The sequence below is a fragment of the Neovison vison genome, chromosome 3 (genome assembly GCF_020171115.1).
Source record: "Neovison vison isolate M4711 chromosome 3, ASM_NN_V1, whole genome shotgun sequence".
NCBI classification, from domain to species: Eukaryota; Metazoa; Chordata; class Mammalia; order Carnivora; family Mustelidae; genus Neogale; species Neogale vison.
Window position 1 is genome coordinate 224,908,807 of NC_058093.1, and position 143,633 is coordinate 225,052,439.

The 143,633-nt window shown below is 50.6% G+C and overlaps 1 protein-coding gene across 1 annotated transcript; it reads right to left on the reverse strand.

Moving 5' to 3' along the window:
* Positions 1-978: 978 nt before the first annotated feature.
* Positions 979-116,586, reverse strand: WSCD2 (WSC domain containing 2). The gene is made up of 9 exons (XM_044244119.1): positions 116,522-116,586; positions 53,149-54,070; positions 42,271-42,385; positions 38,229-38,413; positions 25,760-25,881; positions 23,099-23,273; positions 16,319-16,483; positions 9,242-9,442; positions 979-3,106 (listed from the first exon to the last, which is right to left on the reverse strand). The coding sequence occupies exons 2-9, from the start codon at positions 53,525-53,527 to the stop codon at positions 2,754-2,756; spliced, it is 1,695 nt and encodes a 564-aa protein (XP_044100054.1). The 5' UTR covers positions 53,528-54,070; positions 116,522-116,586; the 3' UTR covers positions 979-2,753.
* Between the last annotated feature and the right edge of the window lie 27,047 nt (positions 116,587-143,633).

A 143,633-nucleotide genomic window follows, 5' to 3' on the forward strand; every position in this document is an offset into this window, starting at 1 on the left:
GCCCAGGTTTCGGGGCAAGTCAGGGTTTTGCCTGTGCCCCGAATGAGTGCCGCCAATGACCTGGGTCAGGACTCAGTATGGAAAGGGCCAACGTTTCACGTGTGGCTGGAATAGGGCATCAGTATGAGACTGGGATCGTCGATCAGTAGGTGTTCAGAATTGGGACTCAGTGGTGACCCGGGATCAAGACTCTAGGATTGGGGCTCAGTCTATGAACAGGTCAGAGTTGGCTGATGGGTGTAGCCTGGGGCTTGTGAGTCCCTGGAGAAGGCTTTCTGAAGCCCCAGAAGAGAAAGACCCTGCCCTTGGTCCTGGAGCAGCCTCACACTTTCCCCCTCCCTGAGCTCTTGCCCTGCCCTCCCTATTTCAGAGAACCCAGGCTGGGGGGGAAAGGCCTCCTCCCCCCTCCTCCTGAGCACTCCCCCATGCGGGGGGGGGGGAGTCTCTCCCTGCCCCTCCTCTGCCTGCCCCAGCTCTGCTTCCGACCTCCCTCCCCATCTCCTTCCACAAGGCTGTATGTAAACCCTCGTCCCTCCCAGAAGCCGCCTGCTCCGCCCCCTTGTGTGCTCACGGGTTCCTTCTGCACACACAGGTGCACAGCACTGCACACTCAGGACACATTCTGTTGCTCGCACGCAGAAGGGACATCCCTCCTAGACAACCTCTTCCAGACCCATGCACCCGCCCCCACATATGCATACTTCCCAAAGATCAAGGGCAGAGACAGAGACACCTCCATCTCTGGCAGGGGGCTCAGGTACTCTGGCCCGCTCCTGTCTACACATGGGACTGACACAAACGCCTTAGAAGTAGGGTGGTTAAAAAAAGTTGTCATGTGAACATGGGGGACGCAGTCTCTTCACTCAGAAGGGCAGGTGAACACAATTTTACACACACACACACACACACCCCACACCCCCAAATTCCCAAGCACAGACACAACGACCTGCCCCAGAACCAAAAAAAGAGAAAAACACGTTTGTGAACTCGCCTTACACAACACTCTACCACGTGGTAGAATCAGCAACAAAACTCGCTTTTAATGACGGTGTTGACCTGAGGAATCTTCAGACAGAGGCCTGCGGCGACCGCCAGCAGAACGGGCCCAGGTGTCAGACCCCACGGCTCCCAGAGAGAGCAGATGTCCCCGTGGGAGGGGAGGCCATGCTGTCTACTGCTTCTCAGAAGACTAGAAACTAGCCTAGGGTGGGGAGGAGGGGGGAGAAACATGGTACAAAATACATTCCGGGCTCCCTGGCTGGGTCCTGAGCCTGGGCGGGGGGCAAATCTCACAGAGGAGGGCGTCAGGGAAGAGAACCACAGGCCCAGTCCCTAAGCCCTGCTTCTCTTTGCGTGGCCAGGTGCCAAGGGGCAGAACGTAGTAGTTATATTCCTCTTAAAAAAATAGATCTCTTTACAGTCACCTTCTCCATAGTCTCTTGGGTATTTGGGAAAGAGCATTTATCTGCACCCCAAGCCTTCAGAGGGGCTGACGGGGGAGCTGCTCCAGACAGAAGAGCAAAGCTCTGGGACCTATGGCTTTTGCGTCTATGTTGTAGGGGGCGGTGCAGGTGTGGGCAGGACGTGAAGCCACTGGGATCCGAGGTGGGACAGATGGGGTCCTGAATCAGTGCTTTCTGAGACTGATGGTTAGCGACCCAGGTCCTGGAGAATCCTTTGGTTTGATGTCTTACCACCAAGGGAGGTGTGTTTCTGTGGAAACGAAAGAACCATTCTCTTCCTTAAAGAATCATTTCCAGGGGAGCTGGCCCCACGGGACTAGGACCAAGGGGTGGTCGGTGATCTGGGAAGGTAGAGGGCGATCTGTGTGGCTCAAGGTCCCCACCTGATGTGGAGCACTCCAGGCTCTCTCACCTGGATAGCAAAGGACCCCCCGCTAGGGGTCAGAGGGCAGTATAGGGTCATTGTGTTGGGCCCCACTGTGGGAGAGCTGCCCCGGGTGCGGTCAGTCTTATTCAAGCTTTTGCTTGTGGCATGTGACCATCCTGGGGTTAAGTGCTGGCACCTGAGGACCCCTGGGAGTGGGATCAAAGATGCCAAGGTCCCCTCCTGGGTACAGTGAGGGGGGGGGAGCAGGGAAGGGCAGCATTCTGGCAACCAGATTGTTTCTCGGAGCCGTGGGACCTGGGGGGTGGACTCCTCACACCGACCCCCACATGGCAGTGCCCGTTAACCTCCTGGGGGTACCACGCCTCTATGGAGGCTCCGAGTGTCAGAGACCCTTCTTCCAGCAGAAGCAACCTGGGTCCATGTTGGAGTCCCTGCTTCCCTGGGGCGTGGAGGAGAGAAGGGGAGGCCGTGAACGCTCAGCCTGGAAGGGAAGAGCACCCGGGGACACTTTCTCCCTCGACCAGCCCTTTAGCTCTCGAATCAACATCTTTGATTTCTGCAGTGGGACACCTGCTTCTTGGGGACACTGTGAGCCCTCGCTCCCTACAGGCGGGATCCTGAGTGGTGGGGGCTGGGGCACCGGAGACAGGCAAGGGTCCATGGGGCTCGAGTGCCCCAAACCAGCAGCCCCCTCCAAGGGAGGCAGGGAGTTGGGTGGGGAGTGCCCCCACGGTCTCTTCCCTTGAGCTTCCTTCATCATGCAGGAAACTCCACTGAGGGCCAACAGCCACCATGGGGATTGTCCCCAAACCAGAAAGAGAGGACAGGTTGGGGGGGAGGTTCCCCAAGGGAGGAGAATAGCTGGGTGGGGGCTCCCAACCCCCTCTTCCCCAGCCCAGGCATCATCTGGGGTAGTAGTCGTCGGGGACGCCCGTGAGGTTCCTCCCCTTAAGGGCCGCGTCCACCATCTTGATGTAGGCCGAGATGATCTTCTGCATGTCGGCTGTGTAGGGGTCATACTCGAGCTTGCGGAGGCCCGAACGCTTGAAGTTGCCGTCCTTCTGGCTCTCCACGCACAGTAGCCGGTCCTCCCTGACAGCCACGCCCAGCAGGCTGACCATGCGGCCCAGCTGGACGAAGAGGTCCTGCTTCAGGTCCTCAAAGTGCACCACCAGCACCTTCTTGCCAAACTTGAGCCAGTCCAGCGTGTGAGTGGCCCACCACGGGGCGTAGTTCCTCACGAACTCCGGCCACTCTGGGGAGAGGAGGCAGGGCAGGCTCAGAGAAGGGGAGGGGCACCCAGAGGACCGGGGTCAGGATCAAGGCAGTTATGGCAACGCCCTTCGCTCCTTCAGATCCCATAATGGCCCAGTCCCTCCCACCTCCATGCTGTTGCTGCTACCTGCAATGTTCTCAGCCTCTCCTTGTCTTTGGAGAGAACAGTAACCCCTCTTGGGTGCTTCCTGCATGGCTGCCGCAGCCTTCTCCATAAGTGCATGTTATTGTGTTTTTATATACGTTTGTATTAGTGTAGCTAGTAATTTGCTTATTCCTCAAGGCAACCGTTCTCTTCCTTGAACCCAAAAGTGAGGCAAAGAGAGGTCAAGTAACTTGCTGAAGATCACACAGCTCTGCAATGGCAGAGCCAGGATTTGAAACCAAACAGTCTGGTTTCAAAGTCTGGGCTTTGAACGATCAAGTTGTCCTGTTTAGTAATGTTATATACTCACAGGAGGAGAGTAGGACCTTGGAATAGAGAAGTGAATAAAAGCATATGAGGTTTGGCCGGGGGGATGGGGTAACTGGGTGATGGACATTAAGGAAGGTATTGACAGAATCAGTACTGGGTTTTATATGCAATGGATTACTCCTAAATTTTACCTGAAATTAATAATCTATACTATGTGTTAACTAACTTGAATTTAAAACAACAAAAAAGTGACTTGCCCATAAACAAAAAAGGCTCTGAGGGTTTTAGCACAGCACCCCGTACCCAGTAGGTGCTCAGTAAATGCTGCCTGTTTCTCTTCCTGTCATTGTTCTGAGCTAGGACCTTGTCTCCCTGGACTCCCCAGGCCCAGGCTGGTGCCGCCTCTGGGCTTCACTGCCCCCTCCACAACCCCCACGTGTATTGTGTCTCTCTCCAGTAGGCCAGGCTGGGGGTATAGTTTAAGTCAGATTATCTATCTTGCCATCTTTGCCTTACTGTTCTACTTTTCATCATGTTTTTTTGTTGTTGTTGTTTTGGATTGTTTTTGTTTTCAGTTTATTACCTTGCTGCGGTAATCTGGCAGCGGGGGGGTACTGTCACGAACAGGGAACAGTGTGTTGGGGTGGTCTGGCTTGAAGACAGGCTACACCAGAATGTGGCTGATTGCTTGGGAAGCCCCAGAGAGGATCTCAAAGAGCTGCAAGCCAGCCCTGGGGCTGCCGAAATGGACAGAATGAGAAGTCCCTGCAGAGGAGGGGGGTGTCACAGAGAACGTTGGGAAGGGAGAAAGAGATTCTGAGCCCCCGATGGACAGTCACAGGCAGGTGCTCTGAAACCCGGAAGGCAGACCCCCTGCTGCTCACAGAGGCAATGCCACCCTGCACCCCCCAGAGGGATCTGCTTTTTGAACGAGGGTCTATCAGTCTCCCCAGCTGGGCTGGGGGAGCCCAGTTGCTTCTTGACAACTACATCCTCCTCCTTTGCTGGGTGATGGGTACTTACAATCTCCTTTAATCCTAAAGTGTACCCTGAAGGGAAAGGGCTACTGCTGACTTGTATCACCAGTGAGGAGACAGGAGGCTCAGAGAAGGGAAGTGACCAGCCCAAGGTCACACAGCCAGGCCCCAGGTCCTAATCTTTCCCAGGCACCAGCAGCCTCACCCGACTCCCTCCCACTGCCTTACCCCCAGCAGGGGCTCAATGAACGAAAGGCTGTTGAACTAAATTGGAATTCCCCACCGCCAAACTGTGACATGATAAAGGGCTCCTCTTTCTTTGCAAAACCCATCCAACCCCGTGGCGAGCCTCCTGTTCCCCCAGCGCCCGGAACACCGCTGCTGCTAGGGAAACGTGAATGCTGGGGACAAGGATATCTTTTATCTTTACGATAGATGATTTACAAGGTGTCTGGCTAATTGGGCCCACACTGTTGTAATGGGTTAAGACCAGATGTATCTGAGTGATTAGAGGAACATAGAGCATGTACATAGTCTGTTGTAATTTTTTTTTTTTTTTTTTTTTTGGAGTCTGCCCCCTCTTGAGTTCTCCACCCCCCCTCACCCCCACTCCCCGGCACACATCCCTACGAGGTCCAGACACCTGCTGCTCTTACCGTAGAAGCCCAGCAGGATGAAGGTGGGACTCAGTTGCCCAGGAGCACACGGATCAGATTTCTAGGCCGGGCTACTTCTGACTAATCATCTCAGGTATTTGCTGGGGGGATTGCTGCACAAGCTCCCCCCAAAAAGGAGAGGGAAGACCCATCTGCTGGGTGGTCAGGGGCCTGCAGAGGGCGGTCCCAGCCTTGGGTGCTTCTTCAGGGGTTGTTTAAGGCTCAGGGTCTGGGCACAGACCATTTTGGAAGCAGACAGCAGTGTTCACAACCCCCTTCCTCTCTCTGTTAGCTGTGGCAGTGTGGGGACTTCGGTTGGTCTCAATACTCGGTTTACCCATCGGTGAAAGAACTGTGCTAAGACCTGCATCCTGGACGTGAGAGGGAACAGAAGCAGAGGGGCAAGGACCCCGGCCCCGGGCCCCAGGAGTGGCTCCTTCAATGTCAGCTGCTGGTACGAGGATTCTGGAGGTAAGTGCCCTGGCGTCACCAAGACGCACCCCCTTATGTCCCATCAGCTGGGTCAGCGCTTCCCGCCAACAAGGCTTGAGCCCCCCGGGCTGCTTCAGCAATAGCTGCTCACCTACTCCCCCAGGTTCCTTCCTGGAAGCTCCTGAATTACTTTACTAAAAAGAATAAAAATTACAAACAAAAGCCCTGATGAGCACAGGATCCCCGTCCCAGTGGGTCATAAAGGCACGCTGAGCCCCAGACCATGGGTCCTGGCACTGGTTCCGCCAAAACAGTCACCCACGAGCAACTGGCAGGGCCCTTCGGAGCTCCTGCCTCTTCCAGGGGGAGGAACCAGGGCCTGATTAATAGCTTAACTGCACTTAATTCCCTGCGGAATCATTAAACACAGTCTGTTTCATTAAACGGATCCAGGACAATTCACCTTGTGTAATCATATCACATAAAACTTTGCTTTGGACCCACTCCAGGGAGACTGTAAAATTAACATTATGGAACCAAAAATGGGGGGCGCAGGGAGGGTTGCAAGAGCCTTGCTCCAGCTCTACATGGAAAAGCAGGCACTGGCAGGGAGGGGTGGACCTGCTCCCCAACGGGGACCTCTGCTTTTGGGGGGGGTGGGGAACCCTCCCATACTAGGCAGTGATGCCCAAACATTCAAGTGCACTGGAAGCTTCAGGTGAGGGTGGGGTGGGGCGGGGATCTTTTTCAAGTGCAGATTCCCATTCAGGGATCCTGAGGGCTGAGCTGGGCTTTTCTAAACCCTCTTCCAGGTGGGGGTCAAGGCACTGCTACAGAGACCCCTCTGGGAGCAGCAAGGGTTTAAGGCAGTGGTTCTTAAATTGGAGTGTGTATCAGAAACGTCTGGAGGGACTGGGAAAACACAGATTGCCAGGCCCCCTCTGAGTTTCTGATGCAGCAGGTTGTGGGGTGGGAAGGTGTGGGGCTGGAGGATATGCGCTTCTAACCCATTCCCCCAGGCTATGTGTTCTGGCATGGCTGGCAAGGGCACTCTAAAGCCAGGGTCTCAACTCAAGTGCCTGTGGGGGCCAGATGGGAAAGCCAAGAGCAAAGAAAGAAAGGGGTTCTTTGGGGGAAGGCTCTCAGAGCCCTGAAGACCTGGGTCAGGCCCGGGAGGGGATACAGAGAGAAGGCTGTATCCCAGGCTACTGTGGGGACCCCAGGGCCCCTGCCAGGAGATGCGTGTGCTGGAACCTTCTCTCTCCATTGCCCTGCAGTCTCGTGCTTCAGCAGGTCCTGACTCCTCCCTAACCTTCGGTTTGCAAGCTCCCAGCTGCCCTGAGGGAGGAAAGAGAGGCCAGGCGGCTCCTGGGAACTGGAACTGCCTCAACCTGAGACCAGGTGCCAAGCCGGGCAAGCTGTGAACTCATCACAAAGCCAGGGTCACTCCTAGGTAAGAGACAGCTTGGGAGCCAATGCCTGGGGTCAAGCTTGCTTAGCCCCGGGATTGCTCCCTTCCTGGGCTGGTTTTCTCACCTGTGCAATGGAATGCTGCGGTGACCAGCAGCCTTTCTTACCTCCTCCAGGAATTAGGTTTAAATGACCTAATGAATGAAAAGAACTTAGCGCTGGGAGCTGCCCCATGGAGTCCCCTCTCTTCCCCTGGGGGCAGCAGGAAGCCTGGGAGGCAGACAGTTGGATTTTACTCCTGTCCCTGGGTGCCCGAATGACCTTGGCAGGTCCCTGCCTCTCTCTGGGCCTCAGTTTCCCTGTTAATCAATAGAGGGTCAACCGAGGTTTGGGGTCCTACCTGCACTCTAGAAGCAGCGAGAGCTTTAAAAAAAGATAACACCAGAGCCCAGGTTGCATTCCAGCAAGGAACCGTGGTCGGGGCACTGGGCTTTGTCCCCCCTCCTCCAGGGAGGTGTGGCTGCTGTGTGGCAGGGACTGAGGACCCTGGGCTTGGTCGCCCCCAGGTCCTTTCCAGCTGGGCTGGCAAAGTCTCTGCTCAGCCAGGCCTCTGCCAAGTGCACCTGCAGACTTCTCAGCCTGGCCCTGAGTATTCATTTCCAACCGTTCCACAAATGAATCAGAAACCTCTTCTGGGAACAGTGGAACAAATGTCACCACCTAAGCTTCCACCCTCTGAGAGGGGGAATGAAGCAAGGGGAGGAACAGAGGACCCCCTGGACTGAACTGGGAAGCCAGGGCCCCCGTGGCCAGACAGGCCCAGGGGTTTTAAGGAATGACATCATTAACCACAGGATGGCCGCGTTAACACCTGTGTATATGTCGGGGGGCAGTGTGTGTGGGGGCTTTGGAGCAGCTTTAGGAGGGGTGAAGTGGGAGAGCACCCCTTCAAGGCTGAGGCTGAAGCAGCCTGGTTCCTGGACGCTAAGGTGGAGGGAGCTCCCCTTTACGGAGCACCAACAGGACTGACTGACCCCACTGTCCCATCGACATTTTATCCCATCCGTCATCATAGCTCAGTGGTTAAGGGCTTGGGTTCAGGAGCAAAACTGTGGGGTCAAACCCCAGGTCCACTACCTCCGGGGAAAGCCTCTTTACCTCTCTGAACTTGGCTCGCCCCATCTCTAAAACAGGGTTAATTATGGGGTTTCAAGACTCTCCTTACAGTGATGGAGATGCGGGTGATAATGGATATGGGATTTTTTTTTTTAATAAAGATTTTATTTGAGAGGGAGAGAGACAGTGAAAGAGGGAACAAAAGTAGGGAGAGTGGGAGAGAGAGAAGCAGGCCTCCCTCAGAGCAGGGAGCCCAATGCAGGGCTCCATCCCAGGACCCTGGGATCATGACCCGAGCCGAAAACAGACGCTCAACGACTGAGCCACCCAGGTGTCCTGGATATGGGATTTTAAGAGCCAGAGGGCTTAAAGTTTTTCAAGATGCTCAAGGTTGGGTCTGACTTCAACGCTCTCACCACCATCGTGGGCCACTGGCTCTGGACTGAGATCTTTATCCACAAAGCTGTCATCTACTAAGTGCCAGAAGTGAATCTCAAACCCCGATCATATTAAGATTCACGGCTGCGGGGCCAACTTTTTCACTCCTCAGCTGGCATAGTCACTGGTGTGAACCTGACACAAGTCACTTACCCTCTCTGAGCCTCACAACCCAGAGCTGTTGGAGGTGGTACATTGAAATGACGCTCTGTGAGTTCTTAGGGGGCTCTTGAGTGACCTCCTGGCCATCAGCCACTGACCATGGGCTGGATTCTGACCATGGGCTGGATTCTGGTCTCCCGACTCCCAGGAAAGGGCTCTTGAAACTGCTTCCAGCCATCCCATATCAATTACATGAGGATCTCCATCTCCATAATTACTGAGTGTTTTTAAAGGGTTAAACTCTTAGAGCTCCACTATTATTAACCCCCTTGTGTAGGCGGGACAAGCTGAAGTGCTGGGAGATGGTGGAGCTGGGGTCTGAACCCAGGGAGTCTCGCTCTTGAGCCCATGCCCTTGACAGCTGCCTGTGACCCCACTGGGTTCCCAGCAGGTGCAACTCATGGGCTGGAGGCCACGGGGAACCCTTCTGGATTCCCGGCAGCACCCAGCACCAGCTATACCGCCCACCCCCACACGCAGCCTGCCCCTCACCCCCATCCCTTCAGTACCTTTGCCCTTCCAGTGGGCGTGTGCAGCAAAGCCGATGTGGCCGCCGTACTTGCGGTTGAACTCGGCCATGAGTGCCTTGTAGGGGTTACGAATGAGCAAGATGGCAGCATCGAAGGCCTCAATCTCCTTCTGGCCACTCTCATGTGTCTTGATGCAGATGGTCCTGCCGCTGCGCCAGTGGTCCCGCTCACCTTTGAACCCTGCTCCAGTCAGAGGAGGGAGATACAGAGCAGTGAGCCCAGGGACAGGAGTCCTGCCCAGTACCCCAGGCCAACTCAGGAAGCCTGCTGCATTCACTTGTTTCTGCCCATGTTTACTGAGTACCTGTGTGCCAGGCACTGTGCTGGCAGGTGGGAATAAAATCTGCAAAAATCTTCATGGGTCTTGCCGTCGTTGGGAGTCAGGTAATGCAGATCATGACCTCGTTGACCACAATGAGCCACTGTGCCAGAGAAGTGGCTGGGATTTCGTGCCCAGGTGCCCCAAGAAGCACCGGAGAGGGACGCACTGGGGGAGTCCTCTTTGGGTGGAGTGTAGGTCTCCAGGCATAGCCCCGTGACTCTCTCTGGCCAGGGCAATGAGGATAGAAGGGGTTTTCTAGCATAGCCCCCAGGTGCGTCACATGTTCGTTTAGTCTTATATGCTCTGCTGTTACTGTGAGAAGGATGTGCACTACAAGGCTGCTGGTCCCAGATGGTGAGAGACTCGTGAAACAGACACGGGTGCAACCTGGAGGGGAAGGGGTGTAAACTGACATGGAAAGGATGAGAAGGAATGACTGGCCCAAGAGAGGAAGGGAAAGGTGTGGGGGGATAGCAGATATAAAGGTCCTGGGGTGCGTCAGAAGAAATGTGTCACATGGATGACTTCTGAGGGGGAAAAGAGGGGAGTGTAAAGTCAGATCGGATTGTAGCAGTCATGATAGAGAGTTCAGCACTAAGACCACAAAGATTAGGAATCCCTGAAAAAGGATTTAAGCAAAAGACAGCAGAACAAGATCAGATTTTCCTTTCAAAAGCCGAGGAACTGACAGAAGTTGTGGGTTGCAGGAGAATGTTTCTCTGGCGCCAATGGTATGCTGGACACTGACCTGAGCCTTTCATGTAATTGGGCAACTCCATGCTTGCATTGATCCTAGGAGAGATTTTTATGGATAAGGACAACTGAGGCACCGGGAGATCAAAGAATTTGCCCAAGCTCTAGAGCAAGGGAGGGAGACATGAAGCCAAGATTCAAACCCAAGCCATCTAGGTGCCAGAGACTGAGCTCTTGGGCCTCCTGCTCTCCCGGGAGCGAAGGCGCTTGGATGGCATCTTGAAAGCCAAGTAGAAATGTTCTCAGATGACGCTTTCAAGATACCCGCTGTGTTTCCAACTCCAAGTTATTTCTTTGGGCCTCCGTTTCCTCATCTATAAAATGGAACCACACTGCTTCTCCTTCACAGGGCTGTTTGAGAAAATCAATGAGGCCCAGAGGAGGAGTTCAATCAATGGCAGCTCAATGACAACAAGTGTTGGGGGGGACACGATGGGCTGAGAAGCCACGCTTCCTCCCCTTTTCTCTTCTTGTCCCATGCACAAAGGTTTCTGAGGCTTTTAATAAGGTGGATTACAATGAGGCCAGCCTGGTACCTATTTCTGTTCCCGGAGATCAGGTTTTAGAAAAGGTAAAACTCCAGTTTCAGTAAAGGTACAACAACCCACCCCCCGACTCCCCGCTGGAGTCACAAGAACTGGAATATCATATCCTGAGCTAGATTCCATCCTGGGACTTGCCAAGTGAAACCTCAGGAAGTATCTTAGCCTTGCAAATTAGCACTGGCCCCTGCCCACAAGGAAATATTCACCCAGTCTTGGAGCCCCACAGACTGCTCCATGTCATGGCACAACGAGGAGTGGGGTCTGGGAGCTGGAGAGCAGAGCCTGGGATACAGACGCTGACCCACGAGCTGGGTCCAATTTCAAGGCATGCAGCCCCGCATTCCATCAGTAAAGTGCCCCACGACACAGACAAGGAACTTCCCATCTAGGATGGCATTTTATCTTTGCCAAAATGCATTTCAGCACGAGCACAGTAAGAGAAAAACACGTGCGGGGATTACATAAGGACACATACAGGTTCTCAGAGAAGAAAAAGAACTAGAAACGTGGCAGAGGGGTTACAGTAGTTTAAATCAGCTCTTGCCATCAACAGATGAATGGATAAAGAAGATGTGTATACATACACTCTGGAATACTATGCAGCCATCAAAAACCCAAAATCTTGCCATTTGCAGCAACATGGATGGAACTAGAGGGTATTATGCTTAGTGTAATAAGTTAATCAGAGAAAGACAATTATATGATCTCTCTGATATGAGGAATTTGAGAGCAGAGTAGGGGATTGTAGGGGATAGGGAGGAAAAAAATGAAACAAGACAGGATCAGGAGGGAGACAAACCATAAGAGATTCTTAATCTCAGAAACCAAACTGAGTGTTGCTGGGGCATGGGAGGGGAGGGATAGAGTGGCTGGGTGATGGACACTGGGGAGGGTATGTGCTATGTTGAGTGATGTGAACTGTGCAAGACTGATGATTCACAGACCTGTACCCCTGGGGCGAATAATACATTATATGTTAATAAAAAAAAAATCAGCTTTGGTGCATTGTGAGACCTGGAGTCCATTTCTCTGTTACATGGTAGAGTCAACCCAGCACAGTGTTTATCAAGATACAAAGATTACGCATATTGGAAAAGACCTGGTCTAGACTCTAGATGTAGGTCTCCTAAGAAGTTAGTCTGTAAGGTGCACTGCAAAAGTAGGTAGGTGGAGAAAATTCCATTTAGCACAATGCCTCCCAGAGAGAGGAGTTCTCTGTCTAGGAAGGAGCCTTTAAGAATCTGCATGGGATCTGCCTGCCTGAGGAACTAGGGATGGTTGCTCCAGCAGCCTCCAGGGAGGGCCTTCTAGGTGATTTCAATCAGGGATGCAAGAGGGGGGCCAGAGCGGAATTGCTGAACTCCACCACCAGGGGGCTCCCTCTCCACTCCTCCGTGATGCAGTACCCAGCTCCATTGCATCTGTGCGGAGCATTTCAATCCTGTTCCTTTGATGGTTCACCATAGTAGCAGCTCACTGGGGCATGCATGGGACCCTCAGAGACTCTGAGAAGACAGACAATGGTCGAGGCTTTGGAGAATAAGCTATTTATTCTCCTCTCCACCCCACCGCCCACTATGACATATGCTTGTGCACTCTGCAGTTAAAGAAGCTGTCACGGAGAGGGGCAGGAGGCAGGGCTCCACATTTCTGCATGCCCTGCTGTTTACTGGGGAGGGAAAGGCCCCCAAGAGCCTGCCTCATCCACGTCCCGCCACATCTGTGTGGCCCCCAGGAGCGGAGAAAGGCCCTGCCGAACTCTGGGCAGTCATCCCAGCCCCTCCTGCCTCGGGATTCACTCAGCCCAGAGAGCTGGAGCCTGCATTCCGGGCAGTGGGGTCCCTGAGATGGGGAGGGGGACAGAGAGGGGAGAGGGGGCCTAGGGAGAGGGAGGAAGAAGGGGAAAAGCAGACACAAACACGAAAGAAGAAGACAAAAAAGGAGAAAGGGGAGACAGAGACAGATGGACACAGACACAGAGAAAATCACGTTTTGCAGATAACCAGCCTCTCTGGGTAAGGGCAAGAGGGGGCAGAATGCAAGTGGCACACACACTCGGATTCCAGGAGAATGTTCTCCCCCGTACCCCTCCTTCACTCAGCAGCCCCTCGGGGGGGCAGGCTGTTGCCAGGAGGAGAGAAGAGGAGGTTACAGAGAAAGTGCCAAGCAGCCCGTTAGACTTAGAAGGACCCTGGGGGTCACCCACTGAACACAAGCTTGTTATACAGGAGGAGATGGAGGTTTCAAGCCGGAGAGGTGGGGGAGTTGTCCCCCCTTATCCAGCTAGTTAGCTGCAGGGATGAGGGAGGAAACTCTGAAATATCACAAAGCCAGAGTCCCTGGAGGATCAGCTCATCCTACAGAAACCGACCCCCTCCAGGCCCATCCCTGAGGCCCCTCACTTCCAATCAATGGGCTCCTACTGTCTTTCCCACTGTCCCCACTACTGTCCCTGCAGCTGGACATCCTCTCCAAGTTCTGCAGCCAGAGGCGTATTTTCACACACACAAATCCCAGCACACCACTCCTCGGCCCGAGATCCCTCCATACCCCACTCCGCACCCGGCCGGGGGCCCCAGCGTAATATGCTTTCAAGGGCTTTGCCCACCCAGTCCTGGCTGTCCCTTCTGCATCACACCCCCAGCCCTCACCCCTGCCACCATCCAATGCCACTGAATGGTCATTGACCAATCACACAGTCCCCTGTTCCTCACATCACTGCCCCCATCCTCAGCCTCTCTCTGGGACTCCTCCCCCACCAGGGGGAGTCCTGTGCACTTTTGCACAACCCTGCCCCAGACTAAATCACAAAATATAGAAAACACCCACCCCAGAGCTGGGCCCATCGCAGACATTCCATAAACACCCACAACACTTAGTATCACTAAGGGCGACATGGCGTATTGTAAAGATAGGGACCATGATGAAAGAGGGCTCTGGGAACAAGGAAGATGGGGCAGGAGGATGTGGGAGTCTGCCAGAGGTGCTGGAAGGGGGTTGTGATCTCGGCTTGGGAAGAGCAGGTTTCCAGGCAGAAGAGCTAGGATGGGGTGTGGGTGGGGACTGACTGATGATCCTGGGAGAGAACAGTCATGGGCGCATGGCTGGCATGTTTCCCAACTATGAAGACCACATCCTACCTGGAGCCTGACACTCAAAGGGGGCAGCAGACCAACCAGCCAGTGGGTGGCAAACCCCCTCCCCACGCCCCACGCCCCAACCCTCAGCGTTTGAGGATTTCCTTAAGCTGAATTTGTCTCAGCTGCAGAGGTCATGTGGGGAGGGACTTGGGGTTAGCAGGACTGACCAATGGTATTTTAACACCAGAGCCTCATAACATTGTCTTATATCTTTGTTCAAAACCAGTGTGCATTCGCTGTTGACATCCCCGTATTATAAATGAGGAAACGGAACCTCAGGGAAATAATGAAATCTTGCCCAAGGTCCCACACCTGATAACTACCAGCGTTCAGTCTGAAGAGTCAATCCCCTGACTCTGTCTTAAGACACAGTTTCCCTTTGAAGCTAGGAGGCTGAGTTAGATCAGAGGTGGTCCTCGGAGGCGGAGTTAGATCAGAGGTGGTCCTCGGAGGTGGAGTTAGATCAGAGGTGGTCCTGTCAGGCACATAGCCCACCATTCCCCCTTCTACACCCTCAACAGGCATCACTACTAGATTAAGGCACTTAAAGAGAACCTCAGAATCCTTCTTAACACATCAACCTAAAACAGGGATTCATCGGAATGAACACAGGAGATGAAACCACTTTGAATGCCTGGACTGATGATCCTGAAAGACCCTTATATTTGTAAACTCTGTAATTCCATAAATAGGGTTCCTGCCCCAGCCCAAGGGCCAGCCATGGGATGCTTCCTGAGTCTGCTTCTCCTTGCCATTCTCTAGGACAAGCCCGAGATATTCCGTACTCTGCCTGGGTTCCTCCCAACAACCCCCATAAAGGCAGTACGACAAAGTGTTTGTTAAAAGCACGGATATAGTGTTGACAGCTGGGCCTGGGTTCAGATCCTGATATAAGCATGAAAAACCCTCACCTTGAAGCCTCAAACACATTTCATGCTCAATAAATGATCGCATAAGCCAAAACTAAAAAATCAGTCCTACCAAACATCGGGATCCTAAGACAGACCTTACCGCTTGTTAACTCCGCCCTTCAAACCGTCCCTTTTCATCCTTCTTGACCTTCCTCCCTCCCGCTTCCCGCCCTCAGACAGAGGTCCCCTGGCTCTCCTAGAGCCTGGTCCCCAGACCGTAGTGTTCACAGCCTACACTGATGGCTCACTCTGTGCTAAGCCTGTTACATGGAGCAACTTCTTAACTCTCACAATGACCTCACCAGGGACATACCGTGATCTCTGATTCGTGCATGATGACGCAGGATCAGAGAGGTGCAGAAACTTGCTCAAAGTCACACAGCCAGTAAGCGGGTCTTCATCTGGTTTGCAGACACAAAGACCCACAGCCACAGGCTGCCCCGTGTAAAGACAAAACCTCTCACAAATAGAGCTGCTTCCCTGATGCCCCTGCCAGAGCTGGGAGGGGTCCTCACATCCAATGGGGCTTTCACCCAAGGTTTTCAATTTCCCAGTAAGAACCCCTAGGGTCTTCTTGCCCAGATGATGGGAATAGTAAGAATGCAGGCTTTGAAACTGGGATGTCCTAGGCTGTAATCCCTCAACAGCCAGGGTTGAAATCCCTTTTCAACCAGACTGTTGAAAACAATCTGCACGACTTGGAGTAAGTTACCTTTTCTCTCCAAGCTTCAGTTTTTGCATCTGGGAAATGGTACCACATCCTATGTCCTAGGGTTACTATGCCGGGCTAAAAATGGAGCACCTGGCATGGCTCTTGGTGGCCAAAGAAGTCTGTCCATGACCATCTAAACCTACACAAAGCACATGGCACACAGTCGGCACTCCATAAATGCCTGCCAGGAGACTACACTTAGGAAGTGCCTCTGGAGCCCAGCAACGCTCAGTGAACATTTGTGAGCAGAAGGAAAATAAAGCACCCGCAGAGCAGATACCACTGGCTTCAGGGTAGGTAAGACACTTGGTACATAGTAGGTGCTCAGTAAATGTCTCCCCAAATGAGCCTCCTTCTTTCCCTCTGTATTCAGCACAGAGATGCTGGTCCATCGACATTGGTGGGGAGGGACCTGGCTAGAGTTGGGGCTCCAGGCAAGTTGCAGTGCCCTAGCCAGAGAGAGAAGGTAGCGCACATAGTAGGAGCTTGATAAATGTCCCTTTTTGAGTAGATGCTGCTCAGGCAACGTTTGTGGGGCATACAAGGAGGCAGGGTACTGAGCGCACAGTAGGTCTTAGCAACCATGCCCAGGTGAGTCAAGTGGCACACAGTAGGGATGCAGGAAGGGTTTTCCCCTACCCTTCCCCAGGTGGATCCACTCTGGCCTCCTCACCTTTGTTGTAGAGGGAACCGTCGAAGTAATAGCTGCCAGTGTAGAAGCCGGTGGCCAGCTCGATGAGGTGGCGAGCCCACGTGTTGCCGGCACCGGGGAAGCTGGCCAGAGCGATGAGCTGCTTGGACTTGGCTGGGAGGAACTTTCGGTCCATGCAGCGGTTGTCTGCAAAGGGCAGGACACGGTCAGGTGCAGGCAGATGGAGCTGGACAGGAAGGGAGCAGGGCATGAGTCCCACCCCGACCCCTTCCCAGCCCTGCAACCCAGGTCGTGTACTGGGACTCCCCCGGGCCCCCTCCCTTCCCATGGCTAAAAGGAGAAAAATGGTTCCTTGTCACTGGGTTGACATGAGGGTTGAAGGAGACCATGGATGAGGAGGGATGATCCGGTAGCAGGAATTCAATGAACGTCGGCTAGTTCTGATCTCCTGCCTCAGTTTCCCCCCAGCACAGAGACTCACTCTCACACCGCCCCAACCATCCTTTGCTCTAGAAGACAACCCTCCAAAGTCATCTGCCTACGTGGGGTCCAGTCCAGGGTTCTGACCTTGGCCTCCAAGCCGGGTGTGGCCAGGCTCATGTTTCCTTCCAGGCTCACCCCTCCCACCCACCTGCTGGCCTCCACTTCCTGTCTGTGCTCTGCTCCTTTCTGACCCAGCAGCAACCCCCTGGGACAGTAAGAGAGAGACTTTGCTGCCCTCACCACCCCCGCTTTTGCCAGGCTGATGTTTTATTTCCCTGTCCTCTGCCGAATCAGCACCGCCTGGCTTCCCTCCTCCCCAGGCTAGCCTTCCCGAATGGGGTCCTTCCCCTCCTTGTCACGCATCTCCACTGTTACTCGAAGGATGATTTGATAATGCCCTTTGCTGATTCTCTAGCAATTTCTATATCCTCTGGCACAGAGTAGGGATAATAAAAGCGTCTTGGGTGGATGGATGGACGACAGATGTGTAGGTAGGTGGATGGATGGAAGGATGGATGGTGAGCGGGTGGGCAGATGGGGAATAATAGTATTTACTTTATAGGAATCTTGTAAGGATTGACATAATACATATAAATACATTAAAATGACAAAGTACTCAAAGGGGAGATTTTTTTCCTTTTTTTTTTTTCTTTTTAGTCTTCATCTTCCTCATGTGTATGTCTAGATTCTCTGGCTTTACGGAGTCCTGAGGGTGCTCCTGTTGTCCGAGGCCCAACACCTCCTACTGCAGCACAGAAGGCACCGTGCTGATTTATTCTGACCCCTAGAGATGCAAGGGAAGCTGAGGGAAGGCCCAGCATAGGGGACTCTGAGCCTCACTTTCCTCACCTATAAAATGGGACTACTGACAACAGTGGTGCCCTTGGGAGGGTCACAGGAGGGAAGGTGTATGAACACGGGGCTCCCACATTAGAGTTCCGATCAAATGTGGCTCTCCTCATGCTGTGGCAGGAGAGGAGAGAATCCTAGATTGGGGTTCTAGCCCTGCCTCCTCACTCAGGACCAACGAGCTCGATCCTTAGTTACCACAATAGGGCAGCAGACAGCCCTGTCCCCCTGACACGTTTCGCCTTCCCCTGAGACCACCAGACCCCCTGCCCCCCCCCGCCCCCCGCTCCTCCTTCCCTCCCACTCCCAAGGGAGAAGGGCTATCACCGCTCCCGTGCCTGGGTCCCATCTCCTCCCTCCTCCCCCTCCCCTTCTCTCTCATCCAGCTGGCTCCATCACATCCACATTCACACATGAACAAATCATGCCATCATTACAAAAATCTCTTTAAAGGAACACCTCTCTGTCCTCACCCCATTCCCATCCCACCTCTGGCTGAGCTGTCCACACTCGCCATTCTACCCTCTTTCTGCTCCTCCTTGTTCCCAGGAGTTCCCCTCTGAGCTCCGCCCTGCTCATGCACAGACCCAGACCCTCTAGAGGCCCTGGTGACCGCCCGGAGCTCTGTGCAGCACCTGACACCATGCTCTGTCCTGCCCTTCACAGAATTCCTCCCAGGGTTGTCTTTCCTGTCCTGCAGGACCTGCCCTTACCAAGATCTTGCTGGGAGCCACACTGATGTCCACACTGATGTAACAGCCCATCAGGGAAACATCTGAGTTCCTAAACTGAAATCCAATTCTACCACCTGTTTGCTGGGTGCCCTGGGAAAAATGATGGGTCTGAGCCTCACTTTCCTCACCTATAAAATGGGACTACTGACAACAGTGGTGCCCTTGGGAGGGTCACAGGAGGGAAGGTGTATGAACACGGGGCTCCCACATTAGAGTTCCGATCAAATGTGGCTCTCCTCATGCTGTGGCTTCCAGTTGGGGGGCCCCAGCTCTCCATCACCTACCGCCCAGGTTCAGTATGTTCAGAGCAGATTTCAGAAAAAATAAATCCAGTTTTGGTCTTTGTTAATGCCAAGTGGGTGTCTGGGGACAGTTTTCCTGGAAACACTGCAGATAAAGACTAGGTATGTAAAATTCTTGGTTAGTTCTTATATTCGGATAGGGGTATGGATTATTCTGACTTTGAATGGTCCCCTTAAAATCTGAGCATTTCATGCTATGTAAATGTTACTTCAAAAAAATCAATAGTGGGAAGCCTTGGTAACTCAGCCAGTCAAGCCTCTGCCTTTGGCTCAGGTCATAATCCCAGGATCCTGGGATAGAGTCCTGCATCAGGCTCCCTGCTCAGAGGGAGCCTGCTTTTCTGTCTGCCTGTTGGTTGCCCCCCTGCTTGTGTGCGTGCTCGCACCCTCTCTGTCAGATAAAATCTTTAAAAAAAAAATTTATTAGCCAAATTAAAAAATTTTTTTAAAAAGCCAAAAATAGTAAATATTGAATTATAATTAATGATATGTACATGGACATGTAATAATACAACTTAGAGTTGACCATCAAAAGATCTGGGTTTGAACTGTGCAGGTCTGCTACACACAGAATTTTTTTTTTAATAAATCCAGTACATGACCATAAATGTGTTTTCCTTAATAATATTAATAATATATAATAATTTTATAATATACAATAAATAATATTATATTATACATAATACATATAATAATATAATATAATAATAATAATAAATGTGTTTTCTTAATAATATTCTCTTTTCTCTAGCTTATTTATTTGGATACGGTGTATAACAAAAGTGACATACAAAATATAGGTTAACTCAATGCTGGTGTTACCAGTACGGCTTCTGACCAACAGCAGGCTGTGAGGTAAGTTTTTGGGGAGTCCAAAGTTAAATGTGGGGGTGCGTGGCTGGCTCAGTCGGAAGAGCAATGCAACTCTTAATCTCCAGCTTGTGAGTTCAAGCTTCGCACTGAGCACAGAGATTACTCAAAAATAAATAAAACTTAAAAAAAAAAGTTAAATGTGTGGGGCGCTTGGGTGGCTCAGGGGGTTAAGCCTCTGCCTTCTGCTCGGGTCATGATCTCAGGGTCCTGGGATGGAGCCCCTGCATCGGGCTCTCTACTCAGCAGGGAGCCTGCTTCCTCCTCTCTCTCTCTGCCTGCCTCTCTGCCTACTTGGGAACTCTGTCAAATAAATAAACAAAATCTTAAAAAAAAAAAAAAAAAAGTTAAATGTGGATTTCTCAACCACACCGGGAGGTCATCACCACCCCTAACCCCCATGTCGTTCAAGGGTCAAGGGTGTTTTGAAATGCATGGAAAAAATAAGAAGGATCAAAGGATGGCAAAATGGAGAGATGGAAGGTCGAGTCTGTATAATAAAAAGTCTATGGGATGGGGGCACCTGGGTGGCTCATCAGGCCCACATCAGGCTCTCTGTTCCACGGGGAGCCTGCTTCCTCCTCTCTCTCTGCCTGCCTCTCTGCCTACTTGGGAACTCTGTCAAATAAATAAACAAAATCTTAAAAAAAAAAAAAAAAAGTTAAATGTGGATTTCTCAACCACACCGGGAGGTCATCACCACCCCTAACCCCCATGTCGTTCAAGGGTCAAGGGTGTTTTGAAATGCATGGAAAAAATAAGAAGGATCAAAGGATGGCAAAATGGAGAGATGGAAGGTCGAGTCTGTATAATAAAAAGTCTATGGGATGGGGGCACCTGGGTGGCTCATCAGGCCCACATCAGGCTCTCTGTTCCACGGGGAGCCTGCTTCCTCCTCTCTCTCTGCCTGCCTCTCTGCCTGCTTGTGATCTCTGTCAAATAAATAAATAAAATCTTAAAAAAAAAAAAAGTCTATGGGATGCATCGTGGGTGTTCACGGTGTGATTTCAGTTTTTTCTGGAGGTTTGACATTTTTTCCCCCCCATCATAAAATGTTGGGAGGGAGGAAAATCAAAAACAGAAAACAAAACCCTGGCCCCTCAATTTCTCTAGAAAACAGCATTCTCCATTCAAATGCTGCCTGGGAGGTCAAGACCCATTCTGAGGTAAAGGCTGTTGGGTTCAGCCCAAAAAATAAAGTTTATTTGTTTATTTCAGCCCTGAAAAAGACAGCTCCGAAAGTCCAAGCAGGTGCTGGAGCTTTGGAATCAGAGCTCGTCTTATGCCAAGGCTGTCACGGCCAAACGTGAACAAGGCTTTTCCCTCTCAGAGCCCATTTCTTCCTGGAAAATGGGGCTAATCTCCTTACAAGACAAAATGGAGAATATGTGGGAAGCATTTTCAATGGATACTGAGAAGCTGTGGTTGCCCAGGATTCAGACTCCACCTGGGTCTGCATCCCAGCTCTGCCCCGTCCTAGCTGTGCCACTCGGGCCCAGCTACCAAACCTCTCTGTGCCAAGTTGGAAGACAGTCATTTTAGAACTTTTGTATATTTCAGAATATTTCTAAGTAAAATTTAGAATTCTTGAACAGTTGTGGACCAGTAATAATAGGGCACCCAGGTCCTTGCGAGAACTGAATGAGTTAATTCAGTCTCAAGGGCTTGGACAGCACCTGGCACACAGTAGGTGTTGGAGAATCCCATTCCTGGCAGGAACATCAGGGTTTAGCATGCAGCAAATGCAGAATAAATGGCAATCATGATGGACCAGACTCTTGGCAACCTAATAAACCACGGGTCTCTCGAACCTTGCCAGTGTGAGGGACTGCAAGCCTATTGTGGAAAAACTGGAGAGCAGTAATGGCCTGAGGACATGGCCCAGGGGATGAGCAAAGCCATCCATCAGGGGCTCTTTATCTGCTATTGAAAAGGCTCCACTGTCTGCTTCGTCCACATCAAAGCCATTCACAGTCACGGAATAATTAATCTGTGCATGACTCTGCCTTAGGCCAGGGCCACTCGGTTCTGTACAGAGTCACCCACACTTCCTAAATGCTAACACATGTTCATCCCTCCTCGCTGTGCTATAAACAAAGCCAAGAGCTGCACTTACTAGATTCTTGTTCACTGGGCTCTCAGCACAACTTCAAGTACCACAGAAGAAGCTCCAGGAGGCTACTACTGGTATCCCCATCAGACCAAACAGGGGACAAGCTCTTACTGGAGCTGCCACTAGCTCTTTAGACACCTTTGTGCCCATTAGAAAAAGACACCCTCCCCTTCCTCTGGGTAGAGGCGCTGCTATCCAGAGTGCAGAGCGTGGCCTGGTTTTTGGGCACCACTTATCTTACAAGTTGGGACTATGCAGTGCCCAACCTGCCCAACCATACATGGAAGCCCAGTTCCTGGAGATGAAAAGGAGGTCTAGCTCAATCAAGTTTCATTGTATCTCCAGGCTTCAGGGAGTATGGGGAGTGTTCTTTGCTCTGTGGGCAGAGTTTTCTAGCAAGGGCTTTGGAGTTTGAGACATGAAAGCACTCTCATAGAGTGCAATTGTAGCCGGTTCCCAACCCCAGAGTCCTGCTTCTCCCACCTGGAAAACAGCGATGATGTCGTCCTGATTATAGGCTTACTATGGGCTTTACATCATTCAGGGAGCTGAGGTGGGGCAAGGGACCCATGCTTAGTAGGTGGTCAGCATATTCAGATATTCAGATACTGGGGTAACCCTGCAAGGGTTTCCTTTGGCCTGAGTGTCCCAGCACCCTATGTGCCACCCACACTTCATGATGCCTTAGTCTGGGGAAATGGCTTTCAGCTAGAAATTGTATAAGCAGCGTGACCTCGGGCAAGGCCCTTAATGGTTCTGTGTCAGTTTCCCTGCCTGTTAAAGCAGCCATATTGACCATTCCCACCTCCTGGGAGAGCCGAGGGGATTCAGTGAGGAAGCATGAACTAAGAACTCAACGCAGACTCGGGCACCAGGAGACCCTCAGCACTGCCACCATTATGGGCCAGCAGCCCCAAGAGTCGGGCAGGGAGCCAGGCAAGAAGCCGAGGTCCTTCCAGCAAAGAGAGGATGACAGAAAATGAAAAAAAGATTTTATAAATAAATGGACAGACTCTTGAAATTGAAAGGGCTCCTGGAGATCAACCATCTAAAGCTGCATTTTGCAGATGGGGAAACTGAAGCCCGGAAAGGGGACATGACTTGCCCAGGATCCTGCTGCAGGTCTGGGTTGGTCACCCGCATCCCCCACTCCCAGCAAATGCAAAATATGACATCACACTCAATCTCACAGCCTCTACCATGGGAGACGAGCCACCCAGTTGGGGGGGGTCAGTAGGAGGGACAGAGAGGAGGGTCTCTGGAACCTCCACATCCCTTGCCTAGAGCCCTTGCCTCTGCTGTCCATTGGGATCACTGAGCCAGGCCAAGTTCTCCAGCCCTGCCCTTGCCCCTGCACTCTGGCCTACATAGTCGGAGCGGGATAGGCTGGGATGGGCTGGCGGGGAGCCCTCAGCGGGGAGGGGCGTCCACGGGGAGAACCCCGGCTTACCTTGGACTTGTGTCTGGTACACGATGAAGTAACTCGGAGTTCCGCAGCTCTCAAACTCTTCTGCACTACACTTCTGGGCACAGAGCTGCTCGTCCTCCCTCTCGTGGAGGGGGAATCGCGTCGTGGGGAACCCACAGTGGCAGGCATTGCCAGCAAGGGCGGCCAGCGGGTACTCCTGGACCGGGGAGATGGGAAGAAAGAGTGTCATTAAATCCCCGGACGGACGGCCCATACTCCCCATGCAGACCAGGCCCGGTGTCCCAATCGTCCCCAGCCTGAAAGGTCCCCAAACTTCACTTGGATGAGTTTGCCCCCCCCTTCACGTCCCTCCCATGCTAGCATTTCTTTCCAGCTTAATTAAGGTATAATTGACAAATAAAACCAGGCACTTCGTTACATTTTGCAAATACTATAGAAAGAAACAATGTAATTACTTTCCAAGGAGGCACTCTGCCTGCCAAGACTCTGAGCCCCCATGGGCTCTGCTTCTCCTGCAAAGGGGAGATTAGTGGAGGGTTGACAGGCGTTCGAGACACCTGAGCATGGAGACAGAGCTTTCTCCTGGAGGACTGGAAAGAAAACTACAAAGAAACTGCTTTTCTTACCATCCTGTGCCCTGCCACTGGAATGCCTCGGCTCTCAGAAGGACCCGAAGCCCACGCTTCGGGAAAAGCTGTCTGAGCCCATTCTTTTAAGCCAAAGAGGATACGGATCCCCACATCAGCTACACTTTTCTTGGGGACAGCTGCTCCTAACTGCTTAATTTGTTCTGCGGAACAGCTGAGCCAGAGCGAGGTGGGGCTCAGTTTGCTGTCCCTTATCCAACCCGCAGCCCTGAATACTCCCCGATAGGAATAACCTAGTAATACACCAAGGTTGCATCTCTGTGGCCAATCCTGCAAACTTTGCACAATAGGTTCGGCTTCTTTCTAACACATACTGAATAGGAACTTTACCTCTCCGCTGAAGGGCAGAGGCAGAAAGAGAGGGACAGCCAGACGATGGTATGCAGGTGAAGCTGCGTGGGGAGTGACCGATGGCGTTTCTAACAGGTGATACACATGGAGCCTCGGCCGATCGCCTAAATCTCCTACCCTCCACTCCACAGCACAGGTAGTTCTGTACCCCTGCCCACGGGATCCCCTCAATTTTTCTCGGTGACCCCCTAAGGAAATCAGAGGAAACTGGAAGAGGGAGCTTTGCAGAGGGGCCTTCCTGTCCATCCACACACGCTCGCTTCCCTCCAGTCCTGTGTACAGTCTGACTCGTTGCACTGCTTCACCTGGGGCCTCACTGTCTCACCTGTCTGTGTCCCACCTGCAGCTGACCTGCACGGGTATCAGGGATTGGGGCGTGTCCACGGAGGGGATGCTACGGGGGGCGGAAGGGCATTCCCGCCCGAGAGAGAGAGAGAAAGCTGGGCACGCCTCCTCAACTTAACAACTTGCCCCCTGACCTTCCAGGATGCCTCTTAGAAGCAGAGCAAGCGCTCAGGAAATGCTCGGTCACCTGAACTCGCCTGGCTGCCCTCGAATGGTTCTGGAAGCCTCTCTAGGGTAGCTCAGAAATTCGGAGTGTAGATGCGGAGTCAGGCCCAGGTGTTACCCCTACTTGCTTGTGCTATGAACTCGGGCAAGTGACTTCACCTGTCTGGGCGCTGTGTGAAATGGGCTTGAAAATCCTCAACTCCAAGTCTCCGTGTGAGAGGTAAACTGAGACCCATGGTGCAGAGGGCTACACAGTGGGTGTGCTCAGGAAGCAACAGCCTCTTGGCATTCGTGGATGCCACGAGGGGCTTCGTGGATGGGGAGGTTCGGAGGGGTGAGACAAGCAGAGGAGGTGGGGCACTGGAGGGTTGGGGTGCAAGCTTGAGCACCCAGCAGGAGCCACAAGGCAGGCGCCCAGCAAGTGCCAGCATCTCTGAGGACAAACACAGCATCTGGTTGACCCCGCATCCCCAGCACTGAGCACAGGGGCCTGGCACAAAGCAGTTTCTTGGTAGATATCAGCAAATGAATGAAAGGGGCAACCACTTTTTGTGATGTGGAAGGGGTGGTTTTTTGGTCCCTCATGGAATGAGCTAATCTTGAAAGAAGGTTGGAGCTCCTCAGACATCACTGCCTAGCCCAGCTCTGGGTGTTGGAAGGGCACCAGCCTTCGAGGCACAGCCCCTACTCTTGTGGAGTTCACAGTTTAGTTAGGGAGGAAGGATCTCAGGATCTCAGGCTAAGACAGGACCCACAAATCATCTAGTTCAACTCCAATCCAATGCCCAAAGCCATTGGATTCAGCGGACACAACACCTGCCCTGACTCTACTTGCATGCCTCCAGTGACGGGGATCTCACTCTGTCTCAAAGTGGGGCTGCCCTTGTCTTTCCCTGATAATCTCATGCTTGTGGGCCCAAGTTAGAATGTTACCCTCATTCCTGAGCATTCCTGAGATTAGAACAAACTCCCCTCCTCAGTGGGAAACAGACCCCAAGTAACTTCTACCCCTTAGATTCACATGAAACTGTTGTGTCCCTCGCCTGTGTCCTATATCACAGAAATGACCCCCTCATCCTGGCTGGGCCACTGCCTCTCCAGCCAAGCTCCTGCTTCCTGCAGCTGTTCCATACCGCCTCTTCCCGTAATTCTCTGAGAAGGACCCCTGGCTCACCTTCTCGGTGCAGAGGTCCACACACTTATCCACGGACATGTTCGGCATGGCAGCCGTCACGGGCAAGGCCAGAGAGAGGTTGTCAGGCCTGCGGAAGCAGCCTCGGAAGACTGCGCTTCCATCTGGAGAACCGGGGGAGGGGAAAGCAGGAGTCAGATTTCTGCTGGAGAACCACCTTCTGAAGAAAGTGCTTTTATTTACTTAAGATTTTAAAAATTTATTTGGGAGAGAGCGCCAGCGGAGAGGAGGAGTAGAGTGAGAGGGAGAAGCAGACTACCCGCTGAGCAAGGACCATACCCTGCCAATGCGGGGCTTGATCCCAGGACCCTGAGATCATGATATGAGCCGAAGGCAGACACTTAACCGACTGAGCCACCCAGGAACCCTATGATGGTTGTTTTAGGTCAACATGGCTAGGCCATGGCGCCCTGTTGTTTGATCAAACATACATCTAGGTGTGGCTATGAAGATATTTTGTAGATGTAACTAACATTTATACGTACTGGATGTCAAGGAGACTTACAGGACATTACCCTGGAGCACATGGGTGGGCCTCACCCAATTAGTAGAAGGCCTCCAGAGCAAAACCTGAGGTTCCCCAGAGAAGAAGGAATTCTGCCTTAAGGCTGCAGCATTAACTGCTATCCGAGTTCCCAGCCGGCTGGTCTGCCTACAAATTTCAGGCTTGCCAGCTTCCACAACTGCATGAGCCAATTCCTTAAATAAACCTCCTAACGTGTGTTTATGTGTGTTTCTCTGGAGAACGCTGACTAATAGAGTAACATCATAGGCAATTTTTATTCCGATCTTTTTAAAACCGTTTCTTGCTTTCTCTACAGTGAATATATATTTTTAAAGTAATTAAGACAAATTAAAAAAATGTTTAGGGGCACCTGGGCAGCTCCGTCAGTTGAGTGTCAGACTCTTGATTTCATCTCAGATGGTGGTCTCAAGGTTGTGAGATCGAGGCCCGCATCAGGCCTTGAGATCAGCAGTCTGCTGAGATTCTCTCTCTCTCTCTCTCCCTCTGAACCCCCACAATATGCTCACACTCTCTCTCTCGCTCTCTGAAATAAATAAATCTTTAAAAATTTTTTTACTGCCCCTGTCAAATCTATCGAAAGGCTCATGATGCCCATTTAAAATTGAGGTCAGCTGTTCTCAAATTGGAGTTGCGCGAACCTTTCCAGAACACAGCTGTCAGGTAAAACCAAGGACACTGTCCAGACCGCGCACCAAAACCAGAAGCCCAGACGTTGGTGTCGTTTACTGAGTGCCTGCCGCATATGATATACTCTGCTGGGAACTTTACTGACATCCTCTCAATGCCCCTTCTGGAAAACTCTGCAAGGTCTGGAGTAAGCTCTCATTGTGCCCCTGAGGGCAGCAGGGCTCAAGCTGTGAGGTTACGGGACAAACCGAAGGACCCACTGTTGGCAAAAACTTACTGAGGATCATCTCCCCAATCAAATAAAGCAAGCTGCAAAAACCATGCACCTCCATCCCTGTCTCCCGGTGCTTCTGGAGCATGAAGCCTCCCGGTTGGCACACATGCATACGTTAGGTTTGTGTTCAGGGAAAAGATACAGAATTGTCCCCCGGGCAGCTGGAAGGTGGAGGAGCAGGAGGGAGGGAATTTGGGAGTGATCGTTTTAAATGTCAGCTGTCATCCTGGGGATTATCTCTAGCACTTGGCACCCAGGAGCCCGAAGTCTTTCCTGGCAGAGGCAAATCTAGCAAACTGACAAGATATCTAGAATTTGGGTAAATGGTGGCTTTCCAGAGCTAATTTCCAGCCTCGCGCCATCCAGTCCTGTCTCCCTCACTGTCCTCAGCCATTGCTCCAGGCTGGTGAGGGAGCTGGCAGTGGCTGTGGTGGCTAGAAGTGGTCAGTGTGCTATGGACCCACCCTGAGGTCCGCTGGGCCTCAGTTTCCCCACATACAAATGGCAGGGAGGCGGAGAGATCACACAGATTCTCTTCCATACAGGGCGGCACTCCACCCCCCTTCCAGTAAGGCACTGTCACACCCCAAATACCACTAGTGTCCCATCCCGTGGCCCGGGGTGCTCACAGGGGAGCCCCAGAAATCAGTCACCCCCAGGAAGACTTGATGATGCTCAAAGAATGTGCCATCCAAGGTGAGGCCTGGGAAAGGAGTCAGGCATTGGAGCTAAAGACTCACGGCTACAAGGTAAAACACCGAACACAGGTGTGTGGACCCTCATTAACCAGAAAACTCCGTCTGGAAGCCCACTCGGGTCCCAGGCCAGAGAGACACTGCCTGGTTTCCAGAAAGAGGGGAGCTTGCCTTCTCTCTTCAACTCTCCCTCCGGCTGTTTGACCCCCACCCCCATGCTGGGTGCCTGGCCTCTCTTCACGGCAGCCCCTGGGGTAGATGCTGGGGCTCCCCCAACTTTTGGATGCGGAGCCAGAAACTCAAGGACTCTCTGCCTTCCAGCATCACCAAGTGGTCCAACGACAGAGTGATATGAAGCCAGGTCGCTCTGCCTTCCAAGTCCCAGCTTCTTCCAATAAGAATAATGCAGTTATGATGATTGGGGGCTTCGAGGAATATCGGGGTATGGCTGGGATCACCGTGGTTCCCGCGTACCGGCCACATGGCTGTCTGGGGGAACCAAGCTTAGCTGCTCCCACGCATAGACTTGGTGAACACACCCATCACTCTGGTGGCGTACGCTTTCCCCTTCGTACGGATGCAGGAACAAGGCTCAGAGGGCTGAAACCACTTAACACAAGTCAGTCAACATCGAAGAGGCAGAGCGGATTCTGGATTCAAAGCAAGACAACTTGTCCTGGCTGGGTGCCAGCCACTGGGTAAATACCTCTTCCCTACAAGAAAGGTCTCATTCTCCCCATTATACAGAAGGGGAAACAGAAGCTCAGAGAGGGAGAGTGACTTGCCCAAGGTCACACAGCTGACGAGGAGTGGCTTCTGGATTCTGAACCCAGGAATATCTAAGCTCCAAGGCCTCACACTCTGGGCTGTTGCCTCCTTAGGAAGCCACATCCGAGCCTCATATTATTAGCCTTTGCAAAACACTGTGACACTCGTTTTGCCTCTCCTGCCCTTAACACTCACTCCACTTTGACCATGAATCCTTCACAAAGTCAAGGCCGTCGCTCTGAGGTTATCTTGACACTGGAGTCAGATTTTCTTTAAGTACCAAGAAAAACTCTTGACCCTGAGTTTCCAAAACCATATTCGAATTGTTAACCTTGGGGCGCCTGGGTGGCTCAGTGGATTGAGGCCTCAGCCTTCGGCTCAGGTCATGATCCCAGGGTCCTGGGATAGAGCCTCACATCAGACTCTCTGCTCAGTAGGGAGCCTGCTTCCCCCTCCCCACCGCCTGCCTCTCTGCCTACTTGGGTCTCTGTCTGTCAAATAAATAAATAAAATCCTCAAATTGTTAACCTTCCTCTTTCCCATGGGATTCTATTCAAGAGACCATCCTATAGCCGCCTGGGTCATGGTTGAGGCTGGGAGGGCTGCTCTGGGAGATCATTCCAGGGCTGAGGCTCAGGGAGGACCATTCCAGATGGGGGGCAGGCCGGGGTGTACTGTAAAGTTCTGAAGCTCACCACCTCTTCCCCTCTAGGAGCTTCCTTCCTAAGTGCCCCTGCTACTCCCTTGAGACCGTATGGGGAAAGACAGAGTGTGTTAGAAGGCGTCAAGCGTGTTGGGGCACATGTGGGGTGAGAACATGTCTCTGCATCAGTGAGGCAAGAGGGGACAGCCATGAGGTTAGCTGTGGCCTGGTTGTAGTGAAGTGTGTGGGAGGTGGGACAGGTGTGCATACTGTGTGTGACAAGGAGGAAGTGTGTGTGCACCTGATTGTGGCAAAGTGAGTACAGATCGACTTGTTCAGGCGTGTGGATGCTAAGCACTGAGACTGTCTATGAGACAAGTCTATGAGCTAAGCCATGAGAGTCTGTCTATGTGGGCATCTGTACGTGGCTGCGGCTGGGCGTGGCACCCCTACCGTGGGGTGGAGACATAACCCTAGGTGATCTCTCTGGGCTGCCCGGCAACCATGTACCCAAGAAGAGGGCTCCTTGTCTCCTAGAGGAGGGCCAGGCGGAGCCTCAGCCAGCCTCCCACCAGACAGGCTCAATGTCACCAGGGGTTGGGCATTTCTCAACAATCCCTGAGGAGCCTGCACCTAGGTTCCAGCCGATATGGGTTTCCGCAGTGCACCATGCAAGAGAGAGATTAGGAGGGGGCGGGTCCCTCTACTGAGCCCAGCCTGAGTGGTGTCTCTCCCTAGGATGCTGAGAGTATGGGGACTATCCTCATTGGAGCTCACAGCTGGGCACTACTGGTATCTGTCTGGGTCCTGCGTATCGCGGGACCTGATGTATAGATCTCTGGACAGCAGTGTGGGTCTGCCCGTGGGCATGTGTGTGCAGGCACCCACCCACAGCGGTCTCTGGGGTTGCCCCGCTAGGAGTCACCCCTGCATCCTCTTGCAGACGTGACTTGGAGTAACTAAGGTCATGGGGCCATGAGCCCACACACACACCAGGACCCACCCCCAGGGCCAAACGCTCGGCCTTCCATCACCCCAAGCCCGATACCTGCATCTGAGGGTCCAACTGCTGACGGGCCCACACCAGCATGTATCTGCAGGGGCCTCAAGGTGCTCGGCCCTGACCCAGGGTCTGTCCAGTCTGGCCCCACCCCCGGAAGCCGCAGTTCCTCCCTGGAACCGACAGGCTGGGGACGAACTGCCTGGTCTGGGAGCGGAAACCCAGTGGTCAGCACACACGAGCTCTGGTGCTCACTTTGCTTCTCTCCCCTGGAACTTGGAGTCTCCACCTGCCACACAGGCAGCTCCGCCCTTCCACGATGTTTGCCCCTGGGCAGTTTTGGGGCCTTTACATTCTCATCTCTAAAATGGAGGCACAGACGCTGGGCGGAGGACACAGAGACAGCGATGCAGAAGTCTGGTGAGCGGGAAGTAGGGTGGAAGGGGCAGGGGAAGGTGTGGGGACCTGTCTCCTTGTCGCCCGGCCTTAGGCTTAAACAGAAAAGCAGGTGAAGTAGTTGAATCTCTTCCCCACCATCTCTCTGCATGACTTCTTCCAGCTGGCCTGGACACCGTCTTCAGGCAGGCAGACTCCAAGGGCGGGAAGGGGTGGGAAGACTCTGTCAGCCCAGCTCCACGCAGGTTGTCTCCCTTTGACATTTAAGCATCTGCTAATGAGTCCCTGACCCTTCCAACTCCAGAGGACGGCTGAGCTGAATTCTCTGAACGGCAAATGTGGTGAGGTTTTCCAAGGATGAACGAGCCAGGATGGAATCAGGAGGGCACTGTTCTGAGTCTCTCTTTGGGCAAGGTGTGCGCTAGGGTTGGGGAAGGAAGGGACCAGGGGTGGGAAGGCGGGTCCAGGCACAGCTGACCTGTGGGATGTGGGGTCTTCCTCCAGTCCTGCCTGGTCACTGGGGGCTTCCTGATGTCTGGCAGAAAGGCGGGGCTCCAGGGATCTGGGAAGCATGCCTTGGAGGCCACTTCTCTCAGCAGCTTGCTCTCCTTCATGGTTTGGTGATCGGAACGTGAATACCCATGGTGGCCAAGACCTTTAACTCTTCCGCTACGCTCATCTTCTCTGTCTATAAAATGGGCCGCCTGGTTCTCCCCATCAGTGGTGAGTGGCCCTCTCACTACTTACATCTGCAAATGAAAAAGGGGCCAAACCCAGGTCCCTTGACCTTCCTGACACTCTTCTTTATAGAAAGAATTTTGCATTTCCACGGCAATCAGGAGAAGCCTGTTTGCAAAAATCCCTGGGGTCCGCAGAAAGGGAAATGATTTATAGTTCAGGCAGACCTGGGCCAGATATTGACTAAGCTGTGTGTCCTCGGGCAGGGGTCTTCCCCTCCCGAGCCTCGGTTTCCTGAGGAAATAAACAGGGATCCTATTAGCGCCGCACAGTGAAGGTGGAAGTCCGTGTGATCTTATTTACGGTGCCTGAGACCTAACCAGGACTCCCTGCTCCTTTCTCCTTTGCTCATCCGTGATATGGGAAGGGTGTCCGGATCCTACAAAGGAGTCACTGTCTGTGTCCCATTAACGAGCCCCTGGCACTCCCTATCCTGAGACAGGTGGACAATGACCAACAACAAACACCCAGGACTGGGTCTTTGAACCAGTGAGGAATGGACTGGACCTACCAGGGAGTTCCTCTCCCTAGGAGACCCCCTCAGCCCATGATGGGGGAATGTGGGAGGGTAAACACCGCAGCTGCCTGTCCCTCTGGTGGGACACCTCTGAAGCATGTTCACCCCCATCTCCCAAAGCTCCCCAGTGGGATTAAGCTTCAGCTGTCCTTAGTGGTGAGATCTGCTTTGTAAAAGACATTGTAAGGGCTTCCTCCCTTCCTTGTCTCACCCCTTCTTCCCTCTACAGGTGCACCTGCAGCTGGCTTCCCCAGCAAACCAAGGGTCACATCCTGGCCTCTGGGGGAACCCAACTTGAAATGGTTTTGGATCTTGAAGCATTTTTAATCCACAGGGGAAATCCCACATGGAGTTCAGGGCCATTGCTCTCCCCAGGCCACAGTGTGTGGGAATGGTGCTCGGGGAGTTGAGCCATACCCAGCCTCTGGACAATGGCAGTGACCCTGGGTAGGGTCTTCCTCCTGACCGACACTAAAGCCAATGGAACATTAGCTGCTGGCTCTATGTCACCAGTGTTGCGTGTTACACGTACCACACCTATAATGTCGGCCAGACTGTTACCTGGTTTCACAGGTGGGGACCCTGAGACGTAATGGGAATTCAGTTGCTTTTCCAGGTCACACAGCTAGCAGGGAACAGAGCTGGGATGTGACCCCCATCCTGCTTGACATCTCCTCTTGGTTTTCTACCCCTCTGCCATTCCGCGGGAGGCCTGCCCTATTCGCACATGGCTGGGGGCTCCAGAGACCCCACACCAGCCCCCTGAATTTCGCAGAAACCCTCTCAGGCCCCACAGCAGGGGGCCAGGAATCACAAAAGCCCATGGCCCATATTCTGATAATGTCAGCTCTTCATTGCTGGGCCAGCGGGGATGGTGCCTGACCTCGGCAGCTTGAGGCTTTTACTAGCAAGAGGTAAGCAGAGCAACTGTTTGGCAACTCCCTTTGCTGGGGGCAGATGAAGAACAGCCTGGAACCAGCTGCAAGTGTCTCTGAAGTCCTATCATCTCTTTGTTCTGGGGCTTCACAAAAATGAGGTAAATGTCACCAGGCGTCAGCTTAAAGGCAGGTGTGGAAGAGTTCCCCTCGGTTTGAAAGAGGCCACCACCCCCTGGGTAATTAGGCCAGGCTCTACTGCATTAAAGATGCCAGTGAGGAGGGAAGGCAGTGAGCTGGGAGCTGTTAACGGCTACCTATAATCAGAGAGAGATTGAATTACACAAAGAGCCTAACTGTCCGAGAATTCAAGCCAGCTATTTTTAGCCATCACTAAAGGCTCCCGTGGGCTGTTGCAAATTCAGAGAGCATGAATTGGGTGCTGCTTAGAGTACATTGAGAATTTTTCATTTCAGGAAGAAAGGGGCATCACAACTGCTCAAGAACACTGAGCTAGGTGCTTGCTTGACTTTATCTCCCTTGGTGGTCACAGCCATCTTTAAAGGCTGGAATTGTCCCCATTTTACCGATGAGGCACTCAAGGCTCAGAGAGTCAGCAGCCTGGTCAAAGGCAACACGCCAGGTAAGTGAGAAACCTGGAAAAGAAACCATGTCCACCTGAGTTCAAGACCTACAATGTCTCTATCATAGTCTTTGTGGACTTTCTAAGGGGATAAAAGCAAACCAAGTATTCCCCATCATGTCGCAAAAGAAAATTTTTCTAGCTATCTTTTTTTTTAAAGATGTTTATTTATTTATTTGTCAGAGAGAGACAGAGAAAGAACACAAGCACAGGGAAAGGCAAGCAGAGAAGGAAGCAGGCTCCCCGCCGAGCAAGGAGCCCAATGTGGGACTCGATCCCAGGATCCTGGGATCATGACCTGAACCAAAGGCAGATGCTGAACTGACTGAGCCACCCAGGCATCTCTAGCTATCATCTCCTTGACCCTACACAGCAGAACTCCTGAAGACCCATATAAATTACAAACTTCAGGGGTCCTGGGAACATATCAAAGGGGAGAGAGCTCCAGAACTGGCAAAGGAGGAGCTAGGGATGGTCCCTCCAGCCACTGGGACTTTCCACGATCATCTGTGACTCTCCTTGGCAGAAATGGCTGGAATGGAGTTATCAATGAGCATAACACAAGCACAGACAAAAAACTCTCCTTCTAACTTTCAAAGACAACAAATTGCCAAAACTCACAGTGCACAAAATACACTATGTAAATTGTGAACCCTAAGTCAAGGATCTATTTTTTTCCATGATCATGTAATACTTCCACTATAGTAATAACTTCATAATACTTCCATGAAGACAGAAAACAAACAAACAAACAAAAAACAAGAGGAAAATGTGCTGAGTCCTGGGAGAAGCTAGTCTGTCGGCAGTCCTGGGGGTTTCAGGTAGAACTAATGGGAGGTCAGCACCATGGACAGCCACCCAGTGGGTCCTATATATACAGAACAGGTCCAATATACTTCTAAGAATCCATGTAACACGTATCTTGGCAAGAATCTTCCAGGTAAATGGAATTTCTTGCAACATCCCATAAAGCCGTAATGCTCTCAAATCACCAGCAGGTCTGCCCCTGGGAGGAGAGCTATGCTTGCTGACACATTTAGCAAACTTCTGTGAAAAATGTAATCCAACCAAGAAGGAAGTCCATTTCTCGCTTCTTTTCTAACAAGAGCAAAGAGTCCATGTGCCTGAGAGTCTGTGCTAAGGAAGAATAGCAGGGTGCCTCCAGACATTTGCTCTGCCAACCTCTTAATGCTCTCGCTACTAAAGGAGCATTCCATCACCCAGGAACACATAGGCTGCCTCCCTATGCAAGGCGTATGTCCCACCAGAGTCTAGGCGTATGTCCCTCCAGAGTGGAGCTCGAAGATAACAAGCCTTCTTTAGATCTTTCTAGTCATTAAGAATTCTGTGCCACTGCTCAGGGAAACACAATTAGGATACACTGTTAATATGAACTAATGACTATACAAATGGAGTCTGGTTTCTACCATACCTGTTTCCTGGTGCATTTTCTCATTTCCCTGCCTAGTGTTGTGAGCTAGTAACTTGGAAGGCCTCCCATTCTGATTCATTTGTACACAAATGTATAAATCAGAACCAGAAATGGGAAGCCAAAGGTACACTGGGTTAGAGCAAAGACACTGGCAATTCTGTTTTGCCTGGAGTCAGCAAAGGGGGCAGAAGGACAGATCAGAAGTCAGGGTAAGTAGGAGGTAATGTGCTTTACCAAGGGTTGTAAATCCAAGGAATTCTCCCAAAAGAGAGAAGTTGAGGTCCAGAATCCAATACAAGATGTCAAGGGACCCAGAGCACCCAAACTAGGAGTCAGAGGGGTGGGTTCCCGCCCATGTGCAGTCCCTAGGAAGCACTGTGGCCTTTGGAAAATCATGCTTGCTCACCATTTCCTGAAGCCACCTTCAGACATTTGTACATTAATTTCCTCTGCCTACATTTCTCTCCCACCCCTTTGCAACTTGAGTCTGGATATCCCCCTCTCCTACACCAAGAAAAATCCTATGCATCTTTTCAGGCCCTAATCAAATAGCTCCCTTCTGTGAAGCCTCCCTCTATGGCCATTCAACTCAGCCACTTATGCTTTCCAGGCTTCAGTCCCTAAAGCTATAAAAGGGGACATAAGCAAGGAAGGTGCTTCCTACAGGGTACTCAACATAGGACCTTTACTGACCCTGTACCTTTTGCTCGTGGTTGGAATACAGGGCTCTCCCTTTCATCTAGAAATTTCCTTGGAATGAGATTCAGCTCAAATGTTGCTCCCTTGGTTCCCAGTGACAGAGCCCCTGCGATCCACCAACACATACCACCCCTGGGACTGCGTCTGTTTCTCCACTGGACGGTGAGCTCCCAGAGGACAGGGACTGTCCTTCATTCTCCACTCATCTTCTATGCCTAATCCACGTGCATGCCCCTCAAGCATTTTGCCTCAATGAATGGTCCCCATGCTCTCTCCAGACACCATGTTGCCAACTGGGAGTCCACCAGGAATCTCAATCTGACATATCATCAACCATCCATCCCCTTATCCAAGCCACTTCCATTCTTGTGTCAATCTTGAGTTAATAAGGCTTTGGTTTTCTTCCAGATGCTTCCGTTGAAGGTACCCAAGCTGCAGACCTTGTAGAGTGATGTTTCGGAACAATGCGTTGTACTGAGAGACTCCAGGACGCCATCTCTGTAGACACGACTTGTGTTCCCTTCTTGGACATCAATCCCAAAGACTCCTTTCTCAGATGGAATAAAACGCCATCCTGGGTAATTTTGCTGCTGCAGGAGGCGGGTAAGCTGAGGGGAGGGAGCGGCATCCCTGCCAGCCCCTGGGGACTGACTCCAGCAACCACCCAGACCTCTTGCTGCTACAAGGGCAGGCCACACCCTGTCATACAGAATCGAGTGTCTTTGCATGCTGCGGCTTGTGTATTTCAGCTAACTGAAAAATCTTTGATGGCCTGTGATACTGTTCTTCCTATCAGGTGGTCACAGTAGTTGTGTGTGTGTGAGAGAGAGAGAGAGAGACAATGTCAGGAGTCGGGGGCGAGGAGCAGAATATGTCCAGATTATCCAGTCAATCTGAACATTAACCAAAAAGAGGTCTGGCTGCTGTCTGGCTAACGACCGACATGGCCTAATTCGGTGACCCAGCTCTTTCTCATGCACTAGGATGCTGTAATGGCAACAGCGTTCTCGCCAAACACCCATGATTCTAACGCCACCTCGCCAGATAGTCAAAGTCGGCATCAAAATAACATAAATATTGGCATAAAGGGATTTGCTTGATGGTAAATCTGCCATCAAATTAAAACCTCATTACACTAATGACCAAACCAGAGCCTTGCCGTGTGGACATTCTCCAGCATGGATGTCACACACTGCCTGTGCCCGCTGCCAGCCAGGACTTCAGCCCCAGGTGACCTGGGGCGACTCTGGGGCCGTCGATGGTGCCACTGTTTGCAGCAGTCAGCACCCTTGGAAATTGGCAGCACCCTCGACCGTCCTGTAGCGCAAAGCTCGAGCAGGGGCTTCAAAAGCACGGGATTTGGGAGACAGAACGCATTATCAGGCAAACCAACAATGAGTTTTTATAAACAACAGCACTGGCCCTGTGGAAGACAGGCAAACCTGCTCACGTGGGCAGGCCCCTGTTCTGAGCAGGGCGAGTCCCCCGCTGAGGTCTGAGGCCTTATTATTCAAAGTGTGGTCCCTGGCCCAGCAGCCTAGCATCAGCTGGGAGCCTCCTCAGAAATGCAAAATCTCACCCTGACCTGCTGAAACTGAATCTGCATGGTAACAACATCTCCATAGGGTTCACAGGCGCATTCAGATCTGGGAAGCGCTGGCCCAGGGGTCAGAGGTGCAGTTGTGGGCTCCTGTCCCTGCCTTGGGACCGCATCAGAAGGGTAACGGGGAGAAACGCAGCCCTCCATCTTTTGTACAGGCCCTTAGCCATTTTCCCAAGTTTGTGGGTCACCTTTAAATAGCCTGGGTGACTTTGGCAGGTTTACTTAAACTCAGCGAGCCTCAGTTTCCCCACTGTAAAATGGGAATTAACACTGGAGAAGCTATAGGGAAGGGATAAGAAATTGGGTCTGCAGCAGGCTTGGCATAGTGCCTAGCACATGGCAGATTCTTGCTAAACAGACATTAACTGTTAGGAAGCACCCAGAGCAGGGGACAATGCGAAGATGTCTGCAGAAGACTGGCCAGCGCCCACACTCTCCTGCTTGTCTTCCTCCCTCCACGTGGAAAGGGAGGGTTTTTCCAACAAGAATGAAGCATCGACATGCAAGAAATTGTCTCAATGGGAGCATTAAAAACACAGGCTGCGGAGTTGGTTTAAATCCTCTGCGGCTTAGGTGACACGACCCTCAATTTCCTGGTCGTCAGATGGGAGTCAGAGGAGAGCAGTGCCTACTTGCAGGGTCACTGTGAGGATGGGCTACTCCACATAAGGCACTTAAAATGGACCAAATGTCCGCTCTTGCCATGGTCATAGTCATCTCCCTCGCCCACATGATCAATACAGACAATAGGCTCTCAGGAAATCAGGAAGGCTCACTTTGTCAAGGAGGAAGACAGGGGAGAAAGGGGGACGTGGCTGGCACAGGGGACAGCTCGGTGTGGGAGGGAGAGGTCACCGACAGGGGGGAAACGTTTGGAGAAGCTGGAGCAGAGGATTCTGCAAGGACTGTGGTGGAAGCTGGGGCAGGGCAGGCCCGTGGGGGTGCTGGGGAGGCAAGGAAGGTGCAGGGCAGGGAGCAGCACAGCCACGGAGAGGAGCAGGGCCGACTCACGTACACCTGCGTGCAGACTCCTGGGCCAGCTGCAGCCGGTAGACGGAGAGGCGGTTGGCGCCACCGCACACGCTGCCACGCTCGCCCTTACATCCCATGTCACACTCGGCCTCGCTCACGTTTGTCGCCTGGATCTTGTGGCCGCAGTAGCACTCGGCTCCGAACTCCAGCCCAGCATACAGGTAACCCCTGGGGAAGGCTGCAGTCAGGATACCGTGCGGACCCCAGGGGCCAGGAGACTGGGGATGGGAGGTCTCCTGGGCCCAGGACCCCCAGGACCACCCCCTGCCTTCATCCCCATACACCTACCCACGTGGCCACAAGTGTCCTCCTGACTTTATACATGTCTCTCTCTCACACACACACACACACACACACACGCATCCAAGCCTGGGGTCTGTCCATCCCAACCCACCCTCTTGCTCCTCCCGTCTAGTGCCAGGCACTAATTCTATCTCCAGAGTCCAGCCCCTTTATTCCAGGAAATGTCCCCCAGGAATGATGCCTCCAGGTCCCTTGAGAAGAGTTGGAATGAAAGGAGGCAGGGACTCTTGTATCCCCTTGGAAGACAGCAAAACCAAGGTCACATAGCTAGCCAAGGAAAAATTCCTTCCCCTAAAAAAAAAAAAAAAAAAAAAAATCCAGGCACTGCAACGTTTTCAACTTTTTTTTTTTTTTCTGTAGCCATCAGATTGTTTCCTAAAAAGGACTCTCAGTGGACACCCATTCTGTAAACAGAAAGGCATGGCCTGCTCTGGCTGCAGGGGGTGGGGACAGAGTGAGAGGCTTGGGACAAGTCCTGCTCAGCCCCCTTGCCAGTGCGGTGTTCTCAAGAACCAGGAAGGCTCAGCCTGCAGGGACCCTGGCCATGCATGGCGGCCCCGAGGGGAGCGGTCAGCTCACATCTTCAACCTGGATGCCCGTGGGCAGCCGGACAGATCGACCCACGCAGACTCAAGCCTCCACACACCCCCACTACCCGCGTGGCATGTGCTAGCCTCTGCTCCACACGTTCACCTGGACAGGTGCAGCCAATGGGCACCTTGGTGCCTATCCCCAGCATCCTGGGGCTGGGCCAGCCTGCCTTGCTCCTGTCTTTCTCAGAACTGCTGTCTTTCTGAAGCCCTGGTTTTGGGGTGCCCTGAGCCCCTCTCGTATAACTAGATCCACTGATGGAAGGAACCCAAGGCGGGGGAGAACCACTTCTAGGGGGTGTCACAATTCTAGAACAAGCAGTAGCTTCCTCCTAGCCCTCTCCCTGGGATGGCTCACAGCAGGGAGGGCGGGGGACAGCTGCCCTGGGAGGATACAGCCACCAGCTGGGAGCGCCTGTCTCAGAGGGGGATTTTCAAGTCCCGTCCCTCATCCGTGCCCTCAGATGGCTGCAGTCGCTGCCCCTCTTGACTACAAGGTCATAGAGTCACCGAGGCAGAAGCACCTGCTTGACCCCGCTCCCAGACTGTAGTTTCTGGCACCCAGAAACTCTGGGAGATGATAATGTTTGTTGGCTTAAGACGCTAAATTTGGGGATAATTTGTGGCCCAGTGAAGGATAACTAATACAGGAAGGGAAATAGAGTCGGCCTTGCTATCCTTAGGGTCCCTGGGAGGACCTCAGACAGTTAATCTTGATGTGCTCGCTGTGGCCTTCGACAGAAAGATCTTTCCAGAATTCAAACAGATCACACCTCTCTACTGCTCCACCCGCCCCTCCCCTGCCCCACCCCCAGCTTCCACTGCAGGCAGATAAGCTTCCAGATGGCTTGGCTCAGCCTACAAACCCTCCTATCAGTGGTTCTTTAACATGGACAGCCATTAGGATCTCCTGGGGAACATTTTTTAAACACCACACCTGGCTCCCGCTTCCAGAGAGTCTAATTTAATTGGCCCGGTGATTCTAACATGCAGCTTTGTGTGAAATTTTGAGGAGTGGTGCTCCAGTTGTGGGCCTGGGACCCACAGAATCCATATGATCTCTGTCTCGGAACTCAGGAAAAATGCAAATTCTGGTCGCCTTCCACCCCCTCTCCCCCACCCCGGCCCAAACCTACCAAACCAGAAAGTGAGAATGGAGTCCAGCCGTCTATTTTTACAAGAGCCTGGGTGATGGAGATATTCACTCCAGGCCGAGGACCCCTGTCCTAGATGATCTGCTCCCCGCCACCCTGTATTCCCCCCCAAACTATCCCTTCATTCTCAACACCTGGTGTATGCTAAGTGTTTAACAAATATTTGTGGAATGAATGTACATCAATCCCCCAATTAACAGCCTCCAGCAGCTCCCCCTTGCCAGTGGCCAATCCAGATACTTCAAATGGCATTCAAGGCCACACGTCAGCAGGCGTCAGCCAGCCCTACAGCTTCCCCTCCCTCCTGACAGTTCCCCACTGGGACTCCCTGTGCATCCCCATCCTGCCTACCTGAGAAGGCTTGGTGTTGAGGATGTTTCAGGAGTTCTGGTCTTTGAGTATGCTGCTCTTTCTATCCTACTCTCTAGAAAACTCCTATTCATCCTTCAAAACTCCCTAGAACTCCCTAGAAAACTCCTATTCATCCTTCAAAACCTGGTTCAAGATCTCACCTCTGTAACTCTTCCTGAGCTCCCCATTCCCTCAGCCTTTGCAAGCCTGCTGTCGTCTGGGTAGCACATGCCACCCAGCACCCCTCATGCTTGATGTCCCCATAGTCTGGTTTCCTCATCAGCCTCTAGGGATTTTGTGGGAGGGGAAGGAGTTTAAGAGTTAATATTTGCAAAGTGCTGAGAACCATGTCTGGCACGGAACAAATGCCCAGCACAGATAAGATAGTGCTCTTCTATTCCCCAAGCCTGTGCCTGCCTCCGTCTTCCTAACCAGCTGGGGAGCCCCCAGAGGGCAGGGCTGCGGCTGACTCATTGCTGTGTCTCCAGCACCCGGACACACACATGGGCAGCAATAAATATTTGCTGAACTCAAACGGATTTCGTGAGTTCATCTGACTCACTCTGAAGCTCACCTTGGTAGTCACCTCCTCTGAGTCTTTACTGACGGCTAAGGCAGGCTGGGGGCTCTTCTGCATTTCCACGGTCTGCAGTTCATGCCAGCTGAACCCTCATCCCGCTACCAGGCCCTTTTTAGTGTACCTGCCTATCTTCCCGTCAAGGCTGTGACTCCATGGGGGCCATGAACTCTGCAGAATTCACCTCTGTCTCCCCACAGTTTGGTACATCCTCAAGGGCTCCGTATCTTTCCCAAGATGGAGAGGGCCCTGGGCTCAGGGAGCTGATTATAAAGGGACATCCTCATCAAGCACAAAGGGAGGAGTCCCTTGGCCACCCTTGTGCTCATTTCTAGGACAGCCATGCAGCTGAGGTCCATCAGAATTTGTGACCTTAGGGCTAGCCAGAGAGAGTCTGAAGGTAGGCAAGCTAGCAGCCCCTTCACAAGTTACCCCCAGGCTAAGGTGGCAATGCCAGGGCCCAGGCACAAGCTGAGGTTCCCGTCCCCACTTGCCAGTCCTGTGGGACCTCCTCCACCTCTGGGAAGTCCAATGCCTCCCCCAGTATATGTCCCCATCAGGAACATCACTTACTGCAACTGGAAATCACTGTGGGTACAGGTGTGTTTCTATGTGTGAGATGTCCCATGGGTGTCCTACAAGCCTCCGGCTCACCAAGTCACATCTGTGAGCTTTTCCCGCACACGCGCACAGGTTTGGAGCCTTGCACACAGATTCACAAAGTCTCTTGCGCACACAACCACCATTACTTAAAGATCATGGCGTATGCACGTGAGGCTTCCGAACCTAGGCCGCTGAACCTGCACGCTGTACGCACAAACTCACACCGAGGCACTGGGTCAAACTACGTGACCAGAAACTCCCACAAAACAACGGCCCAGCTCATTTGCATACACGCAGGCGCACAGCATACACACACCCCCACCCCCGGCATCATACGTCTCTGGTGACCACGTGCTCCTCCTCCACCGTGCCCTTCGAGGAAGAAGAAAGAACACCGCCAAAGGAAGGAGTCTGGAATGAACGGAGCGAGGGACATCGGGGCCCTACCGTTCTGCGCAGTTGTCCTGGCAACGGAAGATGGTCATCTTCTTGTAGTCGAAAAAGGACACGCCTCGCAGGGCCCGGCTCTGGGTGTCATCCAGGTAGCAGCCGATGTACTTGGCTTTGGGGAGAAGAGAAAAGTCAGATCTGGCTGGGCACAAAGCCGAAAAGGATTTGCAAACGAGTGGCAACCGGTGGCCCTCTGGGTACTGGTCCGTTCCTCCTTCCCATCAGAAAAGCAGAAACAAGAGACTGAAAGTCACGTGGGCTGGCAGACCGTGACCCTGAAGGGCAGCGGAGGCCAAAACAGGAAGGAGGGACTCTTCTGTGGCCAGGGTAAGGAGCAAGCCCTTGGACTCCACTGGTGACAACCAGTAGACGCCCAGAGAGCCAAGCCAGGGTCATTCTCCAGCGACCAAGCAGAGACCCATATGGAGACAGCTCGGAAGAGTCTGACACAGCTGATAGCGTGTTCTCATTTCTACAAGCTGCCTCGAGATACTTACTTTTCCTTGCACATGTGGGCTGGGAAAGCTCAAAGGATAGCCTCAAAGGCTTCCCAGTTTGGTTACTTCCGGGCACTGGCCTAGTGAGTCTGGGCCAGGGTCCCTCTCTAAGGTCTAGTGTTCTTCACTGTGGGGATGAAAACACTACCAGTGAGGTCAAAACGGAACGGTCTGCATAAATGTTTCTACCATAGTGTCTCGAGTGTAACAGGCACGAAGGTATAATGAGTGCAACATGATCTGCCATTCGCAGCGCCTGCAGGTACTTCACAGTGTGCCCACACGCGGGCCAGGGTGAGTGCTCTCAGCCAAAGAAAAATTTTAAATGAGGTTTGAAAACCAATGTGCTCTTGTACTTCACAGTAAATAGTCATTCTCGCACATCAAGACCATACTTCACAGTTTATAAAATGGTCTTTCCCTGTATGTTCTTGGGACTGGGACGTGTGCTTTGCTAAGTGGTTTACACAGACTCTCTCGCTGAAACCTTACGATGATGTTCCAAGTGCTAATATTCCCACGCTATACAGAAGAGGAATCGGTGGCCCAGAGGGGTGAAGTCACTTGCCCAAGGAAACACAGCTGGTACGTGTGGAGCCAGGGTGGGCCCGGGTGTATGTCCTGAACCCCTGCTTATTTCTAGAATCCAGAGAACCTTGCAAGGACCCCGGTGAAGTGGGGAGTGCTGGCAGGTTCACGCTCTCTGATGACTCAGCAGAGGCCCAGAAAGGTCCAATGGCTGGCCTAAAATTTGAGGCTCAGTGGTGGCAGGACAAAGATTTCAGTCCATATCTGTGGGAGCCCCAGACCATGGCTCTTTCCACTAGTCCATTTGCAAATAACAGGAGGATGCCACCAGCCCTCACTGAGGATGACAGGACAAGATGACATGTCGCTGGGTCACTTTCCCTGGCAGGCCTGCTTCTCTTTCAGCTGTGGGTTGGCACCCCCCTCGCTCGTGGTGGAGAATGGGCTTGAGCGGAGGGCACAGGCTCTTGCTGAGCAGCCGAGCCCCTTGAGGCCAGCCTGCTAAGTGCAGAATTTGTCAGCGCTGCTGGAAACGGGCCTCGTCCTCATCACTCTGAATTTCTTTTTTTATTTTTATTTTTTTTAAGATTTTATTGGGGCGCCTGGGTGGCTCAGTGGGTTACGGTCTCTGCCTTCAGCTCAGGTCATGATCTCAGGATCCTGGGATCAAGCCCCGCATTGGGCTCTCTGCTTGGCGGGCAGCCTGCTTCCTCCTTTCTCTCTCTCTCTCTCTCTGCCTGCCTCTCTGCCTACTTGTGATCTGTCTGTCAAATAAATAAATAAAATCTTTAAAAAAAAAGATTTTATTTAGTTATTTATTTGACAGAGATCATAGGTATGCAGAGAGGCAGGCAGAGAGAGGAGGGGAAGCAGCCTCCCAGCTGAGCAGAGAGCCCGATGCGGGGCTCGATCCCAGGACCCTGAGATCATGACCTGACCTGAAGGCAGAAGCTTTAACCCACTGAGCCACCCAGACACCCCTGAATTTCTTTTCTAAGACAGCGGTGATGTGGTTGGCTAAGAAGAGTCCAGCTTGAATAGAAAGATCGCTTCCCTGGAGCAGGCCCATGACCGGGACAGTTGTGGAGAAGCCCCCTCCTGTCCTCATGTTTGCTCTATGGTGTGTGTCTTTCCTGTCACAGAGGGGGTCCTGGCCTGGGGTGCTGTTCATACCTGAGCTGGGAGGAAGAGCTTTGGCTCAATAGTTCAGTAAAGGACATAGTGTTCCGGGACAGATTGTAGAAGAAATAGGACAGGCGTGGGTACAGGAATGGGACAAATGGGGAGTAGGAAGAGGGAGAGAGGAAGGGGGGAAAGGTTATTTTGACAGCATGAGTTCTTTGTTATCAGATCAAAAGACTGTGTGTGGGGCCATGGATTGAGGACCTACCGCATACTGTCTACTATGGACCATTCCTTTTAGTTTAAAAATTGTTAAGGTTTCGGGGCGCCTGGGTGGCTCAGTCGGTTAAGCATCTGCCTTTGGCTCTGGTCATGATCCCAGGGTCCTGCGATCGAGCCCCACGTTCCTTCTCCCTCTGTCTACTGCTTCCCCTGCTTGTACACTCTCTATCTCTCTCTCTGAAAAATAAAATCTAAAAAAAGAATGTTTAAAATTTTTAAAGTTTTCATTCCAGTAAGTTAGCGTATAGTGTTATATTAGTTTCAGGTGCACTATACAGCGATTCGATAACTGTACATTACTCACTCATCATGGTAAGTGTCCTCTTCCTCCCATCCCCTATTTCCCCCATTCCCCCACCCACATCCCTTCTGGTCACCATCAGTTTGTTCTCTAGAGTTAGGAGTTGGGTTTCTTGGTTTTTCTCCCTCTCCTTCTCCCCTCCATTCGCTCATCTGTTTCGTTTCAGGAAGTCTGGATAGGAGTGAAATCATACGGAATGTCTTTCTCTGGCTCATTTTGCTTAGCATTATTATTTTTTTTTACACTCACACCCTCCCATGCTTATTAACCCATTTTACAGATGAGGAAGCTGATCCTAATGACAATGACACCTGCCTGCCTTAGAAGCGAGTCTGAGTTTTGGCATACTGTGTCTGTTCTGACCCGTCACCACATTACTTCTGTTTCTCCTCTTTTCTAAACAGAATTAGAAGCTACGGCATCTACCTCAACTTCCTACACCCTTAAAACTTAAGCCCGAGTCTGTTCTCCAAATGTTTTATTTGTGGGGAGGATCTGCTTCCATTGGCCCAGGGTCACCAAGAGTCACACAGACCTGATGGGGAAAATTGCAAACGCTCCCGGATCTGCTGGGCTTGAAATGAGATGTGCTATGGCTTCAGGTGGTCTCACCTAAGGGTGGAGGTGGGGCATTTTGCTCTATGCGGGACAGTGGATCTGTGCTCGATGCAATTTTGATCATCAGAGTAACAACAGTCAGAGTACATGTGTGTATACACGTGTCCACTTTGGAGTGAACGGGGGTGGGGGGCTGTCATGATATCGTTCACACCTTCAAAGCAATAACTCTTCTGTTTTTTTTTCTCCTAATAGACCTTACCCGCCCCTGACCTTGGCAGGGCCAATTATGTTGCCCTTCCCACCAGCCAGTGATTGCCTGATTGCTCCAGGGAGGAGCACACCGTCTAGACTCTGGATTCTTGCAGATCAAAGCTCGGAGAAAGAAATCTGTTTCCCTTGGGTTAATGATATTGGCAAGTCTGTAAGCCCAGAGCAACCAAGAGACATGATCCCTGGGACCAAAGTCAGCCTGTTTGGGAGGATGAAACCCATGGAGGCAAGCAGAGAGGAGAGCCACAGAGAGACAGGGCACACATCACTCCTTTGAAAACTCCAGTCCCTTCTGCAGTTGGGTGACAAGACACAGTGCATTTTCCTCTTTAGCTTAAGCTGGTTCAAGGTGGGTTTTTGTTCCTTGCCCCCAAAGTGACACTGATTTACGTGTTAATACTCAAGCCAAAGGGCCTGAATCCACCCAGCTCTGAGGGTCCAGACTAAACCCATGCCCAGGCCTGTCTGTTCCATGCCCCTAGATGTGTACCATGGTGAGTCTCGGCCTGGGAGGAGGACATCTCTGTCCCCAACAGAGAGACCACCCTGGCGATGCTGGGAGAGAGAGGACCCCTTAGAAGAGAGCTGGGATTTGAGCTTATGTCCATCTGTCCCAAAACCTGGGCTTTTAAGTGCTGTGCTACCTCCTCTCCATCCCTCCCATCAGGCCAGACATCAGGCTGCAAGGTCTCACACAACAGGTGCTCAAACAAAGTGGGAGTGGGGTGGAGGGGAGATACATGGTCCCTCATGAATGCCCTGGAGAAACATGGGTGTGTTACACACTCTGGCCTGATGGAACAGCTGAACTCTGTGGGTCAGGAAACAAATTCTGAATATTTCCTCCCTGGCCTGGGCGAGTCTAGAGTGTCTTTCCCCGCGGACCCCCGGTCAGCACAGCCGTCTCCGGCCCCGGCGTCAGCCACCTGCTGACCTCATCACTGCGGTTCCCCCGCCAACCCTCCTCAGCGATTTCCCCAGCGCCCTGCCTTCAAATCTCGCTGTGGTGGCACGATGTGTCCAAGACGAGGGGGGACGCCAGGTGTGTAAAACTCAGGCAAAATCACAGGCCACTTGAGGGGGGATAAATGGCCGAGTTCACACCATCTATCAGCTCATCTCTGCAGCTGTTCAAATATTGCTGAAACGGCAGAGTCGCCTCGGCTGGACTATTTATCTCCGGCACGGGCACCACGGAGTGGGGAGCCCGGGAGAATACAGGCAGCTGGAACAGAGCCCTCCCCTCTGTGGGTTCCCCTCCCCCCTTTCCTTTCCTTTTTTCCTTTTGCTTCAATTAATCTTCCTTTTCAAGAAACACTGCTCTCTTCAATAAAGGTAATTTGTTAAAAGGATAACTAAACACGAACAGATCTGTATTCCTTTTCTTTACTATCCGTGAGTAGATTCCACAAACCGGGAGGGATTACGGAGTGTGGGAAGAAAACCAGCTGTGGGGTCAACCAGATTTGGGTTTCAGTCTGAGCTCCTGGATATATCATTACCCTGCCTGGAAAGCGGGAATAAGAAAGTGGGGGAGGGGATGGGTTGAATTGTGTTCCGCTCCTCTCCCCCACCCCCCAGAAAAGACAGGCTGAGGTCCTACACTCAGAACTTAAGGATGTGACCTTATTTGGAAACAGGGTCATTGCAAATGTGATTCATTAACGTACGAGCGCATATCGAAGTGATGGCACGGATAGGACTGGTGTCCTTATAAAAAGATGGCCATCTGAGGACACAGAGCCACAAGGCGAAGGCATATGAAAAGAGGCAGAGGCAGGAGTTTTGCAGATGCAAGCCAAGGACCTTCAATGGTTGTTGGCGATGCCAGAAGCCAGGAGAAAGGCATGGAACGGGTTCTCCTTGGTGTCTTAAAGAGTGCACGCCCCTGCTGACAACTTGATTTTGAACTTCTGGCCTCCTGAACTGCAAGAGAATACATTTCTTTTGCTTTAAACCACCTAATTCCTGCTGTTCTGTTATAGCCGTGCTAGAACAGGAATACAAAGGGGTATTGTTAAAGTAAGTAGTATTAACCTATACACTGAGCCTTGGCACCAGGCTTGACACAGAGCAGAGGCTCAGGAGTTACTTTCTCTGCCATCCTGAATTCTCCATCCTTCAAGATGACCACTCCAGCGCTGTCTGTGTTTCCTAGTGCAGAGAATAAAATTTTCTGCTTGTACCCAGGCTTCCGTGGGGCACAAGAGATGCATCTTTCACTTTGGTCAAAAGGCTACAGATCCCACAGACGCAGTTCAATAGTCTCTTCCTCCAGGAAGGCAGTCATGATACACTCCAATGGCTGAACGGGATCCCTCCCTTAGGATGCCAGATCGCCTGGCCCCCACCCTTCCCTAACGCTGTTCTAAACAATTCTCCAGACACTGTCCATTCCTTTTTCAAACCAGAAATGATTTAGGCTCATCACAGAAGAATTCTGACCACAAAGAAAAGGTGTTAGCATGGGGGAAAGCAAGACACAATGCTATCTAAATACAAGATGTGCTTTGTCAATACACACGGGAAGGAAAGAGACAGGCAAGACACCCAGGATAGACGGTGGCTGCAGGCAGATGATCTGTATTTTCTTTTTCTTTTCTTTTTTTTTTTTTTTGTGATCTGTATTTTCTTCTCTTTTTCTACACATTTTAAGTTTTCTACAATGAGCACGTGTGATTTTGATAATCAGGACCAAGTTATTTTTTGAACATACAAATTTTTCGTTTTACTTGCCTGTCTGCCTCCCCAGGGACTGTGACTGTTCCTCAGAGGGAAAACCGCTCTTGAATCATTCCTGTGTCTCCATCAAACAGCACTGGGCAGGGGACACAGGAGGCATGTGATAACTATGAGATGGATGGATGGATGGAGTGAGGTGGGGATTGTACAACTCAGTGGTTAAGAATAAGAGCTTTAGGCTCAGACTCGGGTTGGAGTCACTTCTTGACAGCTGTGTGTCATTGTTTAAGTCATTTAACCTCTCTGAGTTTCAGTTTCTTTGTCCATGAAAGGAGCTCCAGTTGCTGCCTCGGGGGAAGCTGAGGGTATGGATACACCGTCCCTGACATAGACTAAACCCTCAACAGCCCGCAAAGATTGTATCTTCAACTGGAGGAGATGGGGAGTGGGTACCCCGCTGCTCTTTCCAAAATTGCAGATTGATTCTCCCTACCATCTTTCTTCATGCCTGGGCTTCAAAATCAAATTGGATTTGTTTTCTGCACGGGCTCTGCCTGTGACTAGCTGTGTCACCTTAGGCAAGTCCCATCATCTTTATGCTTCTCTGTTTTCTCCTGTGGAATTATAATATTGATAATAAAAGCTGCCATGCCTTAAGTGCTTGCTATTGCCAGTCTCTGGGCTGAGCTCTTCCTGTATACCAAGAAGTGAGGGGCTATGATGGTCAAGGTTCAGAGGTAAGACTCAAAATAGCAGGGTTCACATCACTAGTTTATTCCCTCCTCCTGCTGGACAACCTTGGGCAACTGCCTTAACCTCTCTGTACCTCTGATTCCTCGCTGGTAAGATGGGGTTAACAACAGTGTGCACCTTGCTGGGTTGCTATGAAGATCGTGGGATGGAATAGGTACAAGGTGCTTGGAAGCACGCCTGGCACTTAGCCCACAATCGATTCGTCTTAGGTAATCTGCAGGATAGCCCGCTGCCGTTATGTACTTCTTAGCCACAAAAGGAAACGGAGGCTCAGAGAGGTGGAGAGACCTGCCCAAAGCTGCACAGTCAGCAAGCTACAGAACTGGCAGGTGGACCCTGACTTGGTGGCTCAGAGCACAGGCTCTCCCAGGGCTGGGGTAGGTTAGAGGAGCCCGCAAGGTGGGCGTGGTACATCCAAAGTGCCAGCCCCACCCCGGAAGTGAGACACGCCCCAACCCAGCCCTGGAGTGGCTCCTCCCTCCCTTCCAAGCCCGGGGGGCTCTGAATCCTTGACAGCCCAAGTCCCGCATCACTGCATCAAGTAGAGCCCTTGCCAGCCTCAGAGAAAAACCAAATGTGTTCCGCGTCAGGTCAGAGAAGCGTCTTGTTTTTATTAGTGTTAATCTAATATGTTGTCTTTCCTCGCTGAACTCTGAATAAGTTAATCAAGGACAGGCTGGATTTGTGTTTTCTTAATAACGCTGCCTGATTCCGAAGACTGCCTGCTGTGAGCTCTAGGCTCCGGCTCCTTGTTTAGTTTCTCTTCTTCTCTCTTTACATTTTATAAAATATCTACGATGTCCAGGGGCAGAAGGGTTAGCGTGGTATAGAAAAAGGCTTGAGAGCTTTGGAATGAAATGAATCTTGTTTCAAATCTCAGTTCCTCACGTCTACCCATGTGACCTGGGTCTCTGAGTTTTAGATTTTCCCATGTGTGAAACAGAATAACAGTGGTTTCTAACTTTCTGAGTTGTTGCGATAATTAAGTAAGGCAATGAAGCACTTACAACATGGTCTAGACCACAACGATCACTCAAGAGGTGGTAGTTACTATTTCTACTATAGACAGTAACAATACCGATTAAGTGACCTATTATTATGAACTAGGAGAGGTGATAAGCATCTTACATATAACATTCCATTCAAATATTATGTGAAAAACAGGACACCTGGGTGGCTCCTTCATTTAAGTGTTTGCCTTTGGCTTGGGGTTGTGATCTTGGGGTCCTGAGATCAAGCCCTGCGTTGGGCTCCCTGCTCAGCAGGGAGTCTGCTTCTCCCTCTCACTCTGCCCCTCCCCCAACTCTTGCTCTCTCTCTCTCTCTCTCTAATACATAAAATTTTAAAAAATCTTTAACATACGGAAAACAAACCGGACAGTGGCTGGCATGATGTAGGTGTTCAAGTACTGATAATAACTGCTAGTAGGAGTGGCAGTGAGTTCATTCTCACAACTGGGAGGTGTTGTGAGTGTTGTTTGTATCAACTGCACTACAAGGAATTCATATTCTGTCTGGAACCTTGACAAGCACAGGTGATTATCATTCGCCTAAGGGCCCTGACAAAGACCAGAGAGGAAGGAGGAGCATTTGATCAAGTCTGGCAGGGGATCACAGACAATTTCCTGGAGGTGAGCGAAGATGAGAGCTGGAGGAAGAGTGGAGTTGACCCTCAGAGGCACTCCAGACAGAAGGGTAATTACTCATTCAGGGGTCCATCTGATCCTTCATTCATTCAACAAATCGGTACTGAGCACCATGCTGTGCTGGGTGCTGTCCCAGGTGCTGAATGAACAGAAACACCGACCCGGGGTAGGGAGGGATGGTGGGAATAGGACTGGCAACATCTCTGCCCTCACGGAGCTGACAGTCTAGTAGGGGAGGTAGACTACAGACAAGTAAGCAAAGACATCAAGAGGATGCTTTTGGGTGATGGTAAGTTGATAGTGCTGTCACAAAAATAACCGGGGAGTATGGATGTGACCAGGTACAAAGTGGGGCTATTTTCCTTAGGAAGGCTTCTACCAGAAGGTGAGGTTTGACTGGGGACCTAAAGGAAGGGAGGAATGGAGCCAAGGGAAGATACAGAGGAAGAGCATCCCACAGAGAAGGAAATGGCCATGTAAAGACCCTGCGTTAGGAATGGGCTTGGTGCATTCAAAGAAAGGGAAGAAGGACGGTGGGGTGCGGTGGTAAGGGGGACAGTAGGAGTGCTACAAGATGAGATCCGAGAGATGGCCACAGTAGGAGACTCTGGACTTCATCCTAAGTGGAATAACAGTATAGCCTAAGATGTGGGCTTGTGAAAAACTTTGGGTCTTGCAAACTACCAGGAGTTGGGAGTAGTTGGGGAGAGATATAGCCAAGTGGGTGGAGAAGGAAAGAGTAGCCACTTCCTGATTTCTCCATCAGTGCAGCACCTCATAGCTCTCCCGTGCCTACAGGATGGGGTCTCTTCCCCCAGGCAGATCCACGAGAGTTTCCTGGCCACCTTTAAGAACCACTTTGTGCCAAGTGCTTTTAAAACCACTGTCTCAGTGAGCTCTCAGGAAAAGCCCAGGCGGGTGGGGTTCCTGTCCCTACTTTACAAATGACGAAACTGAAGCATGAGAAGGTAAAGCCATGTGCCTAGCCACATGGCCGGCTGGGACAGAAGTGGAATACAAATCCAAGTCCCCCAATCTGTTCTGCCACCTCCCACCTTCTCCTTCACCTCCCTGTGAACGCAGTGTTCTTGAAGAGGCAGCTTCTAGGAAATCCCTGAGGGCGGGATGGTGGGGTCTCCTGGCTGGCTCCTGAGCCAGGTATGGGGTGGGACCGAAGCAGGGGAACGTGTTTGCGGGGGATGGGGGAGGGGCAGTCCCACCACTAATACTGCTTCCCTCCGTGGGGAGAGAAGGGGTTTTCTAGGCGCTGAATCACAGCGGAAGTGTGACATGTGGCAGGAAACACAAAGGCTGGGGAGGATTTCCTTCTGTCCTCATTGGTGCTGGATCTTCCCAAACCATCTGGTCCGGACTCCCAAAACGTGTGTTTGTGTTCATCTCCGGACTGGCGGGGTTGCGAGCTCCTCCCCCACACGCCAGCCAGCTGCTGGGGAGACATTGGTCCACTTCGGGAGACTGTCAGGGGGCCGAGCATTCAGACCAGTTGGGTTTGATTTCAACTCTACCGCTCTCCAGCCTTGGGCAAGGGTCCCCCTTCACCAAGCCTCAGTTTCCCAAAGTGTAACCTGGTTGTAGGATCATGGTCCTTGCTCAAGTCCATGGGGTGGGGTAGAAATCAGATAAGGTACTGCACTCACAAAGAAGAGCCCTTTTTGACTGAAAGGCTAGGAAAATGCAAGGACATGTGCCCAGGGCAATGATGTCTTCCGGGAGCCGTCACCAAGAGATCCTGTGAGGCATGCAGGAGTGCAGTAGCTCTACCGCTTACCAGCTACACAGCCCTGGGCTTGTGGTGCCTGTTTCCCCATCCCTAAAATGGGAATAACAGCACCATCCATGTGGAATTGTAGGAATACTTTAGTACACATAGAGGGCTTAGAAAAGTCCCAGGAACACAATAGGTGCTCAATAGATGCTGCTTCTTTCTCGCGTGTTATTTAACAAGACGGAGAAGGCTGCGAGGAAGAGTTAGCTTTGAACTCTAATGGTTGCAGGATCCTAATCCATGCTTGGCTGTTAACAAGCTGTGTAACCTTGGGCAAGCTACTTAATCTCTGAGCTTCTAAAATGGGGGTTACAGCACCGCCCCAGCATGCTGATAGCAGTGACTGTATGGCAGTTGGCTCCTATTATATGCTGAGACCTGGTGACTCTTGCTATATTCTTCCAAGCCCCTCCCTTCTGCTTGGCCACCAGCCCTGTCTACCCCTTACCTCGTTCCTCCTCCTTCTCCCGGACGATCCTCCCCTTGAGGGCTCGGCTCCAGGCTCCACCGTAGTCACCCAGCTTGGTCCTCTCACTCCCGTCCTTGCCCTTGAACCAGGGTCCGTAACGGCGGGCGATGCTGGAGGCTTCGCCCGTGTCCCGGAAACCTCTGCCCAGATGCAGGTCGCCCAAGAAGGGCAGCTCGGCACCCTCAGCTGGGACCCCCGCGGCAGGGCTGGCCTGGTTCTGGGAGATGGCCGGCTGGCCCACAAAGCCAGAGTGCAGGAAGACCAGGCTCCCGGCCGTCAGGTAGAGCACCAGGAAGGTAAAGAAACGCACGGGCTTCCTGCGGAAATACCGCTGGAATTTGAACCAGAGCTTGGCCATAGCAGGCTCATTCCGGACTGGCTCGCTGGGAGTTCAGCTGGTAGGTCAGGGGTTCAGGAAGGGGAAGGAGGGGGCTGCGTTTCCCAAGCTTCCCTTAGGGATGGAACCCCTGGGGGTCTGCAGTCTTCTTTCCTCCGTGAAAGTGATGGCCAAAACCAGAGCAGAAGGCCAAGTCTGGCACTTGGCCGAAACCAAGAGAACAGGACTCTCCTGTGGTCAAGGCGAGATTCTCTGGGCCACAAAAGAGGCCCAACATCCAGGAGCTGGTCCCATTTTCCTACATCTTGTTCTTTGTCACAGAGAGTTTCCGAAGAACTTTGACCACGGCAATTGCAGGAGAAATCTGCCAGCTCACTTCTTGCCTCTTCCCGGCTCCTCAGGCCTGTTAGGGCTGGATGATTTCACTCAGGGCAGTTTTCTGGTCCCTTCTGCAGCTGGGAGCCAAGCTCAGCGTGTCCACCTCATGGAAACAGAAGTGGGCGGGCTTCCATCAGAAGTGGGTGGGCTTCCATCAGCTTAAGCATTAAGGCTTGGAGCTGCGACCTGCAAAGCAGCACGAACACAAGATTTAAGAAGCTCCCTCACAGAGACCCTCAAAGGTTCCCTGAAGCCTTCTCAAGGGGGATGTAGAGGCCCAGAGAAGTGAGGGAACCATGTCCTGAAGCACGCAGCATGGCTGGGTCTTCTAGAATCCCTCCCCTTTTCTTCAAACCAAACTGGGAATCTGGGGGTTTGACTCCTACATGGCCCCTGTTTTGGGGCAAGCTTTATCTTGTACAAGCCCAAGTTCTTACACCTCCCTATTTCCTATATATTTGTCAGATATATACAGATTCATGAATTGTTTTAAGTCTGAAAAACACCTCCTGGGGTCCTTGCTGAACTGCCTCCTGGACCTGGCTGATTCTGAACCAGATCAAATTCATTCCCCACTCCCACCCCACTGAGGAAATACTTAGTGATCACCTACTATAAACCAGGTGTTGTGCTAAGTTCTGGAGATAATTCTGCGAACCAGAGAGACCAAGCCCCTTCCTTGATAGGGCTCACATTCTAGAGTGGGAGAGATCAGTGTCCTAGCCTCTCTCCTCTATCCAAGGAAGAAAAGGAAATCAGGATTATTTAGCAACAGAGTCATTCGCTCTGCATTTATTTAGCACCTACAGTATGCCCAGCTTTGTGCCAAGCCCTCTATGTGTATTACTCATTCATTCTTCCCAGTGGTCCTAGGGGAGGTAACCATTTCCTCAATTTACAGATTAGGAAACTGAGGCCACGTAGCCAATGAGTGGTGGAGCTGGGACTTCAACCCAGGACAGTCCAAAGGCAAAACCACAGCTCGTAACCACTGCCTTTATGACTTGGCTTTTTTCCCACCCAGACTGGGTACCTGGGGGGGTATTGAGAGAGAGACCCTGAGGCAGTAGCCCATCTCCACTGCCTCCCGGTGACCAGTGACTCATTAATTTGACAGTGGGTCCTCAGAGCGTGGTCCAAGAGCCCCCGATTCATAATCACCTGAGAGCCTGGTCAAGTATGAAGATTCTGGACCTCTCCAACCAGAATTTGATAGAAGGGGAAACCTACAGGTATAACAAGGTGCCCTCAGAAAATGGTGATGGGCACAGAGGGCTGAGGGAACTGCTTTATGAGTAAACATTAAGGATCATTAGTCAAGAGGAAAACAGAATATAAATTAGGAAACAGAATATACCTTTTGGCCAATGCGATTTCATATTCTCACCAGCAGGGGGCCTTGTGACCATCTTGGCCAATGTCCAGGATTAACTGGCTGCCAATGGAAGATCAGAGGGGTAACCGGTCCCCTCCAGTCCAGAGCAACATGGGAGTTTAACTGTGGTTTGGAGTAGATTCCATCAGTCCTCCCTATGTCATCCTATTCATTCCGGGACGAAGTACTAAGCATGTACTGGGCACCAGTAATTGTTCGAAGCACTTGGAATAGATCAAGAAACAAAACAGCCCCAAATCCATGCTTTTGTGGAGTCAAACTACCTGTTTATCCATTGATCCATCTATCTGCCCATCATCCTTTAATCCATCCATCATTCCACCTACCCATCCATCCATCCATCCAACCATTGCCCACAACTCAGTCCATCCACCGACCCCCCATTTGTGTCTCCATCCATCTGAACTACAGCACCCCATTCATTTACACAGCTCTCCCCCCATCCGGCCATCTGCCTGTTCCTCACTCATTCAAACACATGTGTTGCTCGCCTACTGTGTGTGCTTGGGAATAAATCGTCCAGCATCCCGCTTTCAGAGAATTCAGAGTCTACTGAGGGGGACAACAATTGAATCAACCATCACACCAAACGGCTGTACTAGATAGTTATAAATCCTGCTGGAGAGGTACATAGAAGACAAGCAACAGCAATAATATGAATAGCTAATGTCATTGCTCTGAACAGGTATGGACTCTGACTCAATCCCCACACCAATCCTAGGAGAGAGAACTGTAGCCATTTCACAGAGGAGATAAGTGAGGCTCAGAGAGATTAAGGAATCTATCCAGGGCCACACAGACACAGCAAGCCTTGAAGGCCAAGTGCAAGAGTCTGGTTGGGGTTCTAATGGCTTGCGCGGGGAGTCAGTGAAGTTTTGTGGTCACACCGACACTCTAGAAAGACCGATTTCTTAATCAACCTGAAAGCCTCCAGGCAGTGGGGGATGACCCATGGTATTCCACAGATCACACACGGGCCAGATGTTTCTGCGGCTGGGCCAGCAGCCAGCATGGGGATGGGCAGGGGGAACACCAGCCCTTCCCGAAGCAGACAGGCAAGAGCCTGGGCTCTGGAGGTGAACTGACCTGGGTTCAGAACCTGCCTCTTCCATCCACCTGTGGCATGACATGGGTCAAGACACCTGTTCTCACCAGCTGAAAAGCCCGGCCTGTGAAGTGGGCATAAGAATCTTGACACCTCCCCAAAGATACACAAGCTGGCAAGACTGCATTTAAAGACGTTGCCGAGGGCCTGGCATGGGTGCTCCAGGGAAGCAGGTCCCCGCCCCGCTCCTCACTCCTCGGAAGGGCACGTGGGAGCTGCCTTCAAAGGCGTTTGCCTCGGCAGCACATTTGCTGCTGTGGAGACGACAGAGATTCTGGCTGTTGTGTTCCCTGTGGCTTTTTGTCTCTCTGAGGATATTTCTGGGTCTAGTCCTTTTTTGTTGTTCCCTTCTCGTTCTTTTCTATTTCAACACATCTTTTCTCTAAGTGGGTGCCAAATGGGTTTTAAGAGGATAATGAGCTCATTAGAAGCTGGCAGGGAACAAAAAGAGATGGAGGCACTGGTGATGTGGGGAGTGAAGGCGGCCCAGCCGGGAAGGGACTGTGAGGAGGGGAACTCCTTCCAGGGGGCTGGGGCTGTGTGGGGCTGACTTGAGCCACCCACACACCTGCCAGGGCTGGGAGGGAGGGCACCCCGGAAGCTGGGCTCTCCACAGAGGTGGTAGCATCCTGTCTGTTCTCTAAGTGAGCCCCAACATCTGGAGCACAGGCAGTCCCCAAGACGTACAGGACATGAGTGAAAAGAGTCAGGGAACTGACCTCCCCTGGGGGCTTAAACCTAAACCCTGTCACCAGACACTGGGGAGCCTCAGAGAACAATGTTCAGGACTCTGTGGAGACAGTGTCTTCCGTTTCTCAGCTCTGGGTGGTCCTGGGGTTCGGGGCCCCCACTGAGCCACAGTCTCACCTCCCCAAGGGAACCCGGAAGACTTCTCTGCCTCTCATGACCCTCTGTCACTCCCCCATCCCCAGGTTGCTCTCTGTCTCTTTCCCTCTCTCTGTCTTTCTCACCAGACAGAAATTCTGACCCCAAAGGGAATGGGGACATAAAGCGAATGCCATTTGTGGAACACCTGCCACATGCTGGACACTGCCTTCAAAGGCTTTGCAAACACATTTGAACAAACTCCTTCCTTCCAGCAAGGAGGCAGGGGACGTAAGGCAGGGGACGGTCCTCCCCAGCCCACAGACAACACATCTACAACCCCAGGCAGGGGGTACGTGGGGGCCTCACATCTCGGTCTTCATTGGCCCATTATGTGTTGGAAACCACAACCCTGTCAGCATTCTCTCCTGTTGCTTACAGGCATGAGACCCGGGCACGTACCCTCACCTCTGTGAGTTGCGATTTTCTTTTTCTGAAAGGGATCAACCATAGAGTTTTCTTCTTGGGGTCCCGGAAAGGCCTGATGGGACAGCCCACCAAGGGCTGGAGCTAGTGCTCGCCATGAGCTCTCAGGCTCGATCTGTCTCTGTTCTGCATGAGCACACTCTGAGCCTCAGTTTCCCCATCCACTGAATGTGGCGGATGACCTGATGCCTACCCTGCCTTCCTTCCCCGGGGCCAGTGTGAGTTTCCACAAGGGGGAGGGCAAGTGGCTGCCTTTGCAAGAACGGCAGCACTTGGTTACTGCAGCTCGTGTTTCCAGCTGGAGTCTCAGAGTGTCTAAACACAGCCTATTTTTAGCACCGAATGAACCTCTGGTGCCAAGCTGCCAAGAAAATGACTGGCGGGGCAGAGCTGCCCTGCGGGGAAGGAAAATGGGAGGTTCAGCTGCCCACGGCTCCCTCCCCTGGGTGGTGTGTAGAGCTGCCTCTCCAGATTTGGGGGCAGGCAGATCCCGCTGGAAACCCATGAGCCTAGGCAGGGGGCACTCCCTCTCTCTCTCCAGCCCCCTGAACTTGACTTGAGGGCACCCGCTCAGGGACCAGCTGACCCATCAGACTATCCAAGCTTGGGAGCCAAGAAAGAGCTCCCAGGTTGTGATTTCTTCACACTCTGAGTAGGAGATGCTGCTGGGGCTCTCCAAGAAGCTGGGAGCCCAGGCCAGAGACAGAATTTTAGTCTTAGCCTAATGATAATAGTATTAGCCAGAAATCACCAGCTTTTGCTAGGGATTCACTTTGTGTCAGGCACTATGCCAAGCACCTTATCCCCACTGGGCCATTTAATCCCTTCGAGGACTCTTTGAGGTGGCTATTAAGCTCTCTGTTCTTCAGTTTCTCCATCCCTAGAATGGGGGGAAATAACAGTACTTTTCTGATAGGATCCGGGGGAGAACCAAATGAGTTCATATACGCAAGTGTCACCTATGTGTTACCTCTTACTGTAATGATTTGTAGATCATGTATGTTGTTTTGCCTGCCCAGCACCCGTTTTTGTTTTGTTTTGTTTTTTTCCAGGAGAGGGACCCCATTTTCCTGCACAGAGCTTCTGTGTCATTAATTCTAGCTTGTATGGCTGAGGTAGAATGAAACTCCCTCACCAGCTGCTGCAAACACTTGAGCCTGTTGTCTCCTGATACCCGTGCTCCAAGCCCCCTCCCCCTCAATTGGAGTATGGGTTTTCCTGTTGCTCCAAATCAGCATCAACACTCAACATTGTCAGCCTTTTTGCAATTTTGCCAATCTGATAGGTCTTTCATGGATATTGTATGTGTCCCGCCCGGGGAGTTAACTCCCAAAAGCCATTTGGAAGCAATGGTGGGAGCTGGTGAGTCAACACCCCCACCCCTGGCTCCATCTACCCTGGGATGGGGTAACTGTCAGGTGGTCAGTTTTTACAACCTCCCTCACTCTCCCTGGAGGAAACTGCCAGTTTTCCTCCCTTATAAATAAGTAACCCTACGATTAATCTCCTGTATGTAGATCTTTGTCCAGATTCCTGGAAGGCAACATAGGACCACTCGATAATGAGATGTCGTTATAATTATACCCATTTTATAGACGGGGAAAGCCAAGGCTCACAGAGATGAAGTGATTTGCCCAAGCACATAGCTTGCAAGACACAGAGCATGAATCCAAGTGCCCAACTGTCTAGATCTCAAATTTGTGATACGCTACCACCAAGTAGATCACCAGAACAGCTAGCTTCCCCTTACCTATTCTCCCCTTGGGGAATCCCAACCTCAATGTAAAGGTTCTTCCTGAGCTTGGAGACATGAAAAACCATCCTTCAAACACTTCTTCTCCAGGGAGCCTAATTAAAAAGTTCTGGGGCGCCTGGGTGGCTTGGTGGGTTAAAGCCTCTGCCTTTGGCTCGGGTCACAATCCCGGGGTCCTGGGACTGAGTCCTGCATTGGGCTCTCTGCTTGGCGAGGAGCCTGCTTCCCCCTCTCTCTGCCTGCGTCTCTGCCCACTTGCGATCTCTGTCTGTCAAATAAATAACTAAAATCTAAAAAAAAAAAAAAAGTTCTTTCTCATCCTTCCTGCTCCTGGACCAGCCATTTAGCATGAAAGAAGTCATGAAATAGCCCCCAAAATGTCATTATAAATTATATGCCAGTCTCATGGTTTTCACTCATGGTCTTTAGGAATCTAGAATTTTCTTTCTTTTTTTTTTTTTTTTAAGATTTTATTTATTAGAGAAAGAACATAAATCAGGGGAGGGTGGCAGGTAGAATGCTTCATGACTGAGCCACCCTGGTGCCCCAAGAATCTAGAATTTTCTTAACCCAATGAACCTGGGGAAAAACTTTATACCCCTCCACGGTGTGTGGACGCCCCGCCAGAACATCCCCTTCCCCTCATGGGTGTCCGCCATATAATGATGCCACTGGGTCCATGATGGACCTGCCGTGTTGGATCTCCCCAGTTCCTGGCTGCTCTGTGCAAAGGTACAATGGGCACTTCAGTACATACAGACTTGCTTTGGGGACCCGAAATGTGGGATTATGTTGTCCCAGATTACACACATTTATGTGTGTGCCCACAGGGGGAAAACCTTGCTGCAGGATCCTAAAATCAGCCTGTGCCTTCTGCATGCTCACGTGGCCTCCAGGAAGAGTCCTGGAGCCCCCGCACTTCCTTCCTTCTGTTCCTAGGACGGGACTCACCCGCCACCACCCAGCATCCACAGCTCGCCATCCGTGTCCATTATCATTCATCTTTCCCAAAACTCAGGAAAATAAATGAGAAGGCAAAGTGCCATTAGCTTAATGGCCTTTAACACCCAGCCATCTGCCATGATGTAATTAAATAAAAAAATCAAAAGGAGCATATGGTGCCCATTAAAAATAAATATTAAAATTTTGTTTCCCTGGGTAATGACTCTAGTGCCTCTTTCTCCACCAGCAAATTTTATGGCCTTCTTCACTTGTTGCAGAGAATCAGACTGGGGCCACAGTGAATAGAAACCAGCAGGGGAGAACCGTGGAGAAGGATCTGATCCAGAGGCAGCCATTTCTGGTTTGACCCCATGTCAGCCATACGGTGGCTGTGGGATCTTCTGGCAAGTGGCCTGCCTCTCCAAGACTCAGTTTTCTCACCTCGAAGATGTGGCCAATCAACCCTGTCTCACTGGAAAGACAAGCTAAAGAGTGTCAGAGACAGAATACTGTAATAATTGCATGTCCTCTCTTTGGAGAACAGTGTGGAGATTCCTCAAGAAATTAAAAATAGAGTTTCCCTATGACCCTGCAATTGCACTCCTGGGTATTTACCCCAAAGACACAGATGTCGTGAAAAGAAGGGCCATCTGTACCCCAATGTTTATAGCAGCAATGGCCACAGTCGCCAAACTATGGAAAGAACCAAGATGCCCTTCAACGGATGAATGGATAAGGAAGATGTGGTCCATATACACTATGGAGTATTATGCCTCCATCAGAAAGGATGAATACCCAACTTTTGTAGCAACATGGACGGGACTGGAAGAGATTATGCTGAGTGAAATAAGTCAAGCAGAGAGAGTCAATTATCATATGGTTTCACTTATTTGTGGAGCATAACCAATAGCATGGAGGACAAGGGGCGTTAGAGAGGAGTAGGGAATTTGGGTAAATTGGAAGGGGAGGTGAACCATGAGAGACTATGGACTCTGAAAAACAGTCTGAGGGGTTTGAAGTGGCGGGGGGGTGGGAGGTTGGGGTACCAGGTGGTGGGTATTATAGAGGGCACGGCTTGCATGGAGCACTGGGTGTGGTGAAAAACTAATGAATAATGTTTTTCTGAAAATAAATAAATTGGAAAAAAAATTGCACATCCTCTTGTTCACTGAGCACCTACTATGTGTCAGGCACTTTTAACCCTCCTAAAAGAAAGGTCTCATTGGTTAGCCCCATTTTACAGATGAGAAAACTGAGGTTTAGAGAGGTTACAGCATCTGTGCAAGGTCACACGGCTAGGCAGTGGTAGAGCCTGGCTCCGGACCCCACATTCCAACAAGATGGACATAACAATTTCTCAAAAGATGGTCATACTATGCCCCAACTTTGGCCAAATCAACAAACCATCTCCCCACCTTCTCATGACCAATACCGTTGGTCCAGACTTCATCTCAGAAAAGGATGAAGATTCAATGAGCTGTTGTGATGAGTCTTGACCACCCACAGTAGGTGTGGAGGACCCATTCTGGGGGGTCGGTCTAGTGAGTAACCTCCAAGCCCCTGCTCATGGGGGACAGGCCCCGGTGGCCATATCTGTACCCCATAACATGCCCACCGCCATTGCTGTTGACCACAGGTGGACTCTGATCTAAAACTGGCCAATCAGTCCTTGCCCCCCTTCCCCCAGAAAGTGGAGATGGGATCTGAGACATGATACTCTCTGCTTATTGCTTGGACGAGAAGCTGTCATCACACAGCCAAAGAAAGAGCTAAAGTTAGTCCGCAAAGAGAGAAAGAAGAAAACAGACAGAGACAGAGGGGCCAAGAAAGCTTCAGGTTCCTGACTCATGGCGGGCTACGTGCCAGGCTGCAAGGCCTAGAATCAGCGCTGAATGAGAAGATGTGGGCACTTCACTTTCTATGGGGCTGTGTATACAGCAGGGACTGAATAAGAGTTTGCCGGGGTTAGGGTTCAAAGGGCAGCTTTACAAAACTGAACATACTCTAACCATGTGATGCAGCATTCACGCTCCTTGGTATTCACCCGAAGGAGCTGAGCACACAGGTCCATACCAAAACCTGCTCACAGAGGCTTACGGCAGCTTTATTCATAACCGGGATAACGTGGAGTCCACCAGGATGTTCTTCAGTAGGTGAATGCATACCTAAACCGTAGTACACCTGGACAATGGAATATTCCTTAGTGCTAAGAAGAAATGAGCTCTCAAGCCATGAAAAGATATGGCAGAAGCTTCGATCCATCTTACAAAGTTAAAGAAGCCAACCCAAAGAGGCTATGTTCTGTATAATTCTGACCACAGGACATTCTAGAAAAGGCACACTAGAGAGACAGTCAAAAAATCAGTGGTTATCGAGGGGTGCAGGGGAAGGGGGGAAGGAAGGATAGGGAGGAACACAGAGGATTTGGGGGGCAGGGCAGTATTCTGTGATACCAGAGCAGCAGATACAGGTCATTATAGATTTGTCCAAATTTGTCCAAATCCAGTGAGCCCGAACATAAACTGTGGCCTCTGGGTGACAGTGACGTGTCAGCGTAGACCCATGCACTGTTACATATGTCCCACTCAGCTGCGGGATGTTGGTGGTGGGGGAGCCTGCGCAGGAGTGGGGCAGGAGGCCTCCAGGCCATCTGTGTACTTTCTGCTCCATTTTGCTGTGAACCTAAAACTGCCTTAAGAAAGTAAAAATCTGTTAAAAGGGGGGGATTGCAATCCTACACCTGAAAAGGCAGGACCCACCAGAGTGGATGTCCATAAGCCCTTAAAACTCAGGCCTGGGAGAAGGGGCCGAGGTACAGGAAGGGACGGAGTGGGGGAGGGTCTTGAGAGGGGTACTACGTAGCAGCTCCCCCTGCCAAGGGTTTGATGAAAGCAGCCCAAAGTGCAGCTTGCCCAGTCCCCTGGCCTTTCCTGTCAGACACGCAGCTGGCAGCCTTTCTTGGAGCCCAGATCACTTTCCTCCCCAAGAGGGACGTCTAAAGAAAGGCCCTAAATTCCTATCATTAAGCCATCTGGAGTCGTCCTTCTCCTCCAGGAGCTGCTCTGTCGCAGGTCAATTAGGGCACATTTGCATACAGTTCCTTAATAGGTTGCTAATTGTCTGGGGGAGATAATGGATGGCTCTGGTGATTCTGGGCAGAATGTTTACCCACAGGGGCAGGCCTACAGGGGGTATCAGAGACTAGGGAGGAAGGCAGGAAGGGAGTAGAAAGGAGGGGAGGGAATGGAAGAAGACAGGAAGGAACAGAGCAAACGGTTACGGCTTGACATGCAGCCAAGGAGAAGAACTATCTTGTGAACCTTTTGCTTCAGTTGTGTGTGTGCGTGTGTGTGTGTGTGTGTATACTGGATCCTAACTGTAAAATGTCTTTTTCGCTGTAAGTCCATTAAAATTGCTTGAAAGCTCTAGTGATGGAGAAGAGCAGGGGAGAGGCGTTCTGGGTAGCTTTGTTGCAGAAGGACCTGCTGAGAATCAGGCGACATTGGAGCGGAGAGCTGATCAATGAGAAAGGGGGTGACCATGGAAAGATCCGGGGCAAGGCTGTCCCAGGCAGAGGGGACACAGTGCAGAGTAAGAGGTGGGAAGGGGCCCAGCACATCCTAGAAGCAGGTGGGCAGGGTCCGAACAGGCAGGACAGGGGCCAGGCGCTGGGGCATGGACCCCAGCACCCAGGGGCCTGTGGGAACTGCGGCGTGAGCCACACCTGTCTCCCACAAGGAACCACGAGGAGGTGGCAGAGGGCACTTGGGAGGACCCTTCCTGTCCCAGGGGATGGTGCTGACTCTGTGACCCTGAGCTGGGACTGGAGCGGAGAAATGTTTGTTGAGTGGTGGAGCTGGGAAGTGGCCACGCGTTCAGTGGTGGCTGGGGAGTTTCTTTCTAGGTGGGGCTCAGGGGAAAGCTCCGGCCACAAGGGCAGGCTTGGGGTTTGACCTGACCGTGTGAGATGCCAAGCCCTTAGGAGAAGTGAGGACGTTTGTCACTATCAGGGTTGGCCAACTGTGACCTCGGGTCAAGCTGGCTCTTGGCCTGTTTTTGTCAGCCCTAGAGCTAAGAATGGCTTTTGTATTTTTAAAGGGTTATGAAGAAGGATAAGCAGCAGCAGACCCCATGTGACCCCCTCAGAGCCCAAAGTATTTACTATTGGGCCCTTTCTCAGCAATGGAGGCTGAGATCACACTCCCCTGTGGCGCTCACAGCGGAGAAAGGCGTAGGGCCTTCCTACCCCAGAGCTCAAAGACCACCCCCATGCCCCTACTCTCTTAGCAAGTTCCTCAGAGCAGGTGACAAAGGGCTGGAAGGAAGTCTGGAAATCATTGGCCTTGAAAAACAGTCTCCTTTTACAGAAGGGGAAACTGAGGCCCAGAGAACCCTCATCCACGTGCAATGCCTCCCATGAACCTGAACCCAAGTAAGGCTTCATTAAGTTTTAGCTATTCCCATCGTTACTACTATTGTTTTTATGCCACCATAGAATCATAGAGTCAAAGGGTCCTTAGAAGTTGTGAGAATAAGTCTGAGAGTTTCCAGATGAGGAACCTGAGGCTCAGAGAGGTTCAAGGGTTCCCCAGGGTCACACAGCCAGGCCAGGTAGCACCAGTTCCCAGACCAAGCCTGAGGCCCTACAACTTTCTTCCCCCTGCTCATGCCTCTCCCCCTGCCACCACCACGAGTCCATCCATGGACACCTACTGGCTCCCAGCTGGCCAAGGTGGATTACACTCTCATTTAGGACCAGGGACAGCTCCCGTGAGCAACTACTCCCAGGAGAGGTTTTCTTTTCTTTCTTTCTTTCTTTTTCTTTTTTTTTTTTTTAAGATTTTATTGATTTATTTGACAGAGGGAGAGAGATCACAATTAGTCAGAGAGGCAGACAGAGAGAGAAGGGGAAGCAGGCTCCCCGCTGAGAAAAGAGCCCGATGCGGGGCTCGATTCCAGGACCCTGAGTTCATGACCTGAGCCGAAGGCAGAGGCTTAACCCACTGAGCCACCCAGGTGCCCCATGGAGAGGGGTTTTCACCAGGGGGTTCCCTGGCAAGAACCCTTGCTCCCACCCCCAAATCCCTCAGCCCCATCTTTCTGCCCAAGCTCATATGTATATGTGTGCATGTGTGAGATGTGTGTGCATGTGTCCATATAGGGGGGTGTGTGTGTCTGTCTGTGTAGGTGTAAGTATGTTTGTACATGCGTATCTACGTATGGGTTGGCATATATGTCTGTGTAGGTGTGTGTATGTATGTCTGTATCTACGTGTTTGTGTGTGTGTGCAGGTGTGGGTGTGCATGTACGTAGGTGTGTGCGTGTGTGGGTGTGTCTGTGGAGGTCTATGTACACAGATGCAGATGGGTACGTAGGTATGTGTGTGTCTGTAGGTGTGTGTGTGTAAGTGTATGCATGTTTGTATGTATGGTTGTGTGTGTGTAAGTGTAGAGGTCCAGGTATGCATGTGCAGATGTGTATGTAGGTGTCTGTCTGTTGGGGGGAGGGGGTCTCTGAGTCCCCAGCCCAGCTGCTCACATTCAAGCTCTCTCCCCTCCCAGTGCACTGACCCCTCTGTTCTTAGAGCAGAACCGAGAGGTAGGCGCTCAGCCCATCAGAGCTGGAGAAAGGACCCTTCACAATCCCCAGGCCATTTTCCTCACTGACCCAAAGGGGAAGGTGGAGTCAGCCAGTGATTCTACCCAGACCTCCTAGATCCCCGCTGAAAGCCGTGATGTCCTCCCTGGGGGAAAAGGACAATGTATAAATTGCTGTTTATAGCACACCTACTGTGTGCCAGACCCTTCCACTTACACCACGTCACTGCTTCTCTCCCGTGGCTCTATTTAACAGGTTGGGTTTATTCTCACCTTACAGCTGAGCCAGTCGGGGTGGGCGGTGGGGGAAGCCAATCACCTGGACAGAAGGTCAAGCTGGTTAGTAGAGCAGAGCAAGACCTGACTCCTGGCCTGTCCAACCCCAGAACCTTAATCATAACATCTCTGTGACATTGCCTCTGGCTGCAGCACCGACCTCCGAGACGACCTCTGAGACCACCAACCTCTGACCCCTTGGACCTCTTTGTGGTGAGTGTGCTGATCCCAAAGGCCCCAGGCCAGAAGGGCTTTCTCCAGAGAGTGCGCCCAGGCAGCTGGTGCCCCTCAGCTGGGAGTGAGGGAAAGGAGCCCCACACTTCAGTGTGGACTCTGGTGGCCCAGAGGGATCTGCTAGCATCCGACAGAGATGTCCCCTCCCACGAAGGTAACCACTGCTGAAAACGGACAATACCTCAGCCCCCTGTTTCGCCATCTGGATGTCATCAAGAAGAGACACATGCATGCACGAACATGGACACCCTCAAGCCTGTCACCCTCCCTCACAGCACGCATGTATACAGACTCACTCTGGCTTCTCCATCCCCATTAACGGCACATGACAGGAAGCCTCCAACCTGACTCCTGAATGACAGACAGCAGACCCTGGGTGATACCCAGACATGCTTAGGGTTACACATAAAGCCAGAAACCAAAGCTTCTCATTGGGACCAAACACGGCCCCTTGTGCCCTGGGATTACCAAAAGAACAGAGGAATGGGCCAGAACACCACTCTGAGCCCCTCTGACTCCAGATGCACAGAGTGAAATCATTTCTACAGCTCAGTTCTAAGATTTCCCCCCACTGCTCTGTCGTCAGAGAGATCATAAGCTCCAATACCAGGATCCCTGACACCTAGCGCTCTGTGCTGGGATACTGGGGTCCATTTCAATGTTGACAGGGTCTGAGATTCTGAAATTCTGCTCTGAGCCCTTAAGATCCCATCTCCTCCTGTGTCAAGGTTGAAATTCTCCCCGGGTGACAGCCATGCCTCGCTGCCTTCCAGTGACCAGGATGAAAGACAAGCGCATGAATTATATATTTCCAGGCATCTCTAAATTGCTCAGCAATTATGGAACACCGAAGGTCAGCCGCCTGGGGCAAGACTGTCCCCTTTGGCAGAGAAAAACAGCTGGATGGAAACTCACCAATGTACATAAAGACATTACCTCTCACAGGGTAGGTGTAAGAGGGATTTTTTTTTTTTTCATTTTGCCCGTCTTTTCTTTCTTACCCTACTGGCTATGGCTTAAAGAAAGAGATGGACAGTGCATGGAGACTTGAGTTAGGATTTTGGCTTCATCACCAGCACTGAGCAGGAGAGGAGGCCATTTATCTCCCCTGGCTGCAGACTCCTCATCCATAAAATGGGATAAGGATGGTGGCCCCACTTCATGGGTTGTTTTAAAGCATTTGTCCAAGGGGCCCCTGGGTAGGTCAGCTGGTCAAGCATCTGACTTTTGATCTTAGCTCAGGTCTTGGTCTCAGGGTTGTGAGTTCAAGCCCTGTGTTGCGTTGCACACTGAGTGTGAAGTCTTCCTTTAAAAAAATAATTAAAAAAAAAAAAAAAAGGATTTGCTCCAGGAATGCACATAAACTACTTTGTAGCACAGGGCCAGGCACATTGCTGGGTCTCATCACAATCACAACCGTTGCTAACTTCATGTTTGAGTCCAGCAGGTAGCCAAGGCTAGGATGAGAGCACGGGGTTTCTGGAAAGTACTGGCATCATTGAAATCCTACTTTAGCTGTCTCTGCCTAATCTAAGACTTCAGTAGAGCATGGCCCGTCTCTGAGGCTCTGTTTTTCCAGCTTGTAAAACGGGCATACACAGGCTGCTTCTCAAGGTCTCCCACGGGCATCTGGCCCCAGCAGCTGTGTCTTACCTGCGATGATCATTCCAGTGAGTGAATATATGGTGTTACACTAGCTTCAGGTGAACGATAAAGTGATTCAGCCCTTCCATTTATCAGCCAGCGCTCAACCACCAGTGCTCTCCTTCATTCCCATCTCCTGTTACAACCCCCTGCTGCCAGAGGGCTGGGGTCTGCCTGGGGCAGAAGTCAGAAGGAGGGGGGGGCATCTGCTCCTTCAAATTATTCTGATTCTTCTTAAGGAGAGACCTCACCAGTCTCCACATTCATAGGCTGTTGCTGGCATGATGGCTTTAAATTTAGACAAACAGCCCCCACACAAACACGCATCCACCCACACACTCCCAGGAATAAATCTTCCCCTAGGGGAGGCGGAGGGAGGTCTGTCTCCTTCCGTCCTGGGAGGGAGAGGGAAGCAGAGGAGCAGTCAGGTCCCTGGGGGGGGGGGGGGGCGGACAGGGAAGCTCCTCTCCTCCCTGCCCAGAGTGCCAGACAGCAAGTCAGAGCACTCAGACGCTCAGACCCCTGGGGTGCTCAGGGATAGGTCAGCACAATGAAGGAGCAGACTTGATGACTGCTAAGGTCCATGGGTTCGAATCTGGGCACCTGAGGACAGATGGGGTAGCCCGGGTAAAATGTGCAGCCTGTCCGAGCTGGGGTTTCTGCACCTATAAATGAAGTGGTCACAGGGCCCTCTCCCTGGGCATGCGCTCCGTGTGGTCCCGTGGGATCCCACCCTTGGTTTATGGCCGCCATCTTGAAAGTTTTGGCAATTACTGGACAGGAATCATCCACATTTTCCAGGAGGCCCTGCAAATGACGTAGCTGGTCCTGGTGGCTGTGAAGGTAGAAGAGGCTCAGGACTGATGCCCGGTGCAATCACGAGGTGAGGATTCAGATTCAAGTCTCGTCTTTCACTCTCCTACCTCCTCCCCCACAACCTTTCAAGCTCCTTCTATGCATATGTGTCTCAAGGCAACTGGATTGTCCTCTGGGTGCCCTTGGTTTCTCCTTTGGAAAACACAAAGACTACCTAAAATGTCTTCTGGCTCCTACTCACTGCCCCCCTCCCATTCAAACCATGATTAATTCATTCAGTGACTGAACGCTCACTGAGCGCCAGCCACCTGCCAAGCCAAGGTTTGCTCCCCAGGCCTGATACAGACCAGGGGATCTTTCTGTGGTGAGAGCTTGTCTTGGAGAAACTTCACAAATGCATCATCTCTGGAGAAAATTTCTCCTTCCTCACCTCGAGAGACCCCTGCTCTGGGCCACAGGAGCCCAATACTCTCCCCCAAACGTCCACCATCTGGGGTGTACAACGTGTTTTCATTTCTTCATTCAGCAAGCATTTATTGTCTGCTGTATGCCAGGTGCTGTAGCGATCTCCCGCCACCCCGCCCCAAAGAAGATAGGGCCTCTGCCATCAAAGAGGACAACCTGATTTCTTAGCCTGGGGTCCAGGGGAGGGGGAAGGTGAAGTAGGGGATGGGGATGAAAGAGTATATTTATCATAGGGAGCACAGAGCAACGTATAGAATTATCGAATCACTATGTTGTATACCTCAAACTAACACTCTTTGTTAACTCTACTGGAATTAAAGTTTTAAAAAATAAAATAAAATCTTGGGGTCTACGATGGTTTCAAGCACTAACAATGACACTTCGTTAGCTTCCAGAGCTTGTAATGTGGAATTTCAAATGCTCATAATTTTATAAGGTGGGTGCTATTCTCTCCATTGTACAGATGAGAAACTGAGGCTCAGGTAGGTCACTCAGCTCACAAGAGGCAAAGCTGGGATTTAAACCCAGGGCTCTGTGGCCTCTAAGGGTTTTTGGTGACACCACTGCCTCTTGGATATCTTTCCCCCAAAGGGAACCTCCTCAGGGCTGGGAACCCTGCCTCATTGTCTTCTCATTTCCATGGTTGACTTGTAGCTTGGGACATGGAACCTTCTAGCAAGTCCTGACTGAGTCTCTGGAGCACACCAGATATATATATATATTTTAGATTTTATTTTATTCATTTGACAGAGAGATCACAAGTAGGCAGAGAGGCAGGCAGAGAGAGAGGGGGAAGCAGGTTCCCCGCGGAGCAGAGATCCCGATGCGGGGCTCGATCCCAGGACCCTGAGATCATGACCTGAGCTGAAGGCAGAGGCTTAACCCACTGAGCCATCCAGGTGCCCCAAGTACACCATTTCTGAAGGAATCCCAAATACAAACACTAGCCCCACCAGAAGAAACTTATCTGTGCTACTCAAACAGTGTGTCGGTTCCCAAAGTCTCTGGAATCAGAGGCGAGGAAGCCATTTAAGACGAAAGAGCCACAGGCTATAGGCCACCTGGGGCTGAAGCTTTAGGTCCCATCTGGGATCTGACGTGCCCTTTTGACCTGATTCAGTTAGGCAATTCCGTCGATGTGATCCTCAGTGTTGACAAAGCAGGGGTTCTCCAACTGGAGTCCGCACAGAAAACCTCTGGAGGGCACTGGGCCCTACCCCCACTGTTCCTGATTCAGCAGGTCCAGGGCAGAGAGCCTGACAATGTGCTTTTCTTTTTCTTTTCTCTTTTCTTTTTTTTTTAAGATTTAATTTTATTATTTATTTGAGAGAACAAGAGCAAGTGGGGGGAGGGGAGAGAGACAAGCAGACTCTGCCCTGAGCACAGAGCCGGATGAAGGGTCTCCATCCCAGGACCTGAGCTGATATCAAGAGTCAGATGTTTAACCGACTGAGCCACCCAGGGGCCCCGACAATGTGGGTTTCTAACAAGTTCCCAGGGAGACGGCGGCAGCTGCTGCTGCTGGTCCACGGTCCAGACTGTAAAATCTTCCTGTCTAGGTAATTCGTAATTACAAGAGGCTGGGACAAATCAGGATTTGATCCTCTGGCCAGGGGCACAGCCTCAGGAGACAAGCAGACCTCCATTCACATGCCAGCCCCCGACAGGGACCCAGGAGACATGGGGCCCAATAAGGAGCTGTTCTGAGCCTCAGTTTCTTCCCGTCTGAGTGGACGGTAACTCCCTCACAGGTTGCCGTGAGGAATACAGGAGTGACACCTCTCACAGTCCTCCAAGAGTGCTTTCAGTGCACAGTGATGGGTTGAACTGGATCCACAACAATTCCCAACCAAATTCAGATGTTCGAATCCTAACCCCCACACCTAAGAATGTGACCATATTTCCAGCCAGGGTCTTTACAAAGGTAACCAAGTTAAAACGAGGTCAAGCCAGGGCTCCTGGGCGGCTCAGTGGTTAAGCATCTGCCTTTGGCTCAGGCCATGATCTCAGGGTCCTGGGATGGAGCCTCCTCGCTCAGCAGGGAAGCCTGCTTCCCCTTCTCCCACTCCCCCTGCTTGTTTCCCTCTCTCAATGTCTCTGTCAAGTAAATAAAATCTTTTAAAAAATAAAATAAAATGAGGTCATGAAGGTGGGTCCCGATCCAGGATGACCCATGCTCCTGTAAGAAGGCATCAGTCGCAGGTATGGAGGGAAGCCAGTGGAAAGTCATCAGCAGGAGGTGGCTTTGTAGGAGCCAAGGAGACAGGCCTGGGACAGAACCTTCCCCCATCACTGGCCCTTGCACCCTCCTGACACCTTGATTTTGGATTTCCAGCCTCCAGAGCTGTAAGACAATACATTTCTGTCATTTGAGCCACTGGAGCAACTCAGACTTTGTCTTACCATTGCTGCTTCTTCTTCTTCTTCTTTTTTTTTTTTTTTTTAAGATTTTATTATTTTTTTGAGGGAGAACGAGAGGGAGAGGGATCACAGATGAAGAGGGAGAAGCAGAGTCCACTGAGCAGGGAACCTGGTGCAGGGCTCGATCCCAGGACCCCAACATCACGACCTGAGCTGAAGGCAGATGCTCAACCGACTGAGTCACTCTGGCACCCTGTTGCTTTTTTTTAAAAAACAACAACAACAAAAAAAAAAAACACAAGAGAACCTGCATACAGTTTGGTAAAAACCGCACATCTTTTTTTTTTAAAATAACCTTTTTTTAAAAGATTTTATTTATTTATTTGACAGAGAGAGATCACAAGTAGGGAGAGATGCAGGCAGAGAGAGAGAGGAGGAAGAAGCAGGCTCCTTGCTGAGCAGAGAGCCCAATGTGGGGCTTGATCCCAGGACCCTGGGATCATGACCCGAGCCGAAGGCTTAACCCACTGAGCCACCCAGGCGCCCCTTAAGTGCAGGGGAGTCCTATAGAATCCTATGTTACACACATGTCCACGTTCATGTGACCTCACTGGGATCAAGACCTGGAACATTCTCCGCACCCCATAGAGGATCCCTCGTGCCCTCTCTAGCAGCCATGCCTGGTCTATCACCATACATCAGTCTGGCATGTCCTTGAGCTTCACGAAGGGCTGAACAACGTGGAACAGAGCAAACCCACCCTTCACATTTTAAAGCCACCTGACTCTCATAAAAATCCCCCCGTCTCCGAAAAAAGTACTATGCTGATCTCCATGGTACAGATGAGGAGTCAGGGGTCCAGAAAGGTCCTGGAACTTGCCCAGGATCGCACAGCTAGGATGTAGGCAGCAGAGCCAGGATAGGAACCCAAGTAGTTTGGCTCACTCCCTATATTTACTGCTTTTATAACACACAGTGAGTGCCCAGTAAATACAACCACAGTGACTTCTACCAAGGCAGGTACACTATATTATATAATATATACATACACACACACACTATGTAGCATAGCTAGTTTTAAATATTAGCACTGTTCCCTTTTATGGAGGGAAAACTGAGGCTCAGAGCCCATCCAAGGCCATGGGGCTCGTGAGTGGGACAGTGGGGATGGAGTATGCCTGTGTGCAAACTTCATGCTCTTCACCGCTGACGTCACCAGCTCCCGGCCAGCTTCCTCTAAAGGATAGCACCAGGACCAGAGAACCCAACAAACTGCACTTCCATTAAAACCGCAATGAGATACCACAGCACGGCCCCCAGAAGGGCTCCAACGTGTGACCCAACAATCTGAGTGCCAGAGAGGATACAGAGCGACTGGAAAGAAATTACAGGCACGGGGCAATGCAAAAGAGGATATGGACACTTGGGCAGACAGTCTGATGGTTTCTTAGAAGATTAAATGTCCACATAGGACCCAGCAACCCCATACCTGGGTACTGACCCAAGAGAAGGGAGAACTTGTGCTCACACGAAAACCTGGATGCAAACGTTGATAGAGGCTTCATTGTCGCTGCTGAAAATAAAAACCACCCAAATGTCCTTCAAGGGTAAAGGGACACCCTCAGAGGCATTTATACAAACGGGAGTAGTACTTGGCCATTAAAAGGGATCCGCTACTGACACACACAATGGCACTGAGGAATCTCAAGGCATTTCACTGTGTGGAAGATGACAGATTCAAAAGGCTGTATGATTCCATTTATAGGACATTCTAGGAAAAAACCAAAGGCAAAGAGACTGGTTGTTGCCAGGGGCTAGGATTGGGGAGGGGGCTGCTGGCGTGACTACAAAGGAGCACAGGGGAATTTTGAGGGCGACGAACTCCTTTCTATCTTTATTCTGGAGGGGGTTCTGTGGCTGAATGCATTTGTTAAAACTTGTAGAACTATAAACTACCATGGGCAAATTTTACCGTAGGTAAATGATACTCCAAAAACTGTGCTTTTTTTCTCCCCCTGCTCTGCTGGCTGAGCTCCGAAGGAAGAAAGGAGACTTCCAGGAGAATCAACACCTGCTCTCTTCTCCTCCCGGGGCCCCTGGGATGCTCACCTGGCGGGAAGGGAGGGCTCAGCCAGGGCAGGGACGGCTCCCATGAGCACCTGGGTGCCCATGTGACCCTCCACTCATCGCAGGCTCTGCTCCGAGAGCAGGAACAGTCAGGGTTATTTTTGCTCTAAGAAGTACCAGCCATAGGGTACATCCTCCACAGGCAGCCGCCATCCCCTGCTGTGTTTACATAAAAACACATTTGCCCAGGGTTTTGTTTTTACATTTGTCTTAGCGCCCTGGATTCTATTAACTCGTGGGGAGGCCTGATGATCCGGCAGCAGACAGCTGATGGGAGAGGGCACAGGCTGAAGGCAGGTGGCTCAGGCTTGAGCTCCCTGCCAGTCCTACGGAGCCCTGGGGTCTCTGTGCAGAGATGACAACACTCCCCATGCTCCCTGGTGCACACGCCGGCATTTCCCAACCTTGGCATCTGGGGGCTGGATGATCTGTTGTGGGGCAGAGGGGACTGTCCTAGGCATTGCAGGATGTTTCTAAGCATTCCAGCTTCCGCCTACCAGCGCCCCTCGCCAGTCGTGACAATCAGAAAGGTCTCTAGACATTGCGAAATGTCTCCCAGGGGAGCAAAACTGCCCCCTCCCAGTTAAGAATCACCAGCACATACACAAAGATTCATACACGCCAGCTCTGCTAGGCAACCCTCCACCTTCCATCCCTGACTCCTTCCAAGGTGCCTGACACATTCGCATGCTAGACGCTCGAAGCCTTTTGTGGGATGGGTGACCCACGGCAGCAGGGCTGACCCCCGTGGTCCCCAGCTGCCTTCGTTTGGAGGAGATGGTCCAGGTCACGTGTTCATCTACACCCCGAACCTGGCGGTCCCCACATCACCACACCCAGCCCCGGGTGGAGGTCCATGACTGTCCCCATTTGACAGGTCAGGTAACTGAGGCAAGGGCGAGGAAACTGGGGCACTTGGCTGGTGGGCGGTAGAGCTCGTCTGACATGAGCACCCGATCTCTTCATCATCTAACTCCACTTAAGGCAACTGCAGCCTTCAATATTTTTTAAGGACAAGATGGGGAATAAATAGTGACAGAGATTCTCTGCTTAGCAAAGCTCTACTCAGCCTTCCCTGAACTTGCCTTCAAGTAGGCGTCTCTGCATTGTCCAATTTTAGCAAGAATCCTGTCAAGTCAGCTCAGCAGTTTCCCCATCCTCTGTAGCTGATCACCTTCAACACCGTCTCGAGCTCCTCATCTCCCCTGCACCCCACCCCCTGCCATCTCCTCCCGCTGAAGGTAACGTCTGATCCCCCGACCCACAGGCAGCACCAATCCTGTTGGGTCGGTTTAGCCAGAATCCCGCCCTATCCCCCGGACAGTTCCCAATCTCCCACCCACTGACCGCCACCCCCCCAACCTGGTTTTAGCTCTAAGTTTCCATTTGCCCATGTGGGATTCGATAGGAGCTGCTTCTACCCATGTGTCTCTTTTCCCCACACTGCACAGTCTTGAGTAAGATCTGCTTCTATCCCTGCAGCCACCGCCCAGCTCCGGGGAGGCAGAGACCCTCCCAGGGTCACTGTGGTCAGGAGGTGTGAACTTTGGCAGAAGACAGAGCCGCTTACCAGCTCTGTGAACTTGAGCCAAGGACTGAGCCTTGATTTTGGTCATCTGTAAAATGGGGACAATGACAATAATACAGCCCAGGATGTCTGTAATGGTTAAATGAGACAATGCTGGAAAGGGCTTTCCTAGAGCCTGGAAAACAGCCCGGGCACCATAAATACTAGTTGGATGGGTGTGCACATAGGCTTAGGGGAGAGTAGCCCTGGCTAAGGTGGAAACCAGAGGGAGAAGTGACTTTATCCCATCAAGCATCAGGCAAGGGTGTTCAAATCCCAGACAGTCCCTAACACACACACACACACACACACACACACGGTGAGCCTGAAGCCAGCTACTCCTTGACGGCCTCCTGCCCATTTGATTGGACCAAGTGGAGGTCCACGGTACATGTTAACCAAGGACAGGCTTGCAGGCTGAGTAAGAAGCCTACCCCAGGCCCTCTGCCTAGGCTTCAAAAGGCTGCTGACCCCCTGGAAATGGCAGAACCTAATTCAGCATCCCCTGACCTCTTCTGTACAGACAGACCAAACCCCAGAGACTCTGACCTGGCCATGGCTGAGACTCTGGGAACCACAGAGAGGCACCACTGTCCCTCCCAGGCCTGACCGCAGGCTGAGACAAAGGCGGCCATCAGTCATGGAAGGTTCCGCTTCTCCTCGTTAATTCAAGAGCATCCACGGCCCCTGCTGAGTCGCTGAAGAGCTCTCTGGAACCTCTTTTCAACTGAAAACAGTAATTTGCAAGAGCTCACAATGCAAGCAGCAGACGGGCTGCTGCCGAGTTGAGCCCAGCCGGCCTTTCTCACAACCCCCCCCCTCCCCCCTCTGTGGAGACACTCGGAGGCTGGGCCACTGCCACAGGCCAGTGGGAGGGGACAGGGACGGGAAGGGAGCACCACAGGTCCACAGCTCCCTGGAACAAGCTGGGGCATTCACCGTGACAAGCAGCAAGACTGTCATGGCCGGAGCATCTCCTTCCTAGGCCTGCCCTAACAGATGACCACACTGCAGGGCTTAGGACAGCAGAAATTCATCTTCTCCCCGACCTGGAGGCTGGAAGCCCAAAATGCAGGTGTCGGGCGGGCTGGTTCCTTCGAGAGGTTCTGAAGGGACATCCACTCCGTGCCTGTCTCCTAACTTCAGCTGGCTTCTGGAAATCTCTGGTTTTCGTTGGCTCATAGATGCGTCAATCTGATCTCTGCCTCCATCTCTACGTGTGTCCTCTCTGGGCATCTGTCTTTGTTTTCTCTTCTTAGAAGAATACCAGTCACTGGGTTGGGGCCCAGTCAAATCTAGTTGAACTTCTTCTTAACTCCTTCTACCTAGTTCTATCAAAGGTCCAGTGTGGAGGCTCCTGATGGATATGAATGTTGGGGAGACACTATGCAATCCAGTCTATACTGTACTGCATTCCATTTTTGCCACTTCCTGCTGTGTGATGGAAGACAAGTGACTTAACTTCTCTGATCCCATTTCCTCATCTCTATTCATTTTTTTTAAAGATTTTATTTATTTATTTGATATATATATAGAGAGAGATCACAAGTAGGCAGAGACACAGTCAGAGAGAGGGGGGAAGCAGGCTCCCCGCTGAGCAGAGACAGAGCCTGATGCGGGGTTCCATCCCAGGACTCTGAGATCATGACCTGAGCTGAAGGCAGAGACTTAACTCACTGAGCCACCCAGGCGCCCCTGTTTCATCATCTTTATATAGGAATAATTTTAAGACCATTGTGATAGCTAGACCATGATGCACTAGAGTAAGGGGTCACAAGCAAAGACTCTAGAGCCAGATGACCTGTCACCTCCTTGCTGTGTGACCCTGGATAGGTTGCCTAACCTCTCTGATCATTTGCTCGCCTGTCTGTAAAATGAAAAGGTTAAAAGAAATCATGGTCCTCCTCCCCCTCCCATATCCCAAGTTCTTAAAGATCCCTAAAGGTACCACAGAGGTCAATGGGACCTCTTAGGATTTCCAAAAGCCTAGAAATTACACATTAACTGTCAACAATGGTACAACTCCATGTTTGGGGGCTGGGATTGGATTCACTTGTGCTATACTCCATACTCGCTCAAGACAGACAGAATTCCTCATCAAGAATTATCAGTGTTGGGGCACCTGAGTGGCTTAGTGGGTAAAGCCTCTGCCTTCGGCTTAGGTCATAATCTCGGGGTCCTGGGATCAAGCCCTGCATCGGGCTCTCTGCTCAGCGGGGAGCCTTCTTCCTCCTCTCTCTCTCTCTCTGCCTGCTTCTCTGCCTACTTGTGATCTCTGTCAAACAAATAAATAAAATCTTAAAAAAAAAAAAAGAATTATCAGTATGGGGGTGCCTGGGTGTCGCAGTGGGTCAAGCATCTGACCATGGGTCTCCCCTCAGGTCATGATCTCAGGGTCATGAGATCAACCCCTGTATGGGGCTCCACACTCAGTGCAAAGTCTGCTTATGACTCTCTCCCCTTCTCCCTCTGCCCCTCTCCCTGATCTCTCTTTCTAAAATAAATAAATCTTTTAAAAAAATGATCGGTGTCTCTGATAAGTCTTTTTTTTTTTTTTTTAAATATAGTGAAAAAAAATTCTTACTTAAAATCAAAGTCCCAGAAGGGACAAATAAGAACATTCTCGGGGCTGGAGAGGTCTGGGCTCCATGGGGTCAGCCCCGATCAGCTCATAATAAACGGCAACCCAGTTCTTAGTTATGGAACACTCACCTGATGCCAGGTGCTATTTTCACTACCGTCCACCTTGTCTCTCATTAGCTCACAAGGTAACCCTATGAGGCACGTATTCTTCCTATCTTTATTTTACGGTGGAAGAAACTAAGGCCCAGAGAGGGGCAGTGAGTTGCCCAAGGTCACACAGCTGGTTAGGAGCTAGGCATCTGGAGATCTGAATTCAGTTCTGGAACTCTCCTGAGCAAGCTGTTCGACTGTGGAACTATTAAATCTCCGCTAACTGTGAGCTCAAGAGCAGAGAATTACGACGTCAGCCACCTGCATAACCAAAAATGCTCAAGCAGCCACATCCAAAAGGAAAAACAGGAGAAATCAGCTTTAATCAGGTACTTCAACAGAGCCCCCAAATCTAGAACATTGCCAACCCCGCATGAAATTAATAGAAACATGATTATTAACAACGTATTTTATATTCTTTTCTTCACACGAAAATCCCCAGATCCAGTGTGTGTCTTACAACCTACACAGCACAGCTCAGATCGGACTACCCCCTCTTGACCGCCCGGTGGCCCCACGGAGGCTGGGGTAGCCTGGCAGATCCAGAGATCCATCTGCGGATTTGCAGAGCTGGAGAAAATATCTGGATGGAGCTCACTCCAAATCAGGAGGCATCCCAGGGCCTCCTTAGATGGGAGGCGAGGGAAGTGGCAAACTGTGTGCCTGGCATCCAGATCATCTAGGCACCAGGAAACTCCTGCCGTGTGTCCCAGAGCTCCAGCCGCCCCCGCCTTACCTACTCCAACCCTGTAGGCAGCCCTGGGCCTCTCAGCAGAGGGCCTGCTGGGGGCTGGCTCAGCTCAGCATGCTCGGGGGCCCATCTGGGCTTGTGTGGGCCCAGCCCACGCACCCCATGGATCAAAACCACCATGCAGGAATGACTGAAACTGCTTCTGCAGGCCAATGGGGCTGGCCGCCCATGCCTGGCTCAGCGCCTTCTGTGTGGGAAAGCAGGCCTGCTCCGTAAGACGGGAGGTTATCAGAATATCCCTGCTACACAGGGTTCACAGGAGGGCTCCACGAGGAAGTCTCAGACTCGCTTTTTTTTTTTTTTTTTAAGATTTTGTTTATTTATTTGAAGAAAGAGTGAGAGAGCATAAGCAGGGGGAGCAGGAGATAGAGAAGGAAAGGCAGGTCCCCACCCAGGAGGGAGCCCCAGGCAGGACTCAATCCCAGACCCTGAGATCATGACCTGAGCTGAAGGTAGATGCTTAACTGAGTCACCCAGGTACCCCAAGAATCACCTTTATCTGGGGAACCTGGGCAGCCCAGTCAGTGAAGCGTGGGGCTCTTGATTTCAGCTCAGGTCATGATATCAGGGTGGTGGTATCGAGCCCAGCATCAGGCTCCATGCTCAGTGGGGAACTGGCTTGGAAGTCTCTCTCTCCTTTTCTCTGCCCCTCCCCCGGCTTAAGCTCTCCTTCAAATACATAAATAAATCTTTAAAAAAAAGAAGAGAGAAATAAAAAGTATCACTTTTATCTCTTGAATGTTTATGTCAAACACTGAGTGTGCTCCTGGGACGTGCCATCTTAGGGACAGGGAAGCCGAGGCTGAGATGAAATCACTTCCCCAGCATCACACAGCTGCCACATGGTGGATCCAATGACAACAGATCCTGGCTCACAGAGCAGCTCCAAGAATAAAATCAATTAGTACATTAAATGAAATCACTTCAAAGGATGCTGGGCACCTAGTGGGCTCAGTGGGTGTTTGCTCGGTCATCACCCCCACCGTCATTGATATCACATCACCATTTATATCATCGTCACCATCGTCATCATCACTGTTAACATTGTCACCATCATCGTCATCACTGCCATCACCAACCATCACCATCATCATCGTCATCAACATTGTCATCACCATCACGAGCATCACCATCATTGTCACCATCATTGTCATCATCACCACTATCATCATTGTCACTGTCATCATTGTCATCATCACCATCACCATCATTGTCATCACCATCATCACCACCACCAACAACATTGTCGTCAGCCCCATCACTACCATCACCATCATCTTTGTCACCACCATCGTCATCATCACTGTCATCATTACTGTCACGATCGCCACTGACATTATAACTCTCACCCTCGTCCACTGTCTCGCCACATGTGTCGTGAGCAAAAAGCACTGCTGGGCATAGAGGGACAGGGCCCAGCTTGAGTAAGCGTAAGCTTCTTTTGTTTTTTTAATTTTTAATTTTTAATTTTTTATAAACATATAATATATTTTTATCCTCAGGGGTACAGGTCTGTGAATCGTCAGGTTTACACACTTCACAGCACTCACCAAAGCACATACCCTCCCCAATTGAGTAAGCTTCTTAACCTAAGTAATAAATTGACTGAAACCCAATCAATAACACATAAAAATTAAGGTAAGACTGAAAGCAGATTCTTATTTGGGACAGACACATACCCATACACACCTCTACACCCAGGACATTTTCTTTGGCCAAAGAACACTGCCAGCACACAGCTTTGAGCATGACTGGGTTGGGGGGCGTGGGTGTGGAGAGAAAGCTAAGTCAGCCCCCATGGGTCCTGTGCAGTTTATTTTTATTTTTCTCCATCTTAGGCTTCTTGGCCACCCACGGAGGATGCTGCCAAGTGCAGTAACCTCCCTCAGGTCTTTAACGGTCTGTCCAACAGAGGGGGGCTTGTTTGGGCATTCTGTTTATTTATTGTTAGCTCTGCTGCTGGCCCAGCTTATACAGGGTCACTGCAGGTCAGGCTCTGGGCAGAACTAAAGACGCTCTCTCCAGCTGACTTTCCCCAGCCTCTCAGTGACTCCTTCATTCCTCCATCCCTGACTCTGCAACATCTACCAGCTGGGTGTTCTACCCGCCACAACATGCTGCTCTTCTCACTCACTCTTTATAAAGTCAGTGACACCCTGGAGACCACGGATTTAGGACCAGATATCTGGGTGTTAGCAGGGCCTTCCTGAAAGTTGAGGTTCTGGGTGGGGGGTCTGGCAAGAGCAGAGACTGGAATCTAAGAGAAGAGAAACCTGGGACATTTATTCCACAAGTTTTATTATGCACGTACTATACACCAGAAGGGATGCTAGATAATGAGGTAGAGGAGAGAATGATAGGAAGCCCCAGTTTCATGTATCTTACATGACAGGAGGTTAGAAAGTTTATTTCATTAGCTCAATAGTCCCCCAGATGTCAAAATCATCCCTTTTTATTATTTTTTAAGTGATTTAAGAGAGAGTACAAGCCTGAGTAGAGGGGGAGCAGGGGGAGGGGGAGCATCTCAAGCAGAACTCCCTGCTGAACAGGGAGCCTGGCATGGGGCTCGATACCACAGCCCTGAGATCAAGACCTGAGCCAAAACCAAGAGTTAGTTAACCGACTGAGCCACCCAGATGCCCTAGAATCATTATTATCTTAAACTAGCATTTACTGAGCCCAGCTCCTATGTTAAATGCTTAAATTACACAAGATCATTACTGCAACAACTCCAGGAGCTGGGTACCACTCACATTATCCCCCTTTGACAGATGAGAAAACTGAGGCACAGTAAGGTTGACAGGCTTACCCCCACCTCATTTACTGAGAAATTGTGACAAGTGGGACTTGTACCTGGAAGCCTAAGGGTATACAAGAACATGAAGAGCCATCCAACCAATCCTGGGGTCAGAAATCTGGCAGTGACCTGAGATGTGTAGGTGTGCCTAGTGGAGGAGCTGGGGACAGAAAGAGAAGGAAGTGGGGGAGATGTGGAGCTGTTGGCCCAGGGAGGGTAAGACACTTACCCGAGGACCTGAGTCAAAGTGGCAGAGCCTGATCAGGTCCAAAGACTTGTGCCTCCAGTCCCCATGTTTCTGCTCCCTTTTTATACCCTTGACCTCATGAGCCCTGTTCTTTAACCAGCTAAGCTAAACCAGGGCTCAGCAGGGGCCCAAAATAGCTGCAGCTTCCAGGCAAAATTAGTGCAGAGTCAATCTTGCCCCATTCATCACTCTGACTCCAACCTTGTTATTTTCAGGCCACAGAGCACTGGGAACGAGGAGAGAGAGACAGATGGACAGACAGACACATAGAGAGATGCTCCTTCAAACCTATTGCACTGTTGGGTCTCTAATGGAAAATCTATCATTTCTTCATCTCAAAAATGTGTCCAGACATTGGCTGATTGCAAACCCAGCATCCTTTTATCTGTCCCCCCCTTCCAGCATCAATTCCCTACAGAATCTACATATCCTCCAGCCTGTGTTAAGGCTAACTCTCAATTCAGTTCCAAAGATGGGCCCTGACAGGCTGAACCCAATCACCATAGACCACCTCCCTCTCACCCCTGGCTGGTTCAAAAAAACCCAGGTAAATTAGAACCAATAAGCCTGGCTGGCAGAAGTCCTGGTTCCCAATGGGCATCTAAGAGAAGTAGTCTTGGATTCCTTGGGAGATCTTGCTACTATCCAAGTGCCAACAATGATGGAAATGCAGAGATGCAGAAAAGCTAAGATCTGATGGTCTTTGAGCCTGGATCACGCCATACCTGAAGGTATTATAGATTTTGGTGACTACAAGCCAAAATAAATTGCTTTCTTCTTAGAAAGTCTATCTGAGTTGTGTTTTTGCCACTTTCTACATAAAAAGGTCTTACCTGAGTCAGAGATGTTGAGAATTCCCACCCAGGTTTGTGAAAATCTGTTGTCTCGGCTGTGGGGAGCAGAATTTGAGGACAGAATTACAGCAGAATTTGAGGACAGAATTACAGTTGAGAGGGAGGAGCTTCCTGACACAAATATTTGGGATGATCAGGAGTTGAAGAGGCAGAATAGACTTTGCAGAGAATTTAAATGCAGTCCATGGCTTCCTCAAGAAAGAATAATTATAGTAGCAGTTTTTGTCTCATAAATATCTGGCTATTGTCTTTTGTGCCTTATCTAATCCAGTCATTCTTATCTCTTGATGAGGTAAAGGTGAGTATTCCCAAACTGAAACCCAGGGAGAAGTGGCATAGTCAAGGCACAGGGTGAGTAGACAGTGGAACTGGGCTTGGAACCCAGATGGTCTGACAGGGACACCCCCTCTCCACATCACAACCTCCTTGAAAGCAGGTGCATGGGGAGATCCTGTTTACCCTCCAATGGATGGGATTTAATGTCTGTGCCTGTTAACAAATGACAAAGTGTGAATTTCACCAGGACCATATTCTCCACTTAACCTTGGCAGGATCCCAAGGGCAGTAAACACTCCCCTAGAACAGTATGAAGTGGTCAGATGACTTTGCTTAGGAGCAAGGGCCCTAATAGGAATTGCCATATGCACAGCCATCCTGGATGCTCATTCCCGCTGTGTCGGGAGCCACGCTGGCAGATTAAGAGCAAAATGGCACATGCGCTTTTGAGGAACAAGATGTGATTGGCTGACAGCTTATGTAAGAGGTGAATGAACACTGCAGGACCCTTAGGTGGTGGAAGGGAATGATCATGCGCGCTGCATGATAGGGCTGCTCATTGGCTATTACAAACCGTATATATGTGCGTGAACTTCCGTGTAGGGGAGCAGCGCGGGGCCCCGGGAGCGGTGGACCAGCACGGGTTCCTGGCGCTGCGGAGTGGTGCGCCCGGCGGAGACCCCCGGGGCCCCGGACAGGGCTGCTTCCAGCGGGGCGTCCCAGGGACAGGGCTGCCCCCAGATCGCGGCGCAGGAGAGCGCAATAAAGAAGCTTGCCACCCTGTGTGCCCCCGGGTCGTTCTTGATGGTGAGAGCGACACCGCTGCAAACCCCAAGATTCATGAGCTGTCCCCATCATGATGCTGCCAAGATCACAGTCATTCCATGGGAAACCCCCAGGCCGCCAAAGTTGGGCCATGTTGATCCTGTTGTACAAATGAGGACACTGAGAGATAAAGTCACAGATTCAAATTACAGAGTTCAAATGACAAGATTCAGATAAAGACCACTTTCCAGGACCCTGGCATTTCCCCAGGTATGGACCCAGCCTTGGCATGAGAGAAAATTCCAGCATTAAGTAACCTCTGATCACAAAGTGAGAAAGCAATTCCTTTTTAGTTTTCTTTCACTGTCCCTGATTACATCAAAAACAAAGTCTTGGGCAGCCTGGGTGGCTCAGTGGGTTAAGCCTCTGCCTTCTGCTCAGGTCATGATCTCAGGGTCCTGGGATCGAGCCCCGCATCAGGCTCTCTGCTCAGTGGGGAGCCTACTTCCCTCCCTCTAGCTGCCTACTTGTGATCTCTCTCTCTCTCTCTCTGTGTCAAATAAATAAAATCTTTAAACAAAAAGTCTCACTTGGGTTCTAACAATTCTTCAATGCCTCTCCTCCCTGATGTTCACCAGTCCACCATGATGACAGAGAGGAGCCTCAGGGATGTGGCCCCTGGCTGGTGACAGTACCTGGCTAGAATTCATCAACTTTGTTTTGCTTTTATAGACTGTACGGGGATTAACCCCTACTTACAGACAGTCCAATTGATTTCATATTTACAGGTAAGTTAACTCCTTCAGTAAATAGTTTTCAGCTAAAAAAAAAAAAAAAGGAAGTCAATTCAAAGGCAAGCAGACGAACGGCAAAAATCTCAAAGGTGGGGTGCTGGTAAGTTTGGGAGAAATCACTCATACTCAGTTGAACCCAACCTTCCACCTTACCAACTCACCACATGGGGCGCAAAGATTTCCAGCACAGAATGAGCCCCAACTGAAACAGAGAGGCCCTGCCCCCTTCTTGTCCAGCTGCACCCATGTCCCACACACCCTAACCCTAACCACCAGGTCGGATGATGCTCTCTCGGGCCAGGAGGGGAGGGACCCTTCTTGCACCTCCTTGTCTCATAATCCCGGGAACTGGAGCAGCCCAGAGAAAGAGAATGGATCTTCTGGAAATAAGGCTGAGGTGGGCCAAGAAGGTGCTCCCAAGGTTCACTCCAGGCCAGAGAACCAGGGTATCTACTACCATCTACCTGTCCTACGGTCCCACAGTGCCACTCCCAGGCACATACCTACGAGAAAGGAGCGCTTGTGTCTACCGCAGGACGTGTACAAGAACACTCCTAGCAGCTCTGTTCATTATGGACCCCCAACTGGAGAAACACCCCACACATCCTCCGGCAGGAAAGTGAATGAACTTGAACTGTTGATACGTGTAACAACGTGAGTAAACCTCAGACATGATGTGGAGCTAAGGAAGCGTGCACAAGAGAAAAGATGCCACGGGATACTATTTATATGAAGTTCAAGGATGGGCAAATTAATCTTTGGGGACAGAAATCAAAGAGGTGGGTTACCCCCAAGGGGTTTTGGTTAGGAAGTCTCTGAGTGATGGGAATATCCTACATCTGGACTTCGGCGACAGCGACACGATTCTGTACATTCATGACATGTCCTGATGTTTTACTTTACCATATATAGGCTGTACCGCCATAAAAAGTTCAGTCCCCCTCCCCTGAGATCAGGGGTTAAACAACCCTTTAAGAGAATAAAAGACTTAGATCACAATGGCAGTGCCAAACACTCCCTCACTGGGCCCTAGCAGGGGTGGGGGCAGGGAGAAGATTGTAACCCCACTGGGATGTCCTACAGGGGAACACTAAGGTCACCGTGTATCTTTCATTCATTCAGTCCCGCTGGGGAGCCACACCTACATTCACGAGCTCTCAAGACATGCTTTATGCTCTTCGTTAGCACCTTTTATTTTTCTTCTCTATGCTTCGTGAATTCACTTCCTAGGGCTGCAGTAAAAAAACACAGAAGCTTAAAACAACACAAATTTATCCTGTTAGAGTTCTAGAGATCAGAAGTCTTTTAAAAGCAAGGCGTCCACAGGGCTGGCCTCTGTGGAGACTCTGGTGACTTAAGTTCCTAACTTCTGGGGGGTCACTGGCATTCTCGGCTTGTGGTCCCTTCCTGCCATCTGTCAGACCTCTTGCAAATGTCCTTGCATCTCCTTCCCTGACTCTGACCCTCCCCCCGCCTCTCCCTCTTCTAAGGACCCTTGGGAGGACACTGGGCTCTTCCATATAACCCCAGATAATTCCCCTTCTCGAGATCCTTAACCTCATCCCATCTGTCAAGTCCCTTCCCCCATGTCCGGTAGCATATTCATGGGCTCAAGGGATTAGATCATAGATGGTTGAGGCAGGAGCCTTAATCAGCAGACCTCACTTAGAACAGAGAGACTTTTTTTTTTTTTTTAAGATTTTATTTATTTATTTGGCAGAGAGAGAGATCATAAGGAAGCAGAAAGGCAGGCAGAAGGAGAGGGAAAAGCAGGCTCCCCGCTGAGCAGGGAGCCTGATGTGGGCCTTGATCCCAGGACCCTGGGATCATGACCTGGGCCAAAGGCAGCCGATTAACCGACTGAGCCACCCAGGAGCCCCCAGCAGACACTTCTGAAGAGCACAGATTTCGGAATCCGGTCAGACCCGTGTGGGCTCAGATGCTTGTCCCACCACACACTAGCTTCTCATCCTTGGGAGCGGTGCTCAGTCTCTCTTGAAGGCGTTTGCCTGCCTGTACAATGGGGCGTCAGTGCATTTCCTTCAGGCTGCTGGGAGGGCAGGTGAGGAGTGGGGCAGCTGGCGTTTAGTCTGGCTCACTGGAAGCACTTGGTAAGGAGCCTGCGCTTCTTCAGTGATAGTCAATGAATGAATGATTTTTCTATTCTCGATACTCCCCACGGTAAGTGTGGTCACCATCTGTCACCGTACAACGGTATGACAGTATCACTGACTGCGTTCCCTGTGCTGTAACTCTTCATCTCTGCGACTGAGTTTCTAAATCAGGTTTGTCTCCTTTAATTCCCTTTACCTAGTTCATTCATTCCCTCTGCCACCCACCTCCCCTCTGGAGCCAGGGTGTTCTCTGTGTTTATGAGTCGGTCTGTTTTTTTGTTTTGTTTTTTAAATTCCACAGAGAAGTGAAATCATATGGTATGTGCCTTTCTCTCCCTGGTTTCCCTTAGCCTGATACCCTCTAGGTCCATCTGTGTTGTTGCAAATGGCAAGATTTTATTCTTTTTTGATGGCTGAGTAATATTCCTGTGTGAGAGAGAGAGAGAGAGTGTGTGTGTGTGTCACATCTTCTTTATCCATTTATTTACCAATGGACCCTTAAGTTGCTTCCATCTCTTGGTTACTTTAAATATGCTGCAGTAACTATAGGGGTGTGTATGTCTTTTCAAATTAGCTGGGGGGGCAGTTCACTGGGTAAGTACCCAGTAGTGGAATTACTGGACTGTAGGATATCTCCAGCTCTAGTTTTTAAAATTTTTATTATTGAATATTTATTTATTTTCTAAAAAGATTTTTATTTATTTATTTATTTGAGAGAGAGAGAAAGAGATCATGAGTGAGAGAGCAGAAGCAGGGAGAGCAGCAGGGGGAGAAGAAGCAGGCTCCCCACTAAGCAGGAAGCCTGATGTGGGACTCGATCCCAGGACCCTGGGATCATGACCTGAGCTGAAGGCAGACACTCAACTGATGGAGCCACCAGACGCCTCTATTTTTATTATTTTTTTAAGATTTTATTTATTTATTTGAGAGAGAGAGCACAAGTAGAGGGAGCCGCAGAGAGAGGGAGAGGGAGAAGCAGGCTCTCTGCTCAGCAGGGAGCCCAGCCTGAGACTCCATCCCAGGACTCTAGGATCATGACCTGAGCCAAAGGCAACTGTTCAACCGACTGAGCCACCCAGGTGCCCCCCAACTCTAATTTTAAGGAACCTCCATACTGTTCTCCACAGTGACTGCACCACTTTACATTCCCACCAACGCTGGTGGTTTCTTTTTCTCTACATCCTCGCCAACACTTGTTATGTCTTGTTTTCTTGAGACAAGCCATTCTGACTGGTATAGGGTGATCTCATGGTTTTGATTTGCATTTCCCCGATGATGAGTGACGCTGAGTATCTTTTCATGTGTCTGTTGGTGGCTGGGATGTCTTCTTTGGAAGAGTATCTATTCAATTCCTCTGCCCATCTTTAAATCAGATTATTTGGGCAGGTTTTTGTTTTTTGTTTTTTTTTTGGTGTTTATACATCTTGGATATTAACTCCTTGTTAGGTCATTTACAAATACATCCTCCCATTCAGTAGGTTGCCTTTTCGTTTTGTTGTTGGTTTTGCTGTGCAATGAATGAGTGATATAGAAGGGGAAAAGCCACCTACTAAGTTCTGGGCACTTTTCTACCGAGTCTACCTGACTCTAGAATTCTTCAGAAATGTTCCTGACGTCCTCAGGTCTGGGCAGAGCTTATGTGGAGATGGCGAAGGAAAGGACTGGCCCCAGCTCTTCCAGAAAACAGATGGAATGTGTTCTTCAGAATGCTGGGCCGCAGGTCTGAGCCAAATTCCTCCTCTACCTGGGAGTACACATCTTAGCGTTTCTGGTGACTGCTTACTGTTTTGTTAGAGGTGGAAACTCCTTGGCATTTTGGGGGAAAGAGATGCTGAGAAGCAGAACAAAATAGCTTTTTTTTTCTTCCCCCCAAAAGCATAACTTGGTTCATATACGTGCATATGAATATACATTCATAAAGCTGGAATGAGAAAGTTTTGTGGACCATGGATGTCACACTGTGTGTGAAGTGGGTTAGAGGGGTTGAAGCACCTCCCCCCCAACACAGCCCCAGTCCCTTTGCATGGTACATGCAGTCGATTATTCTATATGTGGATCTGAGGAGGGATCTGGGACTCCCCGCCCCTACCCCCTCACCATCTTATCTCCCCCAGTAAACAGAAGGACTCTTAATAGTGTGGGGAGTGACGCAGACTACAAGGGAGACACTGGATAAGCCCAAAGGAGGAGATGGCAGGAACAGGGCCAATCCCATCTCCCTGCCTGGACAGAATCTGAGATCACCCTCTTTTTCTTCTGCCCTCGCTAAAGCTCCATGGCCAAGGGCCTTAGCATGCACAGTCTATGTTTGACCCCATGTCTGCCACTTGGCCTTAGTATGATCTGGGAGCCTCAGTGTCCTCATCTGTCAAATGGGGAGGACAGCAATGATACGGGTCATTGGGAAAATCTGGGAAGAGAGAACACAGAGAAGCTGGAGTGAGATGGGCACGCAAGTGGTCCCATAGAGCATCCACTTTATGAGTTAGGGCACTGAGAGGCCCTGAGAGGGAAAGTGACTTACCTAGGTCACACAGCCTTGCTGGGAAGGGGCAATCTGCTAGCTCTGTCCAGCTCCTGACCTACTGTCAGTTATACAAGAATTGCACAACCGAACATATTAGTGATTGCAGCAGTGATGGGCATGGTGCAGTGGGCTCTCCGTCTGTGCCGGGCTCTGTGCTAAGCCCCTGGATTTGTTTGCTACAGTTGCTCACAAAATACCACAGACCAGGGGACTTTCATAGCATGGATTTATTCCCCTCACTTCCAGAGTCTGGAAGTTAAGGTCAGTGTCAGTTCCTTCTGTGGTTAGGAGGGAAAATTGTTTCCACAGTTCTCGCCTGGCTTCTGGGGCGTTATTGGCGCTGTTTCGTGTTCCTGGGATATGCATCAACCCGATCTCTGTCTTCACTGTTCCTTGGCATTCTGCCTGGCTGCATGTTGATGTCCAAATTTCCTTTTTATATGGACACCCCTCCTGTTAGATTAGGACCCACCCTACTCCAGTATGACCTCAGCCTAATTGAATGAATTACATCCACAATGACCCCATTTCCAGATTTAGTCCCATTCTGAGGTACTGGGGGTGGGGTTAGGATTTCAGTCTATGGACTCTAGGGGGACGCAACACAATTCAACCCATCCCAGCCACTACATGTGTTATGACATTTTCCTACAACAGCTCTATGAGGTAGACTGGAAGTAACATTTGCACGTTACAGATGGGGAAACGGAGGCTCAGAGAGGTCATGGGACAAAGCGAGGATGCACAGCGTGTCAGGGGACAGAGCTGGGATCTGAATCGGGGTGTCTACCTCCTAGGTTTGTGTGATGTCCTTGTCACTTGGTTTCTGTGAAATCTGGGTTTATTACGTGGCATGGTGTATGTGGTACAGAACAGATAACACAGTACAGTACAGACAGTTTAATAGACGGTATTGTATGGACAGTTTAGTATAAATTGTGTAGCAGAGATAGCATAGAATAATCCAGATAGTATAGCTTGGACAGTATAATATAGAATAGACAGCATACTACAGATGGCTTAGGGTAGACGGTGTGGTATACAGAAGGGATGGTATAATATAATATAGATAATACAGAATATAGTGTAACAGTATAGTACAGCGCAGAGAGCATAAGATAGATAGTATAGCATATAGTGTGGACAGTATAGTACAGATAATATAGTACATACAATAATAGAAATCGTTTAGTATAGCATAATATAGTATAGGTTAGAGAGTGTAACGCCGTATAGAACAGAGAGGTCAGTACACACAGAATACAGCAGAATACAGTTTAGTACAAATAGTGCAGCACAGCATAGAGAGGATAGCACAGCTCGATCATCTGGTAAAATGAGAATATTCTAGTACACATCACACCACAATCATATCTAGCTACAGCACAACCAGGAAAGGATTTGGAGCAAGCCGTGTAGACACCAGACCCCAGGCACTGAAGGGAGTTCTTCCGACAGCCCTTGCTCCCCTGCCCGTGCTCCCAGCCATCCTCCCGCAGATCCCACAGCGGTTCATGTGCCCTTTGAGTCTTGAAACCAGCCTAACACTCAGCAGCCTCCGCAGCCCCAGCAGCCCTCACGCCTGGTCCCGTCTGCCGCTAAGTTAACGAGGAGGCTGTCCCGAGGCGTGGCTCTCACATTGCCACACCCGTGTCTAACATCCCCACTAAGGCCCCAGCAGAGCCCCAGCCAAGCAGACGCCCTGTGTCTCAGTGCAAGGGGAAACCTCAGGAGTCCGCCGCAGGCAGAAATCACCCCCCCAACGCTATCGTATCCTCGGACGCCACTGCCTGCCGGAGGAGGCAGTCTCTATTGGAAAACAGTCTGAGAAAAACAAATGATGGCAAGGACCCTCCTCCCACACCCTCACTGCCTGGCGAGAGATGCTTTGGTGGCAGCCAGGCCTCTCTGGGGCAGGGAGACTGGATTCCTCCCTTGGCGGAACCAACTCACAGTCCAAGTGGAATAATAAGTACCCCTTATGAGCAGGCAGTTCCGAGCAAGTCAAGCAGGGCTTTGACCATGATGAGCTCATTTATTGCGCAAGATGGTCATTCATCATGCACGGAGACTTTGCTGAGCACCCCCTCGGTGCCAGGCCCTCCCTGTGTGCTGAATGCTGAGGCACAGCCAAGCGAGACAGAGACCCTATCCCGGGGGACCCATGATGGAGTGGACAGAGACAACTGTAACATTGTGGGACCCCAGCAAAGATACTTTGCTCTCTGTGCCTTGGTTCTTTCATCTGTAAAATGGGCACAGAGTTAGACACACAGAAAACATGGTCTGTGTGTTCAGCTGTTACTCTCATCAGGGCTGTGATGGAGAAGCAGAGAGGGCTAAGGAGGGCTGCCTGGACAATAGGGTATCAAGAGTGACACCTGAAAAAAAGATGATGTTGTATTAAGAACACGAAAGCAAGTGGAAGGAACGGCAAGGACAAACATTCAGAGGCCAGAGGGGTTCCATCAGCTTCAGGGATAGAAAGGAGGCGAAGATGGCTGGTGAGTTTCCGTTTCATCCGAGAGGCAGCAGGGAGCCCCGGATACATTGGATCTGTGATTTAGGAGGAACTCTGGCTACAGTGTGGAGAATGTTCCAGGAATCCAGGCAAGAGACAGAGGTGGCCCAGATCAGGGTAGCTGGAGGTGAGGATTAAGATACAGAGAAGGTCACTGATGAGACGCTGGTTTCCCAAGGCCAGGGACACAGTCTATCTTGTTTACCACTGTGTTCCCTGGAGCCGAGGACAGTGGCTGGCATCTAGTAGGTGCTCAGTAAATACTTGTGGATTGAATAAATATGGAAGGCGAGGGAGGGGAAGGGAGGAGGGAGGATTTGAGTAGGACAACTGGGACAGGAGCAGAAAGTTGGTGCTACGGGGAGGGAAGGGTGGAGACAGAAAACAGAAGAGCCCCTGAGATACAACAACTACACTGACACTCCCATGAGACCTTACTGCCACCTTCTCTTTTTCCATCCAGAGATGAATACAGGGATTCAAAGAGACACAGCAACTTGCCTAAGATCGCACAGCACAAAGGGGGCAGATACTGGACTCCAAATCAAGTGCTCTTTTCACCACTCCTCAACCTGTCCTGGAGGCTCTGAGCGTAAGGACCACAGAAGGCCTTGCTGGCGGTGGCGGGGAAGAAGAGAGCACGTTCCCATCATGCCAGCTCACGTTTCACTGCTTAGAGATGCAGGGTTTCCTCCCAAGTAAGAGCCCGAGGCCGTCTTCATTTCTGGCCGTGTCTCAGTGATGCTCTGGCCTCGCGTCTCCCCGAGGCTCCCCGTGCACCCACCACCTCCACTCCACCACCCGCCACTCAACTGGCAATTTAATATCTGGGTGTCTAGTTCCCCGACACACTCCAGGAAGGGGGTTAGTAGGGTGAGTTTCAGCATTAGCATAAATAATTGACCCAGTGCTGTGGCAGCCACTGAAGGACACTGTGCGTAGCCCGATGCCGGGGTCCATGGCCTCCAACAACCAATACTTGCAGGTTGTAGGGAGAACACAGGGGAATAGAATCTGCTGAGTGCGGGATGTTGGCTGACTTTGCCCCAACCTCACGTGGCCCTGCGGCTGGGTGTTTGCATGGCTTCAGGTGAGCCTCCCATAGGTGACAAGATAATTTCCAGGGAATAAATTTATGTTGGATTTCCCTATGTTTTTCTCCTCCCCATTTCAAGCAGGTGGCCAGGCTGTTGTGAGACCTGGCCTTGGGGATGTATTTGCAGGGCAAGAAACAGAGGCAGCCCACATATCAGAGGCTGTTCTGGTCTTCATAGGAGGCCAGAGCAGGGCGGCAAACTCCAATGCCTCTAGGGGCCAACAAAGGGAGAGGGCACCACCCACACAAGGACACAGAGGAAAGCATGGGATGGCTCATTCCCCTCTGAGAGGGCAGCAACTGGAACTCAGCTCTACCAGAACCTACCGGGGATATCCTAATTCTTCATGAGATTTTGGTCCCCTGGGTTTTTACATAAAATTGTCTAGTTTTTTTTTTTCATCCTGGAAGCTAAATTAATTTAAACAACACAGAAAAGGCCAAACTATGGAGATAGTAAAAAGATCAGTGGTTTCTAGGGGTGAGGGTGAGGGAGAGATCATCGGATTTTTAGGGCATGAAGCTATTCTGAATGAGACGGTCACAGTGGGTACAAGTCATTACACACATGTCAAAACCCAAAGAACGTACAACAGGGAGTGAACTTGAACTTAGGTAATAATAATGTATCAGGGGTCACCTGGGTGGCTCAGTCAGTTAAGTGACGGCCTTCAGCTCAGGTCATGATCCTAGAGTCCCGAGATCAAGTCCCACATCAGGCTCCCTGCTCAGCAGGGAGTCTGCTTCTCCCGCTGACCTTTCTCCACTCATGCTCTCTCTCTCAAATAAATAAATAAAATCTTTAAAAGAATAATGTATCAGTATTGGCTCATCAGCTATAACAAACAAGCACACTAATACATTTAACATAGAGGAAGCCCAGGGTGGAGGTGTGGGGGGAGCAGGGTCGAATGGGTATATAGGAACTCTGTACTGCCTGGTCAATTTTTCTATAAGCCTAAAAATGCCCACTCTCACACAAAGTCTATTAATTAAACAAATAAGCAAACAAACCCAGCAAGCAAAACTGAAACATTGCGGGGAGGGGGATCTCATTCATTCTTTTTTTTTTTTTTTTAAGATTTTATTCATTTGACAGAGAGATCACAAGCAGGCAGAGAGGCAGGCGGGGGGGGGGAAGCAGGCTCCCCGCTGAGCAGAGAGCTGGATGCGGGGCTCGATTCCAGGACCCTGAGATCATGGCCTGAGCTTAAGGCAGAGGCTCAACCCACTGAGCCACCCAGGTGCCCTTCATTCATTCTTAACAACGGTCCATCTGCAACGTCTCTGGAGTACCAGAGCAAAGTGGGGAGACACCTGATGCCAGAAATACCCATCTGGGCACAGGTTCCGCCCCCGCCCCTTCAGGGTTGGCGCAGAATTGGCAGAGTTTCCTGACTTGGAGAAAACATGGAGGATGACTGCATGAGTTGATGGGGGCAGGTAGATGGGCTAAGTTCCTGGGGATATCTATCCATCCCTGGTGAAGGAGCCCCAGCAATGATGAAAATTCAGTTTCTTGCAAGCCGGTAGAGACTCCATGTCTAATCTGAAATCGCTCGCAGAGATTTAAGAAAGCTGGTATTTCTGGTAAACCTGAATTTGTTGGCTTAAATAGATTCCTTGACACCCACCACCCACCCCTGTCCCGCCTGCACCAAACGCAGCACTCTGTCAAACCAGATTCTTAAATGAGCTGGTTCCTGAAATATACAGACAGGGCTGGATTTCAAGCCATTCTTGGAAAGGCACTGCTCAAATCCAACCAAACTTCCCTCCATGGATCTCTATGCTACTGGGTCCAGCTTCTAAGGACTGTAACAAGAGTTAGCCTGTTGCTGAAAGACCAAGGGACTAATAGGAGAACAGGCATGACAGTCCCAAGAGGTCAGCGCTTGCTGTAAAGCCCCTCATGGGACTGGAAGCCCCTAGAACACTCCACGGAGAGCATATGGGCTCTGTGAATCAGACAGGCCTGAGTTCAAATCCCAGAGTCACACTTAGGTGTTACCTACTGTGTGCCAGCCTCTTCATCATTATTTTAAACACTTCTAACAGCGACTAGTGGTTGGGTTCACTGGGTATGGAGCTAGTGCGAAGGGGCAACGTGGGAGTGACCCATTTGCATAGAGGGGGTACCCGTTCGGAGACACCAAGTCGCTGTTCTGAAGTCACTTCATCATAAGCGGCAGAGCAAGCCGTGTACCCAGCTCACCCTCCTCTTCCCCCTCCTCCTCCTCTTCTTTGTGACGAACCACATCTACTGCCTTCATTTGCTCCCCATCTCCAATCTTTTCGTGCAACATAGCACCGATTAAAGATATTTTTTGCTCACGTGGGATTTTTCCTTTCAGCAGGGCTGGAAGAAGCCTCTTGAATACGGTTTTGGTTTATTGCATCTGAACCCTGTTTGTACTGCAACAGGACGCTGTTGGTGCAAAATGGGAGCGGGGGAGTCCATGGACATTTCGGAGACCCCAACATGCCTCCTCATATACAGGGTCTCCACAGACGGTCCCCCCCATGCCCCTGTGGGGACCCGGGAGAGGTGTGGGCACTTATCGGATCATCTACATCTTCCCCAGACAATGTGGATGGCAAAAGTAATAATAGCCCTTTCAGTTGTTATTTCTAGAGCATCGTGTGCTGGGCGCTGGGCTGGGTGCTCACCCTAGATGATCTCACGGAACTCTCAGCACACACTTAGGAACCGGCTTCCACGAGCACCCCCACGAACATCAGAACAGCGAGGCTCCGGGGAAGTAACTTGCCCGTGGTCAGGGAGCTCCTTGGGGGTGACTTCGGGATTTGAACCAGGGTCTGTCTGATTCACGGAGCCTTCATGCTCACTCCTGAGTTTTCTGGGAGCTTCCGGCCCCGCGAGGGGCTTTTCAGCAAGCGCTAGCCTCTTGGGACGGTCATGCCTTTTCTTCGGCAAGTCAGTTGGTCTTTCAACCCCTGGAAAATATGCTGAGTGTGTATTCCAGGTCTGGTGTGATGGCCGCGAGGCTGACTAAAGCTCGGCGTCCCCACTAAGAGCCATGATGGGTATATGCATATGGTGTGACCTGGGGCCCAGGAAGTACAGGTCATGCTGGTCCTGGGATGGAGAGTGGACCCCTACGGGGCCTGTAATTGGAGCTTACATGCTAGCTGTCTGTGTCAAGGCCAGTCTGCCCCATGCTCCAGCCTCTCATTACTAAGGTACCAAAAGGTGAACAGCAAAAGCTTTGCGTGTCTGAACTTGAGAGAACCTGAGGAATGGTCCCCAGCACCCAGTTGGGGAAACTGAGACCCCTCTCCCCCAGAGTGGAAGAGACTTGCCCAACATTACAGAGCAGACCCAGAACGCACACTTCCCATTCTGAGTTCTTTCCATAATGTCCCTGTAAGGGTTAATTTTACGTGTCAGCTAGATCAGGCCATAAGGCGCCCAGACATTTGGTCAAATGTCCCCCTGGGGGTGTCTGTGTGGGTGTTTCTGGCTGAGAACAACACCTGAATTGGTAGACGGAGGGAAGCAGATCACCCTCCAGTACGGATGGGCCGCTGCCCATCCTTTGGAGGCATTCGTAGAATAAAAAGTTAGAGTAAATGGGTGTATTCACTCTCCCCCGTGTCCTTCTGCCTTCGGATTCGGACTCGGAATGGAATCCACCCCATGGGCTCTCCTGGGTCTCCAGCTTCCCAACTGCAAACCGGGGGACTTCTCAGCTTCTGCAATCGTGTGAGCCAATTTCTTATGATAAATCTCTGTCTCTCTCTCTCTCGTGTCTCTGCCTCTTACACACACACACACACACACACACACACACATACATTCTGACTAACATAATCACGGTGCAGCTAGCAGACTGGGACTCAGTATATTTGCCGTTCAGGCAACAAATTTGCTTTTAAGATGGTCGCCCAGACCTCCCCACTGTGTGGTGCACACAGACCCAGAGCATTCTATAAGGCACTTTTTGGTGGCTCATATATCAACTTTCCTTAAAATGTCAATACTTATGTAATTGTTTGAATGGGAACAGTTAGAAAAATTAGAAGTGAACATGAAAACTTGCCTTTACACATATCGTCATTTAGGATGACACAGAGTACAACAGTGATGTAAGTTCCATTTAAAGATAAATATGTTGCTCTGGGAAAATTCTGGAGGGAAGATCAAGAAGTACTGGAGTTTGAGAACATCATTGGTCCAAAAAAGAGACATGAATGGAGGGCATTTGGGATTTCCGGGCATGGCAGTGGGAATATATTTTCCCCCTGAGAAGATTCTAGAATCTTTTAGTGGTGGTCCCCAAAGACGTCCTAGTCCCCAGTGACTCTGTAACCTCCCATGTTCAAGGAATGCTGCAAATGGACTAAACTAAGGGTCTTGAGGTCAAGGAGGTTATCCTAGATCATTCAGTGGGCACAATGTCATCATAAACATCCTTAGAGGGGACACGTCGGTGGCTCAGTGGGTTGAGCCTCCGCCTTTGGCTCAGGTCATGATCTCAGGGTCCTGGGATGGAGCCCCATATCGGGCTCCCTGATCAGCTGGGGGTCTATTTCTCCCTCTCCCTCTGCCTGTCGCCCGACCCCTGCTTGTGAATGCTCTCTCCTCAAATAAATAAAATGTTTTAAAATAAATAAAGATCCTTAGAAGAGGGAGGCAGGAAAGTCAGAGTCCAAGAAGCAGAAATGACAACAGAAGCAGAGAGCAGCTGAGTGGCACGATCGATTCCAGATATAAGTGGATCATGAGCTAAGGAACATGGGCAGCTTCTAGAAGCTTGAAGAGGCAAGAAAATGACCTTCCCCTAGAGCCTCCCAAAAGAACCTGCCAACACCTTGATTTGAACCCAAAGAGAGCCATTTTGGCCTTCCGACCTTCAGAATTCTAAGGGAATGACCATGTGCTGTTCTAAGCCACCAAGCTGAGGGTAATTTGTTACAGTCCCAATAGGAAATGAACATGCCTTTCAACACCTGGGGAGCCTTCTACTTGCCCTGCTGTGCATCTGCCTTCCCTCCTTCAATAACCGCGAGAATACCTTCAACCTCTGCGTGTTGAGCACCACACTTCACCTAGACTAAGGAAAGCCTTCCAGAACTGAGTCTGTCAGCAACATCACTGGTCTTGCCCCTTCTCTGCCAGGATCTCTGCCTGAGGGGCGGTCTGCATGACCACGCCAACAGGCTCTCCAGCTCTCTGGCTACCCCTTCAGTATGACCACTAGGAGAGCAGGAAGTGAGATGTTAGGCTGAGAATGATCAGGGCACTCCTTCCCCCCAGTACCTCTCGCTCTCTGTGAGGCCACCAGGGCTGGCTGAGCCCCTCCACTGAACACTCCAATCCCCATAGGTGGTCCTTTCTACACAGCTACTTCCTGCCACTGCCCAGAACTAGCACTGGGAATGTCTCCCCCTGTTACTAACTCTGGAGTGCTATCCCATACCCTGTGATTTCCCCACATCGCCCCATACCTCAGCATTAAACTCCCATCCACTGAACGTGAGTGATTGATCATTTCCTGCCAGGCTCCTGATGGATACCCCAGACAATGCAAACATGACACAGACAAATTGAGCCACTTGTCCAAGCTCCAGAACCAGGCAAGGGGAGAGCCAGCATTGGAGCCTGCATCTGTCCAAAACCTTTGGCCAGAGTTTGCCAGGATGGCCCACAAGCTGTCATCTACTGACAGCCAGGGGACAAACTGTATTTACCTATTTTTTTTAAATTTGAGTTCATTACCAATGGTTAATGATCTGGAGCTCTTCTTTGTTTTAAGCTTTTTTATTTATTCATTTGAGAGAGAAAGAGCACACAAGAAGGGGGAGAGGCAGAGGGAGACGGAGAGGGAGAAGAAAACGCACTGCTGAGCAGGGAGCCCAATGTGGGGTTCGATCATGACCTGAGCTGAAGGCAGAGGCTTTAACCCACTGAGCCACCCAGGTGCCCCTGGAGCTCTTGAATACAAACCCAGTGCTCTTGCTTGTCTTAAAAGAGAAACCTAGCTCTTAAGTGCTTTTGTGTGTGAATGCTTTAACCCTCACAAATTGCTGGTATTAACCGGAAGTTCCATGTAGGGAAACTGAGACATGGGATCAAACTGCTTGTCTGAGGTTACCTAGCTAGCAGATGGAAGAGGTGGCATCTGAACCTGGCTCACCAACTGGCCGTGGTACATGGAGCCATCGCACGGGGCACAGGCTCCCCACATTGTCAGGTCTGCCACAAACCAGCCTTCACTCCCCCTGCCTGGCCCCTGATGGCATTGTGTTTGCAACCCCTTCCCTGGGCTCTTCAGTGTCTCCGGGGCAAGAAAAACCAAGCTCTCCCCATCAGGTTCCTGGGATGGACCTGGCTCCTTCCTAGAGTCATCTTTATCCCAGAGCTGGCCTGGCCACGGAGAGGCGGACAGAACTCATCCCAAATGCAGCTCACCGAAGAAACTCTGCTCACAGCAAGGTCACATGGCCCTGGTGCCGCCCAGCCACATCATGGATTTCTGATCGCGTCCAGTGCGGGGCTAGAGCCGGGGGCATGTGCTTTCCAGCCCCGTGCCCAGGAACACAGAACCCTTGTTCTCCTGGCCCCCACGCTGCCCCGCTCAGGCTGGACCCTTGCCTCGGCTTGTCTGAATGGGGCCTCTGACTCTGTCCTCCCCTGGGCACTGTGCCCTATCAGCCCACCACTGGGGAACACAAGCCACGCAGAGGCACTTCCTAAAAAAATATCTGAAATCTGACCTGGCAGGGCCTCATTCTCCCAGCACATAGCTTTCGGAGTGGCCAGTTGTGCTGGCTTCTGTTTCTTTGCTTTCTCGTTCCCGCTATTCCTCCAGTTTCTGCCTCTGAGAAGTCCCAGGAGAGGCGAGTGTGGCTAAATGCCCTCATTGTGAGGGGAAACTGAAGCCCTTGGCCACCTTGAGATGGGTCCAAGGAGGGCAGTGCCGAAAGGGGATCGATGGTGCTCTTATCATGGAGCTGCCCTCCCAGTCTGGCCCCGGTGTGGGCAGGGGGAGGGCGGGGACGGTGAGAAGGCCACCACCAGAAAGAGCTGGTTGGAGCTCAGGGGAGGCACACGAAATTTCTAGAAAAGAAGAGCAGCGTTATCTGGCTGAAGGGAGCAGTTAATTGGCCATTAGCCCGTGGAGTAGGTTTCCATCTCCCAAACTCCCAGAGATTAGGGTGGGGACAGGATTAGTTCCAGGGAGCACTTTGGAGGAGTTCCTGGGTACATGTGGTCACTATTTATGGGGGTGCCCTTGGGTGCAAGGCATTCTGGGAGGTGCCTGGGATTTTTTTCAATAACTATGATATGGTATATAAACGTATTTGCTCTTCCCGAGGATTTCCTTAATCACAATTTCTTTCCTCTTACTTTATTGTTAGATTACAGGAGATTATATATAACATACAAAGTATGTATTAACATGGCTATTTATGTTGTGGGTAAGACTTCCAGTCAACGGGGGCACCTGGGGGACTCAGTCTGTTGAACGTCCAACTCTTGATCTTGGCTCAGGTCATGAACTTGGGGTCATGGGATGGGGCCCTGCATCTGGCCCTGTGCTCATTGTGGAGTCTGCTTGTCCCCTCTCCCTCTGCTCCTCCCCTTACACTCTCTAAAATAAATTTTTTAGGGGTGCCTGGGTGGCTCAGTGGGTTAAAGCCTCTGCCTTTGACTCGGGTCATGGTCCCAGGGTCCTGGGATCACGCCCCACATCAGGCTCTCTGCTCAGCAGGGAGCCAGTTTCCCACCCACCCCCCGCCTGCCTCTCTGCCTACTGGTGATCTCTGTCAAATTAACAAATAAAAAAATCTTTTAAAAATTAATTAAAAAATAATTTTTTTGAAAAAATAAAAGGCTGCCATTCAACTGCAGGCTATTGGTAGTTACGTTTATGGGGGGAGTCAAGTTATACACAGATTTTCAATGACAAGGGGCTCAGCACCAGTAACCTCAGAATTGTTCGATGTCAACTGTTTTAACACCACTGAACCATATACTTAAAAATGGCCAACTTTATATTATGTGTACAGCTGACCCTTGAACTCAGGTCAAAGGAGGGTCTGAAAGGCAGGGACAGAGGTCCACATGGCAAACTTCCAGTGGCTACACTGGGAGGCTGGTCCATGGCTCCAACAAAGGGGCTTTTCTTCCGGAGCCCAGGGAGGTCTGCCCAGAGCACGCCCGGCCGCAGTCACCACCCACATAAAAGGCTGAGGACAGTGCCTGGCACATAGTAGGTAATTAATAAATACTGTTCACAGACATTCCACATAAGGAGTGTACAGCCAAAGAGGGAGGCTATGTCATGGAAACACTGTCAGGCTAGGGCTACACAAAGAGGAACGTAAACAACCTTTGGCTTCCAGAGTGTACCCATCTGTCTCCCAGGAAGTCTGGGTCTCTGCTTCCCCATCTGTAAAATGGGCTATGAACACGGCTTGGGGGCCTCCTGGCTGAAGTTCAGGCAATACTGGTGCCTATTACCAGCTTCCACTCCAGGCCCCCTGGGAAAGCTTCCAAAGAGAGGGAGGGAGGAAGAGATAAAATGTAAGGGAATTTAACAAAACAAAACAAACCCCCCCCCACAATGCCATTGCTACAATCCACTTCCAACCCAGTGGTGACTTAAGCTAACATTGGGTCCACTCTCTTCGGCTAGAAAGAAATAAAAGACTCTATTATTTGCTCAGGGGCTTGCTGACTTGACCTCACATGCAGGAATGCTGTAAACCCCCAGCCCCATTCGGCCCAGTTCCCCACCCCTGCCACTGGGCTAGGCTTGAGGTCAAGGTTAAGGAGCAGGAGGTTTCTCATGACTGAGGGCCTTGTGAATTTTACAGAGTCTCTGCGGCCTTGATAATTAATGTGTCAGTGGGAGCCCTTTGATCATCTGCCCTCAGCAGACAAAAGGCAAAGGAAAGACTCTCTGGGGTGATGCAATTATCTGGCGTGGGGTGGGGAGAGGTTGTGCCTCTTTGTCTCCCACTTAGAAGTCAGCCTTAGACTCTGGAGTCAGATGGGCCCCCTTCCACCCAGGCTGTGTAACTCTGGGCAATCCATTCCACCTCTCTGATCCTCAGAGTCCCATTGGTAAAAACAGGATGAGGTCGTTGGAGGCTTTAACAAGGGGATCCAACCACGGCCCAGCGGCTGGCCAGTAGCAAATGCTCCATAATGGCAGTCGTTGTTCTATGAGGGTATGGGATGCCTGGAAAAACTCTCAATTTGGTTTCTTAACGACTGAGATTTTTACTCCCATTGCTTAACCTCTCTGACCCTCTCCTCTGTTGTAGGATGAAAGCCCTAGAGAGGATTATGAAGAGGATCTCCATTTTCACTGTAGCAAACACAATGGCACCAAATCCCTCTCTTCCCTACTGGCTCAAGCCAGCACCTCCCACTCATTCATTCTTCCAGCCCTTGTCGGGGACCCCCAGTGGGAGGCAGGCTTTGCCTTTCAGGCACTGGGCAGACAACAGTGAAGGACCCTGACGTTGCAGTGCCACAATCCTCCACTGGGGGCGATCCTGCCCCCTTCCTCTCCTGGGAACATCCTCCTACATCTGCAGATGTGCCTTAGATTAACAGCACCTGGGGAGAGGAGCTCCTGCATCCATCAACTTACAGGACAGCTCCCTTCCACGACGAATTATCCAGTCCAAAATGCCAATAGCTTGAGGTTGAGAAACGCTATTCTTGGAGGGGGAAGCAGCAGAGAGTAAAGAAAATAACTAAGTAGATTACATGGTAGATTGGAAGGTGGGAAGAGCTATGGAGAAAAAAGCTGACCTGGGCCGGGGATGCAGGAGGTGAGAAGCAGCTGGATATACTGATGATACTTCGCTGGGCAGGAGAGGAAGCAAGCAGCCAGAGATGAGGCTTTGAGCCTGAAGGATTAATCTGGAAGGATTAATAAGCAGTCCTACCCAGTGGTCTCTTTATATCCATTCTTAATTCTTTCTTAACTCTTCCCCCCAGCCTATCTCCTCCCTTTCTCAACATGGGCCAAGACAATTCTTTTTTTTTTTTTTTAAAGAGAGAGAACAAGCTGGGGTCGGGGGCAGAATGGGCAGGAGCAGATGGACAAAGGGAGCGAGACAATCCCACACAGGCTACACACTGAGCGCAGAGCCCAACGTGGAGCTGGATCTCACATCCCTGAGATCATGACCTAAGCTGAAATCAAGAGTCATATGCTTAACCGATTGAGACACCCAGGCATCCCTAGGACAATCTTTAAATATTAAACTTGGTGCCTCCAGTTCATTTCTCTATCCCCCCAATAGGGTTTCCAAATGCCCAGTAGGTGCCAACCCTGAGCCAAAAGGCCCTACCATGACATGAGCCCTCCAGGTCCCTTTGCCTCTCCCCCAACCCTTCTCACCATCACCCAGTACCCCTGAACAACAACAACAACCAGGTTCTTGCCTCTCTCACCTGTCAGGAACCCATCACCCTCCCCCTTTACTCCTGCCTGACCCTGTTCCTCTTGAAGGCCTTAGTTTAGATGCCACCTCCTCCAAGAAGCCTTCCTGGACATCCTCTGCTGGGCGATGGGCCTCCTTAGGGCTTTCACACCACCCTGTGCTTCCTCCACTGAAATGCTCATCTCATGGTTTGTAATTCCTGCCTCCTCTACCTGGCTGTGAGCTCTGTGAGAGTGGGCCAACCAGCCAGGTTTGCCTAGGACTGAGGGGTCCCCTAGGTACTTAGCCTTAGGGCTAAAATGGAAAATCCCAGACAAACCAAAGACAGTTGGTCACTCCAACTGTAACCTGATGCTTTGTAGAGTCTAGCCCAAGGTAAGCTCAATTCACATTTGTTGACAGAATGGCGAGCAGGAAATGTACCTGTGTTTCCAAAATTGATGGATGAAGTTCATGATCAAGGATTTAATAATCCAAAACCATTGGATTTAATAATCCAAAACCACAGCCAGGCTTCTCAAACTCCCTGACCCCATTTCACTCTGATCTGAGCTCCAAGGTCCTATAAAAATCATAGTGTTTCTGCTCTCCCAGCCAGGGCCAAGATTCAAGGTCAGAATCCAGGCCCACCCTCCTGCCTGCACAGAAGGGGAGGGGGAGTGTCAAAGTCACAGGCAAAGAGCCAGGACAGCAAGTCCAGAGACCTAATTCTTGTGGACCTAGAGGCCAGCCCACCCTGGGCAGCACTCAGCCTCCCCACCTCAGGGCCCCAGGTCCTCATTCTCATGCGGTCCCGGCCCTGTTATCTGACCCTCCATCCAGGACAGCTGATCTCCCAGTCTTTCGGTGGCCTGCAAAACTAGAAACTCGAAAATGCTTTGCAGGTTTTATTTCACTCTTTCTTTCGTGTTTTGTTTTTTTCCTTTTTCTGGGGCAATCAACCCTCCCTCCTTATCACACTCTAAAAAAGGGGCTAATCGTGTCTTCTGGCCAAGCGGCCTCAGTGCCAAGACAAAAGCTGTTCGGGTTGTTCCTGCCCCTGGAGATCTGCAGCCCTCAGACAGGGGCGTACTGCACACCAGAAGCAATTCATTGCACTGGAAAGAGAGGCTTAAAAGAAGATGAGGGGGAGGGGAGGTTCTCTGTGCATGAGGGCCAAAGTGGTAGGTTTTGGGTGGGGACCCCTCCAAGTTAGGACAGACACAGGGGATCTTTCCATGGGACCCATGACTCACATTAACAGCAGAAAACAAAGATGAACCATTTAGTGAACTGCTGCACAATGAACACATACCTTCCAGGGCAAGACACAGAATGTGGCCGGCACCCCCGAAGCCCCTTCTGTGCTCCCTCACCACCCAAGGGAACTGCCACCCTGACAATTTTTTCCTCACTTTTCTTTATGCTTTGACCTAAGGGAGCAGGCATCCCTCCACACTCACGTTTAGTTTCTATTTCAAGTTTTTATAATGGGGATTATATACTATAGGATCTTGTATGTCTGCCTTGTTTGCTTGGTATTATTATGTGTGTGTGTGATCCATCCTTCTGAGACCTGTAGCTGCACTTACTTTCTACTTTCAACCTTTCTACTGCTGTGTGTTATTCCGTGGGGCAATGGAACTTCCTTTTACTGGTCCAGTCCACCAGAAAGGACAGCTGGGTAGCTTTTGTTTTTCTCACTATTATATTATTATATAAATATACACATTATTACATACATGTAGTCATATATTTGTCATAGCAGTTGAAGAAGTAGAGAATACATACACACATCCTGATTATTGTTGAGTCTGTATCTCAAAGGGGATGAGCAGCTTGGAGATGGTCTCAAGCCACAGCTAAATACTGCCAGGTGGTTTACCAAAGCAGTTGAACTAATTTATGCTCTCCCCCCACGCCCAGCTGCGTATGAGGATCCTCAGCCGTCCTTTTTACATTTCAGTTAATAACCACAACCTTTTGCTGCCGCAAGTGGCAGGCTTGGAGTGTGAACACAGAAAGGGAGCTCAATACCTTCCTGACCACCCCCCCCACCCTCATCCAGAGCAGACAGCAGGGTAGAGGCGACACAGGCTAGTTAAATCGTCACTCAGCGCTGTAATCCCAAACCCTAAGGAACTGATCTGGAGTTTGGAGAGCTCATGGCAGGGGAGATCTGACCTGGTCTAAGGGTACCCCGGAGGAATTCTCAGAAGTAGGGTTTCAGCCAAGATCCAAAGGAGGACTTGCGGTTCTCCAGGTGGAGAAGAGTAGAAACAGAGAGGGAGAAGCATGCTGGGCAGCTGGCATAGTGTGTGCAAAGGCCCAAAGGTAGAAGGGAACAAGGTGAGTTTAAGGAGCTAGGGAGGGGTGCCTGGGTGGCTCAGTTGGTTAAGTGTCAGGCACTTGATTTTGGCTCAGGTCATGATCTCAGGACTGTGAGGTCAAGTCACACATGGGGCCCTGTACTGGGCATAGAGTCTGCTTACATTTCTCTCTCACTGCAGCACCTGGGTGGCTCCATTGGCTAAGTGCCTGACTCTTGGTTTCAGTTCAGGTCATGAGCTCAGGGTCGTAAAATCAAGCCCTGCATCAGGTTCTGGGCTCAGTGGGAAGCCTGCTGGAGATTCTCCCCTTTTCCTCTGTCCCACGCCCCCACTCACACATACTCTCTCTAAAATAAATAAAATATTTAAAAAAATTTTTTACTCTGTCTGCCTCCCTGTCTGCTTGTGATCTCTCTCTCTATCAAATAAATAAATACAAACTTAAAAAAAAAAGGAATAAAAAATTTTTTTAAAGATTTTATTTATTTGACACAGATCACAAGTAGGCAGAGAGACAGGCAGAGAGAGAGAAAGGGAAGCAGGCTCCCCACTGAGCAGAGAGCCCAATGCAGGGCTCCATCTCAGGACCCCGAGATCATGATCTGAGCCGAACGCAGAGGCTTTAACCCACTGAGCCACCCAGGTGCCCCAGAAAATACTAAAAAATTTTTTAAAAAGGAGTTAAAGAAAAAAGGCCCAGAGAGCTGGGTCTAAACTCCATGGCAAAGGGGTCCTGGCATAGAGTGGGTGCTTGATATGCAGAAAGAACCCAACCATCTCCCCAGGCTGCTGGGGCTGCAGCTATACAGGAGAAGTTAAGCTTTGCTGAGTACCTACTATGCGCCCCACACCTCCTTAGGAAACAGGAGCTCCAAGGACCCCCGTGTTGGCAATGAGAACACTAAGACTCAGAGAGGTACAGTACCCTGCCCTCAGCACACAGCAGAGGGTGGGAGCCAAGACTGAATCCTCCTTCACCTGGAGGAATGGCCACTGAATTACCTTCTCAGCCTCTGCTGAGAAAGTTTTATACCAGGAAATCAATAATGTGAAGCAGGAAATCAGAGAACGTTAATCATCTCAGGCAGCAAAATGAACTCCTTCTAAATGGTCGTTCTCACCGAAGTCCATCCAGTCCACAGAGCCTGTTAAAAATGGTGCAGCTCAGGGGGAAAAGGTCCCCCTGTGGCCATCCGAGGGGATGCTGAAAGCACACTGCACATGACCCAGGTTTCTAGAACAATGGGCCGCTGTGTCTTTTGAGGTCATCCACAACGCAAGCGCTCTACAGTATTTGCAAAAGAGGCTCCGTGTCCCCCTCCCTGGCGACACCTGGCTTTACAACATTGGTCCGAATAAACCCACAGACAAGCTTGGTTGGTCTGTCCTGTGGTTTAAAATCACCCAAATTTGTGGCCAACATTTACAATCAGGCGAATTTTGCATCAGACCTTGGAAACCTCTTAGAAGAAATAATCAAGAGACGTTGCCACCCAGGGCTCAGCACTCCCCAGCGATGGTGGGCAGGGACTAGAAGCAGGAGCCCCTGTAGACAAGGCACCTGGTCTCGGGTTCAGTGCAGTCCCTGTGCGCTGTCTCCCTCCTGTGGGACCCACCTACCCCTGGAGGGGTCTGGATGTACAACCTCTCCCTGCCCTCTTTGAGTCATCGCAGCTTTTAGCTGGAGAAGTGATGTGTGCGGTGGGGCTTGCTGGTTAAGGAACAAGGCAATGGCTTTCAGCAGCCATCGCTGGAAGGGGAATCACAGGTCCAAGGCTCACAGCAGTCACCAGGGTGTCCAGGCTGAGGATTCTGGTCAGGGGTGTCTCCCATCACCTTAACTACTCGCAGAGCTCCAGCCTGGCCTGTTATCAGCACGCCAGTAATGACCATCACCGTGGCAGCGCTGAGAAGAGCTCGCAGAAACCCAGAACCTGGCACACTTGATCTCATGTCAGCCTCGTCCTGCTGGTAAGGACTAGACAGGCTGCCAGGAAGTCATGTTAGTCTGACTGGCATTCGCCCTTCTTCAGTTAACCGGGTCCTGATTTCCTTTGAGGACCCACTTTTCTCCCACTGTGGGTCTTCATGGCTTAGGAAGCAGGGAAGAGTAGTCACCTGCCACAAGGCTCCAAGGGTCATGTGACTTAAAAGTGGGGCCAGGATGACTGGTTCCAGGAGGCACCAAGGCTCACTTCCAGCCCTTACTGGAGCTGGTCTTGCAGCCGGCACAATGGTAACATGGCGCTACAGGGACGCCTGGGTGGCTCAGTCGGTTAAGTATCTGCCTTAGACTCAGGTCATGCTCCCCAAGTCCTGGGATCGAGCCCATGTCATCAGGCTCTCCACTCAGCAGGGAGGCTGCTTCTCCCTTTCTTTCTGCCCTCTGCTCCCCTTGCTTATGCTCTCTATCAAATAGGTAAGATCTTTGAAAGTAAATTTTAAAAATTTAAAAAAAAAAAAAAAAAGGAAACCTGGAGCTACTAATGGGCATTTGTGCTCAGAAGAAGACAACCCGAGCCAGTCTGAATAGGAAGCCCACACAGAGAAAAGGAGAGTCAAAAAACTGGGAGGAAGGAAGGAAGAGAGTGAGTGAGCAGTAACACTGTCGAATGCCTGGATCCAGCCACACCTGAAGGTAGGATGCTAGTTACATGAGGCAATATATTCCCTTTATGTCCGAGAATAAGAGCGTAATGATATTTAAGTTGGGTTTTCTGTCTTTGACAAACACAAGAATCCTGATGAATATGAATACCATCATTAGTTTCCATTTTACATAAGTTACTGGAGGCTAAGGGGACTGAAGTAAATGACCCAAAGCCACACAGCTATGAGTTGGTAGCATATGAATCTGAGATTTGCCCTAAACCTAAAGCAATTGGTTCAGAAATCTTAGAGGTCTCTTATTGAGCAGTCCCAGTGCCTCTAGGAGCTGAAAGTTGGGGGTTTTTAGGAACACCACATGTTCAGAGCTGCTGGTACATTGTGGTGTGCTGGGGAGGCCAGGACGGGAGGGGGGAGGCTGCACCGAGATGAAATATATAATTATTATTTAAATCAGTTCAGATGCCATAAGGAGAAAAATCAAAGCTTTCCGTGGCATTTCCCCAGTGCCATTTTTAATTCTATCTTATCAAAACACGGCTGAGATTTGTTTTTCAAAAAGAAAAAAAAATCCTTTAATTAAAAAAAAATGCTCTAATAAAAGTTAAAACAGCCCACAGGCCATCAGGTGACAATGAAAGGAAGACACGTCATTTCAGCAACTTAAAGCAGATTAAAAAACTAATTTGTTGACTCTTTTTTCCAAAGCTCACCTCTCCCTTAGAAAGCTGTGTGTTTTGCATAATGAGGCTGAAATCCTGAAATCGCTGCTGTCCGCTCAGCTCCCTTTTGTTGGGATTTCAATGGGCTCCCACCTCATGTGGGGGTGCAGGCTTTTATCTTATTGCTCTGACCAGGGTTTAATGGAATCATTTCACTCTCTGTGCTTAAAATCTTTACAAGGTGTTCCACTGCCGGAAGGATAAAAAGCAGAATGTATATGGGGCCCACAAGGCCCTGAGAATTGTCCACCTTCATCATGTACCATCATGTACCAGCTCCTCCCCCCACACACACTAAAAGCCCTAGTGTCCGTTTCATTGGTTCATAGCACTCTCCTTCACACCCCAGGGCCTTTGCACATGCTACTTCCCCTTTCTTCCCATTCTTCACCTGGTCAATCCTGCTCATCCTTCAAATACCAGATCATTTTCTCTGTCTCGATGCAGCCTTCTTTTCAAATGCCCTAACTTGTGCCCTCCCAGTATCAGACACTTCCCCTTCTGGCAGTTACTTGGAGTTGTAATTATATGCAGGAAACCATCTTGTTTTTTGTTGTTTGTTTGTTTTTCTCCATGGTCTTCACAGGGTTTGCACATAGTAAGTGCTCAATAAAAATTTGCTGGCAAACAAATGGGTGAACCTCAGTGGATGGGAGGGCGTGGGATCGGCATGCCATGGGTTCTCTCAACACCTGCACTTCCTTTACTGCGTCCAAAGCAGTATACTCTCCCATCTTGTCTCAAATACTCTCCCATTTAAATGGGAGACTCCTGTCTCCCATACTTTCCCATCTTGTCTCAAAATCAGCTTGCACATTCACCTTCTGCTGTGTGTGGCACCCTAGGCATGAGACCATGCCGTGCAGAGAACAGAGCATGGGCTCTAGGGTTGGACCGATGTTCAAATCCCAGTTTTGCTACTCTGGGCTGTGACCCTCTAGATGTTTTTCTTTCTTTTCCTTCTCTTTCTTCCCTTCCTTCCTTTTGCCTTTCTTCCTTTCTGTTGGATGGCTTGTCAGTTGGAATCACCTCCCTGAGGTGCTCGGCTTGGCTGAACACAGAACCTGGAAGCTCATATGAGGTAGGCACCTAATAAAGGTATGCTGGATAAAGAATGGATGCCCATGTATGCTTTTGAATGGAAGAGAAAGCTCAAGTTCAAAGAGAAAGCCTTCCAGAGATGTCCCAGCTAGTTTGAGGTAGATGCAGAAATTGGCAAACTCATTTCCCTACTGGCCCTGAGCAGAAGCCTATGGACACTTCAATGCTAGAAGGAATCTAAGTTATGCCCATTCAAGAAAATAACCTGTCTTCTGGCTGAGATGATTATCACTGTGACTTACTTATATGCTGGGCATTATTTCACTGAGTCCCCCTTAACAACCCATCACGGCAAGCATCACTGTTCCTGTTTAGCACATGGGTAAATGGACGCATGATGAGCTCAAACAACTTGCCGACGATCACTCAGCTTGTGAGGGACAGAGGTGAGATCTGGACACAAGCCTGCTCACCTGTGCAGACCACGGTCTTGGTCCCCAGTCCTGAGTTGGACTGGAGTTAGACAGGCTACCGGACGTGTATAAAGACACTGCTGTACTCCTTGGAGGCTGTGGCATCTATGAGCCTGGCTCATCACTGAAGTCCATCGCGATGTCCTGTCCTGGTGGGCCTTCCTGCAGCCAGTCACCTGACAGCCAGAGCCCTGCATCTCAGTGCTCCTGCCGGCCGGGTTTCTGCAGGTGGCTGGCTTTTCGATGACACACACAAGGCAAATATCACAAGCCAGACACCAAGCACAGAAAGAGGGCCTTTGATTTTCGGCACCAACTTTAGCTCATCTGCAGGTGTTCCCATTTTACAGATGAGAACACTGATCCCAGAGATGGGACCACTAGCTGTTGTGAAGTGTCTGGCCTCTGATCCCAGATGTTCCTGATTGCAAACAATGTTTATTTCTTGAGAGCCTACCATGTGCCAGATACTCTTCTAGGGGCAGGAAAATAGGTCACTTATTCAACACTGTCAGAAATGAGTTCCACATAAGTGAATTTTCGAACCCCTGAAGCATCAGACACAGAAAAGTGTATCAGTTTAACCATGGGATAGAAATTCATTTTATCCAATGAATTACTGTTGACCCTTCACCCTGCCTACTGAATGAGGTTCACCCGTTCTTTGTGCCATCACACAAGCCAACATTGTTGCTGTTCTAGAATACTGCATTACAGGGCATTACAGGGTTCTATAATGGATTGCACGGTTCTGTAATATTGAGACGAGCAGTAGCTAATGGGATGGGGGGCGGGATTTGACCCCTCTTCTAAGCTCCCCCCTGGGCTGTGATTCTTTTATTTCCATGCTTAAAGACTTTATTTGTTAAGCAATCTCTATCCCTAAGGTGGGACTCGAACCTATGACCCCAAGATCAAAAGTTGCCACATTCCACCACCTGAGCCAGCGAGGGGCCCCTTGTGCTCATGCTGAGAATCTTGTCATCTGTAGCCTCATTCTCAGGCTGTCAGCTGCTGTTCCTGGCTGCAGTCTCTCTGCTTCCTCTACCATCCCACACATGTCTGATTTGCTCCCCCTAAGGGCTACAAGCCTGGAGAAGTCAGGCCGCTAAGCTTATCAGAACGGTGTGCAAACTAAGAGTAAATGGGCTCTGAGTGAGAAGAAATGTTGGCTCTTTTCTGATGCGGACAGTGCAACCATTAAATGGGATGACCTTCCTGTTCTGATTTACATGTAGTTGAGTTCCCAAGAAGGGCCTGCAGTCATCACAGTGATAGACCTAACAGTTTTATGGAACCAAAAGCAAGACTGATTGCTCCAGAGATTCTAAATTTTCTCCTCATCTGAGACATGGGCATTCAAACTATAAAGAACCCAGGCCAGCGCCTTGTCAACAGACACTTTGTGGAGGATTCACCCAGGCCATCTTAATGCAGTAGGGCTCACCTTGGGGACAGTTCAAGAGACAGAGAAACCCAAGGAGTCTGCCATCTCCAGAGACTTCTACAGGGTTCATCATGGCCAGTGTCATGTGGCCCCATCTTCCTGGAGGTTCAGGGACTGACTCTGAAAAGCCAGAGCCCAGTGCTCACAGCCCCAGTCCCACGGGCATTTTCTGCATTTCACTGTCCCACAGGGGTACTCCTTGGTCATCCGCAGTAATCCAGGCCCACCCAGTGTGCAGCCTTGCCCACAGACCCATGATTGCCATCATTAACGGGAGAGGGAAAGAGACTTGCTCAAGGCCACAATGTCAGTGGGTGGCAGAGTGGGGACCCAGATCCCTCACTTCCCCTCTAGAGGGGCATACAGCTGTCCTCCTAGATTTCTAGGTATCAAGACCCCAGCCATCTGCTTTCCCACTAGCTGAATGGCCTTGGGATGTCCCTTCCTTTCTCTGGGTCTACATCACCCCAACCAAGAATTCCCCTAGCTCACAAAGTTATAAAGTCTCCAGAGGGGCTACCCTCTTCCTGACCCCCTGGAGGGAAGCCTCAGGCATCACCTGACCCACAGTGGTTCGGCCAAGTGCACGAACTTCTCGCCTCATCACTCTTGGCCAATGCCCAGGACCCTGGCTGGCTTTTTAGCTCAGAAGTCAGCAATTTTTTTCTGTAAAGGATCTGATAGTAAATATTGTAGCCTGTGCAGGCCATATGGGCTCTGTCACAACTACTCACCTCTGCAGTGAGAATTGGAAAGCAGTCACGATACATACACGAATGGCTATGCTTGTGTTGCAATAAAATTTATTTGTAAAAGCAGGCAGTAGACTGGACTCGGCCTGTGGGCCACCATTTACCAATCCCTGTTCTAAGTCATTCCAAGTGGAGTCTGATACCTCCTGTAGGACTAAGGTAATTAACTTTTCCTGGTTTGCATATGGGACTTTCCTGGTTTTAGCACTAAATCCTACATCCTGAGAAACCTCACAGTTTTAGACAAAACAGGATGGTGATCACTCTATCTACGATCCTGTGAGCCCTGCTTTCTTCCATCTCAGCATTGCTCTGGCTCCAACATTCAACTGTCTCCTCCACAGGGAGGAGGAGGAAGAGAAAGAAGAGGAGGAAGAACAGGCTACTGTTTATCGTGGCTTCCTGGGTGCCAGGCACCATGTGAAGAGCTTGGTCAGCATGACCTCCTATGATCCTCTAAGAGCCGGGGACAGATGAAGCCACTCCCAGGAAGAGGTCAAGACTGGAGTAGATCCCAATCTAATCTGCCTCCTCCTTCCTCTCCAAACTGTAAGCTCCTGAGGACAGAACTGGGGTCTCTCCCATCGGTATCTTCAGCACCCAACAAGGTATGATACTTAGAAGGTTCTGAGCAAATGCTGATCATTGATTTGAATGAGTATGTCCATGAATGAACGAATGAATGAATGAATGAATGAATCATCCCTTCATCTAGACAGACATTTCCCACATCTACAACATGATTCATCCCTGCCTATCCAAACTCCAGGGGAGGTAAGCTGAGAATACCAAATATATGCTATGCCGTCCGTTCTGTTAAAACAGGCTTGTGGTACTGGAGAGGCAATAGGACATCATAGTTGAAAACATGGTCCCTGTCATCAGGTGATCTGGGCACAAACCTCAGCTAGGCCTCTTCTGGGCTGTGTGAAGGGACCAGCCAGCTCGCCTCTCCAAGCCTCCCAGGTTAAACAGAAGATAGTAACAGAACTGCTGGAGTTTGGGCCACGAGGCATGGAGGCATGGAGTTCGGTAAGCCCTCCAAAAACATTCACACATTATCATCATCATCACTGCTGCTGTCGGGATGAGCAGAAAGCAAGGAGGGGACAGGGGATATCCATGCTGAGGAAGCACAGGCGCTCACTCTCCAGCTCTGAATGAGCACCCGGGCCACACGGGAGGAAATGTACACGCTGGTAAATGCGTCGGCTAGCTAGAAGCACAGTAATGGTGCATAACAAACAACCAGAAAACCTCCAGAACACACAGTAAGAAGCACTTCTCTCTCAAAAAAAAAAAAAAAAAGAAGCATTTCTCTCTCACTAACCCTGCAACTGGTGGGGGCTTGGCTGAGCTACGCTCTTTATTAAAGTTCAAGCTCAGGGTAGTTGGACGCCTGTTCATTCTGGGGCCAGGCTGAGGGGGCTTTTCCCCTAGCCATGGCAGGAGCCCCGAGACCTAAGCTTGGAACGTACCCGAGGTCACTTCCGTCTTCTACTAAAGACCAAAGCCCGTCATGGGGCCAAACTCCCAGGGAAGGAGCAGGGGCCTAAACCACCCCCCCACCCCTTGAGTGAGAAAAATGCCAAGTCCCACAGCGAAGGGCAGGGGTGCAGGGAGGAGGGAGGAAGCAGGGCCAGGGATAGCTCCATCCCAATAGCAAAACACCAGCCACACCTTGGAAAGCGACCCCCCCCCACCAGCCCTACCCTCCTCACCAGGTTCCTCTTCAGCCCCTTGGCCTCATCAGCATTTGGTCAAAACGTAGAAGAGACCCCGAGTGCTAACACTTGCAGTCCTGGGGGACCCTGTCCCCAACTTCCCAACATCTGGACCTGCTCCGGGGAGCCATTAATCTCGGGCAATTTCTTTCCTCACTTGATTTGTTTATTTAAGGAAAACAAGTTGTTCCTAATTAGAAGCACTGCTGGCGGGATGTTCAGTGCGTCCTAGGCTGCCTATTTTCAGACCTTCTGCCTAAAATTACACCTGCACTCTTAACATCTGCGAGCATGTTCGGCAACTGTCCCGCATGCAGGCTTTTGGCGAGAGAGGCTTGCAGTGCTGTGCAGTGCTGTGGGGGCCGAGGGAGCCAGGGGCAGGGGGTCCCTGGGCTTCAGAGCAAAGGCACTTGGAAAGATGCACAAGTAACACATCCCAACAAGCTGCTCGTAGCTGGCACAGATCACCGAGTCAGCCCTTGGTGAGTGCACAGCCTGAACACCGTCCTGACCCCAGGCACGGGGCAAGGAGTGGTTTTAAAGAGTCAGAGAGGTTTTCTGGTGGGATGCTCTCAGCTTACACCCCCGCCCCCAGTCTTGCACCTTCACGGACACTCAGACACACATGCTCAGACACACACACACATTCACAGAAGTCATTCTGTCCCATAGACAGGCCAATACACCGCAGGTGTGCGCACGCGCACACACACACACACACAGGTGCACACGCTCAGAAACTCACAAACAGGAGACATGCACTAATGTCACACTGCAACCCCCCCCCACATAATCAGAGACATATGCACGTGGAGACACACTCCAGTGTGCACAGCAACCCAACACACTGGATATCAATACTCAGAAACATGCACCAAGAGATACAATCAAGTGTGCAAAGCTACACACAGGCACGCACAACCAGAGACACAGGTACATACACAGAGGTGCCCAGAAAGTTCACCACGTCATACACACAGGTATACGCCCCCCCAAAACACGCAGTGACACAGAGACACCCACAGATGTTACAAACAGGTCCCCGCACAGACACAGAGACAAGGGAGTGTACAACATGGGAACAGAGAGATACAAAGGGATGCTGAAAAACAAATAGGCTGGAAGCACATACCACAAGTTCACGCTCACCATGTTGTACACGCATGCAGGCACTCACACACACCCACACAGCTGCCGAAGCAGGAGCCCAGACAGGCCTGCCCAGCCTCTCGAATACAGGATGTGCCACGCGGACCCCCCCAGACACATGGGTGGAGCCGAGCAGCTGTGTGCCTCCCTGACACAGACACACATCCAACTCACAGATACAACCGATGGACACGCACAAGCTCGTATCCAAGCTCATATCCACTTGCTCTGACTCACCTACGCACACATTCCCCTGAAAACACACAAGCACACACTCAAAAATCCACAAGCAGTCTCACAAGTGCATACTCGGACTGACCTTATTCACATGTGTGCGCACACGCGTGCGATTTTTATGTAAGTCAGACTCCTCTGAACATGTGTGCATGGACTTGCATGAGAATGCACTCATTTACACACATCCACCTGCACACACCCACAACCTACTCTACCGAGACAGCAAACCGTTCATTTTCTGAATACCCAAAGTCAGGCCGCAGAGGAGCCAGCACCTGGCCAAACTGCTTCTGTCCCACCTCCAACTGCCTGCACTCTACCTCAAACCAGATACGGTCTGCCCCTTCACCATGGACTCGGGGTGAACCCTGGTTTGGGGAAGGACCCAGAGGTCCCAAGCCTCAGAACCACTCAAAAATAAATAAGACGGACCAAAATCTACTGCCTTTCCCCACCATCCTGGCAAACCCTCTTCCTTACCCCAAACACACACACACACACAGGCACATGTGCAGCACAGGGCACTTTCCCCAGCACAGCTGTTCCTCAGGAACAGCAGCTCTGCCTGCTCCAACAGCCTCAGCAGCCTGGGTGCCCGACGCTCAGACATACTGAACTTCTTGGTCCTGGGTCCCTACACTGCCGTGAAGTTGAAGCCATGGAGACAGCTTACCTCCACCTTCTGTTGTCATGGCGACGTGGCAGCTGGGCGCCTCCAGCCCTCCCTGCCTGCCCTGAGCTCCTCTCTAGGAGCTGCTGGCCCAGCAGAGCTTTTATGGAGGAAGCATCGAGGGGGCGGGGACTGCAGGTGTCAGTTGATTGGAGAGACCAAGGGCCCTGCCTCCCAGCCAGGATCACCTGGTGCTCAGGTGGGCCAGGAGAGAGCCTCCCTGGGGAAAACAGCCCCCACAGGCTCCCACACACGCGCTGGAAACAGCCCCGCTCTTGCATACCCGTGTCGGAGGAGACCCAGTCTTCACCAGATTCTACCATAACCACTTTCCAAGCACCAGCCCTCTGCACCCCCAACACTCTTCCTAACAAGAACTGTGAACTCCGCATCTTAACAGAGGCCCGCTGAGGTTCGGAGGGTGAAATGACTGGTCCACCTCAGATGCATCTGAGTCCCACGCCCTTGAAACATTCAACTGTACTACGGGATTTTGAAAATCTCTGTGATGATTGCTCAGGGCATTAGAGTGTCTGAACTGGGACCTCTGAAGACACATGAAACCTCTTCATTTTGCAGAAGGAGCAACTGGAGCCCAGAGAGGTCTAGCAATTTGCCCAAGTCACACAGCACATTGACAGAAGGCTTGACGCTCAGTCTTCCGACCCAGAGATGAGGTTTCCCCAGGACATCAAGCGCCAGCCTCTGACCTCTGGTCTCAGCAGTAGAGGGAAGCAGCTCCTAGCTAGGCCCCAGGTCAGAATCCTAAGCAAGGGCAGAAGGTCCTGAGACTCCTACCTCATCACTCGAGAACTGTCCCAGAACCACACAGCAATGTATTATTCCCCAGAGGCAGATGCCCAGTCCAAGCAGGACCAGCGGATTATTTCTAACCTTCAGGTCATGGTCAGAGGCATTTCCACTGCATGCCTTCCTGACCAACTTGTCCATCCAGATGGCCCCAACCCTAGGCTGTATCCCCTGCAAGAAAGCCCCATACATCTAGGAGGCTGTGACCACAGGGATGGCTCCCAAATGGTCCTCAGAGACCAGGTGGCCTCTTGGGAGCAGGCTTTTCATTAGGAGGGAGAGAAATCTGGCCAAACTCATGAGTTCTATGTTTGGGCTCTGCAGAGCCTCTAGGGACCTGGAGTGTGTGGGGACTACCGACAGCCCGAGCTGCAGATGAGGACAGTGCAAGCCTCTATCCAGCTGTCCATTCCAGCCCCTTTACCGCACAAAGTTCGTCCCTCCCCAGGCTCTGAATGCTCTTATTCAGTGGCCCAGGTAACTTCCCCAAATCTTTGGCTCATCTCAGGAGCTGCAGGTAATGGGAGATGATCCCCACCTCTCCTAGGGTCTCTGCCAAGGAGGTGAGTGGGCCCCTGTGATGCCAGTTGGGGCTGCAGGAAGAGCTTGGATCCAGGAGGTCTGGGAGAGGGGGCCAGGCCCCATTTCTCTCTCCCCCTCCACACACACACACACACACACACACACACACACACGGAAATGGGCAGAAGCAAGGCTGCAAAGCACACAGCCCTTCCCCTGGGCAGCCCTGGAAGCCGCATGCACCCCAGCACCACCGCGACAAGCACCTCCTGAAGCCAACTTGAAAATAGGACCGGCTCCTTCTCCCCCGAACTGTGAACATGCCGAATATGGGGAAATTCATCAATTCAATTAAAGGGGCCCACTGCCTCCAAACACCTCCCCCCCACCCCCGGCCCAGCTCAGCCTGAGAAGCCTCGAGTGCCTGCCTTTGGGGACCCAGCGGGATTGCCCGCAGGAAGGACGCATGGATGAGCCTGAACGTCCCACCCTCTGCCAGAGGAGAGAAAGTTTGTCATTTACCCGGGCGCTGGGCTGTCACCACTCGGGTTCCTTCCTCACCCGGCTCCGGGCGCTGAGCCCCCAGCCTGCCGGGAAGCGGCTGGACCTGGAAGCCCCGACTGGGGGCAGGAATCGTTTGGCGACAGCTCGGCCGCCCCGCTCCCCCTCCGGAGCCCTTCTACCCGGCCCTGCCGCCTCGACCCTTACCTGAGGGGGTCTCGGCCACTTGCAAACTCTGCCAGCGGAGCCCAGCAGGCGCCAGGGTCTCCCTCGGCGACTCGCGCGTCCCGCTCGGCGCGCCCGCTCCGTGGGCGCCTTCCCCGCTGCCAGCCGCTGCAGTGGCATCCAGCAAAGCCGACTCGGGATCGCCTTTCTCGCCACCAAGCCTGCTCCGGGCCGGGTCCGGGGCGGGGCGGGGGTGGGGTGGGGGGCTGTTCTTCGGGGCTGGCGCAGGGGGCCACCCTGCGCGCGGCCAGCGGGAAAGTGCAAGAGTGTGCGTCCTGGATTGCAGCAGCGGCGACAGCGGCGGCCGGGGACGAGGAGGCGGTGGCGACGCCAGCCGGCGAGCCGGGGAGGCGGGCGGCGGCGCGAAGTGGAAGCCGGGCTCCCGCGAGCCTGGCGCCCGGGCGGGCGGCACTGCGGGTGCCCCGCGCCGCGACGAGGCCCCGCGCGCGCGCGGCCACCCGGCCGGGGGATGGCAAGGCCGGGGCGCGGCGGGCGCGGGCGGCGGCTGGGCGCCGGGCTCCGGCCGCCTTGCCTCGCGCTCGCCGCCTCGCGCGCTGCCCGGACTTCCCGTCTCCCGCCCGAGCTCCCCGCGCCGCCGCCGCCGCCGCCGCCAGCAGCGCGCCTCAACCGGGCGCGCTCCTCGCGCGGAGCCACAGCGCTGCCCCCGCTTAACTCCTTACGTGCCACCTGGCCCTCCTGCAGCCGACCGCGGAGCCGGGCAACTCGGCGCCAGCCAGGCCTCCTGGCCTTGCTTTGCTCGTCTCTAAAATGGGCTCGCGGCCCGGCTCTGGGGAGTGGGGTAGAGAATTAACGGAGCGGATTGGTGATGCGAAGTGCCATGCGGCGGGCATTAAGGAAGTGCTCGATAAATGGCAGAGGATTGGCTGCTTCTGCTGCTGCTGCTGCTATGCTGGGTTAGCAGGTTACCTTGCAGAGTAAACACCCTGAAAAGGGCGGTTTGGTTTGTTGGTGTTTACTTTGTTCTTTTTAACAGGAAATAGGTTTAAGCTGTGTGACCCTGGGCTAGTCATTTACCCTCTCTGAGCCTGTTGCAGAAGATTTCCCTCTGCGCTGTGTGACCTTGGGTCCCAGCAACCCCTCTGAACCTCTTGTAGTAACCTCATCTGTAAAGTGGGGGATGATCGATGTGGCCCACCTTCAAAGGACCTCCTGCAAATCTCTGGAAAGGCTGCTGCTCTCAAGAGAACCACCATGAAGCCAGTCTCCTAAATGCCAGGCACCTGGCCAGTGTAGTTCCAAACACATCACCTCATTAAGTTATGGAAGCAACCCTAAGAGGCAACTTGTTTCTTCTCTTTTCTTTTTTTAAGATTTTTTATTTCTTCATGTAACAGAGAGAGAGATCACAAGTAGGCAGAGAGGCAGGCAGAGAGAGGAGGGGAAGCAGACTCCCCGCTATGCAGAGAGCCCGATGTGGGGCTGGATCCCAGGAGATCATGACCTGAGCCGAAGGCAGAGGATTAACCCACTGAGCCACCCAGGCGTCCTGAGGCAACTTGTTTCAACTCCCCTTCGCAGATGAGAGATTTGGCGCCCCAGGATGTTAAGTTCACCCAAGTTAGCACACTTACAGAGGACTGGAGCTGGACCCAGGACCTTCTGACTCCCAAACCAATACTGTTAAGCTGGGGATTGAAGGAGAAGCTCTAATGTGGGCCAACCTTTGTTGAGGCTAGCAACCAGAATTTGCATCTGCATTTCTTTAATTAGAACATGTTGTATTTCCAATTATAAAATTAATTCTGGTCTAATGTAGGTATTTCAGAAAATACTAAAATATAGGAAGGAAAGCAAATCAACCCTATTCCTATCACCCAGAGGTAATGAGGAAGATCTTGATGTAGTTCCCCCACTCTTTTTTCTATACCCACATGTAAAGGCAGTTCGCATAAGGCGAATAATCCCAAGCACACCATTCCGTATCAGGAGATAGGAAGGGTTTGGCAGATGCAATTCATGAATCCCTTGCTGAGGCTGGACCCCCAGCTGCCCCCAGCTTCAACAATCCCAGATGACAGTTACCCTACCACTAGTCCAATAGAAACCCTACCAGGTTGGGGATTTGTGCATTTCACCCAGTTACCATTGGACAAACCCTGCTCTGATGCTTTCCCTTCTCCCACTGTTCCTGTGTCTTTTAGAAGACCAAATCATTCCTTTGCCTGGAGTACAGAGACTACAGATGTCACACACACCTTCTAGGCTGCCCAACCCCATCAGGAACAAAGCATACCCAGAATGAAGTCCCCAGGAGGACAGAGGCAGTGCTACGGCTTAAAGGTGCAAGCAATCTGGGTTCAAATCTGTGCTCTGTCTCAAGCAGCTGTCACCTCTCTGAGTCTCTGTTTCACATGAGAACACCAACCCTCTGGAGTCGTGAGGCTTACACAAGACGAAGACCAGTAAATACTCAACACATAGCAGCTGTTGCTTTTCATTGGCGAGGAGAAGTGATCTGAATAACACTAATACTGATTGTCAACAACTGTTGAGTCCTTGCAAAGTGCAGGCACAATTCCCATTAATTCCTAACAACAACTTCAGGTGATCGGTATTAGGACTTAGTCCATTGAGAGATGGGGAAACTGAGGCCCAGAGAGATGAAATCCTCTGTCCGAGGGTACATAGTAAGCTCACATTAGAGGTTGGGTTAGATCCCAGCTCTTCTGGCCCCTGCTGCCCAATCTCCAGCACAATTCCAAATGGCAGACTAGGTACCTTTCCCATGTCCTCCTCGCCCCTCCCCAGCTCAGAACCCTCTTGCTCTGTCTGGGGGACAAACCTCCTCCTGGGAGTGATCTCAGTGATCTAGGGACTGACACCTGGCTATGGAGCCCCCTGCAAGGTGCTGGGGATCTGAGAACAGAGCTATTAATCTCCAGCGGTTCCCAGTCTACTTGCATCGCAGCCCACTTCTCCCTGCCCCTCCCCAATGCCCCCTCAGGCATAGGCATTGGGCTCATGGAGAAATGGAAAAAGCCCCAGGCTGGGACTCAAGCAGGTGAAGTTCAAATGTTAGGCAAGTATCCTGGATTGGTTACTCCCCCTTTCGAGTCCACTTCATCAGCCACAAAAGGACGAATAATGTTTTCCCTGCCTACTTCCTAGGGTTGTTGGGAAAATTATGGATTGGAAAACACCTTGAGGGTAGAACCATGTATAAATACACAGCTGTGATGTTAGAGTCATCACAGGCATCACCATACAAGCAGTACAACAGAGCATCGTGACATTCTGTAGCCGTGGAAACTGGGGGCTCTGGAGATAGAATTGTTTTCCCCCATATAATGTCCACCATGTGGAGGGAGGGGGATGATTCTGCTTTTTCTTCCCTTGCCTAATTCTTGGGGTTGCCAGGGCACCATCCAAACACTGTGTAACCCCCTTGCTGGTCTTTGAAACCAAGAGATTGAGATTCGCTATAAAGAGTAAGGAGTAGGAGCTCCTGGGTGGCTCAGTGGGTTAAGCCTCTGCCTTCAGCTCAGGTCATGCTCTCAAGGTCCTGGGATTGGGCTCACTGCTCGCCAGGGAGTCTGCTTCCCCCTCTCTCTGCCTGCCTCTCTGCCTACTTGTGATCTGTCTGTCAAATAAATAAATTTTTTAAAAGATTTTATTTATTTATTTGTCAGAGAGAGAGAGAGCACACAAGCAGGCAGAGGCAGAGAGAGAAGCAGGCTCTCTGCCAAGCAAGGAACCCGATGCAGGACTCGATCCCAGGACTTTGGGATCATGACCTGAGCCGAAGGCAGCGGCTTAACCAACTGAGACACCTAGGTATCCTGAAATAAATACATAAAATCTTAAAAAAAAAAAAAAAAATTAAGGAGTAAAGTTTTAGGATTTTTGTCTAAACCACACACACAGTCAGTTCGGGCAGAATGAGACAGTCCAGCTCCTCTAGGCCTGATCATTGGACAAACTCTAATTTTGCTAAGGTCCTGCTCTGAGCGGGTCCTTGGCCTGGCCCTCTTTTGGTATCAGGTTTCTGAGCCTCTTCCTCTCTCTGCTCTCGCTATTTCAGCACAGAATCTTACTGTTTCTTGGCCCAAGTCTGCTGCAGGACTCAGGGAGGAGAGTGAAGAAACAAAGCCATCTTTGAAATCAATTATAAAGACCAAAACAATGATGTAAGAGAGCTTCTGTGAGTAAGATGACGTAACACCTCCAAGCTACGTTCGTAGAACAAGTCACTAACCAGTACATCCCTGTCTTTGAACCACAGCATCTAAAAATAGTATTTGCTGTAATTTCCTGAGTAGCTGGTATAAATGGAAAGAGTATTAGAGTAGTGAGCGAGCTGTGTTGGGTGGTAACTAACTCCCCTTTGATGGTAGTTTTCTTTTTCTTTTTTAAGATGTCGTTTATTTTTTTTATTTGACAGAGAGAGAACACAAGCAGGGGGAGCATCAGAGCGAGAGGGAGAAGCAGGCTCCCCGAGAAGCCGGAAGCCCAACACTGGGGCTTGGTGTGGGGAGTCTCGGCTCATGACCTGAGCCAAAGGAGTCTGCCAGGAATCTCTCTCTGCTCCCCAGCCGCTCCATTCAGAATCCTCCTGTGATTTCCCCCACGTACCCCCCCACCCCCGTCCCAGCCCGTCCTGTCTGATGGGGGCTGGTCTGCCATGCAGAATCCCAAAGTCCAAGGGCTGTGTCTTTCAACCATTCCTCTGTCCCTGGCACTCACTCAACACAGCGCTCTGCACGCAGTAGGCTGTGTTAGTCTGCTTGGTCTTCTGTAACAAAAACACTGAAGACTGGGTGGCCTATAAGCAACAGAAATTTATTTCCCACAGTTTTGGGGGCCGGGAAGTGCAAGACCAAGGTACCAACAGATTCTGTGTCTGGTGAGAGCGCACCTTCTGGTTTGCAGACAGCCATTTTCTTGCTGTGTCCTCTTAGGGTGGACGCGGCTGAGGGATTTCTCTTCGGGTCTCATTTGTAAGGGCAAGGATCCTATACATAGGGCTTCCACCCAGGTAACCTATTCACCTTCCAAAGGCCTCACCTCCTCCTACTATCACCTTCGGGGTGAGGTTTTAATGTACGAATTCTGGAGGGACACATTCGGTCTAGAGCACAGGCGCTCTGAAAGAAATGAATGAATTAATAAAACCGTCCAGTATTGCCACAGATATATACAGATGAAAAGAAAATCTGGTGTGATCCGGAGAGTTCACTCATTAAAAATTCAGTAAAAGAGGCAAAGGTATGTAAAAGTAGAAGAATGTATACTGCAGTACCTTTTAATGGCAGAACGCCGGAAAGAATCCAAATGCCCAACAAGCGAGAGAACAGAGGGACCAATTCCGGTATATTCTTAAAGGGAAGGTACCACACGACCGTGAAAAGTAATGAACTAGAACTCTGTGCATCAACTTGGATAAATCTCAGAAATTAGAGCATTGAGTAAAAAAAACAAAAAGCTGGCTGCAAGATAATAAATAAGCTAATTGCAAAAGGACACATACATAATACTAGTTAATAAAATTCAGAACTATGGAAGACAATTCAGTATATTTTTATGAGCACCTACATGTACAGTAAAAGCAGAGAAACTGTGAATACCAAGTTCAGGAGAGAGTTTATGGCTGTGGGGGGAGAAAGGGGGCAGCACAGATCCCAGAGCACTTTCGTTGTGTCTTTAAAGTTCTACTTCTGATGCCGTTTGGTGGATATGTAGAAGTTTTTTTGTTTTTTGGATTTTCTATTGTATGCCTGAAACATTTTATTTTATTTTTTATTTTTATTGTTTTTTAAGATTTTATTTATTTATTTGATGGAGAGATCACAAGTAGGTAAGGAGGCAGGCAGGAGTAGGGGGAGGGAGCAAGTTCCCTGCAGAGCAGAGAACTCCATGCGGGGCTTGATCCCAAGACCCTGAGATCATGACCTGAGCTGAAGGCAGAGGCTTAACCCACTGAGTCACCTAGGTGCCCCTGTATGCCTGAAATATTTTATTAAAGAAAAAAAAAACCCAAGCTAGCTGTTGAGAGTGAAGGCCTAATTCCTATCCCCATTCAGATATTTGCTATGTGTCTCAAACAAGGGATTTAATCTCTGAGCTTCGGTTTCCTCAACATTACAATAGGGATAATAAATCTTGGAAGAATTAAGTGGCATCATGGGTGTAAATTGCTTAAAGCAATGGAAGTATTCAACAAATGATAACTATTCATATCATAATTAATTATCAATAGCAGTTAGCTTCAAATTATTTGAAAACTGGAGACATCCAAGAAGATCAGCCATTTTAAAAAAAGATTTTATTGTTAAGTAATCTTTACACCCAACATGGGGCTTGAATTTACAACCCTGAGATCAAGAGTCACATGCTGCACTGACTGAGCCAGCCAGGCACACCCAAGTTCAACCACTTCTAACCTGTCTTCACAGATGACACCCCAAAACTTAGAAAGGTTGGGAAGTTGTCTGAGGTCATGGGGGGCATGGGAGGCAGCACTGAGGATGGGAGGTGTACAGAGGACCCCTCTGGGTAAGGTGCTGAGCAGGTCTCTGTTCCAAAGTGCTTCCCTCAAAACCTCACTTCCTTCTAGGGAACCAACAATGGTCACATGGGGACCTGCTAAAACAGGGACACAGGTCCCAGAGGTACCCGGACAGGTTCTAATGTGGCTTCCTAATCCCAAGGCCTATTTATGTCACCATGAAAGAGATGGAGAAGAATAATGTCACAAGGGCATCCCTTTCTATTTTATATAACTATATATTTTTAATATTTTAATTATTTATTTGTCACAGAGATATCACAAGTAGGCAGAGAGGCAGGCAGAGAGAAAGGGGGAAGCAGGCTCCTCGCTAAGCAGAGAACCCGATTCGGGGCTCGACCCCAGGACCCTGAGATCACGACCCAAGCCAAAGGCAGAGGCCCAACACACTGAGCCACCCAGGTGCCCCCTATTTTACATTTTTTTAGTAAAAAATCTGATGCTTAACACACAGAGGCATATATCTTCACAAAAATACACAAATTCAAATGCACTGTTTGTTAATAGCCCCAAACTGGAGACAACACAAATGTCCATCCGTGGAAGAATGGACAGCGTTGCACTCTTTCTGCAGGATAATACTCTCCGGCAGAGAATGAACACACTACTGCTATCAGGACCACATAGACGAATGTCCCAAACAGTGTGGATGAAACAAACCAGACCCAAAGCTTTTACTTGCTGATATTTACATGAAGTTCAGCACTGGCAAAACTAACCAGGAGGCTAGATGTCAGAGTAGTGGTTGTGCTTCAGTGAGAGGTTGGAAGTGGGCTGGGGGGGCCATCCGGGGATGGACAGTGTTGCGTTGGTTGGTCTGGGTCTTGGTTCCCAGGGTGTGTTCTTCGTGAGAATGCATAAGCTGTACTCTTACTGCTTGTACACTTATGGCCATATATTATACTTCAATTAAAATGTGGTTTAATAAAAAAAACTTGCCAATTGCAGTATTTTAACCACTATTAGTTACTGATTGCTTATGCGACATCACGGATGGAGTCATATAATATAGAGGGCAATTGTGGGCCTCTCAGTTAGCAACTTCTCCGAAGCCTTGACCTTGAACGGTACCAGCTGAAACCAGCTTTCATTTCAGGCTCACTGAAAGGGGGGATTGTCTACTGAGGACCCAGCCAGGTGGAGACAAGGGCCATTACTCAGGACATCTGATCCAGAGAGACAGGCAAATTATCTGATTTGGCAGTTTCCTGGGATCAGATGACCCAGATAATGGTCAAACTGCCATGGAGACACCACACACCCCAGCCAAAATACCCACCAGGTGGACCCTTCTCCTGGAGCCATAATTGTGGGCGGAGCGCAGAGAGAGGCCTGTGCCACCCCCAGGGTTTCCTTTCTGCAAGAGGAGCCAAAGGAGCTCTTGCAGAATCTGCAGAGGCGCCAGAAAGGTAAGGCCGATCTGATCCCAGCAGTGCTCCAGGCCCGTCCCCTCCAAGGACCCAGCTCTGAGCCTTTGGGCAAAGATGATCTCATTCAATCTAGCAGCCCTAGGAAAGAAGTAGCATCACAACTCCCATTTTGGGTGGAGGAAACAGGCCCAGAGGGGTTGAATGAGTCTCCCAGGATTGAACACCAGGGGCGCTATTCCCCATTTCTTATCCAAGTTACTCGCCCGTCTGGAATCCCTATGAGCCTCACTTCCACCGGATGCTCAAGGAGTTCAGGTCCCCCGCCATGCAGGCTCACAGGTGCAATTCAAAGTGCAGGGGTTCCATGGCAGAAACTGCTGCAGAGGTAGAAGACAGAGAAAGCAAGGTCGGACAGGAAGAGCCTTCAAACTGGATATAGGTCTGCCCTCTGGGAAAGGCCACGGGAAGGAAGGAGGTCTGTGCGGGGAGATCCCCATGCCACAGCTCAGCTCAGAGGCAAGAACATTATCCTGAGTGTACCTTGACTTCCATGGAAAAGTCATATTCAGTTATACACTGATACACCTCTCACCGACAGCAGCAGTACCAAGCAGAGACTTATTTTTTTGAGATTATTTATTTATGAGAGAGAGAGAGCGAGATCGAGAGCACGCACATGCATGAGCGGGGAGAAGGGGCAGAGGGAGAGAGAAGCAGAATCCCCGTTCAGCAGAGAGCCCAATGTGGGGCTCGATCCCAGGACCTGGAATCATGATCTGAGCCGAAGGCAGACTCTTAACCGACTGGGCCACCCAGGTGCCCCTGGGTGGATTTTTTTTTTTTTTTTAAGATTTTATTTGAAGTAATCTATATACCTAATGTGGGACTTGAACCCACAACCTCGAGATCAAGAGTTGCACATTCTACCAATTGAGCCAGCCAGGTGCCCAGAGGAAAGACTGTCTTAAAACACTGTTGCTTATGTATCCAGTAATCTGTGCCCCAGGCCTACCTGTGAAGCCAAAAGCCCTGTCTTATTTGTCAGGTGGTACCAGCACAGAGCAAGGCGTTCACACATTATAGAGACTAATAAATGCACATTTCTGAGCCTGAACTGGAGGCATAGCCGTGGGACCACGTGCCACATGCATTAGCTGATTTAATCCCTGATGTGGGAAACAAAGGCAGAGGAAAAATTATTAATTTTCCTTACTACCTACAGCCCATTGACAAGCCCTTGAAACAAGAACTTCCTCTAGGAACTCAACTGCCTTGATGTTGACACTTTGCTAAGGGCAAAAGGCAATCCTAGCTCAACTCCACCCCCCCCCACTGCCTAGGATCCTGTAAGTCAACTTTAACATATAAAAATTCCTTTGGAAGTTTCCTGTATCTCTTAACCCCCCAAGATAGGTCTTGGCAATCACCCCCCCACCAGCCTGTGGCCCACCGATAAACATCTGAAGGGTGTCATGGCTAAGGTTTTATTAGACAATAATAAATGACCTTTTCCAACAATAGCTAGCCTCTTCAAGGTCCTAGAAACCTTGTTCCCAAATTCCTTAAGAGGTTTACTCTAACCTATCCCCTTCCCAACTTGAAAGTGCATAATGGGCCACTCCTCATGACCCCAGGGCAGCTCTTAATCCCGAGAGGTCCTGTCTCTGTGCTTTAATGAAACCACCTTTTTGCACTAAAGATGCCTCAAGAATTCTTTTTGGTACACTGAAAAGAAACTTTAAAAAAAGGAGAAGAGAAAAGAAAAAAGAAAAAAAAAAAAAAAAGAAAGAAAGAATTTGTTTTTGGCCATGGGCTTTGGACCTGAACGCCTTTCCTCCATCAGTCCCCACCACAGCCCCATGTGGACAGTACTGTTGCCATCTTCCCAATGGAGAAACTGAGGCCTACCAGGGTGAGGCAACCTTCGGGAAATCATGCACTGGGAGGTGTCAGGCCGGGGTTGTCCTGGCTCCACGCTGGGGTTTTACTGGCGGGACATGTGGCTGTCAGGCCCGGCAAACAGGTCAGTCCAAGATGCAGCCCGATGTCCTCATTCTCCCTGAAGATGCCCACCCAGCCTCCAGGGAAATACTCTTGGAAACCAACCTCTTCTGGCGTGTTCCAATTGAAACCCATGAGTATCCTAGGAAGAGAGAGAGCCCGGGGCTTGTGGGCTGAAAGGTTTTTACCATGAAGGTCAGGGGACCTCAGCCCGTCCTGGTTACAGAGCTGGTCCAAGAAGCTTGTGTTTTGAATGTTATTTCTTTCCCATGTCTTCTGTGTTCAACCTTTTTCCATGCAAATAAACTCAGGAGCCACAACTGTGCGAATCACAACAGCAATTTTTGCTGATCTCCTGCTAGGGGTGAGTCTGGGGTCTGCTGGTCTGGGACCCATCACATCCATGTCGGCCTTGCAAACCCACAGCCACCGTGCACCGTGGGTATCCCTACTTCCATTTTGGAGGTGAGCAAACAGGCTTAGGGAAATGAAGTAACCTGCCCACTGCTGGAAAGTGGCACAGAGAAGACCTGGATCCAGCCAGGTCAAGGTCTGAGCATGAGACAGGGAGAAAGGACACCAGCAGCCTGAACCGGGAGAGCCCTAGAGGCAGCCATTCCTTAAAGACATATTGGGACAGCCTTGTCCTTGGCACCCTGCCTCCCATCACCACTCCAAAGTCATCCACAGCAATCTCTTAGAACATACACAGCTCTGACTACACCACCCCCAGCTCAAGACCTCCAAATGGCTTCCTGTTTCCCACAGCTGAAACCCAGACTCCTTCACTTGGTACCCAAGGCCTTCTGCAGCCGGGCCTGAAATCCACTTCCTGCCTCCTTTCCCACAGTTCCAGCCTACCCTCTGTAGCAGACGCTCCCCTGCTCCCCCACACTGCATGCTCGTTCTCCACCTTGCCTTCGAAGACGCTCTCTCTCCTCCCTGGAGTGTTCTTTCTCTCCTTCTGCTTCTCCACCCAGTGAACTTCTGCTTGTCGTTTGATTTCAAATGGTACCTTCTTTTGAGATGTCTTGGTTTCTAGAAACCTGTGACTTCACTAACATACCAGGGACAGGAGAATAGAGTGAAACCAGTTGGGCCAATGGAATCTTCTTCTCTTTATGCCTTAGGACACAATCAGAGAAGGCAATTCCATACCCTTGATCGAGCCCAAAGAAATGCCTCCCCAAAACCATTTACAGAAGCTGGAAGCCTCCCTCCATCCCCTTTTCCCCACACTGATTGTTTTGTTTGCCCAGAAATAGCATAGCCCATCTTGGGGAAAACTGCTTCTTTCCATTCCAATCTTGTGTGTCTGGAGGAAGCCATCCCTGAATGTGGTAGGGACACCTTGTAGTCTAACTTGGCCAATCTCAGAATCCCAAGGCCCCGACTACAGTGATTGGTCCAGGAATTGGCACATGACCCAAGCCCAGCCAATCAACGAACTTCCCTGGGAATTTTCTGAATAGTTGGTGGGGAACAATGCTATTTCATGTGGTCGGAAGGTTCTAATGTTTAGATGTCCAGAGCCACCTGTGATACTGGTTTGGGACCAGTGAGGATGACTAGCTTGAGGGAATGAACCAGTTTGCCGACAATAGACTAGACAGAGAGGATGTTGCTGAGTTAGTTTCTGGCTTCCAACCCTCCTGGAGATTGCTTTCACCCTCGATCTTTCTGCAAATGGGTCTTGGGGGCCCATGAAATCTTTAGTAGGAGTTCAAGATGGGTTCTGATCTTAAAACCATAGGGTGAATTTTGGTCACTTAACAACTACAGGGTTCTAACAAACAAGATTTAAAACTCATTCTTCAATTACATTAGGTGATAATGCAGTCAATAAATATTTATTAAAGACCCGGTATAGACTAGGCACTCTGCTAAGGGGGATCCCAGAGGGAGAGAAAAGTATGGTCCCTGACCACACAGAGCTCAGTCCGCATTACCTTCACTTAGTTATTGAAATTTAAAATAGTTAAAATTAAATAAAATTTGAAATTCAGTTCATTAGACTCATGTGCTACCTTTCAGGTACTCAGCAGTCCCATGGGGCTGGTGGCTACCGTATTAGGCAGCATGGACACAAAACCCCACCCTCAGCACAGAACTTTCCACTGGCCCACGCTGGTCTAGAGCCCTGCCCATCCAAAGTGTTCTGGAAACCAGCCCCATCAGGCTCACTGAAAACGCAGAATCTCAAATTCCATCACCGATTTAGTGAGTTGTAATCTGCATTTCAAAGAGATTGTTGTGACTTCGTTAAATTAACATTTGTTAATGGAGCGTGGGGGAGGAGGGTGTTGAGCCACAGTTACCCAAGACAGCAGTGGTGTGAAATAGAGTTCGTTGGTTACTCACCTGTCAGGCAGGCAAGGGGTATACTCAGCTGCCTGGAGGGGTCTGCGCAGGGAAGGCCAGGCAGAGTGCTGGGGGCACAGGCCTTCATTATGGTCCATGGGTTCCCGGTCTGAGGCTAGACTGGTCAATTCTAAACAAAAAGGGTGGGATTATTTTAAGCCTCGTGGCCCTGGACGGCAGGAGAGAACGCTCATCACAAGGGCCCTTGGTGGGCCCACGTGGGGAACTTACATTTACTTATGACCACAGATTGTTCATTTAGGGCATGTGGCCATGGAAGAGTCGGCATCAGTTCAAGGCCCCTGCAGGCTGCTGGGCCACACAGAGCAGATGCTGAGACCGAAAAACTACGGAGTAGTTGAGCGAAGTGCTCAACACAGACGCCCAGGCGATTCACATGTGCGTTATCCAAAGAAACGCCATCCTAAGAGCGGCTCTGAGTTTAGCCCCTCTGCGTGACGCTGTCACACACACCCTCCCGTGAGCAGCAGAGAGGGTCCCAACCTGGCCTTCAGCCGACTGACCTCCCTGCCAGCCACAAATTCAGCTCTCACAAAGTGGACGGTAATGCACCCACCTAGTTGGTAAATAGGATTCCGGTTAACTAGGACCCCTGGACGAGGTGGGACCCTAGGGGCAATCCCACCCCAGGGATGATTTTCTGGGATCCCTTTCTTCAGGGTAAAACCACTGCAGAGAGCTGGGAGTGAGCAGGCATTTATGCTGTGTTATTAGTTTTATTTTTTTCCCCAGAAAGAGGAAGAAGGCCCTTGCTGTGTGGCATGAATTCTGCTTGTTCTCATGCTGTAAAGGATGTGCCCACCCCTGTGTGGGCTTAGGGGCTCTCAACCATCCCAGCCTGATTGAGAAGCACTCTTTGAAAAACCTGTGTGCGGCATGGCGTGCGCACACACACACACTTCAACTAATTGGTGGCAACCAACCATAACCAAGAAAAAAGGCAACAAACTATCCATTTAAATTGCAGATTGTGACCTTTATGCTTGAAATCTTTTCAAACATCCTGTTTATAGCTTTGGGGTTCTGGCATTCAATAATTCTCCAAATTATTTTTCTCCGTTGGTTGTTTTATTTTTCCCCCAGTTGTCATTATGATGCATTGCATTCCCCCAATTTCTGGGCCTCACCACTGCCCCCTCCCGCCCCCTTCTCCCCAGTTAGTTTCTCCTGAGAGTCCCATAATTTGCAAAGACCAACAGCAGGACTTTTCTTGAATGTTGCCACTTTATTCAGGCAAACCAGCTGCAGGAGCTGCTTTGCAAGGCTTCACCCTGCCCACGCAGAGACCAAGGCAAGGGGGTTTCCGAAAGGCTGGGGGTGGAAAGGAGGGCTTTTTCTCCAAGCTGTGCAATGCCTCTGCCCCCCCCCCACCGCCCAAAGATCTCCGATGCACTGATCTGTGAGGTCATTCCCGGAAGTGTTAGTAAGTACAGGGGCAGATATTCCAACTGTGTTACAAGTAACTAGGGGTTAAATTCAGAGGAGAGTCTTCCTTATGGGGGATTTCTCAGGACCTTCAAAAACCAGCTCCTTTGCGGGGTGACACGAGGTGGCAGGTTTCCCAAATTTACTTAATCAGAGTGCACCTGTTTTCCTGGATGGTCTCATAGAATGCCATCCACCATCCGCTTGTGGGGTGCTGCTTGTCCCAGTTAGTACTGCAGCGAGGGTCCTGAAGACCCAGCCCACAATGACAGGAAGGGAAGTAGGCTCTGCCTCTCTGTAGAATGTGCAGCTGCCTCTGGCTTCCCAGGCAGCACAGTAGGGACTCAGGATCAGAAAGAATGGGTTTGAGCCCTGCTTCCTGGCATGGTTAATATGCCCATTTTAAGTACACAGCTCATCCCCACACTTGTACCTGATGATCTGGGAGCCTGAGTGGACATGGTTCCTTCTGCCTGCCCATTCTCCTCTCCCTTCTGGAAACAAACCCCTTTTTTCAAGGGGACACACAGATCCTTAGAATTAATTAGCCTGTGGAGGCTAATTGCATGTTTGATTCTTCTCAGAGAGCTGATGTCTGCAACAAAAGTGTTTGATGACTGAATGTGGATTGCTGAGTCATTCCAGCAAAAATAACGAGTAATAATAACAACAACAACAAAAGTATCATGGGCTTCCTGTGTACCAGCCACTGTGCTGCTCCAGTTTCCATTCTCGGACTCAATCCTCAGGACAACTCCATGAAGGGGCTCCTACAATTATTCCTAACTTACAGATGGGAAACTGGAATCGTTTGCCATATGACTCATAGAGAGTAATCAGAGATGTCAGGCCAGACCTGTCCTCCTTCACATCTGCAATTCTTAAACGCTTGGACTAGACGGATGGAGAAAAGCAGTCAGTATCCATGAGAGTTACTATTTATGGAATATTTTCCATAAGCCAGGCTCATGGGTTACTGTTTATCAAGTACTTTCTGTAAAGCAGGCTCTGCTCTAAGAACTGTGTACTCATTTAACCCTCATAGCGACCCCATAATCTAGGGATCATCCTTTAAGGAAACTGAGGCACGGCAACATCTGTTAACTTGAAAATATAGAAGTTCTTTTACCAGCAAAATGGTTTTTTTCTGGGAACAGCAGAGAATAGCAAAACAGAAAAACCATAGGCAAGTGTAACCAACAAAGGAGAGAAACGTTTTATGGAGAAAGAGGAAGTTAGTATGGTTGTTTTGAATGAAAGTCCTTTAAGCAAAGCAAGACTTCAGGGTGCTGACAGTTTCTCACTAGCTTAGTTATTAGGGTAGTTGATTTCTGGTGGGGAATGCAATATACAACCCCCCCCACCCCCCGCCCTAGCCTATAATTGATTATTTCTTGAATCTTCTGTTGGGAGTCTGCAACTAACAGTTCTTCCTATAATGGATACTTGAACAATACTCTGCCCCCTGCTAGACTCTCCCTTCTAGCCTCCTGACTCCCTTTTAGTGAGGTTTCCTTTGATTACTTTTTACATGTTCGGTGCAGGCCCGGGGCTTACATGGCTTCTTGGTGATGGGAACAGGATGTGAACCCAGAACTCTGGAGTCCAGGGTCTGTGCTCTTTCCCATGCTGCTGCCCCAGCAAAGGGCTTTTGTTCCTCTCCTGGAGGGCAATAACAGTTTGAACCAAAAAGCCAGGTCTTGATGGCACTCAGCTCTCTCTGAACATTCTAAGGCTGGAGCATCAACAAGGCTGTGGTGGTGTCCTTACTCCTGCCTTGGTTCTGAGGACATTTAACCTTCTCAGTTCCCCTTACCCTCCTTGGGCCAGCTCCTGCGCGAATCAAGGCTTTCAGACAGGGGAAGGAAAACTACAGACGGGCCAAGAGCCCAGCCTCAGGGGTCCTGCCTGCCAGGCCCGGCTCTTTGAACAGCCCACATCATGTCTGACCACCGCTCAGACACCAGAGTGAAGAAGTTTTATTTAAGGGGCTCTGGAAGGCCCTGGCAGGCTCACCCTGAATTCCCCGCATTCCCCACTGCCTGGGGTGGAAAGAATTTCCAGCCCAACTTGGCAAGCCAGGAAGGACTGTGGTCTGGCTTCTCCCTTTGAAAGGTGCTATGCAGCTCTGGCAGCCCAAGACATCTTTTTCCTCTCCTACCTCATTGCTAAGAATAAACAGGCCACCTCCACGCCCTCCACTCAGGCCCAGCCTGTGCCGAGCTCTCCCTCTGCTGGGTTTAAATGCTCTTTGGCAGTGAGAGTGTGGACAGCGAGCCCCTGAGAGTTGGGATGTAAACCCAGGATGTGTGGTTCCAGACCTCACTCTTGTACTGTGTTGGAGGAACCACCTACGGGTAAGACAGCAGAGATCTTTTTCTGGAGATCAGACGTGTTTTCTACTCGGGACTGCATTCATGGTGCGGGGAACAGACCCTCAGACCTAGCTGTGGCTGCTGCTGTCGGCATCCTACCCGTATGCCCGGACACTCATCACTCTGTTGCTTGGCAGTAGCTGCTTCTTCTTCTTCTTCTTCTTTTTTTTTTTTTTTTAAGATTTTATTTATTTATTTGACAGACAGAGATCACAAGTAGACAGACAGGCAGGCAGAGAGAGGAGGGGAAGCAGGCCCCCTGCTGAGCAGAGAGCCCAATGCAGGACCCTGGGATCATGACCTGAGCTGAAGTCAAGAGGCTTTAACCCACTGAGCCACCCAGGCACCCCACGGGCAGTAGCTTCTTAGGCCAACCCGGGTGTCTGGGCCAAAGTGCTAGAGAATTGGCAAATGAGAGTAAGTAGGTAAATGTCCCAGGTGCTCGTCCCTGGGGTGGGACAACTCTGTCCACATTATACCCTGTCGGCCCCAGAGCCCCGCCATGGGGCTGCCCACGGCACTCATTTGCTCAGTAACACCTATTTGTTGGTTTCCTTCCCTTCCTTTCCCTCCCCTTCCTGCTGTTCCCAAGGATCTGCTCCTTCTTCAGCATCTCTTCTGGGGGACGCTCAAAATAGACGGCCCTCGAGAGTCCTAAAGGGGCTAAGGCTAAGGGGTCTCTTTCTTTAACGAGCCAGGCTCTTAGCTGTCCAGGCTCCTGAAGGTGCCAGGACGGAGTGGGCGAACAGACCGGTGGCAAGTTCCCATGTCTTCAGTCCATGGCCTTGGAATGCACTGCTTGGGTTTCTTTCCACTTCTGCTGCTCTGTCTTCAGGGAGCCTGTGCCAAGCAGAAGTTCATTTGCCCTGAAATCTGTACTGAGCATTGACCATGTGCTAAACACCACGCTGGGCTCTGGCCACCCAGAGGGGGGCACTTAGCTGAGAAAGTCAGCCCAGTAGGAGGCCAGTGGACAGCTTTGTCAGATAAGAATGAGATGCCTAGACTCCATCCCCAGAACCTGATTTGATAAATCAAGGTGTGGCCTGGGCACTGACATGTTTAAAAGCTGCTGAGGTAGTTCTAATTGTTGCCAGGGTAGAGACCCACTTGCCTTAAGGCCCGTTTGCCTGTTCAACCATGGGCTGATGAGGAGGTGAGAATGTTGGCAGGGACTTCTAGGGAGCAGGGTCCCTGGTCTCTGTTGTCTTGCCCACCCTGGGCCATGGGGGTAGAGGAGGGTGAGGGTGCAGAATCAGGTTTCCTGGTCCTAGAGGTATGTCCACCTTAAAAATAAAAGTCGATCTTGTACCAGCAAAAATGGGTTTACTCAGGAAGAGTAGAGAATTGCAATGTGGGACACTCTATGGCAAAACCATAGGCAAGTCCAACAAACAAAGGAGAGGAATGTTATTCTGTGGAGAGGAAGTTGGAAGACATCACTTTGAACAAAAGTCCCTTAGAGAAAAGCAACAGTTCAGAGCGATGACGGGTCCTCATGGGCAGACTTGCGGAAATCGTTGACTTCTCCTTGGAGATGGATGTACATCTCTCCCCTCTTGGGGCCTGTAATGGATGATACCTCTTGACCATACTTCCGCTGGCGTCTGTAGTTGACAGTTCTTCCTGTAATTAACAGTGAGCAACACATTTCCCTGTTCCAGGCCCCCACGCTAAGTAGCGAGGTTTCCCTTTATTAATTTTCACAAGTGTGTACCCCAGATAACCAATCCATCTACACCAACCGTGCTCTGAAGCAGAGCCCAGCTCTGACCCAGAATTTATACTTGTCCACACGTACCCGTTCAGCACGAGGCCCTGCACCTGATTACAGAGTCTCCGGAGTCAGAAAGATATGGGTCCTAACACCACCTACGCCGCTTACTTAGCTGTGTGCCCTTGTGCAGAAGAATTCACCACTCTGTGCGAGAACAACAACACCTCACAGAGAAATTTTCCCAAGGAATACCTTCTGACGATATCGAGAGACATTTTTAGTTGTTAGAACTGGGGGGGTGATACCGTCATTGTGTCCGTGCTGCTCAACGTTCTAGAATACATAGAGACTCCTTCCCTCCACACACGCCCACCCCAGCTGCATGGATCATCTAGAACAAAAGGTCGATGGTACCACTGGTGCAAAACGGTGATCTAAGTCAATCATGCAGCACTGAGTTAGACACAGGGGCCCCGGAACTTCAGCTCCTTTCCATTTGACTTATTTACTGCCAAAATGTCGACCTGGTATGGTGATCCTGGGCGGTGCCTCGGGAGAAAAAAATGCTAATTAATTAATACGGGGGGATGAGGCAGAGGTGCTAGGCTAAGGCTCTCTACCAGAAATATGGTAAGAGCCACAAATGCAGAGCATACATGCGAGGTGAAATACTGTAATATTTTAAATATTTTACTTAACCAACCTATTGAATATATTTTTGAATGTATTGAATATATTGAATATATTAGCATTTTTACATGGAAACAATATAAATTATTAAGATATTTTATACTTTTTTTTTTTTTTTTGCACCAAATCTGCAAAATCTAGCGTCCCTGTTACCGTTACACATTGTGGACTGTGACCTGTAGTAATATGGACTTGTCACATGTCAAGCGCCCCATAGACACATGGCTCCTGGCTTCTGTGGACAGCAGAAGTCAGACTAAAGCCTTTCCTCTCACATACGCTTGGTGATGATCAGGCCAGGCCAAAAGAGAAAACAGATGAGGAGATAAAGGAAGAAAGGAAGATGGGAAGGGAATCTTTGAGAACATATAAACAGGAAGCAGGAGTAACATCTCCAAAAAAGGTCTAGAGCCCTGTGCTCTGCCTCTGCCCACCGGCAGTGGGGAGACAGCAGGAGGACCTGTCCCTGCTCTCCAGGTTAACTTTGCTCCTAGGCACCAGCCCCAGAGGAGCCTGGGCAGGGGTGGGAGGAGGTGGGGATGGATGCTGACCCACCAGCGGCCCACAGCAGGAACTCAGAGCCCTGGAGAGATCATTCCCCCAGCCCACCCCCAACAAATTAAAGAGACTGTTTACATAAGCCTCATCTAAGGCTGGCTCTCGCAATGTTTTTAAATCACCTTTGGCTTAGGGAGATGGAGTGTCCGCTTGTTCCATCAAGTGATGACTCCTGGAGAAGACAAAGCCCATTTCCGTGGCTAATAGGACAGAGCGTTCAGAGAGTGCTGAATCCATTAGGGACCAAAGTGGTTTCCCCGCTGTCATCGGCAGAAATGCAGATGAAGATAGAGCTCAGGGCGTTGGGTGGAGGCCCTGGGATCAGCGTGGGGATTCCCAGCCCCACAGCTAAGTCACAGCAGCCCCGTGAAGACCTAGCCCTGTTAAGACCCTCTATAAAGTAGCTTAGGGTGCGTTTACTGTGGGTGGGTTACCTGAGGCCAGAAAACTGGCCCACGTTCCAGCTCCATCTGACAATGGGCGAGCAATCCAATCCTTCCAAGCCCATTTAGTCATCCATAAAAGGGAATGATAACTGTTATTCCCACTGGTCAGTCTGCCCCCAGACACGTAGGACTCACACAGTCATCTCTTCTGAGTCTTCGTTCAGATGTTGCCTCCTCCAAGAGCCCCCCCCGCCGGGTCAGAAACCACAACTCTATCCTCACCACTCTTCAGCCCTTCCTTGGCTCTGATTTATTTTTTTCATATATGTAGCATAGATTTACATATTTTGTTTGTGTTCTAGCTCACCCCCAGTAGAATTTCAGCCCCAGGAGGGAGGGAGTTTTGTCTCTTTTGTTCCCTGCTATCTTCCCAGCACCTAGAACAATGTCTGGAATGAAGTAGGTGTTTGATAAATATTTGTTGAAATAATTTAATTTAGAATTCATTCTTTTCTTTTAATAATCTCTACCCCCAACATGGGGCTCGAACTCAGATTCTCGAGATCGAGTTGTATGCTCTTCTGACTAAGCCAGCCAGGTACCCCGACTGACATAATTTCTTAAAGAAACATCAACAATGCCTGGCACATAGTAGTTCATTAGGATTACTCAGATGTTGGTCACAAAAGCAGGAAAGTGCCACATGGTTCCTACTTTCATTTTATTAACTCATCTAAAAATGTGAACTCTGGCTTTACCAATGTGCCAGGCAGAGTACTAGGTTCTGCTGCAGCAGGGCTGGGCAAGAGGGCACAAAACCTCAGCGAGGATTTAATAGTACCCCCCTCACGGGTTGTTGCTAGGACTGAATAAACTCATGCCCGAAAAGGCTTCGCATGATCCAGGAACATTGTGTCTGTATTAGTCAGCTTATGCTGTGATGAAGCCATGTGACAAACACTGCCCAAAAATCTCAAGAGAGCTCCAACAGAGTCACTTCTCACTTCTATGTCTGGAGGGGAGGTGGGTCCCTATTGGGTCTGCTCCATGTGTCTTCTCATTTGGGCCCCTCATAAAGGATCAGCTCCTATCTGGAAATGCTATTCTCTGGAGACAACAGCTGTTCTTTGAGACAACTGCCTAGAAGTGGGAGATATCATCACTTTTGCCCACATTCTGGTGGCCACATCAATCCACATGGCCAACTCCCACATCTAGGGGGTAAGGAAATGGACTCTCCTCACCGACCAGGGAGGGGAGAGTGACTACTTGCTGGATAATAGTACAAAACACCCTATGTTTAATAGAAGGTCTTTAATATTCTAAGGGAGAGAGGAAAAAAAAAAAACCCTACTACAAAATCCAGGATAGGCAGTCATCAACAGTTACAGATCACTCAAGGAGAGCTGAGTTCCAGAGTTGGAAGCTGGACTCCCTCCTGGTGTTTTTTATGAATCAGAGAGAGCACCAGTTTGAAATCAACCCGAGACACGATTATTGCTAATTGAAATCAACACGGACTCAGTATGCGCACCTCAGCCTTATCAATGAACGGCCAAGCCTCTGTGTGTCTCTTTACCTCTCCAGGAGTTGTCTACACAGTGAGGTTCTCACATGACTCTGGGAGTTTCTGTGAGGATCAAATTGGGACTAATATGTGGGCAGACCTTTTGTGGGCCATGAACACCCACAGTGGTTGTCTAGGATTCCAGAGCCATTCATATGATGGCCCTGAGTGCCCAGTGAAGCTTCGTGGCCACCCAGCTGAGCCTCAAGCCTTTCCCAGGGATAGTCTGCATAAAGGCACCCTTGAAGGTGATGTTGCAATATTTCTCTTGCAGTTCCCTCTTCTGCACTAATCCCAAGTCCCAGGCTTAACAAGTCAGGCACAGGCCAGACAGATATTTCCTGGGCATGTCAATGGGCCTGATGCTCTGCAAGGGGCTGGGAATAAGCAGGAAGGGAGGCAGTTGTACCCACACCTGCTGTCATGAAGTTCAAGTCCCATGAAGGATGGCGGGTAAGTAATTCTAAGTGTGGGGGGTGTGGGGGTGGCGCAGGGGACAATGGATGAGGATGACAGAGCTAAGCTGGAGGAGAAGCCTTACCGATGAAGCAGCTACTGTGATGCCCAGCGAATAGAGGTGTGCAGGAGGGAGGCCATGTTCCAGTGGCCATGCCGTGTTATAATTGGCAAGGTTGACAAGCTCTGAGAACATGCTCCAGGCTCAAAAGTCAGAGGTAGCTTCCTGGGGGCCATGGATGGCGGCTGACCCTCCTGCATCAGCTGCATTAGAGATGATTGGATGTGTCAAAGCCAATGAGAGTGATGTAGTCCTCTTCCTGCCAGGGACCAGCTCAGAGAAGACACGTACCCATTCCAGGACAAGGAGACTTGAGGGAGATCTGCCTGGAAGCTGCAGGGAGGGTTTCCCTGACTCTCAAAATGAGACACACATTAAAATAAAAAACCCTCTGATTTCTTTATGCGGTTGGGTCTGGATGCAATGCCCGGTCTACAGCAGCTACTTTGCCACCTGCCATGGGTGAAGCTTACCAAGCAAAGAAATGGAAGGGGTGGGGATTCTCGAGGACACTGCACAGCGGCCTCAACCAAATGGGGACCCTCCTTCCTCACCTCTGGACTTCCATTTGTGTGGGATATTAAATTTTCTTATGGGTTGTGCCTGTTTGAAAAAAAAAAAAAAGGACTTTTTATTACTTTATTACTTTACTAAGAACCAGTAGGGGTAATATGGAGCTGGGTCTTGAAGGTTGCATAAGAGTTTTTTAGGTGAGGAAGAAAGGAAGGTCCCCCTGGGGAGAGGGAATGGCTTGGGCAAAGGCACGGATGTATTCAGAGAAGAATCAAAAGGGGAGATCGGGACGGGGGTGCCCCTACATCATGGAGGGCCTGCCATGCCTTCCTCTGGCTTTCCTCTGAGAACAGTTCCTCTATAGATTACTCAGCACCCTTCAGAGACAGCACAAAGCAAACTCTGGCGTCTGATAGAGCTAAGTTCCAATCCTGGCTTCTCCGAGGAAAGCAAGTAGTGATGCTAGACAATGAGGATAAACCTTAAGCAAGCCTCAGCTTCCTCCCCTGTAAAATGAGAAGGGCCACTGTGACAATTAAATACAGACACAGATCTAGAGACAGAAGCAGATAGATATAATGACCTGCACAGTCCTTGAAATGTGGTACAGGATAGCTCTCGCCACCATCTTATTATTCTTATATAACTATCATCACACATATGTTGTATTGGTGAGCTGTTGCTGCCTAACAGACCACCCCCAGGCTCACAGCTTAAAATAAGAAGTGATTCTTTTGCTCACTGTCTCCAGGTCAGCTGGAAGTTCTTCTGGGCTTGGCTGGGCCCACTGATGGCTCTGAGTACCGCTGGGGTCGAGTAGGGGGCTCTGTTCTCTGGACTGGGCTGAGGTTTCTCATATTTGGGGGCCCTCTGGGGAGGGGGGTCTCTCATCCTCTAGCAGACTAGCTTGGGCTAGGGCTCAGTAAGGATGCTGGGCAAGATTCTAAAACAGATGGGGCGCCTGGGTGGCTCAGTGGGTTAAAGCCTCTGCCTTCAGCTCAGGTCATGATCCCAGGGTCCTGGGATCTAGCCCCACATCGGGCTCTCTGCTCAGCAAGGAGCCTGCTTCCTTCTCTCTCTCTGCCTGCCTGTCTGCCTACTTGTGATCTCTCTCTGTCAAATAAATAAAATCTTTAAAAAAAAAGTTTCAAAAACAGAGAGCAGGCATGTTCTAGTCTTCTTGACCCCCTGTGCTGGGGATCACCGCGGACACCTCCACCATATTCCGTAGGCCAAGACAAGTGACAGGGCCAGCCCAGGTACAGGGGCTTCCAGGGAAACCGAGTCCACTTCTTAATGGCAGCAGCTGCAAAGCGGCGTCGGGAAACAAGAGGATGCATGTGAAGGTAGAGAATCGAGGTCAGGAGTTAGGAAAGCCCTGCTCGGTTTGTACCTGGGTAAGAGTCTCCAGCCAGCAAACATCCCGAAAAGGCCTTGGCCCCCTCTGGAGGTGTCCTCAACCTCTTTCTCAGCTGTATTTGCATATTTTGATTGGTTCCCCTACTTATCATTTGTCCCAGCAGGAAGAGCCTATCTGTCTCCAGCCCCTGGAGAATGAGTAAAATCCCACACTGTCCTCTGACCTCACCATGAGATTCCTGCAGGCAGAAACCTGACTTACCCTAATTTCCCATAATTAACTCGTCAAGACACCTGGTGTGCCTGCTGCTCCCCGCAGGGGCTCTGGCTTTCCCCAGGGCCGTCCAGTGGGTCCCTCCCTGCTCTGCTCATCTCCTGGTGGCGGGGGTTGCTCTGTTTCTGGAAGACCTACTGTGAGCCCAGCCCTGGAGTGGGTGTATCTGTGTGAAGTCATTGCTTCCCTTAAACACCCCTGCCACATGGACACTATGATTCCCATGTTACAGATGAGCCGACTGAGGCTCGGAGAGGTGGTCACTCGGCCAAGGACACAGAGCTGGGAAATATCAGAACTCCTGTTTATGGTTACTTGCTTACTTAGGGAGCCATACCTGGGCAGATACTAAAGAAATTGGCTTAAAGCCAGTGTAAGATCCTCTCTAGGGGGAAGGCAGGCCTGGGGGAGGGGAGAGGGCTTTGACCAAGTTGTTGTCTCCCTTCCTGCTTGTCACAATGCCTGGAACATCCCCATTAATCGTTCCTTTCAAGGACTACGCCCCCTATCCTCACCCCTACCCCAAAACTGACACCAGGCAAGAAGACCCTATTAAAATACAAATATAGTTGACCTTGAGCTACAGGAGTTTGAACAGTGTGGGTCCACTTATGCATGGATTCTTTTTCAATAAATACAGAATAGTACTGTAAATGTATTTTCTCTTCCTTATGATTTTCTTAAGACCATTTCCTTTTCTCTAACTCATGTTATTGTAGGAATACAATATACAATACATACAATGTACAATATTGGCATCAGTTGACTGTGTTTTCAGGAAAGCTTGGGGTCAACAGCAGGCTATCAGCATTTATGTTCGGGTGGAGTCAAGTTATATGTGGGTTTTTGGGGCACCTGGGTGGCTCAGTGGGTTAAAGCATCTGCCTTTGGCTCAGGTCATGATCCCAGGATCCTGGGATCAAGCCCCGTATGGGCCTCTCTGCTTAGCAGGGAGCCTGCTTCCTCCTCTCTCTCTCTCTGCCTGCCTCTCTGCCTACTTGTGATCTCTGTCTGTCAAATAAATAAATAAAATCTTAAAAATAAAACAAAACAAAACAAAAACCTTTAAAAGTTATATGTGGGTTTTTGACTGTGCGGAGTGACCCAAACCCTTCGTTGTTCAAGGGTCACCTGTACTGTGCATCTACAATTAGGTTCCTGGACTTCCTTCAGGCCTCTTAAAATGGACTCTTTCTGAATGAGGTGTGGGAATCTCCATTTTGATAATCCTCTTGTCTAGATGATTCTGAAGCCCTTGCCACTGACGACAGTCTTTGAAGAAGAGCACTCACTGTTGTTAAGTGCAAAGGGTGCATTGTGTAAAGAAGGAGCCTCTATTTGACGAGAGAAGAGATGTCAAATGGACACAGAAAGAAGTCTGGAAGAATAGGTTAACA

Coding starts and splice junctions, on each gene's coding strand:
- WSCD2 (XM_044244119.1), bottom strand. CDS start 53,527: ATGGCCAAGCTCTGGTTCAAATTCCAGCGGTATTTCCGCAGGAAGCCC. Junction 23,274..25,759: donor TGGACCTCTGCACCGAGAAG/GTGAGCCAGGGG, acceptor TCCCCGGTCCAG/GAGTACCCGCTGGCCGCCCT. Junction 3,107..9,241: donor CGCCCACTGGAAGGGCAAAG/GTACTGAAGGGA, acceptor TCCTCTCCCCAG/AGTGGCCGGAGTTCGTGAGG.